The sequence below is a fragment of the Microtus pennsylvanicus genome, chromosome 3 (assembly GCF_037038515.1).
Source record: "Microtus pennsylvanicus isolate mMicPen1 chromosome 3, mMicPen1.hap1, whole genome shotgun sequence".
Classification (NCBI taxonomy): domain Eukaryota; kingdom Metazoa; phylum Chordata; class Mammalia; order Rodentia; family Cricetidae; genus Microtus; species Microtus pennsylvanicus.
The window spans coordinates 66929285-67073463 of NC_134581.1; the positions used below are offsets into that span (position 1 = coordinate 66929285).

Below are 144179 nucleotides of genomic sequence, written 5' to 3' on the forward strand. Positions count from 1 at the left end.
CACCAGATGCTGTAGTAAATGGAACACAGATTTATCAGGAGCTGGGATTGCATGGCATGGATGATGAGATGGACCAATGAATGGAAGAAGCTTAGGGAAGCAGGAGGCAAGAGAATCAGTAAAGGGAAACATGTATCGAGTTTTAAGGACAGTTTAGCTGTGACAAACTAGCAGAGCTCAGGAAATCCAGAGACTCTGTCAGATGGTCTCCATAATTGAGGCTCTTGAGTTACCTTACTAAAGCATGCAACTTCCACTTTCTTCAACACTGCCTACCAAGTTAACTGTATTCCCTGTAAGATGTGTGCTTGACTAATTTTAATTTCTTTAATTTAGATGATTTTCTTGAATTAATGCATGCCAGGTATAGTGTTATATGCATTTAATCCCAGGACGAGGAAGTCAGAAACAGGAGAATCTGCTGGCTCTACACACTGAGAACCTGTCTCAAAAATAAAAATGAAATTAGACCAAATGCAAGTAAGGGTCTCTAAACCATGACTTGTTCTGAAACACTTCTCTCACGTCATAAGAGACGTTTTCTTATTAGCATCGGTGTGGATACTAACTCTGGGAGAGACATGAGCAATGGAGACCCTAGCATCAGTTTAAAGGACACCTGGGAAATCATGACATTTCAGATGCTCTTATTTTACAGATACTGAAATAACATTTTAACTACATTCTTGAAAAGAAGTTAAAGCAAAGGTAATATGTTTAGGTCATTTTCTAGGTGTGATATAAAAACACCTTGGGACAGGCAGGGTGGCTTTGTTGATAAAAGAACTTTTCTAAATAAATTAGAATTTATTTAGAAAATAAATACTTTCCTAAATAAATTAATGAATAAATAAATAAGCAATAAATAAATAAATACTTGTGGGTATGAGGAGGAAAAAATACAAGATGATGTACTGAAATGTTTCTTCTAGGATGAAACCCACCAATGAGAATGGAGTAAAATCATTTTCCTTCAAGGTCAAGTGGTACTCTGTAGGCTTGCCTGAAGAATCACAGAAAGTCACAGTATAAAAATAAATTAAGGATCCAAAGAATCAACAAAAAGAGAGAGAGAGAGAGAAAGAGAGAAAGGGAGGAAAGGAAGGAGAGAGGGAGGGAGAGAAGAAGGGGGGAGAAAGAAGGAAGAAAGGGAAGAAAAAAGAAAGACGGCAATAGGGCTAATTGTGCACCAGTGCATCCCACCCCATGCAAAGGGAGCTTGCGCCATCTAATGTCCATTGTATGCAATAACTACCAATTATGTTTCTGTTTGCTGGTTCAATGCCCTGCAGGCTAGGGAAGCCCTCTTATAGAAATTAATGCATACTACAGAAATAAATGAGGAAGTAAAGCCCCAGCAGGATCATGGCATGCAAATGTGGGAAGAGAAGCATCAAGTAGGCAGAGGTGGTGGTAAAGGCAGAACAGGGAGGTTAATTCAATATGGCCACATTGGGAAGAGGGTCTAGAGATCCTGTTCGGCCTCTCTCCCCTCCCTCAATAACTCCCAGTAATAACGTAAAGGCCAAAGAGACAATAATGCTAGATTATTTAGTAATTGATAAGGATAACAATTTAAAATATTTGTGAGAGGCTTGCTCCTTTCATGGCCGTGCTCAGGAAGAACTGGGCCAGGCAATGAGACAATGTGTCTGAAGCCCTGAGGGTAAGGGAGGCAGGAGAATCAGTTGGGCTGACTGGCCTCCAGATAAAATTAAATAATATCAAATTAAAGTGAAGAATATAGGCGAACACGAATAAATTAAGCCCACACTAACTCAGAATTTTATTTAGGGGGAACCAATGCAGATTGCCTACAAATAATAGCTCACAAGTATTCACTCATTATTATTATTAGTGTGAGTAAGCTCACACTAATCTACTTATTATCCCATTCAATTTCCTTTTTCTTATGTGAGATCCCTGAGCCTATAAAATTTCCACCACAACCCCTACCCTATACCAATTATAGGTATAACACCATTACCTATACATTGGGTATAAGTATTATACTATAGGTGTTAAACACATTGGGTGCCAGATGTAGAAGAACACAAATTAATCCCACACTAACTCAGAATTGAGTATAACAAGGGTTTTTTTTTTTTATTTAGGTGGGCACTCACAGATCACTGTCCTCTGCACGAATAAGAATCAGCAACCGAATCCAGCATCCAGGTGAAAGAGGAGAGAGATTGGGTGTGCAATCACACACCATTTTGGTACCCAAGGCCCTGTCCAACCTGGTCTAGTCTCTCGAAGGCCATTGGCTAAGGGAGATTCCCCAGCAGAAGTACAATCAAATTAGCAAATAATGAATTTAAATATAGAGTTTCCTTTAAAGAACTTAAGAAGGCTGGATTTTAGAAATCGGCATGGAGGCTTCTCCCCACCCCCACCCCCACCCCCAACAAAAAGGTAAAGCTTCGCTAGAAGGCGAGAGATGAGCTTATCTAAGCAGTGCTGTCGAGCTGTGGCTCTGCCATCGCTGTTCTTCCTGCAGTCTCTGGCACAGGGTCAAGATGACCTTGAGTTTCTGATCCTTCTGCATCTGCCTCTCAACTGCTGGTACAATAGGCAGGTGTCTCAGGGTCCCATTTTCTCCCATTCGAGTCTGAGATAATAGAATTCCACATCACAAAACTCATTTGTCTTTATTCCAGCATTCGTGTAGTTGATGGGCCACGAGGGGTTAAAGAGACCAACAGCATAATTTAAGGAGGGAGGGAGGGAGAGAGGGAGGGAGGGAGTGACATCAGGTCCCCTACAACTGGAGATTAAAAAAACTCACACATTATGCATGAACAAGTCAAGAAATTAATCAAAAAAGGGAGAGAGAGAGAGAGAGAGAGAGAGAGAGAGAGAGAGAGAGAGAGAGAGAGAGAGATCTTAGGGAAACCTTTCCAGAGTTTATTGGTCAAGAAGAGCCCAGACAGACAGACAAAAACAGGCACATGTGCATGAACACCAAACACAAAGGAACAAAGAAAACACAGGCTGTAGCTAGCAGCCTCACATTCCCACCATAAACAAGATGCTGACACCCTTACTGAGGGCATAAGGCACTCTGGTGGCGGGAGTGGAGAAATATACTTGGAAGTGATATAAAGCTCTCTCCCTTCCAGCTGACCCTCCTTCTCTGAAAAGTGCGATCCTGGAAGCTCTCCGTTTGTGCCTCCTCCTTTTGGGTTATGCCAGGAGTCCCCTTCTCTAGCCTGGGCACATGGTAGAGACAAGGATCAGAGAGGAGGTGACAGCAAGCACACCCGCCATTCTATACACTGCAGTAAGGGCTCGGACACTCGCCCCAGTCAGTGGAGAAGCGAAGAAGGCAGGCTGCTCGCCACTGAGATGTATCCTGACCCAGCCCAGTCAGAGGAGCAGGTATTTGCCCTAGCAATCAGGAATAAGATAGGATTGTCTGCTATCCCCACTCCTGTTCAGGACTGTTCTCAGAGCACTAGAGGGAGCAATAAGACAAGAAGAGAGACACAAACAGAAGAAATCAAGCATCCCTATTTGTAGATGACATGTTTTACGTCAGAGATCCTGAATTTTCTGCCAGGGAACTAGAAATGAAACACCATGTCATCAAGAAACATGATATACAGTCAACTTGCAAAATTCCAGAAGCTGTCTACGCACCAATCACAAACATAGAGAAGGACATCATGAACAAACTCCCTTTTGCAATAACCTGAAAAATTTTAAATATAGGAATAAATCTAACCCAAGAGGGTAAAGACCTCTACAAAGAAAACTTCACATTTCTGAAGAGAGAACAAGAAAAAGATACTAGGGAATAGAAAGACGAGCCTTGCTCTCTGATCAGCAGAATTATTCGCATGAATATCACGGCTCTATACAAAGGCATGATTAGCTTCAATGCAAGGCCAACCAAAAGTCCCATCTTATTCTTTACAAAAACAGGGAGAAAAAAAAAACTAACTTAAATTTATATGGAACCACAGAAGACCCCAGTTAGTCAAACAATCCTGATACCATTTCAAACTTTAAGTTATCATACAGAGCCTTCATCACTGAAATGATATATTACCAACACAAGAACAGATACATAGACTGGAAGAAGCAGTGTGAGTATGCGTAAGATAGCATATTCCATCTGCTAGTCCATAAAGATACCAAGAATCCACACCAGAGGAAAGATTACTTTCTACAGTGGTGCTGAAGAAACGGTGCCCACAGGTAGAAGAACGAAATTGGTTTCCTCACAGTCATCAGGCACAAAACTAATTGTGAATGGATTAAAAGGCAAATGTGCAAATGGAGCCGCTGCTAGGAGCATAGGTGTGGGAAAGGACCTTCTGAAGGGGACTCCATCTTCCCTGGGATACAGGTCAAGGGTATACAGATGGAGCATCATAAAATGAAAAAGCTTTTGTACAGTTAAAAAGATGATCTATCAAGAGATCTCCTCCTCCGTCCTCTTCGTCTTCTCTTCCTCCTTCAGATCAGTTTTCTTTTATGTGCATGGTCTCTTTGTACGTACTTGCAGTTCCTCCAGCGGCCAGATGGGGGCACTGGATCTTCTGGAACTGTGTTTAGAGACAGACCATGATCAGCTGCTCCTTAGGGTCTGGAAGCAAGCCCATGCAGTCTGGAAGTGCAGCTAATGCTGTTGATCCCTGAGCCATCTCTCCTCTCCCATGAAACTGAACGTTTTCAGAAGCATTCTACAGCCTGGGCTTTTCCACATGTAAATATATGGCCTTCTGAAGCTTTTCCCTGTGTATGCTCTGAAGGAGGATGCCAGTCTCCCTTCATTTTCTCCTAAATGCTCATAGGTCGACTCCATTGTATAATTTTAACTTCAGCATTCATGAGGCCCATGCCAGGGATTGGTGAGGTCAAGGCCAGTGTGGCCTACAAACTGAGTTCCAGGCCAGTTACAGTGACCCAGACCCTGCCTCAGAAATCAAAACCAAACAAAACACACTTCCTCGTGTTTCTGTTCCTGATTGGAGATGCGTTTAGTCTGTCTAAACACTTCTGTCAGTACCGCAGTCTGGCACAGTGTGGGCTTGGACTGCGGTGTGGAACCGTGCAGATTCAATTCTGCAGGAACAGAACTCGACCCACGCTTGCTCCCCTCTCTTCTCAGTCTGGCTCTCACTGGGATCCTGCTGCCTGTGTCAAAAAGCCAGCAGCACCTCTAAGGTTTATTTATGTGGCTGGGAGTGAGAGCCATGTGTACGGTACTCATGGATTCTTTAGTGGGGAGTGGGTGACATGTATGTCACACTGAGAATGGAGGGGTCAGAGTGCAAACTGTCAGCTGGCTCTTTCCTTTACTATCTATAATTCCAGCTCCGGGGGGTCTAACTAGTTCTTCTGGCCTCCAAAGTCTCCGTCTCTCTCTCTCTCTCTCTCTCTCTCTCTCTCTCTCTCTCTCTCTCTCTCTCTCTCTGCCTGTCTCATTCTCTTTCTGTCTCTCTGTCTCTGTCTTACTTACACAAATGCACACAATTTCTTTAAAAATTCAGACATGAATGGGTGTGTATATGTATGGGCTTTCATAAACGTGTATTTGTATGTGATGTGTTCATTCTTTTGGATGCCTGTATTCATATGTGACTATATGCATGGTCATATTACATATCTGTTTCCACATGCATGGATATCATATACGCATATGAATGTTTTGTATTCATATGTACATAGGTATATTAATTTATATGAAAATTTACACATGTATTGTGTATTTATAATCATGGATTCTTTTCTGTGTTCATGTTTTCATGTGCATAATTATTTCCATATGTTCATGTGTGGTTTATGTGCACGTACATATGTGTTCATATGTGTGTATGTACATTTGTGTTTATATGTGTGTGTGAATGTCTTGTTAATATGTGCACTGTGTTCCTATCTGAATGTATATGTGTGTTACCATGTCCAGGTGCAAGTATGATTTCCTATGTGCATGTCCATGTGCGTTCATATGTGCATGTGTGTGTTCGTGTGAATATATGCATACATACATATGTACCTGAAGAAATTAATATTCATATGTACATATGTGCGTTCATATGTTCATGTTTGCATTCACACAAATGTATGTGTGATCGTATGTACATGACTATGTTTATTTGTGCATGTGTGTCATGTGTGTATGCATGTAGTCATGTGTGCACATGAATGTGTTTGCATTCATATGTTCTCATTGTTTTCCCATTTGTAGGCCTCCCATCAGACAGCCTGGAATCTGGCCTCTTATGTCATTACTGGGTTGGGAGTCTTGGCTTCTCTCTGCCTCTGTTCCTCATCTAGATGTAAAATGGGGACAATAGCAGACTTGCCTTTAGGGTTGTTACAAAGATCAAATTAGATAATGTGAATAGAATGTTTTGAATAAATCCTGCCATGAAGTAAGATTCTGGAAATGTTCAACACTATTTTTTAAATGCTTCCCTTTAAGACTTTTCCCCCACCTCTGTCAGCTATGTCATGTTCCCTCAAAGGGAACTGTCTCGGTCCCTTGTGGCCTTACCATGCCTACCACAGCCTAATAAATATTAATGGTATAGAGTGGCAAGCATTTGGGAGCAGTTGGCATGTTGTCTTCTCTCTGTGGTCTGCCTATCAAATACTCTTGCCATCACACTACCTCTGAAATGGCTTCACTTTGGCAAAGGAAGGAAATAATGCAATTACGTCTATGCAGAGAAGGCCTGGGGCAACATCTAAATTTCATTATTTCATCTCAATATGAAGCAAGAAACTCTTGGTTGATACTTTTAGAGAACTGGGCTTATATCCTGTGTGTTCCTTTTTTATATTTTATTTATTGTTTTTAATTGAGCTATATATTTTCCCCACTTTCCTTACTCCCCTCTTTTCTTCTTCTCTCCCAATTTACTCAGGAGATCTTGTCTTTTTCTCCTTCCTAGGTGGATCCATGTATTTCTCTCTTAGGGTCTTCTTTGTTGTCTAGATTCTCCGTGGTTGTGGATTGTAGGCTCGTTATTCTTTGTTTTATGTCTAAAAGCTACTTATGAATGAGTACATATTATATTTGTCTTTCTGGGTCTAGGATACCTCATGAACTATGCTTTTTTTTCTAGCTCTGTCCATTTGCCTGGAAATTTCAAGATGTCATTAGTTTTTACCACTGAGTAGTACTCCATTGTGCAAATGCACCACATTTTCCTTATTCATTCTTCAGTTGAGGGGCATCTAGGTTGTTTCTGGGTTCTAATTATTACGAATAATGCTGCTATGAACATAGCTGAGCAAATGTCCTTATGGTATGAGAATATGCCCAAGAGTGGTATTGCTGAGCCTTGAGGTAGTTTCCTAATTTCCTGAGAAATAGCCATGCTGATTTCCAAAGGAGCTGTACCAGTTTGCACTCCTACCAGCAATGGAGGAGTGTTCCCCTTACTTCACATCCTCTCCAGGATAAGTTGTCATCAGTGTTTTTGATCTTGGCCATTCTGGAGAGTGTAAGATGGTATCTCAGAGTTGTTTTGATTTGCATTTCTCTGATGGCTAAGAATGTTGAGCATTTCCTTAAGTGTCTTTCAGCCACTTTTAGATTCCTCTGTTGAGAGTTCTCTGTTTAGGACTGTACCTCTTTTTTGTTGGATTATTTGTTCTTTTGATGTCTAGCTTCTTGAGTTCTTTGTATATTTTGGAGACCAGTCCTCTGTCTAATGTGGAGTTGGTGAAGCTCTTTTCTCATTCTGCAGGCTGTGGTTTTGTCTTGTTGACCGTGTCCTTTGCTTTACAGAGCTTTTCAGTTTCAGGAGGTCCCATTTATTAATTGTTTCTCTCAGTATCTGTGCTACTGGTGTTCTATTTAGGAAGTGGTCTCCTGTGCCAAAGTGTTCAAGGGTACTTCCCTCTTTCTCTTCTATGAGGTTCAGTGTGGTTGGTTTTATATTAAGGTCTTTGCTCCATTTGGACTTGAGTTTGGTGCATGGTGACAGATATGGATCTATCTGCACTCTACGTGTTGATATCCAGTTACGCCAGCACCATTTATTGAAAATGGTTTTTTCCATTTTATAATTTTAGCTTGTCAAAAATCAGGTATTCATAGCTGTGTGGATTGATATCCAGGTCTTCGATTCAATTCCATTGGTTCTCCTGTATGTTTTTATACCAGTACCAAGCTGTTTTCATTACTGTAGCTCTATAGTAGAGTTTGAAGTCAGGAATAGAGATGCCTCTAGAAGTTCCTTTATCATACAGGATTGTTTTGGCTATCCTGGGTTTTTTGTTTTTCCATATGAAGTAAGTATTGTTCATTCAATATCTGTGAAGAATTTTGATGGGGTTTGCATTGAATCTCTGAATTGCTTTTGATAAGATTGTTGGTTTTTTATTATGTTAATTCTACCCACCCAAATAGCATGGGGGATCTTTCCATTTTCTTATGTCTTCTTCAATTTCTTTCTTCATAAAGACTTAATGTTCTTGTCCTACAGGTCTTTCTCTTGTTTGGTTAGAGTTACCCCCAAGATATTTTATGTTATTTGTGGCTTTTGTAAAGTGTGATGCTGCTCTGATTTTTTTCAGTCCATTTATCATTTATTTATAGGAGGGTTACTGTTTTTTTAGTTAATCTTGTTTCCTGCTACCTTACTGAAGGTGTTTATCAGTTGTAGGATTTCCCTGGTGAAATTTTTTGGATCACTTATGTATACTATCGTATCATCAGCAAATTGTTAAAGCTTGTTTCTTCTTTTCTGATTTGTATCCCCTTGATGTCCTTTGTTGTCTTGTTGCTCTAGCTAGAACTTCTAGTACTATATTGAATAGATATGGAGACAGTGGACACCCTTGTTCCTGATTTTAGTGGATCACTTTGAGTTTCTCGTCATTGCATTTGATATTGGTGTTAGTTAACTGTATATTGCCTTTATTGTGTTTAGGTATTTTCCTTGGATCCATGCTCTTTCCAAGACCTTTATCATGAAGGGTGGTGAAGTGTGTTAAAGGCTTTTTCAGCACCTAATGAGATGTTCATGTCATTTTTTTTTCTTTCAGTTTGCTTATGTTGTGGATTATATTGACAGATTTTTGTATGTTGAACCATCCCTACTTTTTTGGGATGAAGTTTATTTGGTCATAGTGGATGATTTTTCTGATGTGCTCTTGAATTTGATTTGCCAATATTTTATTGAGTGTTTTTGCATCTGTTTGTGTTCATGAGGGAGATTGGTATGCACTTTTCTTTTTTGGTTGTGTCTTTTTGTGGTTTGGGTATCAGGGTAACTATAGCCTCGTAGAAAGAGTTTGGCAATGTTCCTTCTGTTTCTATTGTGTAGAACAATTTCAGGAGTATTGGTATTAGTTCTTTGAAAATCTGGTAGAATTCTGTGCTGAAACCATCTGATCCTGGGTTTGTTCTCTCTCTCTCTCTCTCTCTCTCTCTCTCTCTCTCTCTCTCTCTCTCTCTCTCTCTCTCTTCTTTTTTGTTTTGTTTTTGTTTTGGGGAGACTTTTGGTGATAGTTTCTATTTCCTTAGTAGTTATAGATCTATTTAATTTGCTTATCTGGTATTGATTTAATTTTGGTATGTGATACTTATCCAGAAAATTGCCTATTTCCTTTAAGTTTTCCAGTTTTGTGGAGTACAGGGTTTTGAAGTATGACCTGATGATTCTCTGGATTTCCTCCATGTCTGTTGTTATGTCCCCCTTTTCATTTCTGATTTTGTTAATTTGAATATTCTCTTTTTGTTTTTTGTTTGTTTGTTTGGTTAGTTTGGATAAAGGTTTGTCTAGTTAGTTGATTTTCTTGAAGAATCAACTCTTTGTCTCACTGATTCTTTGTATTGTTTTTTTGTTTGTTTGTTTGTTTTCTGTTTTGTTGATTTCTGCTCTCAGTTTAATTATTTCCTGTCATCTAGTCATTCTGGGTGAGTTTGCTTCTTTTTGTTCTAGGGCTTTTGAGTGCTCTGTTAATTTGTTAGTGTGGGATTTTTCCAGCTTCTTTACGTGGGCATTTGGTGCTATGAATTTTTCTCTTAGCACTGATTTCATTGTGTCCCCTAAATTTGGCTAAGTTGTGGGGTCATTTTTATTAAATTTTAGGAAGTCTTTAATTTCTTTCTTATTTCTTCCTTGACCAGTGGTGATTCAGCTGAGCATTGTTCAGTTTGCATGAGTTTGTGGGCTTTCTGCAATTAGTGTTGTTGAATTCTAACTTTAAGCCATGATAATCTGATATACATGGGGTTATTCTAATTTTTTTGTATCTGTTGAGATTTGCTTTGTTACTTAGTGTGTGGTCAGTTTTGGAGAAGGATCCATGAGGTGCTGGAAAAGGTATATTTTTTTGTGTTTGAGTAAAATGTTCTGTAGATGTCTGTTAAGCCCGTTTGAGTCATGGCATGTGTTAGATCCTTTATTTCTCTGTTAAGTTTCTGTCTGAAAGACCTGTCCAGTGGTGAGAGTGGAGTTCAAGTCTCCACTATTAATATGTGGGGTTTGATGTGTGATTTAAGCTTTAGTAATATTTCTTTTACCAATGAGGGTACCCTTGTATTAGATGTTCAGAATGGAGACTTCATCTTGATGGATTTTTTCCTGTGATGAATATGAAATGACCTTCTTCATCTCTTTTGAATAATTTTAGTTTGAAGTCTGTTTTGTTAAATATTAGGATAGCTACTCCAACTTGTTTCTTAGGTCCATTTGATTGAAAAATCTTTTCCCAGTCCTTTACTCTGAAGTAATGTCTGTCTTTGTAGTTGAGGTGTGTTTCTTATATGCAGCAGAAGTATAGATCCTGTTTTTATATCCAGTCTGTTAGACTGTGTCTCCTTATAGGTGAATTGAGTTCGTTGATATTAGGGGATATTAATGATCAGGGCTTGCTAGTTTCTGTTATTTTTATTTCTGCTGTTGATGGTGGTATTGTGTGTGTGCTTCTCTTTGGGATTTGCTGGTGTGGGATTACCTATTGCCTGTGTTTTTGTGGGTGTAGCCAACTTCCTTGGGTTGGAGTTTTCCTTCTAGTACTTTCTGTAGTGCTGGATTTGTGGATAGGTATTGATTAAATCTTTTTTATGGAATATCTTGTTTTCTCCATTTATGTTGATTGAAAGTTTTGCTGGATATAGTAGTCTGAGGTGGCATCTGTGGTCTCTTAATGTCTGCATAATGCCTGACTAGGACCTTCTGGCTTTCATTGTTTCTATTGAGAAGTCAGGTATAATTCTAGCAAGTCTGCCTTAATATGTTACTTGGACTTTTTCCTTTGCAGCTCCTAATATACTTTCTTTATTCTGTATGTTTAGTGTTTTGATTATTATGTGGTGATGTGTTCTTTCTTTCTTTCTTCCTTTCTTTCTTTCTTTCTTTCTTTCTTTCTTTCTTTCTTTCTTTTGATTCAGTCTATTTGGTGTTCTATAAGCATCTTGTATTTTCCTAGGCATGTTCTTCTTTAGATTGGGAAAGTTTTCTTCTATGATTTTGTTGAATATGTTTTCTGTGCCTTTGAGCTGGACTCTCCTTCTTCAATTCCTATTATTCTTACACTCAGTCTTTTCATGGCAACCCAGATTTCCTGGATATTTTGTGCTAAGATTAAATTTGTTGGATTCAATATTTTCTTTGACAGATGGATCTATTTCCTCTAACATATCTTCAATGCCTGAGAATCTCTCTCCCATCTCTTGAATTCTGTTGTTTATGCTTACCTGTAGATCCTTATCATTTACCCAGATTTTTCATTTCCAGATTTCCCTCAGTTTGTGTTTCTTTATTGCTTCTATTTCAGTTTTCAAGTCTTGAACTACTTCTTTCACCTGTTTGATTGGTTTTTCTTGGTTTTCTTTAAGGGATTTGTTGATTTCTTCCAATTTTTTGGTTGTCTTTTCCTCCATTTATTTAAGGAAAAAATTTGTTTCCTCTTTAAGGGCCTCAATCATCTTCATAAAGTTATTTTAGTGTCATTTTCTTCTGCTTCATCTGCATTGGGATGTTCAGGTCTTGCTGTTGTAGAACCACTAGTTTCTGGTGGTGCTGTCTTGCTCCTGTGTTGTTGAGTGCATTCTTACCCTATTGTCTTCCCTTCTCTTATTCCAATCAGGACAGGTGGAGCCTGTGTTTGGGGAGTCCCTTTTTCTCCAATTGGTGTAGTTGGTGGCTGTGGTTCCATGGATCCTTCCTTCAGGAGTAGGCAGAGGTGACTGATCATTCCTCCAGGTGCTTATGGGCCCAAGGCTCAGATGGCCATTTCTCCTGGTATTGGCGAGGCTGAGGCTGAGGCTGAGGCTCCGGTGGTCAGATAATTTCTGAAGGTCACTGCTGTCATTGCAACCCGCTGTGCTGCTGCTCATGCATCTCCTCCCAGTGGCCTGGCCTGCCTGTGTGTTTCTTAAATAACTACTTGCACCAGAATCCCCTGGGGGAGTTTGTACATTTTACAGTCCTGGGTCCATATCCCAAAGATTCTGATTTGAGGGGCCTAGGTAGTGTTCTGGTAAGCTTATTTGGAAGACATTTATCCAGATAATTCTGAATCTGATCTCTTGATCCAACCATGCCTGTTTTCTTTCTACCCATTCAACAAAAACCCACTTCAGCCAGAATAAATCCTATCCACAGTTTTGATGTCACTTTCATATAACTGTATATTATTAATAAACATTTCTTCTCAAAAGAGTTTTCTTCCAAAAGAAAATCCTTTCTTCTTTGATTATCCCATGTGATGATGTTCCATGAGGACTGAGTGACCATCAGGTTTTCTAGTGAATTTTCCTCAGTCTGAATGAGAGCAGCAACAGAAACTTTTGAGGTGTATTCTGGGACCGACTCCTTTGACTGCTGGCTGATGCTGCACCAGGACGCTGAACACATGGTGGCTTTGCTGCTGAAATATCTAGTTTTCTCTTGGATGCTTGCCCACACTTTTAAATTTTAGGGTAGTTACCTACCTTCCTCTTAGAGGGACTCAGTTCACTCAAAACTTTAACTGGGAGATGAGAGCAGAACAAAGGACCAGAAAATGCAATGGAATCCTATCTACATAAAGAAATAATGCTTTTAACAGCTTTTACTTTTTTAGCATTTTTAACTTTTATTTATGTGTCTGCGTACCCAGAGAGGTAAGAAGAAAGTATCAAATCCTCAGGAGTTGGAGTTACTGGTGTCTGATGTAGGAGGGAACTGAACTCAGGTCCTCTGGAGGAGCAGTATGTGTTCTTAACCACTGAGCCATCTCTCCAGGCCTAAATCATGCTTTTCATTTCCATAGAAGGATAGAAAGAATAGAAATTAGAAACAAACATGCAAATGAATGAACAAAAGCCATATATTAGGTCACAGTTGATGACTTCTAAGCCTCCAAGGCCCCCTGTACCTTCATTGGAAACTTTCCTGCCTCTTTCTAAACACTGTTGATTGGGAACACAGCTTAGTGGTATATTCGAGGTCCTGGACTCACTATCAGCACTATCAATAATAATCATAATCATAGCAAGAAATAAACTCTTGCTGATTCTGCAACCTGTCCTTTCTCTACGTGCTTTAAGGAAATCATGGCTGAAGTGATCTATCGAATTATAAAGGAGATAATATATAAACATTATATAATACACACGCACTGGAGGTACTTGGATGAATGATGTATATCTCACTGAGCTCCAACTGTTTAGGGAACTGAATAGAAATCTCACCTGGAGATGAGGCTCGTTTACAGCAGGCACTTGAGAACCGCCTGTTAAGCTGAAGAAAAGGCCGTTAGCAGCACTGAGCTCCCCGCGCCATACTTCAGAGGTGCTTCACAGAAGAAATGCTCTTTCCACAGGAAAGAAGAAAAGAACAGGGATGCTAAGCTCAGCTTTTCTGTGGGATGCCGAGAGCTGACAGGTCAGACTTCCAAATGCGCGGCACTCCAGGCTACTCAGTATTGTAATTAATGCACTTAAAAAGGTGTGAAGTCACCGACTTTAACAGGAACTACAGGACGGCACTGTATGAAGCACAGGACACTGGCTCTGCAGGCATGAACCTGGAATTGACCTGCTTTTGAGTGGAGTGTTGCCACTGTGTGCAGGAAATGCCTGTACGTACCAGAGATCCCTCCAAGGGATTCTATCCGAAAAATTGTCTAATCTCCAGTCCGAAGCTTTCTCCTTTGCTTGAACTTGATCTTTTTCTATTTATCATTTTCTATTAGATTATGAGCCCTTGGAGGGCGAGTTTCATGTATTCATCTGCATGTTCGTAGTGCCCACCAGAATGGGGCATACAGCACCCCAAAGTGTTAAATAACAGTAGGATGTTGAAGTCATCTTCTCTTATTTAGTTTCAGAATTTAGTAGAAGAAATGTCCCCACATATATAGTAATATGTGTGTGTGTGCGTGTGTGTACAACAGATGTGCAAATTATATAGATAGGTTTGCATATGTGCATGCACTTGTGTGTGTTTATAGGGATCCAGCCTAGTACTCAGGAGGCAGAGGCAGACAGATCTCCCTAGGTTCAAGGCCCTCTGGTCTACATAGAGAGTTAGATCAGACAATGCTATATGGTGAGACCCTGGAGAGAGAGAGAGAGAGAGAGAGAGAGAAAGAGAGAGAGAGAGAGAGAGAGAGAGAATGAAACATGTCATCTGAAATACAGACAATGAAAGAAAATATATAAAATCTTAATAGCATCAGAAAGGCTGTGTCATTCACTCATTCCTCCCTCTTCTCCTGTTCACTCACCATCTACACATGTATCTCTCGTCCATCTAACACTTAGCGTAGGCTACCAACCTAGTTCCAAGAATATAAATAAATGTTGATTTGACTTATTAAAGTAATTAAGGCTGGGCTGGAGGCCAATCAGTGATTAAAATCACTTGCTTCTCTTCCAAAGGACCCAGGTTTGGCCCCTAGCACCCACATGGTGACTCACAACCATCTCTAACTGCAGCTCCAGAGGCTCAGGTACCCTTTTCTGACCTCCTGGAGCACCTGGACACATGTGCAGCACCTATGCATGCGTGTAGGCAAAACAGCCACACACATAAACATATATATATATATGTCCCAACATGATGGGCATGCGCACACACACACACACTCATCATCATCAACATAGACTACAATTTAAATTTCAAAAATAAGCATAGAGATAAAAACTGTATCTTTCTGCTCCCAGTATAATATGTTATAGCTTATATGATGTGGCATTTTAATTATGTTTCTGGATATATTTTAAGACATTTATGAAATTTTTAACAAATCCAAATCAAAATATTCTCTCTGCCTAAACAACCACCATGACAAAGAATGGATGTTCCGTATCCCCTCCATGTCTCTCTACCACAAGCTGTCAAGAAAATAGAAATTCACAGCCTCACTACCTATAATAAACTTTACCTTCAATGTTCCTCACCTAACAGAGAATTGCATAGATATTCAAAAGAATCAGAAATCTTGAATTTTGAAATTAAAAAAAAAAAAGCAAAATGCTCCTACTTCTGGCTAAGTCTCGAGGTCCGGGGCGCTATCCCTGTGTTTGGAGAGCAGGACGAGATGATGGAGAGCTTGAGGCCTGCTTGGGCTGCACAGGAAGACCTCACCTCAAAATAAACAGGCCAGGTGTGCTGGTTCACTCCTGTGGGGCAGGAGGATTGTTTTAAATTCCAGTCCAACCTGTGCTGCTTAGTGAGTTCCAGGCCAGGCTGGGCCACAGGATGAAATCTTGCATCAAACAAATAAGCACACAGCACTTCTGTTCTGACAGAACAAACAAGCTTTATCCTTCCTGTGAGGTAAAGAAGGCCCTCCGCATTAAAGGAAATGACACTACACTGCGTCCTCAGTTATTTCAGCCTCCTGTCTTTGTTCATTACCTGCACAAAATGCCATAAATGTATAAATATTAATCTTACATTTAAAGTATTTAGAAAGACACCCTCCCCCAAATGCATAACATCTTTTGGAATAAGCTTCCAGAGAGGGAATGTGTATGTGTTAGTCCCCCTCAGGAATAATCTTCCAGTATTTTACATGTTCATATATGTAATTTTGCATGAGTTTTTCTTTATAGCTTTTCATCATTCTGAACTTAATGTCCACAGAATTCTCCCAAGAAAATTGGCTTAACCTTTCATAATATCTATGTTGTAGGACCATATAGATTGTTCTCCAAAGCCAACGAAGTTTTATTGTGACAGAAAACACAACATGGGGGAGGGGTACCACAATGTTCATGAAGATAGTATGTGATGGCAGAATTATTGAGACTATTTGGGTATCCGTTCCTAGAAAAAAAAAACAGCTGTGGTATTTTGCATTATTGAATACTGATTTATTTATTTATTTATTTATTCAAGATTTCTGCCTCCTCCCCTCCATCGCCTCCCATATCCCTCCCCCTCCCCCAATCAAGTCCCCCTCCCTCTTCAGTCCGAAGAGAAGTCCGGGTTCCCTGCCTTGTGAGAAGTCCAAGGACCACCCACCTCCATCCAGGTCTAGTAAGGTGAGCATCCAAACTGCCTAGGCTCCTACAAAGCCAGTATGTGCAGTAGGATCAAAACCCACTGCGATTGTTCTTGACTTCTCAGCAGTCCTCATTGTCCGCTATGTTCAGCGAGTCCGGTTTTATCCCAGGCTTTTTCAGACCCAGGCCAGCTGGCCTTGTTGAGTTCCCAATAGATCATCCCCAATGTCTCAGTATGTGGGTGCACCCCTCGCGGTCCTGAGTTCCTTGCTCGTGCTCTCTCTCCATCTGCTCCTGATTTGGACCTTGGGATTTCAGTCTGGTGTTCCAATTTGGGTCTCTGTCTCTATCTGCTTTCATCGCCTGATGAAAGTTAATCTCCAGGAGGATGACTATATGTCTTTCTTTGGGTTCACCTTCTTATTTTGAATACTGATTATTAACTCTCTTCTCAAACTTCTCTTTTTCCTTTCTCCCAAATGGGTAACTATTTTCTTCCCAGGTATGAAATCTGTCTTCTCTCTAGGGTGGAGAGTTCTTCCCCAGTGGATTAGAAAGGAACCATTTCTTGCCATGTTGGCCATATCCTGCTTAAGTCTCTCCTCCAAGTCATTTACAAGAGTAAATGAATAGAAAACACCATATTGAGTGAGGTAACCCAGACTCAGAAAGACAAATATAATATGTACTCTCTCATAAGTGGCTTTTAAACATAAAGGAAAGAAAAACCAACCTACAGTTCACAATCCCAGAGAACCGAGACAACAAAGAGGCCCCTAAAAGACACATACTTGGATCTAATCTACATGAGAAATAGAAAAAGACAAGATCTCTTGAGTAAATTGGGAGCATAGGAATCATGGGAGAAGGTAGAAGGAGAGGGGGGAGAAAGGAAGAGAAGAGGAGGGGAAAAATATATATAGCTCAATAAAAACAATAAAAAGTAAAGATAATATACAGAGAATATTCTTGATACAGATAATATACAGAGAAGGATATTTTTTGAAAACACAGTTTGTTCCCTTTTTTAAAAATAAAAGCTTAGAAAACCCCCGCCCGAATTCTAAGAGGTGCTGACCAAACTGACCAGCACAAGATAACTTGCCAAAAAAGACTGATGTTTATTATATATGTGTGGTACTTCTCAAATCCATACTCCTAGGCTAAGAGTCTTTCCTTAACTCAACATATATATTTAACTGACACCTCATTTTGAATGGACTATTTCAAACTCAATGTAATAAAGTTTATTCTCAAGAAAAAAAGAGCAAATGGAGACCCCAGACAATGAGTCCTTCAAACCTGGCCATCCGGGGATCCAGGACTATCCTTGATGATATTTAGAGATATTAGCAGGTGCATTGAGTCCCGTGCCACTTAAGCGTTGTACCCACGGCTCCCCCGGTCTGGAAAACCCATTCTACTACAAAGCAAAGCGATTTTTCTATTCACTTCTCAACTTTGCACAACTGAGCAAACTTAGACAAGACCCAAATCATTTTAAGTTCAGGGATTTCTTTTTTACTAAGAAAATTCATCGATGGATTATCTCCCAATTCTTAGTTCTCAAAGTCACAAAACTCAAACCTAGACTGGGAATACTCAGGCTAGACTGAAAATAAACAGATGGACCAAGGCATTCACTCCACCTACAAAATTATCCAGATGAGACATTCCTACTTGCTCATTGCTCAATCTCATCTTGCTAAAGAAAGAAGCCTAGGGTGGGGACATTCTTAGTCAAATAAATTCCTAAAGAGAATATTCAGTGAGTGATGGCATCAAGGAAGTATATCCCCTGTCCCAGAGAGACCCAAGCTCTGCATCACTAAGGGTGAGGCAGCACAGAGCCTGAGTGGATGACACAGGCAGGTGCCTCTAGTTCTTCCCCTTCCTCTTCAGCTCTCCCGCTGGGACTCTGGCACAGGCTCCCCTCTGGGGATTCTTTATGCATTGTTTGCGAATGATAGATCACATGATCTCAATCTCTTTGCTGTTGATTGCATGTTAATCTTCTGAGTAGACTTTTTCATGATGGTGAATTCATCCCAGGGTTAGTAGGAAGACCCATTAAAATGAACTGCAGTCTGAGGGAGGGACCAGCATTCCTATAGTTGGGAAACTCACTGCGGATCCACAACGTATCAGTCATCTGCTAAATTCCACAATAAAAGGATGAATGAGGCCTTACCCTGGAGGTGTTCACATTGTACAGTGTCAAGGTGATTGGCCATTGATCACCATGGATACCCGTATACACACCTGCTTCAGGAAGGCTGGTTCTCCGGCTCAGACAACAACAGGATCAGAGCGAAATATTGAAATCTTCCAGATAGCGAGAAGGTTCCAAGAGTCAGGTAATACATTTTGCAGAGTAACTATTGCCATAGATGCAAGGCATAGGTGGAGAGAGGTTTAGGGATTAAGAGTGAAAGAAGAGTCTAGAAGGTCTGGGAATCTAGGTTGACTCTGGCCCTTTGACAAGTGTGTCCTTAAATTAGATAACAGATATAGCAGTGTGGAGACCGGAGGCTCTGCCTCTCCCAGTACACACTCCTACTCCTCACATGGTGACGGCAGCTTCTTTCCACAAACAGTCTGAGATTAGAACAATTTTAGCCAGTGGAACCAAATGAAAGGAGCAAAAAACCAAAGGTGCAAAAACAGACTAGCAGGGACCCCATACAGTCTGGACAGCCGTGGGTCATTATTAACACTTTTATCCACTGTTTTCAAGGGAGGAATCAGGTCTCTGTAGATTCATTTGATGGCCAAATCAACATCAAAAACAACTTAGCCTCTGTCCTTGGTGATGATTCCTATTTTAGGTATTTATTGCCTGTTTTTGTTGTTCTTATTGGACTCACTATGTAGACCAGGTTAGCCTCAAACTCAGAAAATCCACCTGCTATGTTCAGCTAATCCGGATTTATCCCATGCTTTTTCAGATCCAGGCCAGCTGGCCTTGGTGAGTTCCCGATAGAACATCCCCATTGTCTCAGTGTGTGGGTGCACCCCTCGCGGTCCTGAGGTCCTTGCTTGTGCTCCGTCTCCTTCTGCTCCTGATTTGGACCTTGAGATTTCTGTCCCGTGCTCCTCTGTCTCCTTTCATCGCCTGATGAAGGTTAATATTCATGAGGATGCCTATGTGTTTGTCTTTGGGTTCACCTTCTTATTATACTGGCTTTGGGGGAGCCTAGGCAGTTTGGATGCTCACCTTAGGAGACCTGGATAGAGGTGGGCGGTCCTTGGGCTTCCCACAGGTCAGGGAACCCTGATTGCTCTTTGAGCAGATGAGGGAGGGTGACTTGATCGGGGAAGGGGGAGGGAAATGGGAGGCGGTTGCGGGGAGGAGGCAGAAATCCTTAATAAATAAATAAATTAAAAAAAATTAAAAAAAAAAAGAAAATCCACCTGCTTCTGCCTCCCAAGTGCTACCTCTATGCTGGCTTACCTGTCCTTTTCAGCAGATTGTGAGCTCTCTTTGGAGGAAACCCCTGTCTGCCTTTATTGCTATTTTCTTGGCACATAGTTTCGATGGCTGCACAAAACAATCGGTTTGATTGGTTTACCTTCTTCTACAGCAGTAGCAGACCATGTTAAGTACCGTGACAGTGGTGCGTGCCTAGGTGATCTCTGACATCGGGAATTAACTAGCGTTGGAGACAAGTTTCAGAGAAGGTGGCATTGCTCACAGTGAGTAGGGCTTCATGAAGTGGAGTAGAAAGCAACGTATACCAGAGAGAACACAACACCATGGGCAAAAACAAAGCTTCATGAGGAATGGTCAGTTTCAAAGGCCATCCTGTATCTCTGTGTTGTCCAGAAGCTCTTGCCTATGAAGCGTTCTTTATAAAACAGAAAATACAACTGAGAGAGAGGAAGTGGCAAGGGGGTGGGGTGTTTAGGAGTTAGGCCATTCCTGTTTCCCAAATAACTGCAAACCAGGATGTGTGTAATTCTTCCCATTATAATTAAGCCTGGGATAAGGTGTTGTTTCTGAAGCCCTGGTTGAAATACAGGTGTGGACCTGGGAAGGCTGAGCTCTCAGGCACACCTAATTAAAGAGCTGGTTCTTGGTCAACTTGACCTGACCTGTCCAAAAATCAGGAGAGGCAGAGCTTGCCTGGGAGACAGAGGACACAGGAAAGCAACTGATGGTTGGGTACCTGGATTGAGGGGAGGTTGACGATGAGCTAACAACAAACTTTGACAATCCTCTGCGGAGGAGTTGGAGGAACACACCTTGCCCTAGATTCCTCGGGAATCCCATTGACAGGTCTTCCAGGTTCACACAGTCCTAGACTTCTTTAGGGGTGGTCGACTCCTGGGCAATTAAACTGGGCCACTGCGGGCAACTCCGCAGTTTTAACCCTTTCCTCCCAGGTTCAGGCACGGGCCACGCTCTCATTCCTCCCCGCCGCGCCCGCGCCCGCGCCCCGGGGTTCCGGGACTGAGCATGCTCAGTAGCCGCCCGCGTCTAGCTCCCAGGGAAACCTCTGCACGCCCTCCCCAGCTGCTCTCGGTCGCCTCCTCGCCGCCGGCCGCCCAGGGTGCATCCCGGTTTGCAGGGCTCCACGCGACCCAGATTCCCGCCCCTCCCCCGCCCCTCCCGCGCCCGCAGCCAGTGCGGCAGCCGCGGCCGCCTCTGTCCAGCTTCCGCGAAGGGACCAGCCGCGGTGGTCACGGTCGCCAGTGCGTAGCCGGAGCGAAGACGGAGATGGAGATCACACTGGCGCTCTCCCGGAGCTGCTGAGCCCACCGCTGTCCCTGACCCGGTGAGTCTCGACCCCAGAGGATTCGAGGGGCGAATGCCCTTGGAGAAGAGAGAGGCGGCTGCTGAGCTGCGTAGGGGACAGCAGAAACGCTCGGGGTTGGGGACAGTGAAGGGACGTGGATGAAAGTGCGCACTACCTGGGTGCAGGAGCGCCGGGGTCACCCAAGACTATAAATCCTCTTTCTCATCCTGCGCTTGGAAATTAACACCCGCGGCGCTGCGGGTCAGCGCTGGAAGCTGTTAGGGTCCCAGGGGCGCGGGTCGCCTAGCGACTGAACGCCACTGCAGGTGCCTAGGGAGGGATCCGAAGCCGGGGACAAAGGGCGGCCTGACTGGGACGAGTGGAGGGTCCTGACCCACGGGGAGCCCTCGGCCCTGCGGGTCAGGCCCCAGGGCGGTGCCAGGCGGTAGAGTGGCAGAGCTGTAGACCGGAGGGCTCGGAGTCTCCACCCCGAGCCAGGTCTGCGGGGATGGCGCGCTGCGCCTCCTCCCACTGTGGGAAACTCCACTCTTGGAGCATCTCCGGGGCAGGTGCAGTTGAACAGGCAGGCGGAGAACAGTCCCGAGAGCTGTTAAAGACAGAACAGTATAGCGAGGCATGCTGTTTTTCCAAGTGCCTTTATTTCCAAGTGTGGGCACCGACTACTCCCCCTCTTGGTGTGTCTGCTCAACCTCTAAGTGGCGAGTCCGGTAACACACCTTATGAATATTTCAGAAACGACCTCACAGACTCGCTTCAGATCAAGTTTAATGAATATGTGTGGGAGCCTTTCTGCCCCACACAGACAGATGGAAGCCTCAGCCACCGCTTGGAGCTTTCCAAATTTCATGTCTTTCTCCCCACAAACCGAGAAAAAGACGTCACAAATCCCCGCGAGCTTTAGATTGGTGTCATAAATTGAGGCTGTCATTTGGAGAGACTGATTTTAGGCAGGCTTTCGGTCTTTGTTCTGCATCTCAGCAACGTGAGTGTGCGTGTTGTGTCGGTCGCTCGACAACCGTCCTTAACTGGTATTACCAATATGGTGGAAAGCAGGTAGCATGCCTACATTGGGATAAACGTCATAATACCTTGTTGTCTTTGATACCACAGGGTAAGAGCAGTCTTAGTCATTCTCTCCCTAGAAGTTTCCTTTTGAGGTCAGTCTAGTTGAAATTTTGCCAAAGGCACACATTCTCCTTATTCCTCACTATTGTGAGATATTTCTTCTTGACCTCTCTCTTATGGGAAAAGGGATGCTTTCTCTGTAAGACATCACCGTCAGGAACAGCAACATGTTTTATTGCAGGGAACTTCCTGGCTTGAAGCAGACTTACACTTTGAGCTGTAACTCTCATGTTACCATCACAATTAACCAGTAAACCAGCAAGCTGACATACTACATAGCTGTCAGGACTCTAAGATCATACACACTGGCCTACAAAGTCAGCCCTCTCCGGGTCTGTGGGAGACAGGTAGGTAATCAGACCCATCTCTAAGGAATTCTGATGTTGACCAAAAGCTCAAGGTTCCCTGTGAAGAATAACGAGGCGATAATACCCAATCTTGCAAGTCGGCTCATACAAGGAAGAGGCTGGGGTGATTCTGTTTACAGATGTTTCATACTTAGTGAAAGGGTCTCCCTAGAAGACTACCGCAGTTACATCACGGGTGGGCTCCCTCTCTGCCTGCCTGGCTGCTTCTCCCAGCCTGAGGACAGTGAGTGCTGCTGTGCTAGGCTAACGAGGAAAAACAGCACTGGGGTGAAATTTTGCTCATTTGCTCTATTGTGTCCTGAGGATTCCACTGAAAATGCGCGAATGTTAGCTTCTGAGAGATTTTTGAAGCCAACATTGGAATGTCTTCTGTGCTAAAAATTGTTGATGGTGTTATAAGGGAATTCTAAGGAATTAACAAAATCAGGGAAATATTATGTAACAAGGAGCATTTCCTAAAGCATGTCACCAAATCACTCAGGACGAGCCCCAGCTGCATTCACAGATGTAAAACCTGGCTAGTTGGGAAGTTTGCAGAGCTCCCACACAGACTTCCAGGTGTGTCAAGGAAGCAGACCCCAAGTCCTCCAAGAACACTTTGAAACATTTTTTAGGATTTGGCAAAAAAAAAAAATTCAGGCTGCCTCCCTGAATGTGAATTTAAACAGCAAATACTGTTTTAATTTAAATATGTCACACATGATATTTGGAATTATACTTTAAACATTATTAGTTGTTTCTCTGAAATTTACTTTGGACTGGGCAGGCATTTTTTTCCCTGGCAACCCCATAATGGAAAGGTATTTTTCCTCCTTTTTTGGGTCGCCTACAGGTTAATAAAACAAAATGGAACAGAAGTCATCTGCCGCTCTGCGGACAATCTGGGGCAAGCTCAGCTCTTGAGTTATTGAGAATAGCTCATGCCTGAAAGTGAGTATTCTCGGTTTTGCACATCTTTCCCGAATGCTTCTACTTGTCAGTCTTTGTGAGAGTTGCCAAGAATCTGAAGATGAGAAGAAGCAGGGGCCGGAGATGTAGCAGGCCCCACATCAGCCAGTGTAGGACTTGCTTTGTCAGAAGTGCGAGGTGTATATTTGTCAGGGGTGTGTACTGTAAAAGCCTGGAGGAAGACACAGAATTCTGCTAGATAGCTCCATCAAGGAATGAAACAGTCAGCTACCCGGCAGTGCTGACAGGGCTGGCCTCAGGTATGAGAATGAATTCTAATCACGGGGGAGAAGAGGAGCAAAGAAAGTAACATGGGAACAGAATGAAGCCAGCAGTTTCAGAAGTTTTATCTGGTAGCCTCTGTTAAAAACACAGAACAGGCCTGTCCTGAATACAGTGTTTCAAAGCACTCCTCCTCATTTCCAACTTTTACATTGTTTCCTCCCCCACAAGAGACTTGTAAATAGTTTCCGATGGCAATGAAGAAGGAGCAGAAATGAGGCAAGGGTAGGGATTGGCAAATGGCAGTTAGGCAAAGGTATCTGTGCATTTAATTAAAAAACTTTTTTAATTTTTCGAAATGTGTGTGGGTATTTTGCCTGCATATATATCTGTGCACCACATGTATACTTGGTGCCCTTGGAGGCCAGAAGAAGGCAACTGATCCTCTGGAACTAGAATTACAGACGATTGTTAGCTGTTATATGGGTGCTGGGAAATAAACCTGGGTCCCCTGGAACCTCTTAACCTCTTTTTCAGTGAGCCATCTCTCCAGCCCCTCTCAATGCATTTTACGAAGCAGGTCACCTGCCTTTGACTAGCATTATTGTGTTCTTTCATTGTTCCACGGCCATCCTGGTCTCTTTAGATAAAAAAAAGCCACCACACAGTATCGAAATGCATTGCTTCTTTAAATTTTACTTTGATATAAATGGAGACATTTTAATGTACCATATGAGATGCCGATCGATATTCAGTTTCTTTGGGTACACTTTCTTGAAATAAGATAAGCATATGTTTAGATTTTAACAAATCTGTTGCTCCGAGTGGGAAAAGACATTAAATTGCTATCATTTTCTGTTTCCATGAGTTGTCTTGAAGGAAGCACATGCTGGGGATGGAGAGAAAGTATATCTTACAGAAATAGCACTGTGAGAAAATGACCATATGCTTGTAGTATCAGAGAGTACCTACTTAGTGTTCTAAGGGAAATTAATTCCAAGGCAACACCGCAGCAAACAGCTGTGTCTGTAAAGACACTGGAAGTCCTAGCTCCGAGGGTCAGGGTAGGGCATGGCATGGGAGCTGGAGGTTAAACCCATGCAGTTCATGGAGAAACTGGTCGCTTGTTTCTTCATGATTCTAACTGGCAAAACTGCAGTGCTGATCTAGAATGACTATCTAGATTACCCTTCTGTCAAGAAACCTATCTGTCTTCACAATCATCCTTCAGAACAGCCTCAAATGTCGAATTATGCATATGTGTGGCTAATTCTCACTTTAGTTTTTTTTTCCTTAAAAAAATAAAGGTGCTGGGGAGTGTACCTAGGTTTTTATGGATGCCAGGCAAGCACTCTAGTACTGAGCTGTATTACATCCCTGAAAAAAAATTAATTTGAGAGTCTCACTAAGTTATTCAGTGTGGCCTTGAACTTTCTCTGTAGTCAAGGAAGGTTCTGAACCCACCTGCCTCAGCTTCTTGAGTAACTGGGATTAACAGGCCTGACCCATAAGACCCAGCTCATATTCTACCACAAATTCTCAAAATCCTAAAAATTACCCTAGTCTTATCAAATAAACGACCATCATCTAAGATAGAGCAGAAAACAGTTTGATTCAGGAACTTACAGCGGTCCTTTTTGCAAAAGGTCAAACATCTTCCTGCCTCATAATTCTGAGTTTATATGAGAGAAAAAAACTGTGGCCAAGGGACATACCGACATTATTAAAGTTCAAGGCAATTAGAGCCTAGGTCTCGTTTTCAGCAAGGTTTCCCGTGGACGCACACAGCTTATTACAGGAAGCGTCACTGCAGTGGTCCCCAGTGACGACTTATGTGAGCTATCACCCAGAGAGCCTCAGCTGATGCCAGATGCTCATTCACCGTCTGAGTCCTTAGTAAACACCCTGAAATCAAACACTCTGCATACAGAATGTTTTCGTATCCCATGAGCATGTAACCTTCCAGCCCCCTTGTGCTGACCGTGGGAAAATAGCATTGTGACTTACTCCAGTTTCTGTGCTGTAAAATGGAAGACATGAAGTAAAAATCTAACGATACGATGCTAACCCTGATGTCTGTATCTATAAAATGAACGTTGAGGCCTTGCCGTGGTTTCAATAGGTGAACAGTTTTGATCCCAAAGAAACTGGAAACTTATGTAAAGAGAGTATACTCTAAACGATGCTTCCCATGCTGTTGAAATAATTACACATTGGAATTTTTACATTTTTGAGGTGAAGCAATTTGGTTGTTGCATAAGTAGAATTTATTAAGCTCCTTTAATAGGTCAGTCTCAGCTGGAGATAGTGGTGTACATACCTTTAGCCCCAGCATTTGGGAAAAAGGAGGAGGCAGGCAGATCTCCAATCGTTCAAGGCCAGCCTAGTATACATAATGAGTTTCTGGCCAGGTAAGGAATCTATCCCCCCCACACACCCCCAAACAAAAGAAAGAAAGAAAGAAAGAAAGAAAGAAAGAAAGAAAGAAAGAAAGAAAAAAAAGAAAAAGTTTTAGACAAAACCCCCCAAAACAAAGATCAGTCCCTGCAGTGGAGATGACTGAGACTGTAAAGACACCTTCAAACCTGATGACCCAACTTCCACCCTGGGCCCCACATAATGGAAAAAGAGAACAGACTCCAGCAGATTGTCCTCTGCTCTCTGCATACACTGTGGGGCATGCCTGTGCACACTCAGATACACACACACACACACACACACACACACACACACACACACACACACCACAAACTAAAGAAATAATATGTGTAATTTTAAAGACCAGTCACAAGCTAGCTAATGAACAGCACAGATTCAGAGCTTCTCACATCCTCTTGCACTGAGGTTTCCATTTTAATTATTAGGCTGAATTTATTAATTAAAAGCCAGACGTAAGAGCTTATTTAAGCCATTGTAACTCTCCTTCTTATTTTCCCTTGTGCAACTCGGTGGTGAAAAGCTGACTTTCAAACAATATGTGTGTCTGTGTATGCTTGTGAACGCCAGCGTCCTCAGAGACCAGGAGAGGACATCGGATCTCCTGGAGCTAGAGTTAGCCAGGTGGTGGTGGCGTACACCTTTAATCCCAGCACTCGAGAGGCAGAGGCAGGTGGATCTCTGTGAGTTCGAGGGCTCCAAAGTGAATTCCAGGACAGAATCCAAAGCTACAGAGAAACCCTGTCTCAGAAACAAACAAACCAGCTGTTGTGTGGCCCCCGACATGGGTCTGAGAATTGAACTATGGTCCTCGGATAGAGCAGTATGTGCTGTTGGCCACTGTGCCGTGTCTCCAGCCCTGGCCAAAGGTTTTGACGGTTTTTCACTCGTGATGAAGCTAATCATTTCTTTATCTCATAGATTTTTTTATTTTTTGTTTTGTTTAGTTTAATGGATATCCTCATGACATGAATTCTGTTCCCTACATCTTTTTTTCTCCCCCAGGTGTCATTGGAAATATGTGAAATGCAAATCAGTTACTGGAAAGCATTTGTCGTGTAAATACATTTCTTCTTTTTTCTTTGAAATGAAGCAGAGAGATATTCTATTCAAAAGCTGAAAAACAATTTTTCTAAAAGTTGTGTAGTGTAGTAGACCCTTTACTTTTTTGTTTTGCTTTTGTTTATTTGTTTGTTTGTTCTGTTTTTGAGACAGGGTCTCTCTCTCTCTCTCTCTCTCTCTCTCTCTCTCTCTCTCTCTCTCTCTCTCTCTCCTATGGCGCTCTGGCTGTCCTGGAACTGGCTCTGTAGACCAGGCTGGCCTCCAACTCACACAGTTCCACCTACCTCTGCCTCCTGAGTGCTGGAATTAAAGGCATGCACCACCATGCCCAGCTTTGACTCCTATTTTTTAATAGAATATTTTCATTTATTCTTTGAGAATTTCACACAAGCATTCAATAGATTTTGAAAACCCACCTTTTCTCCTTTCCTCCATCTATGACCAAACCCCATCACATCCTCTCCAGAGTCCAGAGTTCTCTCTCGTTCTCTTCCTTCCTTTCTTTTCTTCATTTTCTTTTCTTTCTGTCTGTCTGTCTTTCTTTTTAACGATCCACTGAATCAAATTAGTGCTACCCATTTGCACATGGGTATGGGGCCACCCACAGGATCACGGACAGCCTGTCAGTGGCCAAACCCCCAAAAGATTCTCTCTCGTCTGGTCGTCGTTGACTGCCAATGGCTCCTTTTGCTAGCGAGGAGGCCCTCTGAGTCCTGCCACATCATCCTGGCATTTTGACTGTCTTGATCTGGTGTAGGCCATGAGCTGTGAGTTCAGAAGCACAATGATGATGTCATGTTCACAAGACATCATTTGACAACACTCTTCCCCATCCTCCAGCGATTGCATTCTTTGTGCTCCCCCTTCCACAATATTTCCTGAGTCTTGGGAGGGGAGCAGTTGATATAGCTGTCTGATGAGGCCTGGGCATCCATAACTACTTATTCTCAGCACTTGAACCAGTTTTGAGTCTCTCTGTCAACTGCTGCCCATCACGAAAGGAAGCTCCTCTGGTCATGATTGAGAGCAGCACTAATCTGTGGGCATAACACAAATATTTAGAACGCAGTTGGACGACATGACCACTTAGCAATACAACAGTGATGGATGGGTTCCTCCTGTGGCTTACGACTCTCTCGGAGACAGGCTTACAGTACTAGGCATGGATTCCCTCAGTGAGCAGGCCTAAGATCCTATTAGAATGTCGCTGGTCACCCCCAGAACAGTCACACCACTAGGGGCCAGCAGCGTGTCTTGCCTGGCAGGTCAGTTCTGTCCTATTGCAGGATCCAGTCCTAGTAGGACCAGCATCTTCTCTCTTCCTGTGGCTTTCGTAACACCTTCAAGCACGACCAAAGCTGGCCACGGAAGAAATCAACTGGTCAGCTCCAGATTGATTTCTCTTGATCCTGCAGCTAAAGTGGGACACTTTGGTCTGAGTTTTAAAGTGTCTTTAACCTAAAGAGCCATTAAAATTAGCTTTTAAAAAAATGTAAGTAATTCCTTTTAGTTATGAAGCTTAATCATAGGTTCTCTTAAAATAGTAAACACTTATTAAAACTGTTAATTGGGATGTCTATTGCATGTATCATTAGTGGTGATTTAAAAAGCCTTTATTAAAATGCCTAACATGAATGCTTTCATATTCTATCCTGTGTCTAATGTGTACATGGCCCAATATGTGAGCCCAATAAATTCAGATCAAGATTTAATGATACAGATGATTTTGTCTTAGCTGTCGTTCTGTACTGTACCAGATAGTTCCTCACTATTCCTTTGAATGATAGTTCATATATAAATACATATAATCGATTCATAAAAATACGTATACATATAGAATCCTTCTGGAACACATCCTATCAATTATCTGAGAATGTGATAGAGAATTGAAATCTGAGACATGGTCTCAAGTTGACCAACTATGTTGAGAGAATGTGGAAGAATAGACGGTGGGTTTTGCTGGTTTACTTTAGAATTTCTTATTGGCCATAATATTTTTACAACTTTATCAATGATCAAAATCTATATAGGTCATCATAAACATCTCAAAAAGTAGAGAATTTGTATAATAATAATAATTCAATTTGATATCCTTTGGCCCAGAAAAAAATCAAGAGTAAGATTATATTTTTAAAGGGTTGGTTATGAGATTCATTTAGGATCTAAAATCAGTTCCAAGACCAGAGTGTGGAAGTACCAGCTTTTCTACTGTTGGATTATGGAAACAGTGTTCTCACTTGAATATGAACAATAGAACTTTTGGTTGGATTCATCAATGTTTTAAGCTCAAACCAAAAAGGGTCAAGAAACCAAATATATAGCATAGTATCTATAGAGTGACACCCTTGGGACCCCCTGTGGGAGGTGCAAGAAGAAAGAATGATTTCTCTGAATAGGATGTTGGCTCAGATGACCTGAAGATCACCACCTAATTTGATTGTGGACTTTAAATTGAGTCCCTGGGTGTTTACACATGAATCTGCCATTGACTAACTCAACTTAATAAACTATATGTAACAGATAACTATTTTACCTCTGTCCTTTGTTTGAAAATGAATATATATAACATCATTATTTTATATTTAATATTCCCTAGGCAACTAAAAATCACAAATTAATCAATTAAAAGTTAAGTATACCTTTTCGATGACTACTACTGGGTTATTTCCAGAATATCCTTTAATTATGTAAGCTCATATCTGAAACTGTTCTTTCTGAATAATGATGCTTTTCAGCAGCCCTAAACCTAGGCATGTGTCTTAAGTTGTGCATCTAACTGAGTGTGACAATGGGTGTGTAGTCCCTGGCATCCCTCTGCATCATGTTTTGGCTTTCAAAGACATTTGTTTATACTATAGAATGGTCATTTGCTATTCGTTTTAAACATTGCCTTCAAAATTCCTGTCCTGTATTGGTGACTGTATTCAGTGTTATACAGAGAAACAGAGCCAACAGGAGATAGGCACATTTGTGCACACACATACATGTAGGGTGTGTGTGTGTGTGCATAAAGAGATTGATTACAAATGATGGGCTCTCTTAGTTGTGTCCATAATCTGTTGTCTGCAAACCAGAGACCCAGAAAAGCTGTTGAGATTCTACACAAGAGCAAGAAGACACCAGATCTCAGACATCATGTGAGAAACTCCTTCCTCCTTCCTCCACCCTTGTTCCATTCAGGCCCACTGCAGCTGGATACTGTTGACCCATACTGGGGTTGTTGAGTCTAGGGATCCAAACACTGATCTTATCCAGAAACTACATTCAGACATACCCAGAGATAATGTAACTGGGACTCCTTGGAGCAGTTGAAGTTGACATATAAAATTCGCCATCACAAGGCCCCCACTACATTACAAAACAGGTCCACTTCCCACAACAGATGTTGAAAGTGCCAGATGTTTGTTTTTCACACACCTTTGAGGCTGAGACCTCTTTCTGGCATCCAAATTCCATTTCAGGGATTCCAGCCATTAAAGCCCCTCTACCAATGCCAGACAGTGAGGAAGCAGTACCAGCCAGTGCCTGGAGCTGGCACTGTGTCTGGAGCTGGCAGCAGAGGTTTCTTTCCTAGGCTGCATCTATGTCACATGTTAAGGAAGCATTGGGGGGGGGGGGTGTTATGTAATGTCCGGACACGATTTCCTTGTCCACCTGGACATCTGGGGATTATTTTCATGACAAATGCATTTTCTGCTTAAATAGGAGAAAGGGTTTATTTGGTTTGGGATTTGGGGTTTGGTTTTTGAGACAGTAGAGCAGACTGGTCTTAGATTCTTGGAGATCTTCCTGCCTTAGCCTCTTCAATGTTGGGGTTTTGGGTATGAACCACCGTGGCCTGCTAATTTCTGTTTGTGCAATAGTGAGCTCTGATTAGCACAGGACTGATCTTATGCTATTGGAGGGGCATTCATCAGTCTCTAGGACCCACTGAGTGAACGGCAAAGGTGGGGAGATAGTTATTCAATCTCTTAGTGTTAGTGAGACAAGTCACCTTGTGTGGCCTGAGCTAGTGATCTGGGGATAAGTAAGGAGAGGTAGGGAGTCCAGTGGCAAACTTATGTGGAGACGTATGAATCTATGAGCATAGTGATTTCAAAGATTGCTTTGGGGTGGAAATGGGAGGTGGTTATAAGAAAGAATGCTTGTCAGAACAATAAATACTATGTTTCAACTATTTCAAGAAGCAACATTTTTTTTCTTTTTTAATATATAAAGTTTTGGTCTCTAGAGTGTATCATGCTTTAATCACCAGTCTGTTCCTGCTCACCCCATCCACAGTTCGCTGAATCTAGGATGTTTTTGATATAAACTATCATATTCTGAGTAAAAAGCTTGTAAAAAAAAAGTCCTTAAAGTGCTTGCCACACACCCATGAGGACCCGAGCCTGTATCCCCATATAAAAAGCCAGGTGCAGCGGCATGTGCCTATAGTCCCAGAGCCAGGAGATAAAAGAAGAGGTTTCTGGGTCCAATCTTGCCAAATCAGTGAGCTCTAAGTTCACAGTGAGAGACCCTAATGCAAGAAATAAGGCAGCAAGCAATAGAGGAAGCCTCTGACTTCCATGGCCGCCTGCACTCATGCACACACGCCCATCCATACACACATGCCCATCCACACACACAGACCCATTCGCATGCATGCACACACACTCACCCATACACACACACATACCCATCCACACACACAGACCCATCCACACACACCCACACACGCCCATCCACACACACAGACCCATTCACATGCATGCACACACACTCACCCATACACACATGCATACCCATACACACACGCACACAAACATACCCATCCATACACACACCCCACACCCATACACACACACATACCCATTCACACCCCCCACCCCCACACAATGCCCATACACACACACCCCACACATACCCATACATACATACACGCCCATCCACACACATGCACACATACCCATCCACACACACCCATCCACACACACACATACCCATACACACACACATACCCATCCACACACACCCATCCACACACACCCATCCACACACACACATACCCATACACACACACACATACCATACACACACACCCATCCACACACACACATACCCATCCACACACATATCCATCCACATCCCCACCCCTACGCAATGCCCATCCACACACACACAAACACACACATATCCACACACACACACACCTACACATACCCATAGACACACCATAGACACAACTAGAAATAAGATATGAAAATAAGTACATAAAATAAATGGTTTCTTTACACCAGGGTGATACTCTTAAGACTTGGTACTCCAGTCCCTAGGACCCAAACCTTCTTCACTGCAAATCTGTGTTTCTCAGGAAAGCACATTTGACTTTTAGTGTGGAAGCTGTCCCCACATTTCTACTGCCTTTTACAATGGCTTTTATTTAGAATTTTAATTTTCACAACTAAAATATTGAGAACACTTTGTGTCATAGGGACTATAACTTTTTCAAATTCCCGTAGTCTCTTAAAGGTCAGAGACATATCTCATCAACTGTGCTCGCCAACCGTGTGCTGCCTGGAAAAGCAGAAAACCGTGTGCTTTTGAAGCAGGCCATGAGTAAATTTATGGGCAGCCTTGACTTCTGCAGCGAGCATGGACTGCCGTCGCTCTAAATCACGAAATAACCCTAGATGAGTGCCCATGCCTGAGGAAGGGAAGGCGCTTCCGCGCTGCCGTGTCAGGGCACGTCAGCAGGTCCGGTTTAAAGACGATTGCTGAGGAAGGAGGAGAGAACAGCCCTGGACCGTGGCCTCGGGAGATGGGTATCCGTGACATGCCCCTCTCGTGGGGTAGGCTGGGCGGCATGTGGGGACAAGAGCTGTGCGGTTTCAAAGACTTCTTCATCCATTTCATTCGGGGTGGTAATTTTTCATATCTAGTTTTCTGCCATCGTGTGAAAGCCAAATTACATTTTTTCCATACTTTAGATGCTCACAGCCATAGGTTTCTTTCTTTTCTTCCTTTTCACCCCATAACATCCCATCTCTCCATCACCTTACTGGTTCCTTCCATTTTTTGTCGTTTTTATTCAGTTTGTTATTTTATTGCTTCATATTCTTTTAAAATCACAAGGCTCTCATTCTTTACATAGATTTGTTACTTTTTAGGACTTGCTCAAATATGAAGCAGGCTGAAAATACAGACATTATCTGAATCTGCTAATTGTCTAGTTAGGATTTCCTGTTGTTGTGAAGAGACAGCATGACCACGGAAACTCTTTTCTTTTTTTCTTAGTTTTGGTTTTTCAAGACAGGGTTTCTCTGTGTAGCCCTAGTTTTCCAGGAACTCACTCTGTAGACCAGGCTGGCCTCAAACTCACAGAGATCCTCTGGCCTTTGCCTCCCGAGTGCTGGGATTAAAGGCATGTACTGCCACCGCCCGGCCTGACCACAGCAACTCTTATAAAGAAAACATTTAATTGAGGTGGCAGCTTACAGTTTCAGAGGTTCAGTCCATTATCACCATGATAGAGATTATGGCAGCGTGCAGGCAGACGTGGTGCTGGAGCTAAGAACATTTGGTTGTTGTCCCAGGCAGATGTGTTCCTTGCTGGCGTGCTCATTTTTGATAAGGCCTTTGTTCTGTTTTATTATAAATCATCCCCAGACAGGCATGCATGCAAAGCATAATAAGGAATTAATGTAAACCGCATCAGCCTCAGGTATCTGGTAGTGGAAACATTTTCTAAAGTGTTCATGTTTTCCCTCCAGTTTGCATTTTTCACCAAAATATGACATCACTGAGGAAGGGGTGGGTCAAAATGAAACATATCTATTTCCTATTTCTTCTTGTTCTTCTTCTTTTTCTTCTTCTTTCTTCTCCTCCTTCTTCTTCTTCCTCCTCCTCCTCCTCCTCTTCTTCTCCTTTTTTTTTTTTTTGGTTTTTGTTGTTGTTTTTTGAGACAGGGTTTCTTTGTAGCTTTGGAGCCTGTCCTGGAACTCACTCTGTAGACCAGGCTGGCCTTGAACTCACAGATCCTCCTGTCTTTGCCTCCCGAGTGCTGGGATTAAAGGCATGTGCCACCACCACCTGGCCAACTGTTTCTTTTTTTAATATTTATTTTATATTTTCTTTGTGTGTGGGGGGGGATTTTACTTGCGTGTATATCCGTGTACCACATTTGTGAGGTGTCTATGGATGTTAAAAGAGGGTGTGGATCCCCTGGAGCTGGCATTAGAGAAGGTTGTGAGGCTGGGCCACCATGTGGGTGCTGGGAGTCAAACCCTGGTCCTCTGGAAGAGCAGCCAATGCTCTTAACCACTGAGCCATCTCTCTAGGAACACTTACATCTATTTCTAGTAGATTTTGAAATCCCTACCTGACTGAGGAATGTCTTCTCAATTCTTGTTTGATTACATTCTAGAAGGGCCATAATCATCATTAGATAAGACCAGAAGTGTCTGGAAGGTGATCTTCTAGGTAGCTCCCCAAGGATGCCATGAAGCTTCGGGTACAGGCTCAAACCCACAACTTGATGGCTTGCTTCCTGGCTTTGCCCTTTAAGGTGAATTAAATGGAGTTTTCATTCTTTTTTCCAAGTCTATCTAGAATTTTGTCCCAGGGGCTTCTAGAGGCAGCACAGAAGCAAGCTGAGTGCCACTGCCTCCTGAAACTCAACTCTGCCGTGTGCTAACTAACCATAGACTCTCCTTGGAAGATCCCTTAACCTCTCTAGCTCGATTTCCCCTGCTGCAAAGTGGAGACAATAGTTAAGATTCACTTCATGAAGTGGCTAGGATTGAGTTTATAAACAAAACCCATGGTTGTTGCCCAACTCTTAGCAACTTGTGTTTAGATATTAACTGTTATTAATTCCACAAAACCTTAAACTGAGATTTAATTCTTCAGGTTGAATCTTAATATTATTTATTTGTTTTGTTTTTTTGAGTCAGGGTTTCTCTGTGTAAATCTGACTGTCCTGAAACTCACTCTGTAGACCAGGCTGTCTTTGAACTCACAGAGATCCACCTGCCTCTGCCTCCCAAGTACTGGGATTAGAGCTTTATCTTAAAATGTACTGTATACTCTTTTAAATGCCGGGATAATCACAAGTTGGACAGATGTTAGAATGAATTGGCATTCACTTTGTGAGTTGGTTTTGTTTTTTTTTTTTTTTTTATGGATTTTCGAGACAGGGTTTCTCCGTAGCTTTTTGGTTCCTGTCCTGGAACTAGCTCTTGTAGACCAGGCTGGCCTCGAACTCACAGAGATCCACCTGCCTCTGCCTCCTGAGTGCTGGGATTAAAGGCGTGCGCCACCACCGCCCGGCTGTGAGTTGGTTTTTATGTGTGTGTAAGCACCATGTGCCCATGGCATTTTGGTTGTTACAGTTAAAACTTCGAGAGTGTACAGGGAGTTCTCTCTCTCTCTCTCTCTCTCTCTCTCTCTCTCTCTCTCTCTCTCTCTCTCTCTCTCTCTCCTAGGATTTAAGATTTTAAAGAAAGAAGCTTTGCTGCCTCTAGTAGAGTCTCTAACCATTCCCTGGGGTGTTCAATGGCTGGATGGAAGAGATGAGGTTACACTGTGGTACTTTTTACAAAGAACTTCTGGGAGCTTCATGCTCAAAAAAGGCTTGACAAGTCCCCCAATGTCGGGGTGAGGAGCCTTTCAGAAGTCTTGGACCACTCATCACCATCCCTTCCCTCCCAGCTGGAAAAAGAGAGGAGGCAGATAACAGCGGAGCCCCATACCGAAGTGCCGACTCGCCTCGGGTGTTTGATCAGCAAGCTCGATCATTTGATCTTTCTCTTTGGATCTGTTCATCTCTGTACACACAGAGACAAATCACTGCCGTGCCCTGCCGAGCTTAACAAGCCCAGCTTATAATCGTATTCTTTATTATAGGGAAAGTAAGATCTAGATGATTTTTTTTCTTTCAGGTGGGAAATTTAGAGTTTGTTTTACTAGTGTTATTATCAATAGATGTTTTTAAAGTGTATTTTCCTAAGTTACAGCGTTTGTTCTGACAAATATGTTGGTGGGTATGCAGCTTGCCAGGCTTCATTCAGTTTAGGAGCCTGGGTAGGAAAGAAACAGCAAAGAGATCATTTGTGAGGGGTGAGGAGACGGCTTAGCGGATGAGAGTGCTCGCTGCACAGCATGGGGACCCGAGTCCAGATACCTTGTTCTCGGAAGTAGATGCCAGCACCTGTAACTCCAACACTGGTGGGGCAGAGGTGGGAGGATTTCTGGGGCTTGCTGCCCCAGTACCCCAAAAAGAGCAAGCTCCAGAGTCAGTGAGAGATCTTGTTTCAGGGGAATAAGCAAGGGAGTCCTAAAGCAGAACACTTGACCTTTTCCTTTGCTCACCAGACAAGCACATGGGTGTGTCTTACATACACACACTAGTAAAAAATTTTTAAAAGTTTTGGAACACTATTAAGGATGCAGAATACAACAGACAATTCTGGTGTCCACCCCAGAATGAACTTCCTCTAGAGAATAAGTCATGAATAAGGGGCAGTGCAAAGAATGGTTTTTATGTTTTCCTTAATTAATAGTGTCACCCTTGAAAGAGGGGACACTAATGTCTAGATAGAAAATTGGTGAGCTTTTTCTGAATTAAAAATGTTTGACACCCGTACTTGTCAGTGGGTGAACTAGCTATAGCCAAGCGGGTAATTCACATTTGATCGTTAAACGCAGTAGCCTGGTGTGTATGGACACTTGAGATGTCTGTGGCACCAGTGTCTGTTGTGGCAGTGCTGAAGATGGGGAGACAACCAGTGCTAACATGGCCACAGAGGAGGACTGTGGCTCTTGGCACCTTCACTGAAAAGCAATCCAAGGATATTCCTTATGAAGAGCAGCTCAGGGCACCACAGATCATGTCCCATACGTCTTACTGCAAAGACTGTCTAGCGGTAAAATTTATCCCCCTTCAAACATAAAGAAATAGACCACAATTTTAACTAAGCATTTTTTTTTATTTTTCTGTACAGATTTGAACTAACTTATATAATGACTTGGCGGTGAGCAATGGGTTAAATGGCATTTTTCTTACTCCTTAACACCTGCCGTTTTTGATGTTTCTCTGGGGGAGGAGGGTGCAAATGAATTACATCTAGCTGTGTTGTCCTCCTGTTTGGAGGGCAGATGAGTAAAACTGATGATTATTTTCTCCATCACTTTTTGTCCACCCAATAAGTGAACCCAGTTGCTTCTACCCGATAAATATTTCTCATCTCTTTCCCTCTCCCCCTGCCACCAGCATTTGTCAATTCAGGTCACAAAAATCTGCCAGAACGTATCTTAACGATGTCTTGGGGTTTTTTGTTTTGTTTTGATTTGATTTGATTTTGTTTTTTGTTTTGCTTTTTGTGTTTTGTTTTGCTTGTTTGTTTTTTGAGACAGGGTTTCTCTGTAGCTTTGGTGCCTGTCCTGGAATTAGCTCTTGTAGACCAGGATGGCCTCAAGCTCACAGAGATCCGTCTGCCTCAGTGCTGAGATTAGAGGCATGTGTCACCACTGCCTGGCTGTCTTGACAATTTTGTAAGTGACTCTTGACAAAATGATCTTTTACTTTAGATGAAGATATAATAATAGTGACAAAGTAATAACCCCATGGGTGCTCAGGCCCTGGGAGCCCATTATGTACCTGTAAGTATCCTAAGAACCTACATACTTTGGTCCATTCGGTTCTTGGAACTACCTTGCAAGGTAGCTATGACTGCTCTTCCCAGTGAACCCTAGACAGACAAGTGGCTTGACTAAAGCTGTCAGCTGGCTAGTGGTACTTGTGTGAACTTTCTCCCCAAAACTTCCACTCATAACCACCAGTCCCCTCCCTACCCCTCTGGCGACTTGTCCCATGGATGTAAGTCTTCCTCAGAGTCCCAAACCATGCTGCACAATCCAGTGCAATGCTGGCCACACACACTGGACAAGTTTTGTCCCCGTGGGTAAATTTGGGAGCTACTATACATAGCCCAGAAAGTTTTTGCTTTAGTTTTTCTGTTGTATTATTTCATTTTCCCATATTGTTATGACATGCAATCTAGATATGTTAATTTTATCTTTTTAAAATTTATTAATTCTTCAAGAATCATGGACAATGTGTTTTGGATCACATCCACCCGCCCCCCCCCCAGCTTCTTCCTGATCTATCCCACTTCCCTCACCACCCAACTGGTGTCCCGCCAATAACTGTGACTAGACCGGTCAGAGCTTCCTTGGGCAGAACTCTTTACTATTTATTATTCTGCTAAATGGACTTAAAAGGTTTTCTAAGATAAAACAACTTTGTAGCCACATAAAATTGAACTACTTGAGGATAAAAATGTCTGTTAAGTCTGACAACATATTCCTGACTGTAATTCATTCTTTACCACTTCTGTATTAGGAGAACTCTAATTCAGTCTCATCCTCATGAAAAAGAAGAGTTGCCATGAAGATGGGTTGTATATCTGGGTTTGTTTAGTAATTTCTTCTGGGCTGTGTTCTAATTATATTATAAATATTTATCTAAAATCTTTAGATATTAGATGATCTCCTAGCCTTCAGATCCATCTATCTCCATACCATCACTTAGCCCTAAAAACTAAGAATGTCCTAGATTCCTAAGTCAAATTCTCCAGAGTTCTGTATCTCAGTGAACTCTCTCTCCAGCTGCCATCCACAAGCAGGGGTGTGTGTTGGCTCCTCCTTTTCCTTCACAAATCCAAACATCAAGTGGTCAGTTTACAAAAGTCTTGCCAACTCCATCTGCAAGTATCTCTTAAATTCTTCACTCTGTATCTCCATCCACTGCCTTCCGACACCATCATCTCTGTCAGGATCATCACAGAAGCTTCTAAAAGGTATCACCACTGTAATTTCATCATGGTACAATTCACTCTTTGTACTATGATCAGAGTAGGTTTTTAGATTTTACTGTTATTTTATGTGTATGGATGTTTTGCATGCATGTATGTGCACCATTTGCATGTGTCCTGTACACAGAAGCCAGATGAGGGCATCAGATCTCCTGGAATTGGAGTTACAGATGGTTCCTAGCCACCATATGGGTGCTGGGAATCAAACCCAGGTCCTCTGGGAGAGCAGCCAATGCTCTTAACCATGAGCCATCTCTCCAGACCCTGGAGTGTTTTTCAACCAATAAATCTGTGTTACATACCAGCTTGAAAGCCTGCAGTAATTCTCACTACTCATGTAAGATGCTTCGACCTCTTTCAACACCATCCACAGAGCCTTCTGAGATGACCTTCTCTGCCTTTCCACCTCTTGTTGCCTTCCCACCGAGGACCACCTTCAGTCATAGGAACATCCTCTCTATAACTATTGTCCTTTCTTTCACTTCTGGGGTTTCACATGTGCTCTTTGGGGAGTCCCCTACCCCCGACATTTAAGCTGGTCATCTCTCTTCCTTGATGTCTCAGGGCACATTTCCATTTGTAGCCCTGTGCCTATGCACCTATCTGCTTTCCTGTGCCAGCCTGTCACTCAAGACTGTTAGGTCGGAAGGGTGCGGTCTCGCCCCTCTAATTCACCCTGTGTCTTTGCTGCCTAGCACTGTGTCTAATCATAAGAAGCATTACATCTCCTTAGAAATGCAAGTTTAGAATGGCGTTTGTTTACAGAGAAGTCACTAAGAGGTACAAGTAGTTCCTTTATACCGTACCACCCAGTTTCCAGCATTAATATCTTGGATTAATGCAATATACTTGCCACAACTAACAGATATGTGTTGGTATCTCATTATTAATCCAAGTCCATCTTTTTCCTTCTAAATAGTATTTTGTAAGTATTTTCAGTTTTATTATTACTGTATGTGTATGTGCATGATATGTGTGTGTGTGTGTGTTGTAACTGCAAAGATGTAAATGTCACCCACATGTGTGCGGAGGTCAGAGGACAACTTTCAGGGGTTCGTTCTCTCCTTTCCTCGTGGGTCCAGGGAACTGAGTTCTGGTCATCGTGCACAGCAATACTTCCGCCCCCTGAGCAGTGACACTCAGGGCTGTGCTTTTTTTAGATTTCCTTAGCTTTTACTGCACACCCCTCTTGTGCTTTGGGACCTTGCCTGTGATGCCGCATCTAGTAGACCCATCTCCTTAGGTACACACCTCTTTGTTTTCAATCTTTATTGGACTTTTCCTATTTCTAATGACCTTAAGCATTTTTGCGAAGCTCAGTTATGTAATCTGTGGCAGGTCCTCCCTCTGGGGTTTGTCTGACATTTCTCTCCTGATTAGACTGGGGTGACAGCGTTGAGGGGAAGTCACAGGAGTAAGTATCATTTACATATGGCCATTTGCTGTCAGCGCAACTTCTCGCTGGTGACATTTGCTTTATCACCTGACTCATGCTTGTCAAGAGTCTCTGTATTATCCACTCCTTTTTCTGTCTTTCCATACTGTCTCCAGGAAGACACCAGGTCTAGCCTTCCTCTGAGGGGAAAGAAGATATGTAGCCTCCTTCTTGTGTTTACTGATCCAGTCATCCAGTACTGACGCAGTACTGATAAGGAACCTGGATCTTCGTTATACCTAGGTTCTAATTCAATACTGCCTTTTGTTGTTGTTGCCCAGATCATTCCTTCTTTGACCACTGGGGCTCTTTCCACGTTTATCTGTTGCTTATTTTGTTTGTCTTAAACACATCCCTTTCCGGCACAACCTAATATTTCTCATCATGTCCCAGACTTAGAGTGACCATTTCTCCAAGACTCCCTGGCTCCTTTCAAAGGTGAGCAATGAAGAACCATAAATTCTTTGGAGACACAAAATAATTAAGTTAAAATTTTGATTCACTTAGAAACCACAGATCTGCAAAGAAGGATGTGAGAGTCCCACCATCCAAAATGAACAAGTATTTTTTATTTTGCTTCTGACATAGTTTCTGAGAAAAACACTTAAAAGATTAAAGATCATTGCTCTCCTCTCTGTCTCGCCAGAAGCAATCAACCACAGTCTCCACATGTAGATTTTCTTTTTCAAACATGTAGACTCTACATTGTAGAGAGTACTTGAAGGAGAAAATATATGTTAAGGGAAAGACTGGACTTTAACTGTGCTCTGTCCCCCAGCTTTTGAGCTGCTCTAGGTGGTAGCTGTGACTCTTCCCCTCACTGTTCCACTCATTTCTCCTGAAGCTAGACTTCCCTCTTGCCCCTCCTTCAGGGATATCTTCTCTCCGCTCTCAGTTGCAGCCAACTTTGTTTCGTTCATCTCACCCACCCTTGATTCTCTGAAGGCTGCCCATGTATCATCCTTCCCAGAAAAAAACAGAATGTCTTAGTTAGGTTTTCTATTGCTGTGGAGAGACACCATGACCACAGCAACTCTTATAAGGAAAGCATTTAATTGGTGTGGCCCACTACAGTTCAGAGGTTCTGTCCATTATCCTCATGGTGGGAAGCAAGGCAGCATGCAGGCAGAAATAATGCTGGAGCAGAGAGTTCTTACGCCTTGATCCAAAGGCAACAGGAAGTAAACTGACTCACTGAGCATGGTTGAGCATATGAGACCTCAAAACCCACCTCCACAGTGACACACTTCCTCCAACAAGACCACACCTCACTCCAGCAAAGCCACTCCTTTCAGGGGTCATTTTCTTTCAAACCACCCCAGAGGGTATCATGTTGTAAGCTTTGCGAAGGCAAACATTTTTGAGACTTTTTAAAATTAACTTTGCTGTTTGACAATTTCATACATGTTTGATGCATTCTAATTACTTTCCCACCTGCTGTCTCTTCTCTCTTCCTCCCCATCAACCCCTTTCCTCCCTCCAAATCCCTCTCACATTCATGTCTTCCTGTTTGATTTCATCACCCACTGACTTTAATCAGGGCTGTCTATTGGAACTTGGTAGCCTCACCAATAGATACACAACTGAAGACAATGACTTCTCCTCTCCCTGAATCTATCTATCAGTGGGGTGGGGGTGTAGATGCCCCCATTCATAACTAATGGTTGACAGGAACAACCTTGTGCAGGCCCACGAACTTATATGAATAACTGCTGGGCGAGCGTGACTGTGATGGCCACATCATATCCAGAAGATGGCATTTCACAATCCATCTCCCTTCTTCTGATCTTACGTTCTTTCCACTCCCTCCTCTATGGAATCCACTCCCTGAGCCTTAGGGAGGCTTGGACTGCAAAGAACTGTGCAAATGTAAGATCTTATTACTCTGTTCATTGTGAAAACAAAACAAAAAACAAACAAGAAACTTGAACTTGACACTTGAGGCATCATTTATTTGTTTGGAGTATCTGACTCTTAGACAACTATTTTAAATCTTCTATTAGCATATTCTAATTGGACTGATTCTGAGCTCAGCAATATTATCAGTTCCTTCCAGTTCTTTCTGAACTGTTGCTTTTGGAAGGCTGAGGCTGTCAGCCTGGAGATCATAGGGTATCTGGAAACCATGATAGTAATTTTCATGGCTCCTTATTTTTCTTATATGTATTATTCCTCAAGATGTAGGAAAATTACCCACCAAAGAGAAAAGACTTATTATTGAAGCTCATACAATCATCTCTGGCAAGTTAATTGTACAGTCGTAAGTTGAAAGGCTGCCGTGTTCATCTCCAGCTCTTGAATTCCCTTTGTGGAAGGTTCTAGTGATGGTGTTCTGGGCAGAGCAGGAGGTTTTTGGAAATCCCAGTAACCCTCAGTTTTTTTTTTCTCTGTAGCCCACACTTACTTTGGCAGAAGAAAATTTGGAAGCAGTCGCTTGAAGACAGTTGGCATCGTATCTGGAGAGCAAACAGCAGCACAATGAAGCACTTCCTGAGGTAGGTGGTCAAGGCTCCCTGGGTGAGCCTCTGAAGTAGAGAAACCTCGCCAGTTAGAGAGCCAGCTGTCTCCTCTGCTCCTCAGCTGTGAGACCCAGACAGGATCATTGGATTTGCATTTTGAACGAGGGTAACTTGTGAGTGAGGCTCCTCTCTTCCTCTGTCCACCCTTTGATGTTGAGAGAGCACTTGGAGGTGACAGGAGAGCCTGGTCAAAAGCATGAATGTCCTTCATGACCTCAGAAACATGTGTTCCTCAAGAGTGATATGCGGTCGTCTGAAAGTTGAGGTCAATAAACCAGCTATTAAATGATCAATAAATGTAATTTCTGTAAAATCATTGTTCTGAAATAAAGAATTTTAATTCTTCAAAATTTACGGCTTGACTGACACACCGGTCCACACCAGTTCTTCCCCATGGTGCCAGTGTGCCCTGTTTGTTCCTGCTGCCTTGCTGTCTCCACAATATCCATGAACAGCTCCCACACTGACCCACATAGAGTCTGTGCTAGTAGACTTTGGACAGTCCTGTTACTTAGAAGCCATTGACTAGATTCCTTGTGACTAACTCCAAACTGCTATTTGCCATCGGATTTCCCATTAATGAAATATATTGAATCATATTAAAAAGTTACAAAATAGAGTTGGTCACAGAGTAGAAAATTCAACACATTTTCTGGTGTGATCTTCTTTCCTTCAAGGTAGTGACCTCCATCTGATACACATTCCTTGTTCTACCCTGGTCACCCTCGAAGCAAGTTGTGGGTGAACTTGCTTCTTTCAAGAAATTATTTGACTCTATCCGAGGCAATTTAAGACTTTCTTCTCCCCCACTGGTTTTGTTTCCATCACTGTTTCTGGAGGCACGGGTAGGGGAGTGAGGAATTCGCTGTGCTTGGGTATGGTCAGTGGAGACTACTGGGTCACTATGCAAGCTACCTGAAGATCACACTTAGACCATTTCCAGATGTCAGAGCTTGTTATCTTGAATGTTCACTAACCTGTTCCTCTCAGCCGTGTGAAAAGAAAGTATCTGAAATATCACTAACGCGTTTATTTGACCTGATGTTTTTGGTTGCTATGGTTACTAAGTCACCTGTTTACACAGTCAAGGAAAACTGGTATGTACGACTATCTCCCGGATGCACATGTAGATTGGTTAGCTATAGAAGCATGCTAACAGGAAGCTTCGCTGTGATATGAAGCTTAGCGTCCAGGACTCCCTCTGCCACCAGTTACATGATGTGATGCTGATGAATTTTTTTTACACTGTCTCAATGCATTTTAGAAAAACTTGAGCCAACACACACACCCAAAGCACGCACGTGCATGCACGCACACACACATATACACACATAAAGTTTCTATTGATTATTTATTTTGAAATAACAAAAGGAAATTTGTTGCCCATTCTTAGTTGATTATTGGATCTTGTTTTAGATTTTTGCTTTTAATACTTTTAAATGTTATATTGTTTCAGTTCATTTTATGCTAATATATGGAATGTGGAAGGGTAGACATCAAGAAATTTACAAACTAAGGTTATATTAATATTTATTCCCTAAACAGTATATTCTCATAGCTGTTGGGCAATTTTGGAAACCCTTCTATTTCAACCAAAAAGAAGGTTATGTAAGTGCAGCCTGAATGAATCAGGTATTAATTCCTGATTCTACATTAAGTAGCACGAGGAGCTGACTTTTCCTGGGGAGAATTTCAGCATTACTTAAAAGGCCACGGAAAGATTAATCTGTCAACTTCTGGAATGTTCTGAAATGAAATGCTCCAGGCCTAGACCAGAGGAAACTAAATGAACCTTGGGGAATCCAGATTGTAGGAAGGAAGGAATTCTAACTCTCATTTAAAGTGTGTGCTGTCTTAGTCCCTTTTCTTCCTAACTGCCTTATCCAAGCAATTTATAAGAAAGGATTTATTCAGCTCATAATTCTGGAAGCTGGGAGGCCCAAGGTTGAGGGACTGCACCTGGAGAGGACATTCTTGCTGCCAAAGACCCTGACGAATCCCAAGACTTTCCAAACTCTGCTTGGTGAGAGAGGCAGGTGACAGATGCCTCACTCCAAGACCGTAAACGGATTGATCCACTAACCCATACCTGGACTCACCCATGAGGGTGGTACATCCATGGCCTAGTCACTTCTAAAAGGCATCCCTGATCCCACGCCTTAACAATTGACAGTGGAGATCAGTCTGAGCATGAGTTTTGCACGGGACAGTCAAAGCGAAGCAGTAACCTGTCTCTTCCACTGCTGCGGCCATCGAGTATAGTGATGGCGGAGCTGCTCAGAGCATAACGGGATGGAGACTATGGATTACATGTGTTTTTAATTGCGTTAGGAATAACAAATAATTGCTACAGGATGAGCACGCCCAGCTAAAGGATATGTTTGTGACTGAATGCAGTCATGGAATATTGACTAAGTAACTGCCCTTGGTCACTCAATCAGCCACAGCGGCATAAGAAGAAAGCAAAGCATGCTGTGAATGAGAAAATGTACCTCTGCGGTCTCAAAAAGAGGTCAGCGTGTCTTATACCCCAAGTGAAACTGAGGATTAGGATTTAGTTTTTATAATACACTTTATTTATTTTAATTCAATTGATAGTTACGGTAATAAGGGACTCGAGACTCATACTGAAAATCTTTTCCTTCATTAGAATTTCATTATTTTGAGATTTGATTTTTTTTAAAGTCATCAGAACATTATCCTGGAAAATTCTGATAAAGAGAATTTTAAAGTCACCCCTCATAAACAATTGCCACTGACTCTTCCAGCCTCAGAGTCTTACTTCTCCATTGTGAACCTTCCTGTGTATGCTCCTAAGAAAGGAAAGGCAAGAATTTGCCAACTTCAAACTGCCATGAGCAACTCAGGACCCATCCCTCCCTCCAGGCTTTGAAGTAATTAGGGGAAGTATTTTACCCTTCTGATTGGCTAATAAAGCCTCATCCCTCACGAATGTAACTGGGGCTTTGTAAGTCATTCACTCTCAGCTAACGTTTGGCCCACTGATTCTTTCAGTCAGCATTTGCTGTGACGACACCGTATCACAGCGTTTCCCTTCTCAGTGCAACTGTGTAAAGGACTTAACGGGTCATCGTATAGAGGAAGACCAAGGAGCTTACTCAGTTGAGTGGCTTGTTCCAAGGCACACAGACACTTGAATCCAACCTATTTCTGGTAGCTTGTGCGTTGTGTGTCTCCCTTGCTATGTGTGAGTCTTTGTGGGTTGAGACCAAGGGATGGGAGACAGTCTCTGCACCCAAGCAGCAGAGCAACCGGAGGAGCAAGGCAGAGCTAGGATATAAGGATGGTTGTGACCTGTGGCAGGCTGCAGACTTTCTGGACACAGAAGTCTTCATTAAGGCAATACTGACAAGGGTGGTTAGGGCATTGCTGGTTGGAGCTAGGAGCCAAACCCTCGGTTTTCACCTAAGAATGTTCTTGGTCGTCGAACGCCATCTCCAGAACTTGGACATAGGCAGTTTAGGATGAGGACCGCAGGTGCAGGAGATGGAAAAGCCACCATGAGCGAAGTGAAGTAGGAGTGGGCACCACAGCGCCAGGGGTCCCCTTCAGCAGGTGTGGACTGTAGTTAGAGCGAGCAGAGGATAAATAAAGGAGTATAGAGACAGTGTGGACATGTTTGCAAGTTTAACATCAAACCATGCTCAGCAGCATTGTCTTCCACACTCCTACTAGGATGGCCCACTAAGCAGTGCTTAAAGCATTCCACCACCTTCCTGACCCAAAGTACCAGAGTCCATATTACTCCAAACAAGGTCCAGCTGAGGGAGACCTCAGAAGAGGGTTCTGAACTCGCAGGTACCAGGCACACATGTGGCACACACAGAGACAGGCTGGCGGCACAACACTTGTACACGTGAAAGAAGTCTTCAAAGCAAACTTCCCTTCTTTGAAAAATAAAATAGAGAAAAATAATGGGAAATTTAAATGTATCTTGGATAACAGATAGTGTTGCAAAGAATGCAAGGATGAAGCTTACAAAAGAGCAGGTAGTATGCGACAGCCGGTGCATTTGGGAGTTTGTCATTCGTGTTTTGCGGTGTGGTTTATGTGACTGTGGGCTGTCACAGTCTTCTGCACACTTCAGAGTGATGCTTCTGTCCTAAGCCCCACCACGGCATTTTGACTATGTTTCATTTCTTTTTGACAGTGGAAATATCCTTGTGGGTATGAAAAAGAGAGCGAGAAAGAAAAGCAAACAGAATAGAGTGTCTTCTCTCTCCTTTTATGTAAAATTACCTGTCTATGAAACCCACATGGGTTTTTCTTCTGCAATACAAAGAGACCTGGGGAAGAAATGACACCCAGGCTCCAAGCCATTCTGCAGATAGACGCTTCCTGGCACCCAGGATGGTACTTCCAAGTCTCAAGCCACGCCTGTGTATAAACCTGGTGCAGCAGCCAAAGGGGAGCCATTCTGGGGCTTGGTTTAAGATAGAAAATGGCTAGTGCCTTTCCCCTGCGGAGAGGGACGATGAAGGAGCTCAACTCTGTGTTAATAAGCTTCTCTTGATATTCTCAATACCTGAGAGCAACTTTGAGTGAGATTTACTTGACTCGTACTTTTGAAGTTACTGCTGTGCCCTGGCACTCTGGCCTGTGGGAAGGCAACACTTCAGGTTGGAAGTACTCAAGGAGCAGAGCTACTCACCTCGTGACTACACAGAAAAAGAGGAGGAGAGGGATTGAGGGACAAGGTCCCACAGTCCCCTCCACAGACAGACTTCCAGTGACCTAAAGCCTTCCCATTAGGTCCCAAAAGTACCTTCCTAGGGACTAAGGCTTTAACACATGGGGCTTTGGAGATGTTCAAGTGTAACATGAAGGGCCAGGCCTGCTTGTTTGGGTTTCTGTCTCACCCTTTACCCCAGAACTGTTTAGCCCCAAAGAAAATCACACATAGGTCTCCATAAATTATAAGCTGATTGGCCCATTAGCTCTAGTCTCTCACTGGCAACTCTCACATCTTGATTAACCCATTTTTCTGATCTATGTTAGCCATGTGGCTCAGTACCTTTTTTTCAGTGGGGCAGATCATATCCTGCTGCTTCCGTGGTCTGGGCAAGAGAGGGAGGAATCAACTTCCTCCTTCCCAGAATTCTCCTGTTCTCATTACATCATTTCTACTTCCTGTCTGGTTTTCCTGTTTATATTTCCTGCCTGGCCAATCAGCATTTATTTATAACATGATTGACAGAATACAGACAATTCTCCCGCACCATTCAAGTTCTAAACCGTAGTCCTCCATAAGCAATTCACAGAGCCTTTTGACTCTTGGGAAATTCCATTGTACAAGGACCCAAGAGTGTGTGGTGTGGTCGCGATGCACGGACTTTGGTCCACATGTTGAGGCCATTTGTCGTTGAGAACTGGACACAGAACAGATAAGATGGCTTTTCTCCTGTATTTTTACTTTATTGTCACAGGACAATCCTTCCCAGGATCACCGTCATGGCCATTTGGCTGGACACCAATCGACAAATATACAACGCGATCTTTTTTTCTGGAATAGTCATCCAACAGTTAGAAAATAGCATTCATTTTACAAACAAACACATTGACGTTTTATAATCTTCTCAGGCGCCTAACTAAAATGTTCCACTAACTTTATTTTTTAGGGTAACTATTTTTTTTTTGAAACCTGTTAACCCGAATTCTAACCAGAGCTTAGAATGTATTTAGCCTGAATACTTAAATGCCAGGCTTGATTAACACAGTAAGTGTAGCATCCAACCGATTTCATAGTAACTGGCTGCATACAGAAAACACATATCCCTTAATGACTTCTGGTGGCCATGTTATACGTGTTAGCGGCTTTATCATTTTCATGCTTTTTAAAATAACATTCAGGAAAAAGAAAGTGTGCTTAGCAAATCAAGAAGAAATTACTGCTGATGACTCCAATAACTAGCAACGCCATTATTAATATCTTCATCCTGAAGCCTGCCGGCCCCCTGTTATTTACGTATCACTATTAAAATGGTTTTACTTCTAGAGGAAATTTAGGTCATTGCATGAGTCTTTGTGTGCGGTTTTTCCTATCAAGGAAATATCACGAACATTTTTGTGTTATGAGCTGTCCTAGGATCTGATTTTCCTGCCTGTGGAGTATTCCACTGTGCCTGCTTTGTGGAATAGTTTGGAGGCTGTGCTCTTTCTCGTCATCGTTTCCTTTGTGTTTATAAAAACCTAAACCCTGTGCCTTTTAAACACATTGGACTCTACTTTTAACACAAGGCTGTTGACGATATTAGAACCAGACCTATTCAAACACATGACTATAACCAAAGAATTAGTTGACTAATCAGCCAACTGAATGAGTCCCATCGCTAAGAATGCTGGTGACTGTAATTGATCCCAGTAGCCGTAAACACCTTATTTTGGAACAAGAGAGAATCAGAGAACATTTGAGGGGGAGGGGGAACCTTTTAGAAACAACACCAGTGGGAAGTAACAGATATAATTCAGTCTCCTAGGAACACAATGTGAAGAGGGGCTGAACCTAACAGTCTGGGTGGCAGGTTGTCATTGTCTCTAAAGCACAAGTCACTGAGATCCTGCACAATAGCGGAAAGTAGCAGGCATTTCATTTTCAAATCAAAAATCTACATTAAAAGCAAAGTCACAAGTTCAGTTATGTGTGAAAATGTGCCTGTTTAGAGACACGATTGCTGGTTTGCTGAGGTGCCACTGGAGTTGGGAACATGGTGCTTTGATGGAGCCCAGAAAAGACTCCTGTAGAGGTTCTGAAAAAAAAATTTAAATTTAAATCAGAGAACATTGTCCTCTTGGAGTAAAAATAAAAGGTCCAAAGTGCCTCTTCTGAAAATTGATGAGGAAGCCTTTGGGCAGAAGCAAGGCATGCTGGGATTGGTCAGCAAGGAAGGCAGCGGCCACACGACCAAAGGAGAGCAGCAGAAGCCAGGGGAAAGGGAGACAGGAAAGGATGGGATAAAGGAAGAGAAAATGCGGGCAGTGGGGCATGAGTGGAATTAGGTCTGGAGGCCGGGTGGGGATGGGATGGGGGATGGTGAACAGCCATTCATTCTGGCAGAGGAGGTATCCCTACCCCACCCGATGTCTCAGGCAGAGGCCATGTTAACACTGATTGAGTTCCAAAATATTTAGACAAAGATGGGAGAAACAGAATCCCAGGGTTTCCCCCTCAGCTTGTTGGAGTTGTGTAGCCATGGTAACTGTCCCTCTCGGGAGTGGAATGATGAACACCTGTGGATGCTGAGATCTAATGGCTGGTTTTCTTCCTGGCTTCTTTTCTTGCTGGTGGTGGCTGCTCTCTCTTCTCTCGCAGCTTTCTATGGGAAGGGCGCTGTCTTTTGTTCCCCACAGGATGCTGATCCAGGTGTGCCTGTATTTCTACTGTAAGTTTTTGTGGCGCTGCATGAAGTTCGTGATGCGGAAGCTCACAGGAAGGTGTGAACTGCAAAGGATTTGCTACAGCACCAAGCCTGGAGCGTCTAGAACCATGAAAATTGGTGAGCGGGGCGTGGAAGGGAGGGCAGAATTCACAGTTGGTGGGACTGAGAAAGCAATATAATATTTTAAGTAAGTCATATTCGAACATTTATAACTCGTTATAGCTAATGGCATTTGTGTGTGTTATTACTTCAACAGAAACATCACTGAGGGATTCGAAAAGTAAGGTAAATAAATTGTTTTTTTTTTAATTTTTCAGTAAATTTTCACTGAGGGTCTTACTTTGATCATGAAACATAAAACCTGTGGAGCAGTGAGATGGCCCAGCTGGTCGAAGTGGCTGCCACCAAGCCTGGGTGTGATCCCCAGGCTCCACAGGGAGGAACTGACTCCTCATGTGATCCCCAGGCTCCACAGGGAGGAGCTGACTCCTCATGTGATCCCCAGGCTCCCCAGGGAGGAGCTGACTCCTCATGTGATCCCCAGGCTCCACAGGGAGGAGCTGACTCCTCATGTGATCCCCAGGCTCCACAGGGAGGAGCTGACTCCTCATGTGATCCCCAGGCTCCACAGGGAGGAGCTGACTCCTCATGTGATCCCCAGGCTCCACAGGGAGGAGCTGACTCCTCGTGTGATCCCCAGGCTCCACAGGGAGGAGCTGACTCCTCAGGCAGTCCTCTGACTTCCCCTCCTGCTGTGCAGTGTGTACACCTTACACAGGTGTGCACACGATGGAATAAAGTACTTTAAGACAATAAAAACTAAAATTGAACTTGCAAGGACAAAATAGATCACTGACAAAAAGCATATATAAACAAGAAGTAAATGCATTTTTGCATATATGACAGTTTCTAGGCGTACTCGTAAAGTTTAGTCTATGTCAAATTAACTCATTTTATACCACCTCTTAAATCATAAAACAAGAATATAATAGCTGGGCGGTAGTGGCACATGTCTTTAATCCCAGCAGTCAGGAGGCAGAGGCAGGTATATCTCTGAGTTCAAGGCCAATCTGGTCTACAGAGTAAGTTCCAGGACTGGCTAGAGGACCCAAGTTGGATTCCCAGCACCCATATGGGCTCATAACCATCAGTAACTCCAGTCTGGGGGAGGTGCCCTGATGCCCTCTTCTGAACTCCAAGTGCACTGCACACACATGGAGCACAGACATACACACAGGTAAAACACCCATACATAAAGAAAAAAATATTTTAAAAAATAGTACGCAGTTGGCCATCTACAAAAGAGAAAAATATGCTTTATTTTGCAAGATTTTTGATAATTTTACCTCATCTTCTTTAACTTTGGCAACCCTCATTCTATGAAGTGAAAAAGAAGCCACCAGTGTACTTTTAATAGCTTAAATAGCTTAAAACAAATAACGACAAAAAGAATAAAGCAAAGCCCAAGCCTTCTACGTGCCTGCTTTATGTCAAATACCTCAACTGGGCGAATGGCGCTACCCCGGCTGTGGAAACACAGCCGGCCCCGGGATCCAAACACACTGTGTCAGTCTGTTTTGAGCGCCTCCTCTCATACAGAGGTGTAGAGTTGAAGCCTCCGCCCCAGGGGTATGTAAGCCACCGCTGCTAATGGGAGAAACTGATTGAAAGATGTTTTCTAGCTGTTGCAGACCTCAGTGAGCGTTCACCCCGATGCCATCGAAAAGACTATCGATGACATCATGGAGCTGAAAAACATCAACCCTGACATCAACCCACAGTAAGAACTGGACTTGCATGTGAGAAAGACAGACCCCCAAATCACATGGCTCTCTCTCTCTCTCTCTCTCTCTCTCTCTCTCTCTCTCTCTCTCTCTCTCTCTCTTTCTCTCCCTCCCTCCCTCCCTCCCTCCCTCCCTCCCTCCCTCCCTCCCTGCTTCCTTCTTCGAAATAATTATCTGCAGTGTTTTGACTTTTAGATGAACATTAAGTAAAATGGAGGTGCTTCATGTATGTAAATGGTAATGACTTTAGGCTTCTTCTGGTTTGTAAGCTTATGGTCCTGTTTCTATGAGTCGAAAAAGGGCGAAGGGAGTGAGAACTAATATCAAAACACAAGATCAAGGAAGCCCATTCATCTTCAGGACATGACTTTATTTCGGTGCTTTACATTAATTGCATATATTCAAATCATAAGTGTGCTTATACTGATTCTGCTCCATCTAGAATATTCCTTCAGTTCCCTCATGAATATTCCATTATGCCTGGCTGATAATCTTGGAGACAGTTCCTACCTGCTTGTCAAGAAGACAGGCATGCGTGGGAGGAAGAGATGGTTTTTATATGAATACTTCAGAACTTTATAATTTATTCCTCTCATCTTGGAAGTATTAAAATGCATTTGGCAATGTTCGTGACATTTAAAATTAGCTTTATATTTTCCATTGGGCGCAGCAATTTTTTTTCCAGTAGAATTTGGACCTTAAAGGCATTAAAGAGAATGAATTCTAAATGCAGGTATATTTAGACACAGCTTGAGGTTGGTAACAATCAAACTGTCTTGTAGATCTGTGTGTATGAGGGCATCAAATGTCACAGACTGTTAAGAACGAAGATGGAGCCAGAGTTGAACGGGATTTCAGAGTCTGCTAGGTGTTGCTCTTTCTCCATCTATCCAAGAGCTTGGTCAAAAAATTCCATTTGCTCTTGGTCTCTGCAGCATCTCCTTTAGCTTTGCCTCATTCAGACGCTAAGGTTGAGTTAATTATGTAATAAGTATAGTTTTAAATTTTTCTCATGGGGTGGAGAGATGGCTCAGCAGTTAAGAGCACTAGGGCTCCTGCAGAGAGCCTGGGTTTGGTTCCCAGGATCCAAACAGCAGCTCCCAGCTCCCTATCACTCCAGTTCGAAGGGGTCTGATGCTCTCTCCTCTGGCTTCTGTGGGCACCTATTGCACATGGTGCACATACTTGAACTCAGACACACACAAATAATAAATAATCTTTATTAAAATTTTAAAACTGGCTTTCACTTTTACATTTTAATTAGAATATAATTATATCATTTCCCCCTTCCTCTCCCCCCTTCCAGCCTTCCCATGTTCTGCCCCCCCATTCCTCTCAAATTCATGGCTTCTTTTTCTTTAATTATAATTGCTACAAATATACACATAGATTAGATATATTCAACATGCTATGCATTCACAGCAAAATGTGTACCTTAGGAATCAGAAGCCATGCCCCATGAGAGGGACCTGAAGGGATAGGGCTTTTTCCCCTAGCCCTGTAAAGGAGACTAGAACAGCGGTTCTCGACCTGTGGATCTTGACTACTGGGGGTCAAATGACCCTTTCACAGGGGTCACATATCAGACATTCTGCATATCATAAGTTTCTGATATTAAGATTCATAACAATAGCAAAATTACAGTTATGAAGTAGCAACAAAAATAATTTTGTGGTTGGGGGGGTCACCACATCATGAGGAGCTGTATTAAAAGACCGCAGCATTAGGAAGGCTGAGAATCCCTGAACTAGAAGAGTAGACATCATAAAATAATTAGGCCTGGTGGGAGGTGGTGGAGGTAAATCTGTTTAGAGCACTGAATTCGGTCTACTTGGTAACTAAAAAAGCCAAGTTTGTTTCCACATAGGAAAGTGTCCAGATGTGTAGAGCGGTTGGACTCTGGAAGGAATGTTGCGGAGGAGAGATGTCACTCATGGCACTCCCTCCGCTCTCGGGACACTATTCACAGGCGTGATGTCACCACAGCTACCACAGCTGCCGTTGTGTTTCTTTTATTTTGTCTAGAAAAGTTTCTTGTTCTGAATCCCCTGAGAGCCCACTCCCTCTTTCCTTTCTTTCTCTCTCTTCCTCTCATACAAAGACTTTTGAAGTAAATCCAATATATCCCCCTAAATGGTCCCTAAGAATCTATTGTTTTCTGTCCTCACATCTTTCAAGCCACCTTCCTGAAGGCCTTCCTTGTTTGTTTTAAGCCAAACAGTTAAATTTGCACTTAGGAAAAAACTAAAATGAAGGGAGAGGATTTTCACAGTTCAACAAAATTGTGCTTCTAGCCAGGCATGGTGCGAGCCTGAGGCAGGAGGATTGTCTAGAATCTGAGGTCAGCCTGGGCTAAGGAGTGAGTTCTAGGCCAGCCTGGCCTGCAGCATGAGACCCTGCCTGGAGAAACAAAGGAGGAGAAAAAGGAAGGGTGACTATATACATGAATATGAGTTCCTGAATATGTACATGAACCATTTACATAAAAACTGCTACAGGCATTGAGGGAGCAAATGCCCACGGCACATGGGTTCGTTTTTCTCACACTCGGTTCTTCTGTACTTTAGGCTGGGAATCTCTCTCCAGGCTTGCCTTCTGCAAATTGTGGGTTACAGAAACCTCATCGCAGACGTGGAAAAGCTACGCAGAGAGCCCTACGATTCTGACAACCCTCAACACGAAGAGATGCTTTTGAAGGTGAGTCCTTCCCCTAATGTCAGTTAATGGCTACCAGGCTCTCAGGCCAGGCGGTCTCTGTGCATTGAGGATACAGAGCTGAGTAAGACATGGGTGTTGTGACAGATTGGCAAGGCTGAGTTCTCTCGCTAGTTGGGGGTAATTTTTTCATCAGAATATTCATATGAGAAATTAACTTTAAAGCCAGTTGACTCTTAGAATCTGAGAAAGCATCAGGGGTTTATTTCTATGGGGGAGTGGCCCCTCGCACTTGGCTCAAGTTTGCATTGTTTCAGATGCGTTGAAGGCTGCAGGAGAATTGAGAGAGCATTTGTCAGAGTGTCATGGGGTTTTTACTTACGACTCTAACACACATCAAAGACAATGAGGTTGATTTCTGCTTCAGCAATAGCCCTCTGGGGAAATTACCCAAGATCCTCCTGCTGATCATTTATTCATGTAACTTGGCAAATGTTCAAAGAGGAGGTAAAGGTTTTTTACTTGGCACACTGAGCCTGCCAGGAAGGTAATGTAAAGTACTCCTTGCTCGAGTCCTAGCAGCTCTGATGCTGCATCATCAGAAAACAGCAATAAAACATCAGCGTATGAGGTCAATCAAGTCCAAAGAATAAAATTCACACCACCATTTGGAAGTGCTAACTCAATTAAAACATTTTAGACATTCGCTTCTGAAAATAGATACTCTGCTGGCGTGGAGTGCCTCTCTGTCCCTTTCTAAATTTTAAATAGGCAGCAACAAAACTGGGGGAGGGGCTAGAGAGATGGCCCAGTCAAGAGAGTGTGCTGCTTAAAGTTGCTGGCTTTCCACTGCCAATCATGTCTGATCCAGGGGATCTGATGCCCTCTGCTGGCCTCTTCAGGCACCTGCACCTATGTAGGGGTAGTCATACACTGATACACACATATATGCAATTAAAAATAAATCTCAAAAAAAGAAGGAAGCCTTTGTTTATCTGCCTCGCCTTTGTTTAGCTGAAAATATCAACAGGTGTAAATTTTTAATGCATCTTGTGTTTTGTGTGAAAGAGTGCATGTTTTATGTACGCAAGTACGTAGGCTGGTGATTCATTTGTCTCCACTAATTAGTGCTGGATCTGAGGTGATCATTAAAACCTGAAGAAATCTCATTCTTGGCAATAGCACGCCTTCTTCTCTTTCTCTCCTGTTAATTTTAGCTAGCTTATTAGTTGAGTTCTGCCTTCTCCTATTGCAGGACCATTTTCTGATGGAGGTTATCAAACTCACCAAAATGATTATTTAATAGCTAGGATCAAGGTGAATGAAAATGAAACAAATCAGCATAGTTGACAACCTGGCTATCCGTGTCGGAAATGCTTCACAGGCCGAGATAAACTCAAAATTAGCTAATGGCATTTGAATGTCTGCTCTGTGAACTGGCTTATAGTAGGTGTTCAGCATCAAAGGGGGGTGAATTAATGACTTACTGTAGCACCTTAGTGTATTAGTCAGGGGCCTTTAAAGTAACAGGACTGACAGAATGAATATGTACTTTAAAATGGGGTTATTAGAGTGACTTACCAGCTATGGGTCAAGTAATCCAACAACGGCCGTCTCCTGATGGATCCCGCAGTGGGTTAACCCACCCAAGCGGATGTCTCATGGGTCCCGATCCGGGGCTGGAGTCCCAGGGAATTCCTAGAGAACTGCCACTGTTCAGTCTGTGGAGGAATCCTGAAGCAGCTGATAGAACCAGTGGTTCTAGCACCAGCAAAGGCCCAGGGACCGGACAGATGAGAGGACAAGCAGGCAAAAAGCAAAAGCGTCCTTCTTCCATGACTTTTTATGTGGGTGGCCACCAGAAGGTGTGGCCCAGGTTTATGGTGGGTCTTTCCGCCTCAAGTGACCCACCTGGGAAAAGTCCCTCCCAGGTGTGCCCAGCTGCTTGGGTTTTTGTTAATCCCAGATGTGGTCAAGCTGTCAGTCAAGACTAGCTGTCACCCTTAGCTATTGTATAGTAATACGTTCTCGTCAGGACCGCCAGCCCACAAATAATGGCGCAGCGACTTATTATTAATTATGAAGGCTTGCCCTCTAACTTAGGCTTGTTTCCAAAGAGCTCTTATAACTTAAATTAACCCGTACTTTGAAACCTACATTCTGCCACATGGCTTGTTCCCTCATCTCTCTCCAGCACCTCCTGCTTCCCTGTGTCTCACTGTCCAGTTCCTACCTCTCTTCTCCCCAGAGTTCTCTCTCCTCCTGGAAATCCCACCCATTCTCTCCTGCCTAACTATTGACCATCCAGCTCTTTATTAAACCACTCACAGTGACACTTCTTCACACGGTGTAACAAATATTCCACAATGTTTATGTTAAGAACAGCTGAAGATGGCTCTTAGCAGACGTCCAAATGCTATTTGTTAGTTTCGCATCTATTTCAGCCAGTGAAATCCAGTATGTCAGACACATGTGACTAGTCCAGTGGTTCTCAGTCTGTGGGTTGCAACCCCTTGGGGGTTCAAATGACCTTTTCACAGGGCCACACATCAGATATCCTGCATACCAAATATATCTGATATTACAATTCCTAGCAGCAGAACAATTACAGTTATGAAGTAGCAACAATATAAGTTTATGCTTGAGGGTTACCACATAAAGGGTCTCTGCACTCGGCAGGTTGAGACCCCCTGGACTAGGCTGTTGACTTTTATCGGTGGCTGTGATTGGAGTATGCACATGCTCTCATTCTGATGTCATGGCTAAAGAATCACGTAGTGATTATGTTCTTTATTTTAGAGGCGGGAAAACTAAATTTATTTTAGTTCAGGCGGACTGTCTGATTATTGCCTATCAGTAAATAATAAAGCCAGAACTATTTACCATCAGGTTTGCCACTTTTTGCTTTCTATGTTTTTCTTTTAAGAGAAAGTCTCACTATGTTTTTGTGAGTTGGTCCTGAACTCTCTATGTAGCCAAGTCTGTCTTTGACGTTGTGGCAATCCTCCTTCCTCAGTTTCTAAAATGCAGAGATTACAGGTGTGAGCCACCGTGCCTAGCTCTGAGTTGAACCCTTTTATGACTGACTTTCCCTTTTACCCTTACATGATTTGCAATGTAATCAGGACATGTTCTGATCTCCAGAAATCCCTAACTATTATCCACACGGTACAGCAAAATGTCCGTACTGATTCTCTTCTTACCTTCATCTCCAGTTTGCCTATTATAACCTTGTAATTCTGAACCTAACTATAAGACTCTTCCCTTCCATCTTCTTCATACTGACAGAGAGGTTTCTAGGAGACAAGTCTAGCCATTAAGATGGATTAATATTCCTAGACACCTGTAATCCCAGCACTGGGGACACAAGGCAAAAATGACTGGGGCTCAAAGGCCAGTCTGGGCTATATGCAAGATGTTTTCTCAAGCAAAACAAAACACCTTCAAACTTGCTGTGTCCTACAGTAGAGTCCATATTGCTCAGGACAGCACCTTGACCCCTTCCCGCTGTACCTCTCTCAGCTCGACCTGCTGCATCCCTGTCTATTACATACAGAGCATCTCACCATAACTCGGGCTAGGCCGTGACAGCCAAGTGCCCAGGAATTTGCTCATGTTCTTCTTCTTGCTGTTCATTGTTCTCACAGAAGAAGCCACCTGGCTTTCTTAATCTTTATTCACTGGATTTTGAAATAATTTCCCCGAACACACAGAGGTGAGATCTTTCTTCTGCCCTTCTAGGTAATTGAATTTCCAAGTATGAGAGCAATGACATCATAATAACGAAACACTGGCTGGGTGTTTGCTGGGTCCTGGCCACTACAATAAATTCTGCACTGAATTCCCATTTCCATTCTGACAATAACCTTGGGCTGATTGATGTACTGTATTATCTCCATTTGGAAAGGGGGTGAGAAAACAGGCTGCGCGGTGGCCGTGCAAGCCCACGTCACTAAAAAGTGCCCCCCGCCACTGTACTGCAGTATCTCTTCAGAGGAAACCATGCCTAGTCTCCTTGTATCTGGCCAGGGCTGGTGGATGACTGCCCCAGTTCAAGATTCATCTTTAAGATGGGTGATGATAGCCCCGCTTCCTACGTTGCAAAATCGTTTAGGACAAGCATCCGCAAGTAAGAGTACATGAGCCACATCTACCACCCATTTTTGTTAGTGTTGTATGGTCACATAGCTGTGTGTGTGTTTCTGTTGTCCCTGTCTGCTGTTCATAGTAATGAAGACAAAAGGAAAAGTAGTTACGGCAGAGTCCACACAGCTCACTGCCCAGAGTAGCTACAAAGACTGTGCACAGAGTTTGCTGCCCCAGTTTATAAGCTCAGCTAACCCAGGCGAGCCTTTAGTTCATGTTGTTACCAAGGCTGACCTTGAACTCCTGATCCATCTACCTCTACCTCCCTTGTGCTATGATTTCAGGCATATACCACCATGTCTCCTTGTCTCTGTATCTTTAGATAAGTTGACTTGGCATGGTGTGACACCAGCGTAAATATTTTATCTGATTAAGAAGTAATTTTAGAGTTGTGTCTATATTAATCACAACAAAAGTGAACTGCAGGGTTGCGGGAGAGGGGCGCACACACGTGCAGGTGCATGCACAGAAGTATGGACACGTGCACATTTGTGCATGTGATTGTGGAGGTGAGAAGTCACCTCAGAGTCCATCCACCTTGCATTTTGCAACTGTGTTTCTCATTGACCTGGTGCTAGCAAATTCTAGAGTTTCCCCTCTATCTCTACATCCTCAGAACTGGAATTAAAATCTGGAGCCATCACTCCAAGCTTTTGCACAGAATTCTGGAAATCTACCTCAGGCCCTCATACTGTGTAACAAGCACATTACTGCTAAGGTCTCCCTCTACCTCTGAACTGCAGATTTTCACCTGTTTGTATTTTTTGCTATCATTATACTTTACACTGTGCCTGGTATGTGACAATTCACAATAAAGCAAGATAATTTTATATCACTCTTCTGTTGAAACTTTAAGTTTCACCTAATATAAAATAAACATGTTCAGAAGGTTAACTATTTCTGAAAGAGTTGGAAGAAAACACAATATTTGGGCCTGGGGGGAAAAAAGGCTATTGGCAAAGTGCTTACTGTAAAAGCATGAGGACCTGCAGTTTGAATCTGTGGAAACTTGCAAAAGCCAGGTGGGATGGCATGTTTCTGTGACCCTCAATCCAGGGGAGGCAGAGGCAGGAGGCTCCCTGGAGCTCATTAGCCAGCCGGGCTAGCTGGACCGGTGAGCTCCAGGTTGAAAAAAAAATAAAACAAGATAAAGAGCAATTGACAAAGACCATCAGTGTCAAACTCTGGCCACGCTCAAATGAACAGACATGCGCACACATGTCCACACACACATAACACACCACACTCTAACACATACATACACAAAATACACACACAAAGAAAGTATAATATTTGGATTTATATAATATTTGCGGGGTTGGAGAGATGGCTCAGCAGTTAAGAGGGCTTTCTGCTCTTCCAGAGGACCCAAAGCCGATTCTCACCATCCGAGTCAGGAGACTCAGAGCTGCGTGCCCCCTTAAACATTACATATTATATAGAGCCATGGATTGCAGTCCCTGCTGTCTGTCTACCTAGCTCTATCATTATGATGTGTGCTAAACCTAGTTTTCTACAGAAACCCTGGAAAATAAACAAAATTTATAAATCAGTAAAGAGCAAAATGTCCTGAATTTATATTTTCCACTGGGATATAGTTGATTTTGAATGAAATTATTTTAGCAACTCTTCAGGATGACACTGTATTTTGAGGCTCACTCGTGAGTACTGCCAGTGTTCCTTTATCTAGTTGCATGGTATTTGCTCTCACTCCCGTCACACATGAGACCTAAAAGATGAAACTCGAGTCAGTGTGTGCTGCTGTTTTTATTAATGGTGTCCATGTTCAATTGTTGGTGGAATGTTAGAAAAAGGTTTCTGTGGAGTTGAACAACAGGTGACCTCAACATTTTCCATTCTCCTTTTTCTTTGTAGTCTTAAATAGTTTAGCAACCCTCCCAAAAGAACATTGTTGTAGGATGTTATTTATCTCTTTACCTCGTTGATTAGGAACAAAAATATAAAGGTTTAAAACACTAGAATATACATGTGTGCATTCTATTGCCTTCAAAGCCACAGCCCCAAAACAGCGCCTACAGTGCGCTCTGGAGGAAAGAGTAAAGGTGTGTAACTTCCTGCTCTTATTATGAAATAACATTTTTGCTTTTTGGGGTCACCTTTAAAACTTCTATTGTGATATCTGTGCCTATACTCAGCTTTGCAACGCTCCTTGTGAGAATACAGCTCACAGCATCTGAACCAATAAGACAGGGCCCTGGCATGTGCACACCCAAGAGTGGCTCTCTCTTCTTCCACTGCAGCTGTGGCAGTTCCTGAAGCCTAACACGCCCCTGGAAGCTCGGATTTCTAAGCAGTGGTGTGAGATCGGTTTCCAAGGCGATGATCCGAAAACGGATTTTCGAGGAATGGGTCTCCTGGGACTTTATAATTTACAGTGAGTAGAATGAAGAACAGTTGAGCATTAGAGCGATGCGCTGGTATCGAGATGCCAAGGTAGAACTATCACTTTCAAAAGCCACGTCCCAAAAGATGCCAGAAGAATATTCAAATCATCTGAGGGGAAGCTCGGGTTCAGACAAACTTGCCAGCACCTTGCCCGTATTTCAACAGATTTCATAGAATTTTGAAAGCAGCTCTTAGATAGTATTTTTAATTTTTTATTATGAAATCTTCAAGAATATTCAAAAAACTTTTATATTGATAATCTGAATTCAGAAATTTCAACATTATTTTTAGACAAAAATATTAATAAAAAATCTTACACTGTTTGTCATTTCACCTCTCATATTTCAATATGTACCCCTAAAATATATCAATGCTGGGCCTTGAAATGGCTCAGCAGAGAAAATTGGTGGTTGCCAAAGGCCACGACCTGAGTTTGAGGCCGGAAACCTACATAACAAAAGCTGAGATCTGACTCCATTGTCTTCCGACCTGCACATGTGCACAGACACACACAGTAAACAAATCTAAAATTTCTGCTTGGAATCTTCCTGTCCCCACCCCCCTTAGATTTGTGTAATAAAATATAGAGTCATACATTAGTAATTTGGGTTTATAATATAGCTTTATTACTGCCCTGTTAAATACTTTTTATGAAGTACTTTGGAGGTGGTGTGAGTTTTTATGTTTATTAGGCAGAAATTTCACTTTATTAACATCCTTAAGTTTTGTGAGATGAATCCAAATCCAGTATGACTGCCTTCTAAGAAAGATGCATTTGATCTGGGCATTGGAGCTTACACCTGTAATCCTAACTCCTGGGAGACAGAAGGTAGGGGATCAGGACGCATCCTTGGCTGTGTAATGGGGTCAGTGCTAACCTGAGCTGCAAGATGTACTGTCTGAGAAAAAAACACAGGAAGAAAGGATGGATAGAAGGGCAAAGGCAGGGAGAGAAAGAAAGAGAGGAAAGGGGAGGGGTGGGAGGGGAGGGGAAGACCTAGAGTTTTCTCTCCTTTTCACCATGTTACTTCTCTCAGGCTTCTGCCCCTGGGATCTTCCAATCACAGAACCACCCACCCCTTATCTAGAATGCTGGATTATAGGCTTGGCTCTCTGGGGAGTAACGAAATTTGTAATTAAGTTTTCAAGTCTGTTGGCTCTGGAAGAGCAGTGACCTCATGCCAGTGACTACCTCTGGGTGCCAAGAGGCATCCCACCAGGTGAGGGTGGCTGTCTCACGGACAGTGCAATCATGGTCTTTCCCTCCTCCTGCAGATTCTTCGCAGAGCGGGATGCCACAGTGGCTCAGCAGGTCCTCTCCGACTCTCTTCATCCAAAATGCAGGTAACTGTTCCAAATAAAAGGTGGTTTAAGTTTTGGGTTTTTTTCGGGGAGGGGGATCAGTAAATAGCATTTTCCACATGGATCTATAGAGAAGTGTCAGGAGAGCCAGCTCACTGGGAGCCAAGCTGTACGCGCTCTAACAGGAAATGTTATGTACTACACAGGAAGGCTAGCGTTCCAGATACTCACCTCAGGACTTAGAAGGTAGAGATGTGTGTCAAGAGTGCCTAGGAAGATTGAAAGGTGAGCGTGGACGGACAGACATAGAGGAAAGAATTCAGAGACAAGGGAGCAGGGTCTGGTCATAAGGAAGAATGGAAGTCAAGGCCCCACGGAGAAAGCTGAACTTTCTGAGGCTCTTTTGTTTTAAAGTTCAGGGCTATGCTTGCATTTCCATTTACTTGATTTCTTTTCTTTGACTGAACACGTGAAGGGATATCACTAAAGAGGAAATAAGGTATTTTTCTTTGCTTTTGTGGTTTGTTGTTTTTATTCTGTTTTAGAATCAATAGGATAAGAATTTCTAAAATAAATAGATTTTAAAGGCAAACATTCACCAACTTTTAATCTGATCACTTGTCGGCTGCATTTTTATTAGCTAAAATCGAGATTGATCTACTCTAACGAAAGGGTCGAGAAGCCAGGATTTTACCCAGTTTGAGGGGCATATAATCCCTTCTTCTGAAGAGGTGGCCATCTCACAGACATGACCTCATCTCCTCAAGGAACATTTTATTTGAGAATTTTCTTGCATAGTGAAAATTTGTTCTTCGATTAGTAATTACGTTTGAGACATGGTCTCCTTATGTAGTCATGGGTGACTATCTTTACATAGCTGTGGATAGCCTGGAGCTCACTATGTAGACCCGAAACCCACCTGCCTTTACTTCCCTAGAGCTGAATTAAAAGCCTGCCTCACCACTTCTGGCTTTGATGGATGTGTTTCCAATGTGATAATTCTAAATAGTAGTTAATGTACGAGTCAGTGGCTCTCCTGATAATTCCTCCTATTTTACTGTTCTGGTCCCATTAGATTATTTTTTGTCCACCACCTCATAGCACTTAGTTATTACTGGCTAAATAAACCTAAAGTTATACTATAGCAGTCTTAAAATTCAGGAATTGATTGACTTGGGTTTATTTCCCTGATGTTACTATTATCTTCCTCCTAACCCCAGTTGACTAAGGTTCATTAAATTATATTACTTTCCCAAACTTACATTTATAGTCTTTTATGAGATTAAAAATTCAGTTTCTTTACTTTCATTTATTTCAAGAAAAACATTAAAATCATCTAGATGTTTCTTGACAGATTGCATGATCAACCTCAAGCTATTTTGGCTTTTAAATTGTATCTTCTGGATTGCATAGTCCTGCATTGTGGAGCCGATGAACGCCTTCTAACTAAAGCTGGCTGAGAGTCTGTGTGTGTTTCCAAGTGGTGTTTCTTGGATCAGAACCAGGAGTCATGGATACTCTTTGGTCCTGGGGTAGTAACAATAAGCTTAAAATATTTTGGGGGTAACTGTGAAAGGGAGATGAATTTTGTCAGTGAGCCATCCTCAAGCAAGGGGAGGGTAGACAGAGGCTCCACGGTCGTGGCTCCTTCAGCGGAGATTAGAGAGGGCTTAAGGCACTGTGGACCACACTTCAGGAGGCTGGCCTCTGTGTGTGCTGTGAAGGAATCTAGTTTATCCCTCAAGCTGCAACTCAGTCAAAGAGAAAGACGCTTTTGTATTCTTTACTTCCAACTGATAGTGGAGGTCACCAAGTCGGAATCAAAATGTCTGGAGAATGCTGATCTATTTCTTATATAATTGCCTGAAATTTTGACCAATTATGGTATCAGCATAGCTTCTGTCAAACCCTGCGCATTCCAGGTATTCCGCAGTGAGACATGCATGTATGTACTAAGGACGTGTTTCCAGCTGTCCTTCGGCAACCATGATACATTGCTGCCTTTGGGACTGATCATAGGGTCCTCAGTAACTTGAGGGATAAAGGTAGATGCGATCTTATGAGGAGAATTCTGCCTGCTGATTTCTGTTTACTTGGGGACTGTCTTATAAGTTATCAAATGAATGGAAGCTACTTGGCCTTTTGTTACATTTCAAATACAAAGGTTTCATTTAAGAAGTGCAGACACAGATTTCATTTAGTAAATATGGACCTACTGTGGACTTTCAAAGCTTTGTTGGAAAGAAAATGGACACTTCGAACATGTTTTAATTCACATGCAACTCAACTCATTTTGAAGATGAATCTGGGCAAAACTCTCCTGGGTGCCGCTTTAGTTTACTCTGTTGATTAGGAATCACACTTTATAAAAAGGAGATGTTTTAGCATGAATTCCAGCAGTTATTTGGCATCATAGCCAATCATTCACAGAGTAGGAAGCTCATTTGTGTAAATATCCAGCGTGTACTATGTTTCTGTGATTGTGTGCTGTGGTAGTCCATGAGTGTTTGCCGTGTGTCATTTGCCATCTGTTCTAGAAAATTCTCCTTTTTCCCCTCTTAGATGGATTTAAAAATTGTATGTAGCGCCAATGCTAAAGTTTGTTTTTGAGACAAGGTCTTACAATATAGCCCAGGCTAGCCTAGAACTCAAAATCTTCCTGCACTGGCTTATGTTAAAACTGTTACCTTATATTTATGTACACTACCACTAATCAGTTTGAACAGATCAACTCTATAAGCAACAATACAAGTTGGGATTGATGGGATTCAAGCAGTGTGCCCTTATGTCGCGCTTGTACTGCTGCCTATAGCACTGATATATTCAGGCTGATTAGCGCGATGATAGGGGTACATGTAACGTGTCGTTAATGGTCTAGTATACACATTCAAAGAGAGCAAGAATAAATTAAATAATAAATGTTCATTTATTTATTCATTCTTTCAGCAAATTCAGCAAAGCAGAATGGGAAAAGAAAAGGATGGATAAAGCAATTGGGTAAGTGTGGGACCATATGTGAATACTGTCAGCCCTGGCCCAGGGACAGCAAAACTAGGTTTAATTCCCAGCACCCACATGATAACTCACAACCATCTGTAACTCCAGTTCCAGAAGATCCAACGCCCCTTTCTTGCCTCTGTGTGTACCAGGCACTCACATTGTACACAGATATGCATACGGGGAAAAAAATCAATACTCATAAAATAATGAAATAAAATTTTAAAAATGTTTTACATTTTAACATTAAAAATACCGGACAACCTAGCTTAGCAGGTAAAAGAACTTGCCACCGAACCTGATGACCTGAATTTGATCCCCAGAACCTATATGTATAAGGAAAGAATGTTCCTGTCTCTTGGCTCCCACGCACATATGCCATGGCATGTGAGGTCGCATGCACACACACAAATAAGTAAACAAACAAATTGATAAATGTTCTTAATGTCCCATTCCATTCAGAAATATTTCTATGCCAGATGTACAAGAACAGAGAGAATTTAAGAATTCTGTTCTCCTTTTCTGTAGAAGAGGGACATAAAATATACCTTATGGTTTAAAATATAATAATGCCTTAAAACTTTCTCACATAAAATTTAAATTTAGAAAAGCACAGGAAAGCAGAGCAGAACTCAGCCAGCGGCCCATCCCGTCACTTTCGCACTCATAGTAAGGAAGGACTCACTGCTTTTCATTCTAGAGGTTTCCCCCTGCATCCATGTGCGCCTACACTAAATCTCGGCTTGCTCGACACAGGTGTCTTGCATTAAAGTCTCTAAGAATGTAATTTTAGTTAGCTGTAAAATTACCATAATTTAGCTAACACAGAAATTGCCGTAGTTAATTTCTCTAGAAATCTTTTTTAGCATATTTGGTAGTGTCTATGTCTTGCCATGACAAATAATGCTGTAATAAATAGTCTTACGTATAAACTTTTGTCCACTGCAGATGATCACCTACCATATGTTTGGGAGTAGAATCACCAAGCCAAAGCGTGTGAATTCTCAGTTCTCTTAGCACAGGCTACCGAGCCCTTGTGGTAGAATTAGAGGACGGGGCTTTGATGTGGTGGAGATGGACAGCTGGTTTGCCACTCTGGTGGTCTAAGAGGAATTTGGAACTCGGATTGTCGGTTTTTGAAGTGTTTATATCCCCATGTGCAACACTTTTGGTTTTTGTGGGTCGTACCTGCAGGTACTCCTTTGCAATTGTGGGCATCAATATCACCGATCTGGCATATAATCTGCTTGTGAGTGGTGCTCTAAAAACCCATTTCTACAACATCGCCCCCGAAGCACCGACGCTGTCTCACTTCCAACAAACGTTCTGTAAGTGTCCTGTTATTCAATTGTCAGTATGGATTTTTATAGAGCAGACAAGGATCAAAGCTGAGAAACCATTGTGATGGAGCTACGTTAGGCCTGGAGGAAGTTTAACTTTGTTGTCTGTTTATTTTCTCCTTTAAACACCTGCGCTTATATTTATGGGTATCATGGATTTTTCTTTTTCTCGGTTCTTATGTGATATGCATGTGTCAACTTCAGGCCTGACTTTTTGTCTGTCTCCCTCTGATTTAGCACAGCTTAACACTAAAGAATGCAACTCTAAAGACAACTTGAGTTGACTGCCAGGTCCTATGTCTTGACAGAAATGAGATTCACAAGAAGATTAGACAGTAAGGTTGAAAGACTTGCCTAAAATGTTGATCAAAAAGGTACTGGTGAAAAGTAAAGATAGAGGTTGAAACGTAAAAGGGCCTTGTGGGACGTATCCTACCTGAAGAACGAGGGTGTCACCAAAAGGAGAAACTCAGGGAAAGGAAACAAATCTCCAAATCAAGGGGAAAAAAACAGACCAGCAAGGTTGCTCTGTGGGTGAAGGTACTTGCTGCCAAGCCTGGAGATCTGAGTTTGATCCCAAGATCTATACAATGGAAGGCAAGGATCAGCTCCTGCAAGCTCTCCTCTGACCTCTCCACACACAGTCTCTCTCTCTCTCTCTCTCTCTCTCTCTCTCTCTCTCTCTCTCTCTCTCTCTCATGCTAAATAAATATCGTGATAAAACTTTAGGCCTGAAGGACAGATTTTTATATTTTAAGTTCTAAGCACCCATATAGCAGATTAAAATCTATCAAGCCAAAGTCTATATCACTGTGAGATACTTGACACTGTGGAGAGATGATGCTGAAAAATTCTAAAACTGTCACGCAAAAACTTTGGAACCAAGACCACACTGGACTTCTCCGAAGCAGCCTTTTATTCTCAAACATAATGGAGTGTTGACTACAAAAGCTTAAGATGGCACAAAGGAAATATGATTTACAATTTTAAATTATATTCCCAAGCTAACTTATCAACCAAATATTGAGTATCAAAATAAGATAGCCTTTGTTTATAAACATAAGGTCTTAAATATTTACTTCCTCATAACTTAACAAGGAAACTACTGAAAAAATGCATTGTTTCTACAAAATAAGAGAGTAACCCCAGGAAGAATAAATGAATCCAGAAAAGAAATCTTTCCAGGAGGAAAGCAAAGGGAATTCATAGGTGAAGGAAAGGGGTCCTCCCAAAACCGGTCCATGTAATAGGCTGAGAACAGATCTAGATTTGACCAAGTTCTGGAACTGAGCAAACATCTACCATGTTCAAACACATCTAGAATGCATTTGGCATCCTTACAGAAAGTGGTTTATGGTTAAATTCAATGGAAAACTAAGTAAATGAACAACGAAAGCAGTTAGACCTGGGTTAAAACCAATAAGGGGCTGAGTATGGCTGGGCGGGTGAACAGGGGCTAGAACCACATCTTCTGTAAACAGAGTTAAAAACAGCCCAGAAATGGAGTGCAGTGTGGCTGTGGTGCTGGAGAGTTTGGCAGTCAGAAGGCTCACCTGGAGTGATGCAGAGCAAGGACTACGGTAGACCAGGCTACCTCTTCATGGTGCTTGGTTTTCCCATCAGAGCATAGTAAGCTATCTGATGCCAAAGGATGCAAGTATAATTGGCAAAAAATGAAAAGGCTGTTCTTTTAAAGAAGTACTTACTTTATAACTTGTTAGTAGAAAATCTAAGCTCCTCACATGATGTTTTATAGCTCCCATTTTGACCAGTGGGTGGTTATATTCACTCCTGTAACAGTTCTGTCCCCAACAAATATGACTGGGTTTTGACCGCAGATCGGGGTCTATTCCGAGGAAGACTGGCATCAAAACAAATAAGTACAATATACTCGGAAGTAAAGATACTATTTCAAAATGCTGCAGAGGCATCTGACTGCCATCACCCACTGAGTCTGCAGCAGAGAGAGCTCCCTAAAGCAAATGCCATTTTCAGTGAGAACCAAAGGCTGGGTGGCAGAAAGTAAAGCAATGGGCACTGAATGGTACAGCCAGAGAAGTGGTGAGGACACCGGCCATAAGACAGGCATGTACAGCAGATCCAAACAACATAGTGGAGAGGGTATGAGTAGCTATGACACTGGGCGGGTATGGTTAGATAGAATACAGGAAATTTAAGAGCAGAATTTGGAACGGACCTTGAGGAGTTTTAAGCCAAGTTGGAGAGCACACGCAGAGCTAGTAACAAACAAAATCTCTTGCACCGTGATTTTGTTAGCCTTTCATAAGTTGCCTTTTTCTATAGTTTCCATCTTTCTTGGGGAAATCAGGAAAACTCTTGTGAGAGAAAATAGGACGAGTTTAACTTGAAGCGAACTGAAGGTAAATTCCTTTGGGGAAATCTATTCAGAGCTACAGAATGGACATTCCTATGAGAAGTTCTAGAACTCTGGTGAGGTGGAAGGGTTCTGCCTACAGACTTTGAATTCATCTGCTTGGAGTTAAAAATCAGAACCACACTGTAAATGACATCTCCCAGGAAAGAATCAGAGTTAAAACCAAGAAGAATTGATTGACATTTAAGGGTAGGAGAAGATGTCTTGTTCATGGCTGTATGCTCAGCCTACTGGAGTGTTTAGTAACTCTATATTGACTGGTGGATGGATGGACTGACAGAAAACATACTATAATATCATATGAGACTCTTTTCCGGGAAAAAGAGGGTGTAGCTGGCCTGGAAATGTTTTAGCCTTACCCAACTGATAGGTTTTTCAGAAGTCCTAGCCCAGATAAGTTAGCATGAAGCAGTATTTCTTATTTCCCAGGACACTCTTTGGATTTTAGAAAGAGCAGCAATCACCAACAGATTAGATTACGGTCAGAGAGACTGGGTGAATTCAGAAGAGGCCAACCATGCCCTGGATTCATTGTCCCTCCACTGGGCACGGTCACTTCTGCAACCTCCTCTGTAATACTCTTGCAATTATCTGCATCCTTGCACATGCCTCTGCTCTCTCCTAACCGGAAGCAGTGAAGCAAAACCAAGACACATTTGAGCAGCAATAAATATGCGTAGGCTTCAAATAGCAAGCTGAATTAGTATTCAAAGCAAGTATTTCATCTAGAGGAAAGGAAATAGGAATGTAATGTCTCTATTGTCCTGACTGTGCAGTCTTAGTCAGTGAACTGCTCTGCCAAGGCATTGTGTTGCAAAAAAACACCATCCTATCAAAAGCTCAACTGAATACACAACCCAACAGTAATGGGGTAAGATTAGGTATAGCGAGCTGAGGGAAGGACAAGCGCAGAAGAGGGGGTGAATTATCTGTTCCTTGACCTTCAGTGGAGAGAACTGTTAACACAGGAATAACTCCTCCCGCCCCTGCAGGAGGCAGCCTGTAGAGACAATGGGAAGATGGCCTGGTTTGGCCCTGGCTTCCAGCTGTTAACTGTGTGAGCAAGCACCGTTCAAGCTTCCTGGCTGAACCCAGGTGTCCATCTCCGTAAGGCGGAGATATAAAATCTGCTTGGCCAACCCGCAGCGCTAGGGACTGAAATGAAATGGAGACTAGAAGCAATAGATTGACTCTGCTTTCTCCCTCCTCTTTCCCCACTACTGTTAGCTTTCTCAGCTAACAAATCATTGTCAGAAATTGAATACCTATCTCTCTCTCCCTCCAAGAGACAGAGAATTAGGAAACATGAGATCCCTACCTTTCTCTCTATCCTCAGTGCCCAACAGTGTATCTGTTACAAACATAATTGGCAGATGGGGTGACCGGACAACAGGCCAAATGAATATTTGAATGTTGTGTAATAAATGAGTGGGATTTTATGATGTGTAGTTTGGAAGCCAGGTCACCATTTCTGTATTCTTAGTGCAATCATGTTATATGGTCTCTACTCATTTTCCTAATAAGATAGAGAGAGTCCCAGGGAATCTGCCTATAGGATTTGCAATTTACCTTTGTAGTTATCAAGGAAGTTTCATGAAATTGGTATTAGATTATGAAGCACCATCGTCCTCCAAAGTGGTCATTTGTAGTTGTGTGTACAATAGAAAAATGAGGGAAACAGTTGTGTCTGAGTGCTCCTGGAACTCCATGATGTAACACATCCCCTTAGGAGTGTGATGCCAGGGTGTCTGCACACTGTAGAAAAGTGGGCATCTTTACGTCCACTACAAAAAAAAAAATAAGTCATTCACTAAAAGGAGATCGAGATGCTATTCTGATTTGGTAGTCCATATCATACCTGTGCCTCAGTTTATCGCATGTCATATAAATACAGTCAAAAATACAATTAAAAAAATGGTTCCCACAGTGGCTGCTTTCTCAGTGTCAGTGGAAGTATGCTAGTGAGACTAATGGGATGGATGCACCATGGATGATTTTAATTCATAATGTTAGAAATCTGACTCTCCTAGCAAAACAACTCAAGCATGTTTATTTGAGTTCAAAGACCAGTTGGAAAAAAGTGTTTGTGTTTTATATATTAAGAAAAGAAGAAATTATAAAATCTCATTCGTTTCTTTTATAACCATATCAATTGAAATATTCCTAGAAGGAGATGGGGAGGGAGGGGTGTGAAAAAAATAGAGTCTTCTAGATCTTAGGTTTTAAACTGCAATGACCGAGATTCATCTGGTTGAATCTGGGTGGATCTGTGTATTTAACAAATCACCCCAGGCTATTCCTGAGATATTTTAGGAGCTCTCCAGTCACTGAAATGGACATAAGATTGAGTTCCTGTGGGTGAGTAGGAGACAGGGGTCAGGAGAAACAGTGCTGTCATCACACATTGAAACAACTGGGACATAGGGCCGCCACCATCACTCACTACATGTGAGCCATGATGGGGAGACCAGATGCGTACCCTGCAGAGAAGACAAGTGCTGGGCACAATGCACACTGCAAGCATCAGAGGATTAGATTTGGTCCATGAGGTACAGGCCAGCAGCTTTCTACACAGGGATCTTCTAAGACTCTTGGGCTGAAGCAGGAAGATTACAAATTGAAGACTAGCCAGGACGCCATACCAAGGCCTTAAAAAATAATCCCCTCATCTATGTAACTGTCAATGTTTTTCTGAGAGATACCAAAGCCTGGAATTCTTTCCCCTACTCATCCCTCCTGGGTTCTCTTTATAGAGAAAAATAAAAGAGCTGAGAGCCCAACCAAGGTCCTCTACAGCATTCTATCTGTATTTTCTGGCACCTTCTCAAGTTAGAACAAAGAAGAACTTATATAACATTCACCTTTTCTTTTTCTAAACTGAGATTATTTTCTTTTTTCTAATTTATAGAGAAGTCTGCCATTGCATGGGGATTTACTACATACAAACAAATATATAATATTGCCTTTTAAAGGAAATATTCACATTTCAATTATTTTAGATGTGTGTTGAAACAAGCAATGGGATGGAAGGAAGGATAAAATGGGGAAGAGAAAAACAATAAACAGATTCTTGCTTCAAATGCTTAGCATTTATTCTAAAAAAAAAAATCAACTCCAGAGTGTTCATAGATAACAACTTTGAAACACAAAAGCATTTGAATATGGAATTGGGCTTTGGAAAGAAGTATTATTAGCAATTTCATGAAGCTCGATCACGAGTCTGCGTAGCTTAGATTTGATTTATAGTTCTTACTGTCTCATAATAGGTGGTTAAATGCATTTGTTTGATGTGTCAGGGTAATTTAAAATTTTAGTTAAATTGAGTATCAAGAGGACAAAAGGCAGAGTGGAGTAATTTTGAAAGACGGAATCACTGTGTAATTTAGTTGGGAGGGAAGGATGAAGGAGTCACTGTCAGCTTTTTAGAAAAAGTTATTTTATAAAGTGAGATTCAAATTTAAAAAAAAAGAATAAGTTCTGGGGACAGGGTGGCTCACTGTGTAAGGCACTTGCCTTGCAAACACAAGGACCAGAGCACAGATCCCCAGAACCCACACAAAGACCAAGTAGACGTGATGGCCCATCTGCAGTTCCCGTGCTCAGGAGGCGAGGACAGATCCCCAGAACAAGCTAGCTAGATAGATTAACTGAAGTAGCAAGCCCTGGGTTCACGCTGGAGACTCCACCTCAATACATAGGCTGGAGAGTGGACACTTAACACCTAATATTCTCCCCGGTCCCTACAATGTGTGCACATGCATGTACACATACCTACATTCCTGCAACAAACATACACAAATAAATGTAGTTTTAAGTATTTAAAAATATTTTTTGAAATACTTGAAAATAAAGGCATGGTGGCCCATATTTTTAATCCCAACATTCAAGAGGCAAAGGCAGGTGGATTTCTGTGAACTGAGGCCAGCCTGGTCTACACAAGTTCCAGGTCAGCCAGAGCTACATAGACCTTGCTTCATAAAGGAAGGAAGGGAGGGAGGAAGGTAGCAAGGGTGGGAGAGAGAGAGGAGGGAAGGAGGGAGGGAGGAAAGAAACCAGACATCAAAGTTGAGCTGGAGAGATTGCTCAGTGGTTAAGAACTCTGACTGCTTGCTCTTCCAGAGGATCCAGATTCGATTCCCAGAACCCACATAGCAGCTTATAACTGTAACTCCAGTCCCAGGGAACCCAATGCCCTCTTCTGACCTCCAAGGGACACCGCATAGTGTGGTACACAGACGTACATCACAGGCAAACACTCATAAACATAAAAAAAAAGAGTTTAATTAAGAAAAGAGAATATTTTCCCAATGTGATTCATATTCAAGAAGTGACAGAATTGGTTTGCCCTCCTACTTTGTGGAACTAAAAATGTCTCTAATGTTAGCAGCAAAAGGAGAAAACAAAATAGGCAACTTGGTAGCTTCTACTCCACTGGCCATAATAAACTTGGTGTTTCATGTGAACTCCACAGAGACTGTTGCCTTGGTCTAACTCATCCGCAGTGGTTTGAGGTGTGGCTAAGGACTATCTCACTGTCTTATCCCTAACAGGCTATTTGATGCACGAGTTTCACAAGTTTTGGATCGAGGAGGACCCCATGGACATAATGGAATTTAACCGTGTACGGGAGAAATTCCGCAAGAGGATCATAAAACAGCTGCAGAACCCAGACATGGCCCTGTGCCCGCATTTTGCTGCATCTGAGGGTTTAATCAACATGTAGTGCCCGCGCCGGTTTCAATGGGTCCCCCAGAACACTGCCTCATTGTTGTCTTAGGTCTCTGCTTAGGTGACAGCTCACACACCGAATGCACATAGCGACTATACATATATAAATATATGCATGCCTTTTGGTACAGTATTTTCATCTCTTGGTCATAATTCCAAGATCCCCCAAATACCACTCTTTCTGGGGTATCTACCCTCCAGGGACTGCTCATATTGTGGCATCCTGCAGTGTTAGCATCCGTCCTTGACACCCAGGTATGGAGAAAGTTTTCTATTTTTTTAGATTTGTTCCTCCCCTCATCGTTCAATATTAAAAATGTGTAATAATTCTCTAGCTGTAATTTGTATGTAAGAGATTTAACTGGACCACATTCTGTGTTCATATTTATTAAAAATGCTTCATGAGGACTGCTGCTAGCTTCTCAAACTGGGTTCACGCTTGGACCCCATTCTGGTAAAGTATAAGACTTTCAAATAATACAGACAGACACATGATAAGCCAAACTCTTCCTGCACATATAGCTGCACTTCACCAAACTGTAATGAGGCTATTAAGAAATTAGCTTAACTAGGAGTCAGCCTTGTGTGAAATCCGGCAGACCTGTAGCCTAACTTAACCACAGTTGCAACTGTGCTGTAGCCATCAGGATAGAAACTTACCTTATTCCCATCACTTCACGGCTTGGGTGTGTAAATATGTATATGATTGTGGAGCCCCAGAAAAGAAGCCATATCTTCCCAAGGCTGCAAAGGGTTTCTCACTGCCTGCCTCTTGCTGAACCCAGAGTTAGTCCTTAGCGCTACCCCGATGCGAGCATCTTTGCTTAGGGGATTGAGGTCTGACTGGTTTGTTTTCTAGGTTGAGGGGCAATATTTTAACTTTTTTCAGGAAAACGTGTTACAACAAAGGAACCTGAGCAATGATTCTATCATGCACTATTTCTTGAAATTAGCATCCTTGTAACAGTGGAAGAAGTTGCTTGGGAGAAGAAAAATGAAACCATCCTCCAACTGCTAAGAATCATCTTCTTCAAAATGTGATTTAGTTTGGAATTATGATTGTAGTCTGTTGAATAGTATTTACCATGGTATTTCATACCCATGGTATTTTATACTTTGGGACTATTGATTTTAGTATTACTAGATGTTTGTGTAATCACTTGCTTATTTAAATGAATTTTGAGTACTGCCTACTGTCAGTATATGAATAAATTACATATCATTCTACAGTAACGGAGAGTGTGTGTCATTTGGGTGCCTTTGTACTCTGTAGGTCTTCAGATATGCAAACGCGTGAGTGGGTGGACTGTCAAAGACAAGCGACTGGTTATAAATTACTGTCTTCAGAGCAGCCAGGTGTAACCGGCTGAGAGATTCCCTTAATCTTGAGGTCCGGCAATGCTTTAATGAATAAGACTTCTTTTTTTTTTCTTTTTAAGAATCTCACTATGTAACCCTGCCTGGCCTGAAATTCACTGTGTAGACTACACTGGCCTGGAATTCAGATATTCACCTGCCTCCAACACCAGTTAAATTAGGATTAAAGGCATACATCACCATGCCTTAACCCTCTTACCTTTCCTTAATGACATCCTATGAAATCTGCCTTGATTATTGCAAGACGTCTGATTTTTAAGAACCCTCCGCTGCCTGTTGCTGCTTGGTAGGATTTCTCTACTCTAGGGTTATCATCCTTTCTTTCTCAGGCCTGGGGTCAGGTGGTAACACTTCTACTGCCTCTCCTTCAACCTGTGCCCTCTGTTAGACAGCGAGAAGAGGAGCGTCAGTGGATGCTTAGCGCACACCAAGAATAATATCTCCAGAAGTGAAAGCTACCCGCCGAGTGGACGGTCTGCCTTGAGCGTACAGTGCTTGCACCTGCCGGCGCAGGCATCGTTCCACAGGCAGGGCAGGCTTGGCCAACTACATGTGTGCACTGCCTCTTCCTATTTCCTGTGGTCCTCTATCAGCAGTGCAGCGTGACAAGCATGTGGTACTCTTCTGCTCAGGCAGAGACACCTCACGTTGCCAAGCTAAGGCATTCCCCTCCCTGCTCCTTAGCTGCTTTCGATAGTATCTAAACATGGCTGCACAGCTTCAGGATGAACGGTTGCTGCCAGCTCCTTCAGGGTATTATTAGCCTTCTCATTCACACCTCGTTGTAGGAGATGCAGTCTACCCAGTAACACAGAGCGAGGTGAGAAAAAGAAAAGGAGAAGGTTTCGGGAGCATCAGAGACGCGTGATGTATGCTATGTGTGTATGTGGTTCCCAGGGGAATCTTTAGCTTGCCTCATATTTATCCCGTTGAGCAAGGGTTGACCACATAAAATGTAAATTGTGTAGCACATTTCCTTCAAGTTTTCTGAAACACTACTTGATACATGATTTTTAAAACATGTCTAGTTTGCGATGCAGGGAAAGAAATAAAAAATACTCTTTGAAGCATCACTTCTAAAGCGAGACTTTGGCTGGATTCACCTCCTTCTCACAGTTCTTGTTATTGTGCTGCAGTGAAGAACATTTGCCTGGTAACCCATCCTCTTCTCTGTATCTGCAAAGAAGCCTAAATAGGCGTCATTCCAAAGACTGGGAGGGATGCCTTTACATTAAGTATATCTTCCAAATCAGATGATGTTTGAGAGGATAGAGAAAACAGAAAGCAGAAATTCTTAGTTCACTGAGCCCAGAGCCACCTGGCAAAACCTGTGGCACAATAGTGCATGCTCTGCCAAAGCATTGCCTCCAGCTCTCCTGGGAGCATAGTCAGGGAACGCTCTAAGTCGGAGACAACACAGAAAAACAGAGCCAAGTGAAACATCACGCCCTGGAAAGAGGTTCCAACATGGATTCCATTTCTAAGGCTAGCATTTAGTGAGTGAGCTCCAGGGCCATATGTCAGGACCCTGCCAGCCCTGACCTTGCATGACTTCAGCTCCCTGACAGCCTCTGAAGCTGGGTAGCTTCTCTTCTTGCTTTTCTTTTCTTCCTTTTCTAAATTACTAAATTCATTTCTTTTATTTTATGTGTGTTTTGTATACATGTATTATGTGTGCATGCTTGGTGCCCATGAATGTCAGAAGAGGGTATCAGATGGTTGTAGACTACCGTGTGGTGGGAATTGAACCCAAGTCCTCTTTAGAGCAACCAGGGCTCTTAACCTCTGAGACATCTTTCCAGCACCCCCATACCCGTCAACCCCCACCCCCACTTTTCTTAACAGGCAGGCATATAGGATTTCAATGCAGTGCCAAAGGACTCAAGACAGGCAAGGAAATGAGTAAGGCATGCTACCTCACACTCATGATCCCTGTACAGAGGAGGCTGAAGCAGAATCATAAGTTCCAGGCCAGACTGGCCTACAGAGTAAGATCCTATCTCAAAATCAAAAAGTAGAGGCAGAAGAAGCAAAGGAGAAGGAAGAGGAGAGAGAGAGAAAGGGAAGGTGGAAGAGGAGAAGGAGTGCTAAGCTAACCTTGAACCCATGCCAGAAAGTCAAGACTTCTATTCATTATATCTTCTATCTTAGTGGGGATTTCTATTGCTGTGAAGAAATACCATGGCCATGGCAACTCTTATAAACATATTTAATCATGGTGGCTGGCTTACAGTTCAGAGATTCAGTCCATTATCATCATAGTGGGAAGCAAGGCAGCAAGCAAGCAGACATGGTGCTGGAGAAGGAGCTTAGAGTTCTTTTATCTTGACTCACAGGCAACAGGAAGTGGTCTGAGTTACTGGGAAAGGCTTGAGCATGCATATATGAGACCTCAAAGCCCACTCCCACAGAGTCAGACCTCCTCCAATAAGGCCCTACCTACTCTAACAAAGCCACACACCCTGATAGTGCCACTTCCTCTGGGGGCCATTTCTTCAAACCACCACACTCTCCACTTAGAATTCTACACTACTGCCTGGGTTTCTGGTGGATTGTAAATACAGCTGTTCATGCCTTGCTCCTAAGTGATAGCACGTTAATATTTCTCACTCAGATACCTGCAAAGTAAATTCATGCCTACAGTTGCTGTTGCATTTTCCAATTTCCCATTTGCCTTTGAAAAATTCCCTGCTTTGCTACACAAACCATTATGGCGGCATCCTAAGTTTCTTTGTCACCTGCCTCCTTGGGGAAGAAAGCTGGCTTCCCTTCTTCCTGCTTCCCGGTGGGAAGCCTCAGCAAGATGGGTTGGCAGAGCCTGGGCTGGGCCATGTTCAGGTCAGATACTACTGGGCATGTCTGTGGAAAAGGAAGCATCTGAGATGGTTACTATGTGGACTCCTCATTAATAATGCATCCCCTCCTCCCACCCATCCCACTGACCTGGCGCAGCCTCCAGAATGCTGCTGCTTACACTAACAAGTATGATGTCATCTGTTAATATTCCTGGGATACTTCACAGGTACACAACAGACGTGGTAGGGAAAGAAGTCAGAGAAAGGTCACAGATCAATAGTTATTTTTTATCTAAATACCTAGGATGGTGCTATGCTTTTATGGGAAGCCATAGAAGAAAATTCATGACAATTTGGAACGTAAAGCAAAGACGAGAGAGACCAAGATTAAGTTTGGCAAAACCCAGGCCTGAAGAGATGGCTGAGTGGGTAAGAGCCTTTTTCTACGAGCTTGAGGACTTGAGTTTGAATCCCCAGAACCCATGTAAAAAGTTACATGCATGCGGTGGATGGAGACGGGTGGATCCAGAGAACTCACTGGCCAAGCTAGCCTAGCTGAATGGTGAGCTCCTGGTTCAGCTAGAGACCCTGTCTCAAAGTAACACAGAGAGCATAGGAAAGGCATCTGGAATCCTGCCCTGGCTTCTGCATATATGTGTACATGCATGTACGCCTGTATTCCCATGTGAACACGCAGCAGACACACACTCTTAAAAAGAAAAAGTTAAACCCTTCCTACCCTGCAAGTCAACATTTCCATTGATGATTGTTGCCTACAGTACATACAAAGGCTCAAATAAATTGCTTTTATTCAGGACATTTCTAACTCCAGAATCCAAAAATGAAAAAAGCATACGATTTGAATTCAAGTGTAGAGAGCCTCCCACCTTGTTTTTTATGTTTTGTTTCATTTCAGAACAAGCAAGAAAACAACTGTCAGAGCTGTAGCAAGCCTGGAAGACTGGACCTGGTTGCCCACTGACTGGGCTCAGCCCTCATGCCTGGGACATCATGGCATCTGGAGAATGTTGTTCTGAGCAAGGAAATACATCTCACAGCTTGTGAGACGCTGAAAGGAGGTGTAAATGTTCTGTTAGGGCAGGGAGGGGCCACCAGTGACTCCTGATTTGCCCAAGACTCCCAAACAGAGCTCCACAAAGCTTTTGAGAAACCTCCTCATATCAGAGCACACTACATTTTTGTCATAGTGGTTCCCTGTGCCAAGTGTGTACCAACAACAGGGAAGTGGGACAGTCATAGTGATGTCCCTGTGCCGAGTGTGTACAACAACAGAGAAGGGGGACAGTCATAGTGATGTCCCTGTGCCATGTGTACAACAACAGGGAAGGGGGACAGTCATAGTGATGTCCCTGTGCCGAGTGTGTACAACAACAGGGAAGTGGGACGTCATAGTGATGTCCCTGTGCCGAGTGTACAACAACAGGGAAGTGGGGACAGTCATAGTGATGTCCCTGTGTCATGTGTACAACAACAGGGAAGTGGGGACGTCATAGTGATGTCCCTGTGCCATGTGTACAACAACAGGGAAGTGGGGACAGTCATAGTGATGTCCCTGTGTCATGTGTACAACAACAGGGAAGTGGGACGTCATAGTGATGTCCCTGTGCCGAGTGTACAACAACAGGGAAGTGGGACAGTCATAGTGATGTCCCTGTGCCGAGTGTGTACAACAACAGGGAAGTGGGACGTCATAGTGATGTCCCTGTGCCGAGTGTACAACAACAGGGAAGTGGGACAGTCATAGTGATGTCCCTGTGCCGAGTGTGTACAACAACAGGGAAGTGGGACGTCATAGTGATGTCCCTGTGCCATGTGTACAACAACAGGGAAGGGGGACAGTCATAGTGATGTCCCTGTGCCGAGTGTGTACAACAACAGGGAAGTGGGACAGTCATAGTGATGTCCCTGTGCCGAGTGTGTACAACAACAGGGAAGTGGGACAGTCATAGTGATGTCCCTGTGCCGAGTGTACAACAACAGAGAAGTGGGGACGTCATAGTGATGTCCCTGTGCCGAGTGTGTACAACAACAGAGAAGGGGGACGTCATAGTGATGTCCCTGTGCCATGTGTACAACAACAGGGAAGTGGGACAGTCATAGTGATGTCCCTGTGCCGAGTGTGTACAACAACAGGGAAGTGGGACGTCATAGTGATGTCCCTGTGCCGAGTGTACAACAACAGGGAAGTGGGGACAGTCATAGTGATGTCCCTGTGCCATGTGTACAACAACAGGGAAGTGGGGACGTCATAGTGATGTCCCTGTGCCATGTGTACAACAACAGGGAAGTGGGACGTCATAGTGATGTCCCTGTGCCGAGTGTACAACAACAGGGAAGGGGGACAGTCATAGTGATGTCCCTGTGCCGAGTGTACAACAACAGAGAAGTGGGGACGTCATAGTGATGTCCCTGTGCCAAGTGTGTACAACAACAGGGAAGTGGGGACGTCATAGTGATGTCCCTGTGCCATGTGTACAACAGAGAAGTGGGGACGTCATAGTGATGTCCCTGTGCCATGTATACAACAACAGGGAAGTGGGACGTCATAGTGATGTCCCTGTGTCATGTGTACAACAACAGGGAAGGAGGACGTCATAGTGATGTCCCTGTGCCATGTGTACAACAACAGAGAAGTGGGACAGTCATAGTGATGTCCCTGTGCCATGTGTACAACAACAGGGAAGTGGGACAGTCATAGTGATGTCCGTGTGCCGAGTGTGTACAACAACAGGGAAGTGGGGACGTCATAGTGATGTCCCTGTGCCAAGTGTGTACAACAACAGGGAAGTGGGACAGTCATAGTGATGTCCCTGTGTCATGTGTACAACAACAGGGAAGGGGGACAGTCATAGTGATGTCCCTGTGCCGTGTGTACAACAGGGAAGTGGGACAGTCATAGTGATGTCCCTGTGCCAAGTGTGTACCAACAACAGGGAAGTGGAACAGTCATAGTGATGTCCCTGTGCCATGTGTACAACAACAGAGAAGTGGGACAGTCATAGTGATGTCCCTGTGCCGTGTGTACAACAACAGGGAAGGGGGACAGTCATAGTGATGTCCCTGTGCCGTGTGTACAACAACAGGGAAGGGGGACAGTCATAGTGATGTCCCTGTGCCGTGTGTACAACAACAGAGAAGGGGGACGTCATAGTGATGTCCCTGTGCCATGTGTACAACAACAGGGAAGTGGGACAGTCATAGTGATGTCCCTGTGCCATGTGTACAACAACAGGGAAGTGGGGACGTCATAGTGATGTCCCTGTGCCATGTGTACAACAACAGGGAAGTGGGACAGTCATAGTGATGTCCCTGTGTCATGTGTACAACAACAGGGAAGGAGGACGTCATAGTGATGTCCCTGTGCCATGTGTACAACAACAGAGAAGGGGGACGTCATAGTGATGTCCCTGTGCCGAGTGTGTACAACAACAGGGAAGTGGGACAGTCATAGTGATATCCCTGTGTCATGTGTACAACAACAGGGAAGTGGGACGTCATAGTGATGTCCCTGTGCCATGTGTACAACAACAGGGAAGTGGGACAGTCATAGTGATGTCCCTGTGCCATGTGTACAACAACAGGGAAGTGGGGACGTCATAGTGATGTCCCTGTGCCATGTGTACAACAACAGGGAAGTGGGGACAGTCATAGTGATGTCCCTGTGCCATGTGTACAACAACAGAGAACTGGGGACGTCATAGTGATGTCCCTGTGCCATGTATACAACAACAGAGAAGGGGGGACGTCATAGTGATGTCCCTGTGCCATGTGTACAACAACAGGGAAATGGGGACAGTCATAGTGATGTCCCTGTGCCATGTGTACAACAACAGGGAAGTGGGACAGTCATAGTGATGTCCCTGTGCCATGTGTACAACAACAGGGAAGGGGGACGTCATAGTGATGTCCCTGTGCCATGTGTACAACAACAGGGAAGGGGGACGTCATAGTGATGTCCCTGTGCCATGTGTACAACAACAGGGAAGTGGGGACAGTCATAGTGATGTCCCTGTGCCATGTGTACAACAACAGAGAACTGGGGACGTCATAGTGATGTCCCTGTGCCATGTATACAACAACAGAGAAGGGGGGACGTCATAGTGATGTCCCTGTGCCATGTGTACAACAACAGGGAAATGGGGACAGTCATAGTGATGTCCCTGTGCCATGTGTACAACAACAGGGAAGTGGGACAGTCATAGTGATGTCCCTGTGCCATGTGTACAACAACAGGGAAGGGGGACGTCATAGTGATGTCCCTGTGCCATGTGTACAACAACAGGGAAGGGGGACGTCATAGTGATGTCCCTGTGCCATGTGTACAACAACAGGGAAGGGGGACGTCATAGTGATGTCCCTGTGCCATGTGTACAACAACAGGGAAGGAGGACGTCATAGTGATGTCCCTGTGCCATGTGTACAACAACAGAGAAGGGGGGACCGTCATAGTGATGTCCCTGTGCCATGTGTACAACAACAGAGAAGGGGGACCGTCATAGTGATGTCCCTGTGCCATGTGTACAACAACAGAGAAGGGGGGACCGTCATAGTGATGTCCCTATGCCGAGTGTGTACAACAACAGAGAAGGGGGGACCGTCATAGTGATGTCCCTGTGCCATGTGTACAACAACAGGGAAGTGGGACAGTCATAGTGATGTCCCTGTGCCGAGTGTGTACAACAACAGGGAAGTGGGACAGTCATAGTGATGTCCCTGTGCCATGTGTACAACAACAGGGAAGGGGGACAGTCATAGTGATGTCCCTGTGCCATGTGTACAACAACAGGGAAGTGGGGGCATCAACAGGCTTAAGCTGACAGAGAGTTACTCATGCTTTTACAATTTCTGGAGAATAACAGGAAAAATCCTGGCAACTGGAAGGGGACCTTCCTAGTGTCGGTGCTTCTAGCCTTCCTTAGGGCAATGACTCAACCTGTCTGACTTTGCTTTTATGCCCATAACAAATCAATAACAATCATTCCTCCTGAGAGAATTATGGAAAGCTTGAGAATCAAATACGATATTATTAATTAAAGTGTTTGGCGGCTTCAAAGTTATAAACACCTGTTTAATTGTGGTTTGGTTTGTATGTATTCGGGTTTTGGCTAGGAATTAACACCAAGAGAAAAATCTATAAGATTTATCCTTATAGCCAATATTGCCATTAATTTACTTCAGCAAATATTTATTGAGAAATTATTTCTGTGCTGGGCATCAGGCCAAGTCTGGGGATCAAATGGGAAGCTTTGCTCTCAAGTGCATCAGAGTCCAAAACTAGGAACTTTTCCAAATCTAGCGTGTGTACCCCAAGCATGAATAATGACAGAGAAGAACAACCTGAGGTCTCCCTCAAACCCGCGGAATGAGACTGTCACGTTAACTCCCTCGCTGGGTGATTTGTGTGCACACAAGGCTGAGGAGCTCTGCTCTGGAGGTATTGATCCCGTGGCTCTCCACTGAAACCTGACAAGGTTTGGCTGCAAATGTGAATGACCCGGAAAAGCAGCATCGGTTCTCTCTGTTTTCTCTCCACTCTTGTCAGTACAACTTGACACTGTGCCTCCCTCAGCAGTGTAGCTATTTCCTCAGACTTGGCAGATCCTCTCCTGGGAGCAGGGAGGGCGTGTTGGAGGAAGGCCACTTGTTCGTCCTGGCCACCCACAACCCAAATAATGACACAGAAACCATATTATTTAAATCACTGCTTGGCCCATTAGCTTTAGCTTCTTATTTGCTAACTCTTGCATCTTAATTTAACCCATTTCTAGTAATCTGTGTATCACCACAAGGTCGTGGCCTACCAGCAAAATTTCAGCGTGTCTGTCTCCAGCAGAGGCTCCATGGCTTCTCTCTTACTCTGCCTTCTCTCTCCCAGCATTCAGTTTAGCTTTTCCCACCTAGCTCTGTTCCACCCTATCAGGCCAAGCCAGTTTTCTCTACTCATTAATGGTAATCACAGCATACAGAGGGGAATCTCACATCAAGGGAGCTTCTTGGGACTTAGCTGGGAAAGGAGACTTACCAGATTCCCAGGGCTAAAGAAATTATGACATTTGCAAGGCCTCTCTCTCCCCACGGTTGTATAAGCAGTAACAATAACAAAGGAGACTGGTGGGCTGATCTGCCTGAAAGTTATACACCGAGCTCCGGTGCTGCAGCCTCCTGGGAGTCATCACCCATTCTGGGGTGGGCTTTTGGTGCTGTAGTTGTCATGAGTCATCCCTGTTCCTGTAAGTCACCCCCAATCTCTGATCCTGTATGTAACTTCAGTGAACTCCCCAGTTCACTAGGCTAGGTTTTGGTGGGATGATTTATTTGGTCTATGTCAGTAGACTTGGTTCATGTCAAATAGAAAAACTCACACAACAGCCACTGTTGTAAAAAGGCTGTGCATTCCTTTGTCACTCATCTCATGGTACAGCCAAGTGGGCATGGTGAAGGGACAGGAGCACCATCAGAGCAAGTATTTCCTGTCAGCCTCATAACCACGGCTCTCCTCTTAAAGGGAATAAGAGATAGCTTTTTTTTTTTCTGGAGCCCTTTTGAGTGACCGTGGCCTAGGAACACAGATTTGGGTTACCCCAAATTCCATGTTCCAACATGGAAGCAGTTTCACAAAGCTAGTTTTCCAGAACAAAGAGAGTTATAAATCATGGCCATTTTAAAATATGTTGGTGGGTATGCCAGAGAGACAAATATAGTGAGATGCGGGAAGGTTTCCTATAGGTCCAAGGCGACATCTGATGACATTCTTAGCTTGTGGGTTGGTAGAAGCTAGAAGTCTGCTAAGTTAACAGATTCCGAGAGGTTTTAATCTATTAGTCACGAGACGTTAGTACCAATACAGAGGTGGGCAAGGAGTGGCTGTTCCTGGGGAGCTAGGACCAGCCCAAGCTGAGGCTAGCCTTTGCACCTGAGACCTTCCGGTCTCTCCACAGCCCTGACTTTCTAATCAGCCAATCGGTCTCTGCAGACACAGCTTCTTTCAGGGGATTTTATTCACACTTCCCACTGGTACGTTCCCCAGGGGTTTCCTGCAGTAGGCAAAGCTGGTGTTGCAGGTACAGACCCCCACTGGAGGGCTTTCTTTGAGTTTTCTTCTCTTGAGGTGTCTGCCAGGATGTCCAGCCTCCTAGCTGCTGGTAAAAGCCAGAAGACTCTACATTTTTACCACTATAATAAAACCATCCAGTTGTAGCTTGGCAACTGTTTTCATCTGCTTGGGCTACCATTCACAATACCATAGACAGGGAGGCTTAATCATTCTCACTGATTTGGAGGCCAGAGGTCCAAAATCAGCATGTCAGGACAGGCACGCCTTGGTGACGGCCACCTTCTAATTTGTGCCCATGTGGCCTCCTTTGTGTTCACATGGAGACATAGCAATCTTTTATTACAAGAACACCGATCCCATTGGATTAGAGTCCCACCCTTATAAGCTCTTTAATCTTAATTATTCTCAGATAAAGTTGCATTAGACAGTAGGGCTTCAGTGTATGAATGTGTGTAGGGCACACACAATTCAATCTTCAGTAGTAATTTTTTGTGTAGAAGTTATTGGAAGTCTGAGCCTTGCACATGCTGGAGTGGATCCAGAACCCTGAAGTCACCAATTCTACCAAAAAAAAAAAAAAAAAGAAAGAAAGAAAAGAAGAAAAAAAACTCTACTTATCCTATTAACCCTGTTTTAAAAGAACATCAAAATATTTTAATAATAAGATATAATCAATATTTAAATCAAAAGACTAACAGTAATCTGATTCTTTTTTGTGATCTATAATATAATGTATGAAAATTCAATTTAAAATACTCTCCAGGGGCTGGAGAGATGGCACAATGGCTAAGTGCACTGACTGCCCTTCCAGAGGACCCAGGTTCAATTCCCAGCACCCTCATGGCAGCTCACAATTGTCTGGAATTTCCGTTCCCAGGGATCTGACACATTCACACCAATGTACATGAAATAAAGTTAAAATAAATTATTTTTTTTAAAAACTTACTATCCAATTACAATTTTTCAATGCTGTTATCAAATCATAGGTTTGGGGTTACATTTATCTGTACTGTAAGCCACATCGATGAATTAAGAGGTATGAATATGCAAATGTGTGAGGCTCTCTCTTCTTAATTACTCCTATTTATTCAAGTGTGAGTCTGCATGAATGGCCTAAATAGGATTTTTCTAAAACACTCCTCATTTTCTGTGGGCTTATTTTTTGTTTATTAACAGTTTTAGATCATATGAATTCTTTTTTAACCAAGCTCTCAGTAGGATTTTTATGAAGCCTCTAATAATCTTGTCTCAAAACAAACATCTTTCAAGAATGATATGAACAGATCATGTCTAACCTACATTCTCTTCCTGCCATGATGTTCTATGTAATTAGAATGCCATGTGGCCATCAGAAAACTAATGCGGATACAATTCGACTAGCTTACTTAATTCCACCAATTTTTACATGAATTAAAGTGTCTGTTGTTTAGTTTTAAGTTAATTTAACATGAAGGCAGATTTGCACCATCACCAACCCTGACAATATTTAGAACAATTCCATCACCATAATGATTCTCTGTGTTAATAGTATTATGCAAAATGTAATTGCTTTTTGGGGTTATTATGGGTAAAATTAATGAATTTGGGGAAGAAAGCTGCTTTGTGCTGTCCTTTAGTATCTGCATCCCCTTTCTGCCCAAACCCCGGTCTCTGCATCTCAACGGTCACTAATTTGTTCTCTTTATCTACTGTTGGATCACCTCAAGTCATAAATGGAATTACACAGTATATATGCTTTTTTCTTTTAGTGTTTATTATTTTAAGTTATGAGTGTGTGTGTGTGTGTGCGCGCGCGCTTGTGAGAGTGTGTGCCCGTAGAGGCATTGGATCCTCTGGAACTGGAGTTACAGTCAGCTATAAGCCACCTGACATGGATGCTAGGACTCACACTCGGGTCCTCTGGGAGAGCAGTAAGCACCCTAACTCCTGGGCCATCTCTCCAGCTCCGATTTCTCTAAACTGGTTTTATCACTCAGTGTAATTCCCTTCAGATCCATCCCAGTCATGTGTTGACATACATCAATAGTTCACTCCCTGAAGGAACTGCTAGGTGGTAGGCCTTGGGATAATGAAGTATCCAGTGACTGTCATAGCAATATGATATGGTCAGATCACATTTAAAAAATTGTCTCTGCTTCATGCATGAGCAAAAAGTGGGAAGTTAGTAGAAAAAGAAGCAAAAGGAACAGTGGTACCCAAGTAAGAGACCCTGAGGGCCCAAATCGAAGCAGACACTGAGGGAATAAAGTACCTTGTCTCTTCTAGAAAACCATCCATGTTAGAACAACACAAAATACGTAAAAATCCATAGGGCTTGGAAACTGATGGGTGCAGCAGTTAGCTGGGAGGAGGGCAGGGTGATTCTGGGAAGTTCTGAGGGCAGCAGCTCCCAGTCACTAGCTCCCTACCCCATGCTAGCCCTTGAGTCAAGTTGTTTGCATCCATTGTCTCATTCACTGTAGAGCTACCTCAGGGAATGCTGCTTTTATCTGTCCTTTATAGACTGAGAAACTGAGGCAAAGCAAAGCTGAGGGCTGTGCTCCAAGCTCTCCAGCTGCTAACTAGCAAGGCCAGTTTTTCTGGCTTTCTTCAGGTCTTTATTAGGCAACCAGAGAGTAGATCCCATTTGTTAAGCTTTATTCTGTAAAATGATTTGGACGAAAATATGCCAAGATTATTGTGTTGGAGTAATAAGGTTAGAAGTTACTTTTACTGTATATGTATCTTATATTTTTCCATGTCTTCTTCCCTGAGCACATAGGGTATCCATAATCTGAAGAAATCTGGTTTTACTTGAATAATAAGATAATACTCTCTGAGAAAGCAAGCACAGCCTCGGGAGGCTAAATTTATGCATGTTCTTTGGCAAGGAAGAAGCTGTCTTCAGCAATGAGGCCTAGGAGTGCGAGCCAAGCCTGAGGATATTCCCAGTCTTGGCAGACAGAAACCCTGGGTGGGTGCTCACCCAGTTCCGCCTCTGCTCAGTCATTTTCATTACCTTGAGCTTCTCCTCATCTCGTTGGCTCACAGAGACCACTGGGTTTTGCTTTGTTGGGTTTTGTTATTACTGTTATTTTATCAGTAATAATTTCAGGCAGTGAAGCGAAAATTCCTGAAAGTTCATCCTCTGCCAACACCTCATAAAATCTCGGGATAATGGCATCATGAATATGTATGTCTTGCTATTGTCACTGCTTTGGGGAATGACAGTTTCAGCTCAAGTGACTGTATTCATTTCCCTGCCGGTGCTCAAGCCTGCGTAGTCTGCTTTAGTTCAACCGTGACTATTCCACCTAGGTCCTCGCTCGCAGTCATGAGTTTCACACACCCTAGAGCAGCCTTGCTTATGCCTCTATTGTGGAGGGGGAAGACCCCTCCCAGAAGTGCTCATTTTCCCTGCTCCTGTGCAGTAGTGATATTTATTCTTTCATCTGCTCATCAGTCCAAACAAAGTCATGCAGTGTACCAGGCATGGGGCCAGTTTACCAAGGGGAGTAAGGTCTATTTCTTGCCCTCAAGTCAAGTTGGAAGGTAGACGCACGAACAAGCCTACCTACTACTGAGCCATGGATGGTGTTGGGGAGCCAATCCAGAGGGCACAATGACACAGAACTGAGGAAAGGTGACCAGAGCAGAGTGCTACAAACCATTCAGAGCTATCCAAGAAAAGAAGCATAGGAAAAGAAGGGAGACAAGACAACGGTGGCCTTCAACGCTTTGTTAAAGAGCTGATGAGCTTGGCTATGTCAGCAAGACTGTTGGGGGATGAACACTGAAAAGCAGTTCAGGTTTATAGAGGCCCAAACTGAAAGTGTGGAGGTAGGAATGTCGAAGAAACAGATTCAGAAAATATGCACATGATGAAAATGGAAGGAAATAATGCGTGGTTGTCTTAGTTACTCTTCCATCACCATAACCAAGGCAACCTATATAAGAAAGCATTTTACGGGGGCCTCATGGTTATAGTTAGAGTCTGTGACCTGTTCCATAGCAGGAAGCATGGTAGCAGGCAGGCAGGCAGGCAGGCATGGCTCTGGAGTAATAGCTAAGAGCTTACATCTTGATCCACAAGCTGGAGGCAGAGAAACAAAGGAGGAAAAAACACTGGCAATGGCATGGAATTTTGCAGCCTCCAAACCCATCCCGGTGACACACCTCCTCCAACAAGGCCATGCTTCCTAATCCTTCCCTAGCAGTTCCACCAACTGGAGGGCCAAGCATTCAAATATATGAGCCTATAGGGGCCATTCTTATTCAAACCACAACAATGATTACAGGAGAAAAGTGTCTATTTGGAAGGATGAGGAGAGGGTTGGGGGGGGGGGAACCTATTAAGAGAAATTTTTATAGATTACTTTAGGGAAATTTAATCCATTTAAATATGGCATCTTTCCATCCAGGCTCTGATTGTCTCTTTTCAAATGCTCAGACTTTCTTAAGCTCACTTAATAAATTTGTCATTTTATTCACATATCTCTTATTTCTTATGTCAATACCTTTTTAAATTTCCCCTGTTGCTACTATAAGCTGGTTCTTTTGCAATCCTATTTTCTTATCAGTTGCATCAGTTAGGATTCTTTTTATTGCAAAGGACAGAAAATCCAACTTGAATTAGTATAAACAAATAATAGCACGTGTTTGAGCATTTCCTGAAGACATTGATCTAAGTATTTGATATGTACAAACCTTGAGCTCATTTAAATAAAAAGAAATTATGTATTGTTTTGTGTGGCTGAAAAGAAATGGAGTCATATGTCTGCATCACATGATATAAGCGAATCTAGCAGCCAGAAGAAACAGCAGCTGGATTAAGTTAGCCCCATCCTTTGGCTCCATGATAACAAAAACAGTTTCCACTCTGTATACTGTGAGATTTATAACCCAGCAAGGCAAGGGGAAAGCTGCTTCAAACAAAGACTAAAGGGTCTTGTTAGCCCAATTTCAAATAGACCCATCCTGGAACAATCATCATTGCTAGAAGATCATGATGCTTTGATTGGCTAAACATCATTTTGAAAACGTCTCCCACTTACACAGGAGAGTTATACACCACTAAGGAAATCAAGTTCCTTTTCAAGAAGTTGTAGAAATGGAAAGTAAGGGGCAAATGCCAAAAAACAGCTACTATTCATTTTATTAGTAGGTTCAAAACTACACATACACACACAAACACACACACATACCACACATACATACACACTGTACCCACATACACCACACACCCCACACACATACCACACACGCCACACACACATACACACCGTACCCACATACACCACACACACTCCACACATACACATACCACACACACATAAACATACCACACACACATAAACACACCACACACACACCATTAACAACCAACCAACTTAGACAGCTTTAAACTACTTTAGTTTGAATATTGTGCTGTTCCTGGAGTTGGTAGAATCAGAGCCTGGGCTCAGGCACTCATCCTCAGCAAACCAGTGAGAGACAGGTAATAGTAAAAGTAGAGAATGGAAATTTATTTGATGTGACCACATTGAGAAGAGGAACAAAAGAAGTTCCATAATGCCTCCCCCAAGTCTGTCTTTTGGGTCCTGACATGAGGTTCAGTTTTAAATAGAGGACAGTAAGTAAACAATCCTGGTCAAGATGTAGCTTGCCTGCTCCCCTCCCCTCCCCCACACCACACACCCAGTCACTGAGCCATCATTGCCTCAGCTCCAGGATCTCTGGCACTGTAGCCAGACAAGTTGTGAGAACAGGGGGGAGAAAAGCTTCCCTCCCCCGTCCAGCTGTCAACAGGCTTCAGCTTTTCCTTCTCCCAGCAGGAGATTCTTGGGAGAAATTCCACTTTCTGAGGACCCATTACCCCACAGCCCGAGAGTCAAAGGGAGGAACACAAATGTCTCTCCTTAGAACGTTTCCCTCCAGCTAAGATGGCTGCTGTGCTCGATGGACTAGACCAGCCATCCCCAACTTCACCCTTTCCTTTAACGCAATCTCTCTGCTCTTCCCACTGATTCTGGGCCTGCCTGGGGCCTTACTCTTGGCCAATAGACAAAATCAACTTGATGCAGGCAAAGGCTTGAAGAGGTTTTAAGTTCCCTGCTGTTCCTCTGCTTGAACTTGGCCAACACCCTGAGAGCAAGCTTGAGTTGGCCTGCTGGAAGACTAAAGACCACATAGGGAAAGCCAAGTTGCACGTGTCAGAGCTCCCCTGGATCAACCAGTCCCCAGCTGGTCTGTGAACCAAGCACAGATGCTTGCATGAGCCTCTCCAAGATCGGCCAAGCCTGGCGCAGGGCAGCATGGTACCCAGCCATAGATTCATGAAAAATAGTAAGTTTTAGGGTTTCTAAAGCATCAATCTGTGTTTAAAGGAGACGGGCAAAATGATTACCAAAGGTAGCTAAGCCTAAGATACTCACAGGTGGTGTTGTTGGTTGGGAACAGAGCAAAGGGTGAACATGTGACTCCGCCTAAGTAGATTGCTGCAGTGGGCACACAGACAGCCGAAGGCCTTCAAGTGCTAGAAGCTGGAAGAAAACAAGAAAGTGGTTGGCAAATCAAACCAATCGATCTTCAAGTTTCCACTCACACATTCATTGAAAAACTGTTAGGTGGTACCTGTAGCTCGAATAATAAAAACCCAGAGACAGACATTGGGGTTCAACCTGAAGATCAGAAAAGCAAAGCAGCCAACCACTAAAGAGACCTGTTACCTCTATCAATCCTCAGACTGCCAAACCTAAGACTCCACACTTCCCTGAGTTCCTGTCTCTTCCCGTCTATATTCCTCTCTCTCTGTCCAGTCATATCACTCCTGTCTCCACCTCCCTGTGCTGGATTTAAAGGCATTCTCGGAAGGGGCCTGCTTGTTTGTCCTGGCTGCCCCAAACCGAAATAATCACATAGAAAACTGTATTAATTAAATCACTGCTTGGCCCATTAGCTCTAGCTTCTTATTTGCTAACTCGTACATCTTAATTTAACCCATCTCCATTAATCTGTCTATCACCACGAGGTCATGGCCTACCATCAAAGTTTCAGCACTTCTGTCTCTGGCTGCGGCTCCATAGCTTCTCCCTTGACTCCACCCCCTATCTCCCAACATTCAGTTTCATTCCCCCCCACCACCTACCTCTATTCTGCCCTGCCAGGCCCAAGACAGTTTTCTTTATTAACCAGTGGTATTCACAGCATACAGAGGGGAATCCCACATCAAGGCATGTGATCCTAAGTGCTGGGAATACCTTTGTGTAAGCTCTGTTTCTCTTTCAGACAGAGTCAATCTTGTGTAGCCCAGAGTGGCCTTGAATTCACAGAGATCCCTCTACCTCTGTCTCTCGAGTTCTGGGATTAAAGTTATGTGCGACCACTCCCTGGCCAGTTTGGCTGACTAGTATGGCTGCTTTGCCCTCTGATCTTCAGGCAAGCTTTATTTATTAAAACATAAATCATATACCACTATAGGTACCCTATAACCTGGATAAAGAGAAAGGGAAGAGAAAAAAGGAGATTAATGACTAAGGATGTATAAAGCATAGGGCTAGGACTGGGGCTGAATGATAGAGCCCTTGCCTAACATGTGTGAGTTTGATCTCCAGGACTATTCTCTATATACCATGTGTGCAAGTAATAATGTTATATACATAGGGTGTGTGTATATATACACAGGGAGCATAAGCATCCTTCTGACATGATCAAGTGTATGTTATAACCATCTTACTATATGATGAAGGATGTATTGCAGGATGCAAGAACTAAAGGAGATAAAGTAAAGATACAGTTATGAGAGGCAGGAAAAATAGAGAGACACCAACCCAATTTACTGCCTAGAAAGAATAGAAGAATTCATAGACATTTGGAAGCCTGTGAAATTTGACCTATCAAAGGAGTTGTTCATTATATTATTTAATTTGTCAAATCCTCCCTTGATTCCACACAAGCTGTGTTTATTTTATGTAAAATAATACTTTTTAGACACAGCTTATCCTCAAGTCTTTTGCAATACTCATAGACAAGACTCTTCCTAGTCTGGTGAGAACATCATAGGGATGACAGTTAGGCATCTAAGTTATTTTCTAGACTCACATGGTGAAACTCGCATCTTTAAATGGCTGTGCAAAATGAATCGGTGGCAGCAGATATAGGGGACATGGCCTTGACCTAATTTGGTATTTTAGTCTCTGTTGTACTGCTGTGAAGAGACACCATGACCAAAGCAACCCTTATAAGAGAAAGCATTTAACTGGGGGCTGTTTACACTTCTACAGGGCCGGTCCATTATCATCATGATGGGAACCACAGTGGCAGGCAGGTAGACGTGGTGCTGGAGAAGCAGTTGAGAGCTTTACATACTGGCTCACAAGCAGTAAGCAGAGAGAGACTGGGCCTGCTGTGAGTTTTGAGTTTTGTTTGTTTGTTTCTTGTTTTTCGTTTTTGTTTTTCTTTTTGGATTTTGGTTTTTTGAGACAGAGTTTTTCTGTACAACAGCCTTGGCTGTTCTGGAACTTGCTCTGTAGACCAGGTTAGCCTTGAATTCACAGAGATCCTCCTGCCTCTGCCTCCCAAGTGCTGGGATTAAAGGCGTGTGCCACCACTGCCTGGCTGGTGTGGGTTTTTTTAAAAGCAACACACTTCCTCCGGCAAGGACATGCTTCCTAATGTCTTCTAATCCTTCTCAAGCAGTTCCACTCCCTGATGACTAAGTATTCAAACATATGACCCTCCTCAAAAGAGAGTACTTGGCTACCTAGATGGAAGAAATTATCATAGGTTTTGTTCAAAACCCATTTGTAGACTGTTGCAATAACTTCCCCAAAGAAACTTTACATTCAAGCTCTCCTCTCTCTGAGCTTTTTATGATGCTACTAACAGAGGAAAATCTGTTTAAAATCCAAACCTATGTCATGACTTCAAGTGTTCCTCATCTGTACATGATAAAGTACATGATAAACCTGGCATTAAGAAAGTGATTACCTGTGTTTTCTGACCTCAGCTGAACAGCTTCGACGCAAACATGTCTCCTTTTCTACTCTCTGTACCCCACTTTTGACTCTGGGCTTTGGGTGTGGGTTTCTTTGGCCAATAATGGAGAGTAAAAACATTTCAGTCTGGCGAACATTTACTTGGAAATTCCTCACACTCAAGAACAGCTGCTGCCACAGACAGCTCCTATCTGACAATGCAGGGGTAGAAATGAGGCCAGAAAAATTACCCAGTGAGCCCCACCTTGATACACCCTTTCCCTTCCTCTCTTCATGTTCTACAAAGCCTCAAGCCCCCAGTGCCACAGCACAGTCTCAATTTCCTCAGAGACTGTGCCCATTCCATTGCTCTGGTTACTTCTGAAGATGCCCATCTTCTGTCTTTTATTTCTATGGTGCCTCCGTCAAACCCATCCTATCAAATAACACGTGGCAGAAAAGACAGAGTACCAAGTTCAAACCAAGGTCTCAGGGGCCTTGACCACATTTTCTCCTTTTTATCCAACACACACACATGCACAAGGCCTGGGCACCCTGCTAATTGTTAAGACCCACACAGCCCCATCACCTCTATCCAGCCTGCCAGTGTCCAGCCAACCACACAGCCTAAGCAAGACAGCTCCCAGGTCACCAGGTCACCACCTGCTTATGATTAAGCCCAGCTAAAACCAACCAAGTCTGGCCCCGCTCAGTAGAGAACTCGGGCTATTCTACCCATCCTCTGCAAGCATAGTCTTATTTATGAGGAGCCGATGAGATATGTGCTAATTGGTAGACCTCTCCATTGAGGATGACGTGTTATTCAATAATTGCTCTCTGAGACATCAATGTATCTTCCAACTTCTTCTCCACCTCCCCTCATTCAACTCAAACTACTTAGTATGTCCGAGTCTCACAATCATATTCCAGTGCCTTGGCATGTTGTACCCTCTGCCTAGGAAGCTTGCTTCTCTTTCTTACTTTGCGTTTCTACTCATCATTTACAATACATCCACAAAAATGATCATCCAATCAGAGACAAGGCACTGAGATGTCAGGATTGAATCTGCCCATCTGTACACTCCCCAGATCACTGGTAAAGGAACACCAACTAGTTAATTAGGTTATTCTCCTCTTTTTTTTTCTCTAAATACTGTTTTTTTTTCCTTACTTTGTTTTCCAGTTTTTTTGAGCTGTGGTCTTTCTATGTAGCTTTCTTGGCTGGCTTGGAACTTACTTATGTAAACCAGGTTAGCTTCGAACTCATTCAGATCTATCTGCTTCTGCTTCCCAAGTGCTGAGTTTAAAGATGTGTGCCACCATGCCCGACTCTAATTATTTTCCTTATTTCTCCACAAGAACTATCTTTCCTCAATTAAAGCATGTCTCAGCATGACTAGAGAATAATAATAGTCTTATTTATGAGGAGCCGATGAGATCATAGGAGTTAAACACCAAACCTGGAGATTTAAAAAGCCCGATGCCGGGACTACTCATTTGAGCCATAGGCCTCTTGTGTTGTACTAGGGCGCCCTCTGCTGTGTGTATGTTTGTCTTGAGCACACTACTACAGAGTTTCCAGAATGGCTCATTCCAGGCAAACAGTCCATTTCCTTAATCATGGGTGTTCTGGGCCTCTCCCCAGGGCCATAACCGCAGTCAGTTCCTTTCATGGCTGCCACTAATGTATATTTGTTTGTTGGTAGAAAAATAACGCTGCTGTTTAATGAGAAATAAGAAAGAGGCATCCCAGCTGTAAGGGGTTAAGGTGTCAGAGAACATCCAGCTACACCCTGATGGCTAAATTGGAGAGGCTTGCCCTTCTGGATCTAGCCCTGAAACTCTCAACATCTTCCTTGAAGTTGTGAAAAGTGGTTTCAAGATAGCCTGCAGTGTCCAGAGCTCAGCAGCTGGCGAATGGGGAGAAAGTGGCCAAAGGCCCTCCTAGTAGAGGAAGGACAGAACCGGCCCCAGAATTCACCTGGTCAGGACCACCCAAAGCCCAAGAGTGCCAGTTCCCAAAGTCACTGCGCTGACTTTGTCAAGGTCATGTTTGGCTCTCTTTGTGGTCTGAATCAACAAGATAATTTTGGTTTAGGTTTTGTATCTAAATAAGATTGCAAATAATCCCTTCACAAATAGTGAAGCTAGAAATGGTATGACAGATGAAAAATAGAACACTTGCCATGTCTGAAAGACAAAAAGCAGCTCCACACAAAGGAGTTTAATTACAGGCATCTGGATACAGCGTTTTTGTTGACGGAATAAAGAAATTCACAGATTACCACATAAAAAAATTCATAAACCAGATTATATGCCATGATTACTAATGATATCATATATGTTAGAATATTGAAATAGCAAAGATAAAATATTGGGATTGGCCTTCTAACGAACCACTTACATTTGCTGCGATGGATAACCTTCTTGATGAACTTGCCCAGGCTTAGAATCACTAGAAGACAGGTCTCTAGGCACTGCAGAGGTTTAACGAAGGAAAGCTCCACCTTGAATGTGGGTGACGCTATCCCGTGGTCCAGGATCCCAAAATGAATAAAAAGAAGAAAGCAATTGGTCACACCAGCCTTTGTCACTCTCTGCTTCCTGACTGGGGTCACAATACGACCTCACCTCCTGCAACCAGAGCTGAAGCCACTCCCAGCACAATGGCTTTTCTGCATAATGGACCACATGAGGGGCCATCGCATCCTCAAGCTGTGGTTATGTTGCGTTTGGCAGGTACTTTGTGAAAGCAAAATAACAAAGACGGTGCCGGGACATGCCGCCGTTCTGATAAACCGGATCACCGGGTAGTAAGCCTTTGGAACCAAGGTATGCGAAGAAGATGGAGAAGTTTAGAGCTGTGAACCAGAGAAACCTGAGAACGCCCTAAGCAGAGCTTAACAGGCCATTCTGATGGGAGTTAGGAAGACCAGAATGTAGACAAATTCAGACAGTGGAGGCCCAGCTCATGAGATTCCAGAGGGGAGCTGAACTGAGGCCGTTCCTGTTATCCTCTGACAAAGAATCTGACTACATTCTAACCATGTGGGGAAAAAAAATTTACTCAGGCTGAATTTTAAGGTAATGGACCAATTTCTTCAGTAGAGGGAAGTTCAAGACAGCACAGCAGGCAAGCTGCACCATGGTTATTGCTCATTGTGCTTACTCAGATAACAGGAAGGGGGGTGAAGGAAAGGATTGAGCAAAAGGAGAGAACACATTTAAAGACTTCAGTGAGAAAACAGACTTACGTATGAAAAGGATTAGTGTCATTAAAGAGAAACCTTGCCTTCTGCTCTGAGACAATGGGGCAAGGTCCAACCCACCAAGGGCCTAATTCGTGAAGATGCAAATTTAATTAGGAAGGAGAGAGTCTGGACTGAGAACAGCAGCCACAGAGATTCTCCACTGAAAAGCAACCACTGGGGAAGTGTTTTTCCATGTTCAACAGCAGAGGCATACACAGGCCTCCTTATCTGTGACAGGTGAGAGTCAGACTGTATTACAGACTGACAGCAGACCTTGGCAACGGCCACCACACTGTGCTGGTTGTGCAGACAAGCAACATGCTAGAGTCAGGGATTCGTGGAGGCCTGTACCGATCTTCCAGCAAGCTTCTAAAGCCAGGCAATATGTGGTGGAATCAGATTCCTTGCCAGAAGGCCCTCAGAGGCCATTGTCTGAAACATTGAGGTTTCTAGTAATGTTTTATTTGTATTTTAATATTCCTCTCTCCGCCCAGCCATCTCACTCCTGTCTCCACATCCCTGGTGCTGGAAATAAAGATGCGTGACTCCCAAACACTGGGGTTAAATATGTGAGCCACCACTACCTGGATCTGTTTCTGGATGGATCTTGGGTAGCCCAGGGTAGCCTTGAATTCACAAAGACCCGCCTGCTGCTGTCTCCCGAGTCCTGGGACTAAAGGTGTGAGCCACTACTCCCTGGCCTCTAGTGACTTAGCTTTGCACTCTGATCCTCAGGCAAGCTTTATTTATTAAAAGACAAATAAAATATCACTACTGATGTTCCTTCTCTCTGGTGACTCTAGCTTGTGTCAAGTTGACACAAAACTAGCCAGCACAGATGCCCACTGAAATGTGGTAGGAAAGAACTCCCCAAGATTATTGGGGCCCAAATGTTTTGTCAGAAATCCAAGACACCCACCATGGAGCTGCAGGCTTTAGTGGATTTTTCTACTAGATTTTGTTCTTGTTTGCCTCAATCATTTTTTTTTTTTTTTTTGGTTTTTCGAGACAGGGTTTCTCTGTGGCTTTTTAGCCTGTCCTGGAACTAGCTCTGTAGACCAGGCTGCCTCAATCATTTTTTACTGGGGTCACGTTCCTCCCTTTCAGAATGAGAATATCTCTCTGAACCATTGTATACTGGAAGGATGTAGCTGGTGTTGGACTTCATGAATGCAGAATGAAGAGTTTGTCTTTAATCCCAGAAGAGACTTTGGACTTTTGAGGAGTGCTGGGATTATTAGCGTCTATAGGGAAATTGACATGTTTTGAATTATGAAATGAATATGAAACTAACTGTAAAAGCCCAGGATAGAATACCACGGACTTAAACATTGGGGTGAGTTCAGTGTGGTGGCACACACCTTTAATACCTCCACTCAGGAGGCAGAGGCAGGTGTATCTCTGTGAGTTCAAGGCCAGCCTGTTCTACATATCCGGTTCCAGGTCAGCCAGAGCTATATAGTTAGATTTTTGCTTCAAAAATAAATAAGTGAATAGAATGTTTGGACGTTAGGTTGACAATGGGTGGGCTAGCGATGGTTATGAGTTTCACTGTAACCTAACTGGCAAGAATCACCTAAAAGACATGATAGGGAGGCAGGGGAGTGGGGGAGGGAGGACAGTGCTTCCAGAGAGATTCCACTAGAGGGCACCATCACTGGCCTGGGATCCCAGACTGGATGGAAAGGAGAAAGCATCAGCCTTCCTTTGTCTCTGCTTCCTCACTGGAAGAAATGTGGTCAGTCACATCACCCCACTCCTGCTTCCCCAGAGGGCCAATCTCGTTGTCTTGCCTTCCTTGCCTTGATGAACCCTCATACTGTGAGCTGAATAAATCTTTCTTCTACTGGCTATTTTGTTATAAGAAAGCTGACTTTCTGCCTAAAAAGAATGTCTCATTTCTATCTTAGCAGTTGTTGCTATAAACTTTTGTAAGAAGGTAGATATGTATGGGGGTAGCATCATTTGGTTAAGATTATTTTTTTTTTTTTGGTTTGGGTTTTGCTTTTATTTAAAAACATATTCCAGCCGGGCGGTGGTGGCGCACGCCTTTAATCCCAGCACTTGGGAGGCAGAGGCAGGCGGATCTTTGTGAGTTCGAGGCCAGCCTGGTCTACAAGAGCTAGTTTCAGGACAGGCTCCAAAGCTACAGAGAAACCCTGTCTTGAAAAACCAAAAAACAAAACAAAACAAAAAAACCATATTCCATGCTAGTGAGTGGGTTCAGCGGGTAAAGGTGCTTGCTACTAAGCCTGATGACCTGAGTTTGACCCCCCAGAACCCACATGGTAGAGAGGACAAACCCACTCTTATGACTTGTCCTCCTACAGCCACATATGACACATGTGTACCTACACACATATGCATGTAAGTAAGCATATAATAAATTCTAGAATTTCAAAGAACGTTGCTTTGCCAAACTTGAAGTGTCCAATTTGATGCTAGTATTATTCATGATTTTTTTGAGTACCAAACATAATTGTTAAATTGCAAAATAACAACAATAAGTTGAGGCCTATGGTTATGTTGTCTTCCTCCTGAGAGTTTCCATGTACTTCTCTGGGCTGTTGTGACGTCATCAATTACTTATCACTGTCACCAATCAGAGACTTAAGAGACTTCAATTTTGACTCAGAGAATTCTGACTTTAGCTAAAATGAGTAAACTTGTCCCAACTTAGCTCTTCCTCAGCACTCCTAGGATAAGTGCTGGACGAGCGACTTCCTGAGTTTGTACTTCCCATCCATGTGTCCTGACAGACCACAGGACAGCACAACCCTGGGACTGCACTCCAGGAACAGACAGTAACACTCTCGATAAATCCTCTTCTGCCTTTAACTCTTAACCTCTTGGTTCTGCCGTATGGTAAATTACAGAACTGTGGTAGCAACATCCAGGGACCCGCAGGCATCTAAAATCAGAGAACAATCATTTATTCCAAAGGGAACTGGCATGGTAAAGACTTTGAAAACCAAACCAATGTCAACCACTGCCCACGTCCCAAACTAGCCTCTGGGTGGAGCACACCATGGGTACCAAAGTAGCACTGTTAAAATGCTACACCAAAAGTTGAGCCCCGTGGCAAAGGCCTATAATCCCAGATTCCTGAAGTAGGAGGGTCAAGAGTTCAAGACCAACTTGAGTATGCAAGCCCTTGTCTCAAATTAAAAGAGAAAGAGAAGAGTCTGTTTTGGTTCTTTTGTACTGTGGTTATAGTTTGGTGGTAATGCATTTGCACAAGTTAGGCCCTGGGTTCAGTCCTCAGCACCATGAAAAAGAAATAGTGATAAATAAATAATAGACTGTGGCTGGAAAGATGATTGCCTATTTAGAGTGCTCGCTGCTCAATCACGAGAACTGGAATTTGGCTCCCAGTACCCATGTCAGGTGGCTGATAAATTCATGTCACTCCAACTTGCAGATCCAAGGCTTTCTTCTTGCTTCTTCAGGCACTCACACACACACGTACATAAACACAAATAAATACATAAATAAAGTAAAATAAGATAAAGCCTTTTTAAAATGGGTTGCCTTTGTAACTGAAGAACAGATGGCATGTCAGGGTTTATATCTGGGAATGCAGGTTTTCACAATTAGGAGCCTCGTAACACAATCTTCAAAATATCCAGGAAATAGCTAAATTTTACTTAATGTATGAATAACTGGGAAAGTCACAGAAACTCTCAGTAGGAGAGACAGATAACAGACAGAAACCCAGATGTCAACACTATTAGCCAAGAACTTCATGCAGCCATTCTAACACGCTCCACGAATGAAGGCAACACTCGTAGGAGCTGAGTGATGAGGTTGGATGAAGAGTAAATGCATAAACACGCTGATAAACATACTATTGATGGAAAGCTTATATTTTTTTCTTTTTTGTTTTTCAAGACAGGGTTTCTCAGTAGCTATGGAGGCTGACTTGTAGCTCACTCTGTAGACCAGGCTGGCCTTGAACTCACAGAGATCCACCTGCCTCTGCCTCCCAAATCACCTCTGACTGTGGGTGACCTTTGTGTGGCTTGGGCAGTCTGTGGGACCTAGTGTGTAAACTGACTTTTTGGAGCCCATTCTCTAGGGAAGGATACCTTGCTCAGCCGAGATATGAGGAGAAGGGCCCTGGTCCTGCCTCAGAGTGATGTGCCATACGTTGTTGACTGCCCATGGGAAGCCTTACCCTCTCTGAGGAGTGGATGGGTGGGTAGGTGGGGGGAAGGTGAGAGAGAAAGGAGGAGAGGGAGTGGGAACTGTGATTGGTATGTAAAATGAGAAAAGGTTTTAAAAAATAAATAAATAAAAGTTTTAAAAAGAAAAATAATAAAAATAGTTTACTTTGTAATTATAAAAATTATGAATCACAATAACTCTAATAAAAATATATGAGGTTTTTTAAATATTCATTTATTATGTATACAATATTCTGTCTGTGTATATGCCTGCAGGCCAGAAGAGGGCACCAGACCTCATTACAGATGGTTGTGAGCCACCATGTGGTTGCTGGGAGTTGAACTCAGGACCTTTGGAAGAGCAGGCAAGGCTCTTAACCTCTGAGATCTTTTAAATAAAACAAAAAAAATTATTGAAATTTCCCTTTTTAATTTTTTAAAAAATTTTATATGTATGAGTGTTTTACCTGCATGTGTGTGTACCACATGCATATAGTACTGCAGAGGGTGTTGGATCACCCTGAAACCATGTGAACTGCCATGAGGGGGAGTGATGGGATTTGAACCCAGGTCCTGGGGGAACAGCCAATTATCTTAACCACTGTACCTGCCCTGCCTACCCCACCCCCTTTGAGACGAGGTCTTCCTATATAGTCTCTGTTGGCCTAGAACTCTTTAGGTAAACGAAGCTGGCCTCAAACACAGAGATCTGAGTACTTCTGCCTCCCAAGTATTGAGATTAAAGGCGTGCACACTGTACTGGATCTGAAGAGCTTGTTTTAAAAAGAACAGATTAGAAAATCTGAGGGAAATACCCTGTTTATGGTGGGGAATGTTTGATATTTTGATGATTTTAGTTCTCAGAAATGGATTCTCAACAGTGAGTGTGCAGACACTTCAGGGGATGGTGCATCCCACAGGAGGGCCACCCTGGACACTGTGCTGGCCAGAGCATCATTGCTTAGCAGCGGCTCTGTTATAACTCTCCTCTAGTCAGAGAAAAGGAATGACAAGCTTGTTCCTGCTTACATTGTTTAATAACAATGTATTAGCATTTTAAGGCCATATTTTTAAGATAAATAAGAAATAAAAGAAACAGAAAAAAAATGTTTTTAAGATGCTAAACTTGTAGTAAAAAGACAAGAACCAGTTTCTTGTCTTTTCTCACCCAGCCCAACATGCACACACACATGCACACACGTGCACACACACACACACACACACACACACACAGCTCTGGAGGCTAACAAACTCCCACAGCTTACGTTATATAGAAAGTGTATGTAACATCCATTCCAGTAGCCACACCTAAACCAAACATCGCAGTTACAGGCTTTACTTATCTAGAATCTACAGTGTGGGGCTCTTTCTATCTCTTTCTTATATCCGCTATTTCTACTTTTATCCTTACTTTCTAAGGCAGGTACCAGCACCTCCAACTTCAGAAGGGAAAATTGTGACTCCGGAACTTTCATTTTCTTGTCTTGGCTCAATCTCTAAAGTGGCTAAATCGGGATTAAAACCCAAGCCAGCACTGCAAAGGCCCGTGTTTCTTCCGCTCCACCAGCGCCTCTCTTCTGAGGAACAGACCATGGAAAGAATGCCTCTGGCTCATCTCAGGGAATGGGATACTGTGTCAGTAGGAGGATTTCCTAGCCAAAAATCTCAGTGCCTGTGATGATTCATCTTTAGATCATGTTCCTTGAGAGTAGGGGAGGGTATTTGTAAGCAGCTGCTTTTAGCATCTGAGAGTTGTAAGCAAGGTTCTCAAGGGAACCAGCCAACCAGATGATAGGAATCTCAGAGGTCATGGCAACCACCTGTTTTCCATACAGCTAAAATGTCAGCCCTTGCTGAAACCCTTCCCACTGCCTAGTCAGGCATTTTAGCACATGCCTGTAATTCCAGTATTTGGGAGGCTGAGGCAGGAGATATCATGAGTTGAAGGCCAGCTAACTTAAAAAAAAAAAAAGCCTGAGAGATTTAGAATACTTTTGATTCTGATATTTCTTTGACACCGGGCTTCTCACTGACCCTGAGGTCACAGCTTCAGCTAGACCAGTTGGCCAGTGAACTCCAGGGGTCTTGCCTGGCCTTAGTGCCCTCCACACACCGCTTTTTCTCCAATTTCAGCTTATAGATGAGGTTATAGATGCCCACTGCTGTATCTGCTTTTATGCGGTTTTATGGTCTAAACTCAGGTCCTCATAATTGCACAACCAGCACTTTGCCCATCAAGCCGTCCCACGTTCCTACCAATGTATTTTTAGACTTGGTCTATGACATTCTTTATTCTGTCACGATAAAACTTCAGGAAATAGGCTGAAGGGTGACTCGGCAGTAAAGCGCACTTGTTGCCTTTGCAGAGAAACTAAGTTCAATTCCCAACACCCATATGGCACCTCACAACTGTCTATAACTGCAATCCCAGGGGATTCAGCGCCCTCTCCTGGCCTGAATGTGTACATACATACATACATACATAAACTTCATGAACCTGTTATTTGGGATGACCTGTATTCATGTTCCCAGTCTGTGGACACTGATATTTGGCTGCAGAATAAACTTACCTGCCCTTGAAAACAGCACTGTGTTCTCATGCTAACAGGCTCTACCACATTAAGGCGCTGTGTTCTCATGCTAACAGGCTCTACCACATTAAGGCGCTGTGTTCTCATGTTAACGGGCTCTACCACATTAAGGCGCTGTGTTCTCATGCTAACAGGCTCTACCACATACTTCTTCTCTTCTCCTCTATTTCGCCATGAAACCTAATTGCATAGATAGTTACAAACACCTTGATCTGAGACATTTTGTAGTTGTAGAATGGTAGAACAAAACCTCATCAAACATAGTTGAAGTTTTGTTTATAGAAGAGTTAAGAATTACCTTACTAAATGTGACTAGAAGCTAATGTTTTTAGGAAATTGACTTAAAAACTTCAAGGAAGCCAGGTTTGGTGGCATATGCTTATAATCCCAAAAGTAAGGAGGCAGAGGCAAGAGGATTGCCATGAGTTTGAAGCCATTCTTGACTACATAGCAAGTTGCAGGCCGGCCAGGCCTACTTCACAGTGAGACCTTGTCTTAAATGAGCAACTTTATTCCTGGAGCATGGCTCAGCAGTTGAGAGCAATTATTGCTCTCACAAGAAAATCTGGATTTGGTTCCCAGTGGCCACATCAGGGGAGTCACAACATCCTGTAGCTTCAGCTCCAGGGCCTCTGACACCCTTCTGGCCTCTATGGGCACCCAAACACATATGCACAAATGTGCATAAATAATTAATAAACTTAATTATTTTTATGTTTTAGAACAAGGAAATTTAAGCCAAACAAAATGTTCTTGCTATCTTCTCCCAACTGCCCTCTCTTGTCCCCCCCTATGAAAATGCTAATTAAATTGCCTTATTCCAGATATGTAAGATACTATGATATAATTACTTATAGTTGAAACAATATAGTGACATAGAACAACTCATATTGTTTAAGATTTTTTAAAAATTTTAGGCCAGGCATGATGGTACACACCTTTAATTCCAGCACTTGGGAGGCAGAGGTAGGTGGGTCTTGAGATCCAGACCAGTCTGGGCTACACAGGAAAACCCCTTTGTGTATGAGTGTGGGTGTGGGTTTTCGAAAGTGAGTGCAGTGCCTTCTAAGGCCAGAAGAGGATCTTGGATCCCCTGGAGCTGGAGTTACTGGCATTTGTTGAGTGTCCCAGAGCGGGTGATGGGAACACAGCTCAGGCCTCTGCCAAAGCAGTAAGTTCCTAATGACTGGGCCATCTCTCCTGGACCAGAACATCTCATATTCAAGGCCAAGATTTTTTTTCCCGTTTGATAGATAGATGGAAAAAAAAATCTTCTGGCATCTTTTTTTCCAGTCATCATAGCTAATATTCTAAAGAACATTTGCTAACTTTGAATTACAAATGAAAACTGAACCTGTCAAAATGTGCTTCCAGCTGCCGAGTAATGGCACTGGGTTTTGATTCTGATGCATGGATGGGCTTTGTGGGAGCCTAGTTTCTTTGGATGCTCACCTTCCTAGACCTGGATGGAGGGGGAGGGCCTTGGACTTCCCACAGGGCAGGGCACCCTGTCTTCTCTTAGGATTGGAGAGGGAGAGGGAGGGGGAGTGGGGGGAGTGGGAGGGATATGGGAAGAGGGGAGGATGTGGACATTTTTAATAAATAAATAATAAAAAAACAGAACTAGCCCCACGCTCTTATCCCCAGATGTGAGTGTCTGAAGGATCGGGCTTCTTCTGTTTTACCGCTCCACTGGAGATAAAAAGGGTATCGCTTTATTCTGAAGAACAAACACAGCCTCCTCTGCATCAACCAGGAGATATTAGAACAAACATATCTGGAACACTGAAAATATCAGCAAAAGATGAAAAAGAAAGATGAAGCCAAGCATAGAGATCTCTTAGGCAGACATGTATTTATTTCACTATACATGTCATTCTCTGCTCGGAGACGCGCGATGGCTCAGAGACTAACCGTCAATCATATTAAATGTCAAAGATGGGATCTTTCATAAGTGACATTCAAAATGAACTGGTCCAAACTCGTTCTTAAAGTCAATTGTGTATGCTGTAACGTGCAGTGTATCTCAGATCAGCAGCCACTCATACTGCATACGGCTCTCTCTCCCAGGTCAGGATTTATGGGAGCCACCACGTGACCAGATCAGTTCTCCAAGTCCAGCCTCCCCCTTTTCTGTTGCTCTGTGTTCTGAACGAGACTCCTGTCACACAGATAGCGTGGGCTAGGGTGGGAGAAATGGTTTACAGGAAAGAGCTCTCTTTGTCACTGGCTTCCAACCATAGCTCTTCCATTCACAGAGAAGCCACCTCTCCTCTCTTTGGTGGGTTTGTTATTGTTGTTGCTATTGTTTTTCTTTGAACGTCTGATTCCCTTGCCTCCGCCTCCTGTGTCCTGGGATTACTGGGGCAACCACACCTAGTTTATACAGTGCTGGGTTCCATTCCTGCTAAGCAAGCACTCTACCGGCTGAGCTACATTCCCAGCCCCCAAAGAGAAATCTGAAAACGGATTGCAAGGTATTAGAAGGCCTTATAATTCTGGATGAACGGAAGGTTCAAAGGGGACAAAGTCAAGATAAGACTAGCTTTAATGGTGAAGTTTCTGACACTGCCAGGAATCCTCTGACTCGCTAAGAGTTTGCCATTATGAAGACAGATTGGCCGGGGCCTGGCCGAATGTGTGGTGGGAATCCCTATATATGTCGTCACCATTGACCATTAAAGTAGCCTAGCTTTTTTTTCTCCAGGACCTTTCCAAGGCTGCATCAAAAAATATATAAAACGTATGCGAAGCGGGGGTGGGAGGGGATTGACAACTGACATTCGGATCTGGGTCACAAGACTGGCTGAAGCTTGTAGGCACTGCTCCAGACCACAGTCACGTGGTGCAGACTCCATGTAGGCACTGCTCCAGACCACAGTCACGTGGTGCAGACTCCATGTAGGCACTGCTCCAGACCACAGTCACGTGGTGCAGACTCCATGCGCAGTGCTCCAGACCACAGTCACGTGGTGCAGACTCCATGCGCACTGCTCCAGACCACAGTCACGTGGTGCAGACTCCATGCGCACTGCTAAAGGAAACGCATTTTCGTCTCGCTTGCTCCGTGTGAAAATGGCACAGTTCTGAATTTTAAAACACCGAGTTCGAAAGAGAAGGCTGTTCTGTGCTGTTTCTTTCTCCTCGGGTCTAATCTGGCTGTCAGGAAGAAGGTTGGGGGAGGTCAGGAACCCTCGATGGCTCACAGGAGTGGGAACCAGCGTTTCACCCCAGAGCATGACTGTGCCTTCCTCAAACCTTGTAGTAGTGAAACGAGAAGAAACAAAATGCAGAGGTCGATCAGAGAGGGAGAGCAGTGTGGGAAGATCTATTCAAGCTTGATGTTCCCAGCGCTTTTAAAATCTGAGTGACAGTTCCTTCGTGCTCTCTGAGAATGTGTCGAAACATGCCTTTCATAGAGGCTAAGGCATTGCATAACCTTAGGTTTTAAGGTTTCTCTTTTGGCAGGAGGTTCTCTGCTGCTGTCACCCCCGATGCTCTATTGGCAGTGTACTAAATAAATCTTTTTTAAAAAAAATGCATTAACTTTTTTAATGTATGAGCGGGTGCATATCCCCATGAGGAACATGTGGAGGCCAGAGTCCAATGGGACCTGTCTTCCTTGGTTTCCCTCCACCCGAACTCCTTGAAACAGAATCTCTCGCTAAACCAACTCAGTTTGATGGCTGACCAGCAAGGCTCTGGGATCTGTCTACCTCTGCCACGGCTCCCGAGTACTGGGCTGTAGGTCCTGCCTGCCATGTTCAGCTTTTACATCAGTGCTGGGGACCAGAAGTCGAGTCCTCATACCCACAAGTTATCTCTCCAGCCCACATTTTACTAATCACATCTATAGACACAGTCAGAGTTTTCTGGCTCGATGGCGCGAGCTTGTTTGAGCTAGAACCTGCTGTAAGTGGAGTCTGGAGGGCACCCGTGGGCATTTCCAGACACTTGAGTCCCTCAACAAAGGTTTGTACAGAGATGAGTGGATAGCAGCAAAAGAAATAATTTATTAAGGGAGAAAGGCCCTTCCAAGGGTGGAAGAGAGGCTGGAGGAAGATCCAAGACTGCATGTAGCTCTTTATAGGTCGTTTGCAGATCGCCCTCCTCCCATATTCGCATAGCGCCGACTTTTCCTCACACATGCTCTGTCGCTCGGTCCTGGTTGGGGTGGGGGCGTCCATTCTTTTTCTCTGCCCCTGCTTTCTTCCCTGTGCTGGTCGGAATGGCTCTCTCTGCTCTCCTTCCCCTCCACAGCACCAGAAAGCCTGTGTGGGACTCACTAGGAAGCAAAGTTGAGGATACAGAGAGAGGTGGGAAAGATAAGAACATAAATTTGTAGTTCATGGGGATGGGATTTTAAAAAAAAATCTGTGGTCCCTCAGACAAAGATGTCATGTGCAAACATCTCAGGCCAACAGCTGACTGCACCCAGGATAATAATTAGAAACGCAAGTCCTAAGGGATGGTGTGTCAGGGTGCTGAAAATAACCGTCCTCAAACCTTAGGGGGTGAAAGGATCATTCAGGAAGCGGTTTTAAGAAGGACGCGGCCATCCAGACCCCAGTCTTGGAGAGTCCGTCCTGTCCCGTGGGGCTGGGGCGGGTGCAACAGTCTGCGGCTGAGCAAAGAGTCGCGATGCTGTATTCACATAAGCCCCTGTGTCTGTGAGAACTGTTACCCTCTTCAGAGCAAAGGAAACTGCAACCCACCTCTTTCCTCCGTTTAAAGAAATCATCAACTCCTGCCGAAGTGTTTCATTATCGTCTTTCCTAAAATAGCACTGAAGCTGCACAGCAGCAGAACCAGCACCTACCTGTAGTGGGGGTTTCTCCTGCGGAGATGAAAACAGTGTCTAATCGCGGTGGACCAAAGAAAGGACCCCCACCAAGTCCAGCCTGGGGGAGCAATGAGTTTGATGGCGGTTGCTTCCAGGAGCACGGCTGACACAAGGCAGTTAGTTGTAAGGAGTTGATTCAGACTCCCTGGTCAGCAGGCAGGGAGAGGGACAGTGAGGAGGTAATAAAGACTGGAATTCCAAGATAGCCAGCTTCTTCCTCACTCTCCTGACCCGAGACGAAAGCGTGGCATCTTAAAACAAAGGCGCATGGGCTTATTCTCCAGCCAATAGGCCTCTTGCTAATGGACTCACTTGGATTTGAAGACTGGATCAGGGCGTATTACACAGTAGTTGTGGACCAGTCGGCCACCCTGTCTTCAAACAGATCAACCTAAATTAGGGGAGGGAACTTCTTCAGAGACTTGAGAAAACAGAAGAGACTGGATTTGGGGCCTCCCAAGTCCCCCCTCTGCTTGTGGGGGCTACTGTATGTGTGTTTTCCTCTCCCTCAGCAAAAGCCTTTCTTCCACTGTTGATTCTGTGCTCTGCCGTATATCGTGTTCAATATTTCCCTGCTGCTAACTATCAAATTCGAGGCTTTCCCTACCTTTTAACTCTTTAATTGGCAGAGAAAACAAATCCTATCAGGACTCTTAGATAGTAATAGCTACATCACCATAAAAGCCCCAACCCAGGATAGATGACAATTAACAAAACCCACATCACTGGGTCCTTCCTTTACCCCTTGTCAACCTTCTACAGCCTATAAAATATAGAACCAGACTCCAGAACCACAGTGTGCAACTGGGTTGCACATAGTAGGTGGCATCTCAGATATGGCTCTGGTGATACCCCATTCCCTTCAAGGAAGGAATGCTAATAGACTCCTTATCATAGGCCTATCTGTTACTGCCTTGTTTTATTTTACGCGATTTGGCCACGGTATTCCAGAGTGTTAGCGCCTAGGGGTCTGCCTCCCAGCGCTGAGGTTACAAGCCCGCATGACCACTCCTAGCTTCCGTATGTGGAATCGGAGTCAGGTTCTTCCTGTTGGCAACACAAGTCCCTCGCCAACCGAGCTCTCTTCCCTTCTGTTTTTATAGCTAAGGACAGTAAAGCCCACGGAAGTCAGAGCTTGGGTGAGGGGTACCTATTGGTAAGCCGAATGCTGTCCGCGAATCCAGAGATGCTGTTTTCCCCAGAGCATTGTTTTTAATGATCTAGTGAGTAGAGATGAGCATTCCCACGTGACGAATCCCAGCGAGTGTGTACCAGCTAATCCTCGAGATGGAGCTGTCGTCTCTGCTTAATCCCCACAGCTGACGACGACCCTGGCAACGGCTGACCAGCCACCAGCACTTTCTCTTATCATCTACCACCCACGTAAAGGATGTGGTTCTAGGGCTCTGTTCTCGGGAAACGGAAAACTATACAAATTGCACGTGCTGTGTGGCTGAGCAGCACAAGAAAATGTTTGCCTGGAGAGCCCGCTCATGGTGATACCTTTGAGACTAGCAGACCGCAGTGAAGAAACCAACGTTAACTCTGAACCATGCCCCTAATGGTGTGAGGGACTGCCTTGATGGTTAGTTACTGGGGTCTCCCTTCTCCCTCACGCTCTCTCTCCCTCTCCTTCATTGTAAGGGAGGGGCCCATCCTCAATAACTTCTAAATCTGCTAATCTCTCACTGCCTAACAGCCATGATTGGAAAGAGGTGTGACTACTTGGTCTCAGAACTGGATAGAACTAAATTTGCTTTTATATTCTGGTTTTTAGAGTTAAGTACATATCTTTTCTGAGCATTCATCTCCTCAACTTTGAGATAAGAGCCAAGATAAATGCTTCATTAACTCTAGGGACCCAGTATTGTGCATCTGTGTAATTCTGAGGTTCAGATGAGATGATTCCTTGAGTCCAGAGACCAGTCTAGACAATGCGGTGTCTCAAATAAATAAATAAATAAAATTTTCTAGCTACAAAGCAAGCTGGATGTAGTAATCCCAGAATAAGGAAACTGAGGCAGGGGATTGTGAGTTTGAAGCCAACTTGAGCTCTATAGTGAAACCCTGTCTTAAAAAAAATTCTAAATGAATAAAATTCAAATAAAAAACAAATATTTCACATGATAAAAAATGATTAAATGAAAAAGAACCCATGAGAGTTTTTTTAAATAATTTATTTTATTTTAAGAGCATTGGTGTGGGGGTGTCAGAATCCCTGGAATTTGAGCTACAGGCAGTTCTGAACTGCCATGGGGGTGCTGGGAATTGAACCTGGGTCCTCTGCTGAGTCATCTCTCCAGCCGCTCCCCCAACAAGAGCTCTTAACACACAGTAGGCATCCAGCGAAGAGGTCCATGAAGTTTGACCCCAGCTACACACGGCTTAAATAATGAAAATTTCTCATGTTGGTAGATGAACTTGAAAATATGCTCAACACATCAGGCTTTGATGAGTAATTCATAAACACTGTCAACTTGTTCGGGGTGGTGGTAGGGAAAGATCAAAAGCAGCAAGCACCTTGAATATTTCATGAGGGAGCTAACAGCCTTTGAGAAGATTCTTTCAACTGGATGAAGTTTTTTTTTAATTTAGTTTGCTTATTCATGTAGTAGAACTTTTAGAACTAGACCAGTTTTTTCCCCACATTCCTACTTCTAAAAAGTGTGGTAGTGAGCACAGACCATGTATTTAGTCATAGAAACATTGCCTGTGTACCCCAAAACTTTTACTATCTGTCCAGGAAGTCATAATGCTTTCAGTAGATACTGGGCCGGTGATGATGCTGGACCACTAGGCACTAAAATTAAGCATTGTAGGGTGTCTGCACAGAGAAGCACACACGGGAGAGACACAAACAAACCAGCACAATGTGCTAAGTGCTATGAGAATGTGGGCAGGAGGCCCGGAGAGAAAGGAATTATCTGGGGACAGTTTCCAGGAGGCACTAACACTTAATGGCATTCTTAGCAAGTGAGCAGGGGTGCGCCAGGAAAACACTGGGACATTCAGACCATATGACAGCTCTGCAAGGTCGTGGCGAGAGGAGACAGAGGACACACTTGAAACTACAAATAGCCAGAAGTAGTGCAAACGAGAGCTGAGGAGAAGCAGATAAAGCAGGCAACCGAAAGATAGACCATGGGTGGCCAGGGATCCACTAAGAAAGGCCGTCTGTACAAAATGATGATGGTGGTAATGATAATTCTGGAACAAAAAATGATCAAACGCCTAGAACAGTGGTCATCATCAGAAGAAAACAAAGAGCAGAAGTAGCTCACTTTTGCCCTTGACTGCTTTATGGGGGTTCCCTGGGCATTCAGGACAGGATTGTGGGTAGGGATAGACACATGTCCCTGCTGAGGAAGGCTTTAGGGTGTCATATAGGTAAGGCACAGACCATGGACTCAAGCGGCTCAAGGAGCTGTATATTCCAGTGATGCGAAAGGAATAGTGGGGTGATAGGAGCTAATGAGCTTTAAAAGGGCAGACTGTTGCCCTATGGGCTGCCTTCTAGACTGGGGGCCCCAAATTCAGTAAGAGAACTGAGCAGGCGCCACTGTCTTCTGGCCACTTCTTGTATTCTGTGTGAGGGAAGCAAAACCAGATAGAGGTTTGTGTTCCGGTATCTTGGGGTCTTCTTAGAGTTGTGGGCTGGGACACCAATTTATCTGAATGCTTTGTACCAGAGCCCCATTGAGAAGAATTGGGGCGCAGAGACAGTGCTGAAGTTGTCAGGTGTGAATACAAGTGCGTGTTGTTCCTGTTTTGGGTTTGAGGGGATTGTTTGTTTTCTTGTTTGTTTGTTTATTTGAGACAGAAAAAAAATATATATATAGCCTGAGATGGCCTTGAACTCATAATCCTACTGCCTCAACCTCCCTGGTCCTGGGATTCTAGATGTGTCTTTCTATTGCCTTGAAGAAAGAGAAAACATCATGATCAAAGACAACTTGGGGAGGAAAGGATTTATTTCACTCACAGTTCCATGTAACAGTTCATCATCTGAAGCAATGAGGACAGGAGCTCAAACAGTACAGGAACCTGGAGTCAGGAGCTGATGTAGAAACCACAGAGGGGAGCTGCTTAGTGGCTTGATCATCAGGGCTCACTCAGTCTGCTTTCTTACAGCACCCAGGACCACCAGCCCAGGGATGGAACCACCCGCAACAGCCTGGGCCTTCCCCCATCAATACCTAAGAAATGCCCTACAGACTTGCCTACAGTCCGATCTTATGGAGTTTAACCTTAACTGAGGTTCCCTCTTCCCAGATGACTTTAACTTGGTTCAAGTTGAGACAAAAACTATCCAGCACAGGATGCATGCCATTATGCCCAGTTTGAGTATTTATTTCAATATAAGAGAGTAAGTTGGTGTTAATCTTGATTGTCAACTTGATTGGGTTTAGATCAAATAAAAGACACACCTCTGGGAGGGGCTGTGAGGATATTTCCTGGAAGAATTAGCTGAGCGTGAGGACTCTCCCACAGAATAGGCTTCATCTTCCAGAGTTGGCCCAGACATAGGGATGGGTGAAGGGCAAGCAGTGCTGTTTCTTTGCCCCCTCTGCTCCTTGCTGGTAAGGGCATCTACTCTGCTGTTGTCAGCCTTTGCCGGTCCTGGAGCCCAGCTTGACCAGTCTTCTAACACAGAAGAGGTGCTTCAGGAATCTCCAGGCCTTCAACACCAAATTGAGACTGCCAAGGCATCTAGTTTGGTGAACTGTGCAGCCACTGGGTTCTTTGCCTCTCTGGTGCACAGACAGCCATGTTGGACAACCCAGACTGGGTCATGTACGCCAACCCAACATATGCCTTTTGTAATATTCATTCTGTCTGTTCTGCTCCTTCACAATCTCGAACAATTTCAGTAGATAAAAAAAAAACGAGATGGTTCAAGCATACACAATTTAGTGTGAGAATTGAATATACTAGAAGTAAGCCAAGTAACGGTGATGCTCGCCTTTAATCCCAGAATTTGGGAGGCAGAGACAGGTCAATCTCTATGAGTTCAAGGCCAGCCTGGTTTACAATGCTAGTTCCAGGACAACCAGAGCTACATAGAGAAACCCTGTCTTGAAAAATAAAAAAAGAAATTAAACACCAGAAGCAAAATCTAACCAACACTACAAGATGTCTTTCTTTTTTTTAGTTCACATGGTTGCTTGGCATTATAAAGTGAGAAACCCAACTCTGGGTAAAGTTGAGAGGTCTTGGCATCCCAGGATTTAGAACAGGAAGAGGAGAACATCTTACCACAGAGAACTGCTCGATCAGTGAACTTGTGAGTGAAGAGCGTTGTCTGCCTGCTGTTACTAAATATGGACAGGCAGTTCAATGTCAGAGTCTCCGCTCTATGTAAAACAGACATGGTTCTAACAACTGTTGGTGGCAAAAGGTCCTTTCCTGTGGATGAGAGGATACCAGGGATAATTCAACTTGGTAGGAAAAGAGATGTGGTCAGATTCTGAGTTCTGCCAGTAGTAAGATCAGCAGATCTTTTCCATTTCCAGAATTTGCCATGTTGTCTGTTTGGTTTTTTTTTTTTTTTTTTTTTGGTGTTCCTGTTGCCCAGAATCCCCTCCATACGATCATTCTCCTGCCTAATAACAATTACAGCATTCCAACTGCCCACTAATGCACCTGTCTTCCTCCACTAAGCTCCACGAGGATGGGCTTACCTGTTTTTATTAGCCATGTTATCTCCAAAAGTTAGTATGATGCTCAACACATAACAGTTGCAAAATAGGTATGTGAATGAGTGAATGAATGAATGAATGAATGGACAAGCCAAAAAAGGAAGATGTTAGAATGAGTTCAGATGGGCAGAAACTTTAGTCAGCATCTAGAAATCAGTTCTCTCTATTCTAGAGGAGAGCAAGGATCATGTTTGGGATAGCCACCCATTTTGAGGGCCTAGGACAAACACTGGAGGGTCAGCAAAAGGTATTATGATGTTCAGAGTGCCCAAGGGACCAAGAAAAGTCACATATAAAAAGAGACTTATAAGTGAGGTGGGAATTTAGCTCTAATGACTAAGACTCCTCCATGTGGAAGGTACTAGATGTCTTTCCTAGCTCCACACTTGATAGTTAGGAAATGTCCCTTTCCCTGGGAAGGTGATTCATGACGTGTCCTGAAACCCAGTCCTGTACACTTAGGAATCTTCCTGTACGTCCCTGATATTAGTAGTTAGGGACATAGAGAGGGTGGTGATCAGTAAGAGAAACCATACAGAGGTTTGCAATGTTAGCTTTATCTAATCAAGCCAGAATGCTAAGGAACACGAGGATAAAACTTGAAGCATCACTAAATGGTTTGAAGGTCTCCAGCAAAGATTAAGGTGATCCTGTTGTCTTTGACTTCTGCCTGTAGCTTCAGCACCAGCCCCGAGTGAGGTCTCCGAGCTTCAGTTTCCATGGCTGCTCGTGGTGTGATACAAACATAGAACCTCGGACAGGCCTAGCATGCGTGGACTCACCAAGTGCTCCCTGTCATAAGCACCCTGTGTGGCACCAGGACCCAGGCTTCAGCAAACAAGTCTGGGATCCGATGTCTGAAGGGTGTATGTGTCACTCCTGGGCCTGTTCCTGCCTGTCCCACCACACACATACCTGCTCAAACAGCAGTAGACCCTCGGAAGTGTTCTGCAAGTAAAGGACATTCTGCTAACCATCTGCCAAGGGCCCTCCAGACCTCTGAGAATGTGTGCCACACGCTAACTCTTTAAAGACACACACACACGTGTGTGAGCTAATTCCAAAATTAGAGCCAGGGTGTCAGGGACCATGTTTTGTTGGGAATCTCTCAAAGCGTAGTAATTTTTGTTTGTTTGTTTGGTTGGTTAGTTTGGTTTGGTTTGTTTTTCGAGGCAAGGTTTCTTCTCTGTGTAGCCCTAGCTTCCCTGGGACTCACTCTGTAGACCAGGCCTTGAACTCACAGAGGTCTGCCTGCCTCTACCTCCCTAGTGCTGGGATTAAAGGTGTGCGCCACCATCGCCCAGTATGCATATTAGTTCTTAAAGCCTTCATGCATTAGGATCATCTGGAATCCATCTTTCAAGAAACAACTCCCACATGCCCGTCTGAGCGCAGTTGGGTGGCTTTCAACTCTCACCTTCGGCTGCACTCTAAGGTCGTCCGGATGATGCTGTGCTTTCTGTTCGGGTTGTGTTTGTTGTTTTAACTCAGGTGCTTAGGCTGCACCACTAAGACTTCTATTTAATTGGTCTGGAAAGGACCCTGTGTCAATAGCTTGAAAGATCTTCCCTGCTTTATTGGTTTTCTTTGAATGCAGACGGGGATGAGAAGCAGGGTGCTGTGTAGGGAGGGTTGTCACGATAGTTCAGATAGATTCTCAGCAAGGAACAGCTTCTGGAGGGCATCATGAAGCAGGAGGGTTAACGTCTCCTTGCCTGTGGTTACAACAAAATTGGCACAAATAACAGATGTGGTCTGTCCATCTAGAAAGGGATTACTAGCAACACGCTATGTTTGTCTTGTGAACATGTATGTTAATGTGTATTTTCCATTCCCCCTCCTTGAAACTGTCCTTGTGTCCAGCTCTATTTGTACAAGGACAAGAACCAAATTGGATCATGCGATTCGGAGGGGCATGATTTGTGCTCTAGCTTTGCTCGGGGGTTAACTATTCTAAATATGTACTCACAGATAGGCATAGCAATGGGAGTAGAATATTTATTCCCTGTTCCTTTTTGGCAGACATGTGCATATGTATATATGTATGCATGTTCACATGTGTGCTGTGTTTTGAATGTGAGTGTGCATTTGTTTGTGTGCATGTTTGGGGGTACTCACATATGCAGGTATGTACATGAGCATCTGTGCACATACACATGAAGGTTAGAGAGCAACCTCAGGCATCACACCTCAGGTGCCCCCCATCTTTCACTAAAGAACCCCTCGTGGTGTGGAACTTTGTCAAGTAGGCTAGACTAGCCTGCCCGGAAGTTTCCAGGATCTCTCTGGGCTGTTCTGCCTTCTACCTCGCCATCACTACAATTACAAGCTAGCACCACTGTCCTGCGTTTTCATATGGCTACTGAGGGTCTGCACTCGGGCCCTTGAGCTTACAAAGTAAGGACTTTCCCCACTGCACCCTTTCCTGAGCCCATTTCTTGTGAAAGCTATGCAAAGGGCACAAGACCAGATGAATTCTGTGCTTTTAGTGGGCACTCTGGGCTCTGCCCCAAGACGCCAGCAGGCTGGACTCATTCTCCCTCTGGCCGTAGGATTAGCAGAGGGAAGGTTTGAGAAGCAATGGGATCATTTGAAATGAGACACTCTGGCTTGTCTTGCTTTCTGATCCTAGGCAGCTGGAGCATCTTGGCTAATCTCAAATGCTAGAAATAATGTGCTATTTGTCACTTCAGTCCCAGCCAAGGGTCACGCAGATGCTAAAATAAATTCTAAAAGCTGTTTTCATGAGTGGCTTAACTTTATTGACATGAGAATTCAAGGGACTGACAAAGACTTTCTCGTCCATGTCTTCTGAAGCTTTGAGTCAGTTTGGTGGCAGACACAGTGGGTTGGGGGGATGTGTGTTGGCACAGATCAGGGGCTTGTTGTTACTCTGCATCATCAGGAATCCGGTTTAATTTTAACTTGGTGGCCTGCATAGTGCATTTGCTAGGAAACAAGCCTAGGGCTCACTGGCTGACGAGCCTTTGGCAGCCCACAAGAACAGCATCTTTAGAAAGCACACAAGGGACCTAGTGCTGCGGTGTGTCAGGCATTGTGAGTGTGGGTCAGAGACACTGCGGTGCCAGGAGTGGCATCCCATGACAATAACAGCAGCAGAAGCTCGGGGCACACAGGCGTCACTCCCAGGAGTGCAGCGCGGCCCCTCAGTATTGGTAGGACCTCACAAGAAGCCACATAAGGAGAACGGTAATCAGGACAACTGTGAAGTTGAGGAACAGCTCCCGGGTAGACCGCTCCATCTTCTGAGTTGCTGGGTGAGAACTCCAGGCAGACTTCTGAGAGCGCACCAAGGGCCTCCGGCTTAGCCTCGCTTCCTAACAAAGTAAGAGAGACAACACGGTAGATAAGGGAACGTGCCTGGAAGCTGCCGGACCTTCCGTCAGAGGAAAATGAAGTGTTGTGGAGGAGGAGAGCGCTTGTGATGACTTGCTCCATCCTGACCCCCAAACTTCTACATTGACACCCTAGTCCCCAATACCTAAGAATGTGACTGTGTTTGGAGACAGGGTCTTCAAGATGTAACTAAGTTAATATGAGGTCACTGCCATGGGTAGCTCCAGCATCAACTTGATCTAAACCTAGAGTCACCTGGGAAGAAGGATCTCAACTAAATAATTCCTCCCATGTTAGGAGACTCTCAACTGCCGATAACTCTAGCTCTGGTGGGATCTGCTGCCTCTGGCCTCCTTGGGCACCTACACCTATGTACACATACCCCCACACAAACACATACACATAATTAAAAATAATAAAAGTAAACATTAAATAATAAAAATAAATCTTTAAAAAAATGAAACAGAAAGGTAGTTGAGGAAGCCAGAGGAAGCAAGTCAGTTATCGGTGTTCCTGCATGGTCTCTGCATCAGTTTCTGCCTCCAAGTTCCTGCCGTGAGTGATTGCCATGGCTTTCCTTCCAGATGGACTATACCTATGAGCTGAAAATATACCCTTTCACCTTAAATTGCTTCTGGTCAGTGTTTTATCACAGAAAAAGAAGCAAACTAGATCAGTTACTAGTGAGTCCTAATTCAACATGATCGGTGTCTAAAGACAAGAAGTTAGAACACAGACCTTATAGAGGGAAGACACTGTGAAAACACAGAAATGATGGCCACTCTCAGTCCAAAGAAAAAGCCTTAAAGGAACTTTAAGCCTTGCTGATGCCCTGGTCTCCAACATCTGACCCCAGACTTCATTTGAAGTTAAGCGGCCACTCCTCTCTGAGGCTCCAGCCTGGCAGCTCACCTTGAAGATTTTGGACTTACCAACCTTCACAATGATATGAACCAATTTCTCAAATACACACACACACACACATACAGAGAGAAAGGGAAGAGAGAGAGAGAGAGTTAACTGTTTCTCTGAAAAGCATGGATGTATAGAGACAGCCTAGTTTTTCTTCCTGCTGCCATCCCAAGACCAATGTTTTTAACCTGTATTAATCGCATTGTTTTAGGTAGGAAATAAAATATTACATTTTTCTCTCTTCATCTTCGGCATGTCTGTACACACATGTTAACTTTGCTATTTAGAGTATTTCAAGCAGGGACATCAAAACAGAAAAAAATATAGCTTAGCATTGCTCTTTCTTTGGATCACAGTTAGGAGTAGGATAACATCATCCTTCTGATTTAAAACTGCCCTAGGTCTTCATCCAACCCTGGTGAAAGGATAAAGCAATTCCAACAGCTGCATGGCTTCACACAAGCCTGCCCTGGCATGAAGCCTGCAGGGGTCAACAGAAGGCCCTCGCACAGCGGGTACTCAGTCCAAAGAACAAGTGTTAGCCCCGTGAGCATTTCTGTCTCAACAAGGGCTTGTGCCAGCTATTTTTAGTCAAGCTCAGGATGTGCCTAGACTGTAAACATTTCAGAAAGCCGAGATGGTATCTTCAGCGTGCATACAGATTGGACGTGCAGGAAAGTATACTCCAAGCCTGTAGGCAACGCTGTCAACCAGAGTATTAATTTTGGTAAAGTAACGAAATTGATACTTGGTTTATATGATCCAAACAAAATTTAGAACTTACGTATTTTAGATAATTTAAGTAGATATTATTATTGTAGGGCAAAATTCTATCATGGAAGGAAAAATTTAGATGGAAAGGTTTGCAAAAGATCAAAGCTCAAGGGGCCAAAACTTTGTAGCAAACTTTTGGCCTGACTGAACTACCTGTAATTGTTATATTTGTTGTATCATCAATGTACCAAATTATTAACTGCATAGATACTAGCAGAATAATCAACTTTTATTACATTTTGTTAGTATAATATGCAGGTTCATACTATATTATGCCAGTGAATAAATTATAGGATCTGATTTTAAAATGTAGCCAATGACATTTTCTTTAAATTCCTAATTTTTATTACATTTTTTTATGTCTGTATTTGGGACAGATACACATGTGTATCACAATACACATGCAGAAGTCTGAGAACAACTTTAGAGAGTTGGTTCTCTCTTTCCACTTAGGGAAACTTGGGGTTGAACTCACATTATCGACCTGGGCAACAAGTGCTTTTTATCTGTTGAGCCATCTTGCCAGCCCCTCCCCCTTTTCGTTCTTATCCCTATTTCAACCCCTAGCGTGATGTAAACTGTCACTCCTGAGTGAAAATCTTCACGCACAGTTCCCTGGAGCAGAGAAGAAGCAGAAGAAAATGAGGGTTAACAGAGGAGAACAGAAGGTCCGTGAGTATTCAGAGAAGCAGGGGAGAGAGGGGGAAGCATGTTAGATGAAGAGCTTACAGCAAGGGAATCCTGAATGTGGCCCCTGGAAGGAACTGGTGGCCAACCATAGAACGGATGTGACTTGTGGTATTCACATACGTCCGAATGTTATGGAGTAAAGAAAATAGGTGACATACCTGAGCTACACAGCGCAAGATGGGTGGATCTCACAACATACCGGTAAGAGGAAAGGAGGGTTTACAAGAATATCAGAGAATGTGACTCCATTTACCCAAAGTCAAGAGCAGGGAGCTTAAAGGTGTTGCTTAGGGACACAGACATGGGCTGTAAAACTTCAAAACAGAGGACGGACAAGCTCCACACTTGGGGACAGAGGCAGAAGGGGAATGATAGCAATGGACTTCTGGGGTTCTGACAGTCATCCGTTTCTTGGTAAGTGAGAGCTATGTTCCTGTTTCTTATAATTCATTTTTTAACATCTTGCATCTTTGGCACTCTTTGCATTTTTTTCCAGCCTCTCTGAATTGAGTGAACACACACTTCTCTTTCCTGTGGCTTAACCTTTGCTACTTCTTGTACTTTGATGGCAGCCTTAAATATTTGTTGTTTTGTGTATTTTTGAAATAAAAAACCACCAATCCAATGAACTCCCAATGGGTGCAATTCTATCAAGGTGTACGACAGCTGAAGGCTGGGTCTTACCTTCACACACATCCAGACTCTTTAGGAGGAATGAGAAAGTTAGTTAGGCAGCTATCCAATCGCCACTGTTCTATTTCTCCTCTATGAGCCCACCCAAGAGCTTTGGCTTCCTTTTATGACTTCTCTAGGAGCCAAAATGGTTGTCCCATGTATGAACCTTACAAACTAGGGGAAGACTGCACAAGAAGCTTGACATTGGTTTTCTTCTGTGATGTTGGAAACAATATAAAATTAGAAAAAGAGAAAATGCATATCAGAGAAAAACAGGAATAGATACTCACTTTATAGCTTAAGAAATGCCGTATATTATGATTACCTGTTCCATTGGGAAATGTACTCATCAATTAACATTTTTACTTGAAAACTACAGAGAAAGAGAGAGAGAGAGAGAGAGAGAGAGAGAGAGAGAGAGAGAGAGAGAGAGAGAGAGAGAGAGATTGCTAAGTATAAAATCCTTCTGTTACCTCAAGAGGGACCAGGACACACCCAGGCTGCTGTAGACTTCTCTCTCTCCCCAACTCCAGCTGTCTTCGCTGCTGTCTGAGCTCCTGGACTCTGGGCAGGGCCTAAAGTAGTCTGAGGGAGGTGGCAATCACCGTGATGTCACTGGTGAAACATCTCAAAGAGACAAGCTCTGGAGGTTCCAGCCTGTTGGTGTTCAGCGGGACATGGCAATATGGTGACTAAGGCTTTGCTCCCTTGGCTGCCGATTTGAATTAACTATGCAGGTTTGTGAGAACTCTTGTTCCCAGCTCACTGTTGGTGCAATGCTGTGGGATTTAGATCCACCTTTTACCACTTTATAAAGGCCTTCACTACATCTGAAGAGATGCAAGAGCCATAGAGCGTTTCGAACAAATTGCTGCGCGGAGCTGACTTCACTACTCAACGCGTGATGCTACGAAACGTGATTTCATTTCATCTCCCATTATCTTTGGCTGCTTGAAGCATGAGGCGCTCTCTGCCTTGCACCCACACTCCCCACACCGCCCTCCAGAATTCCAAAACTGACTTTTGTTCTAGCGATGGAAGCTAGCCCCTGCCCCCACCCCGTCACTGGCTACACTGAACTTGCGAAACCATGCGCAGCGAGCTCGCACGTTCAGCCGATTCCTCCCTCAACAGCCATGGAAGCCACAGCTTGTATCTGTGTCAGCTCAACTAGCACAGCAGTGAAACAGACAGCAAAACCCAGTGGTTGGACTAACTGGGGGTGGGAAGTAGACTTGCTCAAAACTCGTGAGAATGGGAGTTCTAGACTAGACAGAAATACCTAGAATATATCCTTTTTGCTTCCTTTGTGCTGTGACAATTTTGCCTGCATGTAAGTGTATGCACCACATGTCTGCAGTGCCCTGGGAGGCGGGAAGAGGTCCAGTGTGAGCCACCACGAGAGTACTGGGACTTGAACCCGAGACCAGTGGTAGAACATCCAGTGGTCTTAACCAGTGAGCCATCTCAGCAGCCCAGAGAGTAGATCTTAAGGGAAAAGAACGACACAGTTTTCAACCACAGACACTGACCCAAACCAGACAAGGGTGAGTGTGTAACAAATCAGATGTTGGGAGACAAGTGGAGCCTCTAATGTGTTTAAATGGGCTTAGAAATCATTAATTAAGGAATTTACACATGATCCCAGTAATTGTGCTGCTCAGCAAATGCTGTCCTTAAAGATCATAGCATCAATCTCCCCTAATAGTTCCCAGTTAGGGCAATAAAAAGAAGGCGGTGCCCGAAGGCAGCAGCACACTCGGTTCCCTGCATACCTGTGTTCATGGTTCAGCCTTTCTCAGCACCCCCACCTCCCGAGAGGCTCCAACAGAAGAAGGATTTTCCATTCCATTTTTTCGTTTCAACATAAGCCCCATCGCAGGGTAATCTAATTACAACATTCTGTCGCCACTTGTCTTGTAAAACGATAGCTTGCTGAAGTGACAGATAGCGAATATTAATTATAGCACAATCGAACGTTGGCTGTTATCTCTTGCCATCTGGCAAGCCCTGCAACTGCAGTCGGATTTCTGCCTTTTACCTCCCTCCCAGCTCCTGCCAGATTGTCTCAAACGCTAGGGAGTGTTGTCTTGGTCACCAAGCCGCAGCTGTCCTTTTTCTATCCACTCAAAAATTATTATTTGTCCACTTAAAAAAAATAACACTTTCAATGTAGCCTTTGTAAGAACATATAAATGTATAAGACATTTAAATTCCCACTAATGTGGGCCTGGCAGTGGGTAAAGGCACTTCCTGCCAAGCCTGGGGGCCTGAGTTCAGTCCCCAGGGTCCACATGGTTGAAGGAGAGACCAGCTCCCATGTGCTCACACACAAAGTCACACATATATTTTTTTTTTTTGTGGTTTTTCGAGACAGGGTTTCTCTGTGGTTTTGGAGCCTGTCCTGGAACTAGCTCTTGTAGACCAGGCTGGTCTCGAACTCACAGAGATCCGCCTGCCTCTGCCTCCCGAGTGCTGGGATTAAAGGCATGCGCCACCACCGCCCGACTCACACATATATTTATTTTAAAAATAATAAATGCTTCTAATCCCAGCTCTTGGGAGGCAGAGGCAGGCAGAAGCCAGCCTGGTACACCTAGTGAGCTCCAGAACAGCTAGGACTACACAGAGAAACCCTGTCTTGAAAATAATAATAATATAATTAAAACATAAATGTAAAATAATTTTAAGAAAAAATAGCATTAATGTCACTATGGGTACAAACCAATGCACTCCTGCTATGAACCTTCCTTCATGACACTGACTCTGCGGCTCATTGGCAGTCCTCACTTATCAACTTCCTAGACAAATGCCGTTCCTCCTGTCAGCAGCGGGACAGAACTAAACAGTCTTTGACACTGTGTCTATGCCTCCTAATCTACAGTTTAGTCAAGGGCCAGCAATGTCATGGACGCTCGGTGGCCCTGAAGCTGTTAGTGTTTATCTGCCGCACCATTACCGCTCATGTGTTCATGGATAAAATACCATGTACTTTGGGGTTCAGCCCTGAGCTCTTGTGCTCTGTTAGCTGTTAAGTTAGTTGGTTTTGTTTACTTCCCACTTCCATCCAGATTTTTGGAAAATGAAGAAAGGCATCAGCCCTGCAACGCTGCAAGACCATTCATTGCGGGGAGATGCGCCAAGCCCTTCCTCAATGGCAATGAGCTCCTTGCACATCTCAGGGGTGAGGGGGTGAGCACCGCCATCGTGTGCCGACCCGCTCACCATCGCCTTGTCCTCTCTGGCTGTTCCTGAAGCCGCAGAGGAAGAGAGCAGCAGCCTTCCGGGACACTCTGTCTCTAACGCATGAAGACAAGCCCAGCGAAGACAGAAACGTGCTTCTCACAGCTCCTCCGAGTGTCTGCTGCCGTGATCATCCTGTAAGACCTACTCTTTAGGCACAGGGGCGCCCAGATCGTGAAGATGCTTGAATGCACACACGTTCAGGGTCTGCACAGAACTATCAACTCTAACAGGAAGTCTAAGCCTCCTCGGGGAAACCCTGTTGTAAGGGATAGTACAGGGCAGTAGAAAGTGGAGTCACAAACCCTGTACCCATATTCTGAATTTTCTACTAAGTAACATTAGGAAAATAACCCTCAGGGTCAACAAGATGGCTCCGTGCATAAGGGCGCTTGGTGACAATCCCTAGGACCCACAAGGCTGTAAGAAAGAACCATCTCACACACGTTGTCCTCTGACCTCCACATGCACAGCATCATACTTGCATAAATAAATGTAATAAAAATATTTATAATTCTAGTTTAAGATGTGTATGCATGCAGAATCCACTTGACAAGTTGTGTAAAATCACCGGCTTTCTTCCCCGCATGAGCAAGAATTAATGCTATTCCACAGTGTGTAAAAGGAGCACGGAGACACACCTACCTGTCTTTAAGTTAAGGGGGTATCCGTAATTGAAAACAATCAAGCAGTGACAAAGAACCCCTTTCTCTAGCTCTGGTGCAAAACTTCTCCTTTTACTCACGGCCAACAGAGAACAGGCTGTCGTGTAGTATCTGTGAGGACTAATCTCTATTGCCAACTGGCTTGTGTTTGAAATCACTAGGAGCTGCCTGACTGGGGTATCTGTAAGCACGTTCGGAAAGAGATCTGACTGGGAAGGAATAGACCCACCCAGAGTGGAGGTGGTACCATCCCATGGACTGGGGTTCCAGAGTTAATAGAAAGGAAGAAGCCACATGAACATTGGTCTCTCTGCTTCCTGACCAGGGAATCAACGTGACCAGCTGCCTCCCACTCCCTATAGATAGCTCCTCAGACAGTTTCCGCTAGGGCAAAACAGGGAAAGTACCCTGCTAAGGGCCAACATCAGTATCCTGCTATCACTGCTGAGAATGTTCAGCTGGTACCGAGTGAACAGTACTGCATACAAGACATTGGTCTAAACATAAATCACAACACAGAATAGGGCCAATGCCCCAGAGAGAAGAAAGTTAAGAAAGGGTTACTTGCAATAACCCAATAAATTATGGAATCATAAGTGTTTATCAACAGACAAATAGTTACAGAAGATTGGCTACCTTGCACCATGGAAGACTACTCAGCCTTCAAAAAGACCTAGGGATCCCTGTCTGCTGTGACAACATGGAAAAACTAGAGAACATTGTGCTAAGGAAGTAAGCTGAGCAGAGAGAAACAAGAATGTGTGCTGGCTATAATTGAAACCAAGCCAGTCCCGCACAAATGAATTCATAAAGCAGAGTGGAGTAGTGAGCTTAGAGGCTCCGGGGAGTGGGAGATGGTGGCTAGAGGGGACCGGGGGAATATGTGCTGTACCGTGAGTGTTTGAGATCTACTCTGGAGCGTGATGGACAGGGTGAGAACAGGATACGCAAACCCCTATGAGTGTGTTAGGGTTTTCGAGAGAAACAGAACAACTATATACATAAGTTCACGTATATTAATACAGATGTTATACAAAGAGATGCACCTGCTTGTGCCAGCTGCCTAGAAGCCCCTCAAGAACTGGATGATGATGGGTTCACATCAGAAGGGTGAAGAAGCTGAAGAAGCTGCCGTGAGAACAGCAGCGATGCCCACACGTACTCAGGAAGAGCAGAAGCTGCACATGTGTGTGCACTGGCTTCCTTGTCTGTACCACTCACCTTTAGAACAGACCGTCTCTTTTGTCACTATCCGCCCATCACTCCTCTCTGACATGCCCTCCACAGAAACACCCGTAGGTGTCATCCACCAATCCTAGACATTTCTCAGCCTAGACAAGGCAGCAACCAGGACCAACCACCACAGAGAGGAAGTTTCAAGTGCTCTCCCTACAAAAAGCACTTTTCAGAGCCAGGTATAATGATATATACCTTTAGTCCCAGCGCTTGGGAGGCAAAGACAGACAGATCTCTGAGAAGACCAGCCTGGTCTACAGAGTCAAGTTCTAGGGCTACACAGAGAAACCTTGTCTTGAAAAAAAAATAACAAAATATTTTTTCAGTGATGGATATGTTCATCAGCTTGGTTTAATTATTCTACCCTGGATCTTGATATCATTTTGCACCCTATAAAAATATGCAATTAGACATTGTCGGTTTACAATAAAACTTTTAAAAATTGAAGAGAGAAAAGTTCAAAGTCAGGGATGGTGGCATGTGTCTGTAATCCCAGCATTAGTGGGGTGGAGGAAGGAGGAGCTGGAGTTCAAGGTTAACCTCTGACACATAGCGGTTGTGAAGCCAACCTGAAGTACATACAGTCCTGTCTCAAAATCTCGAAAGATAAAAGAGACTAAGAGATGGGAGAGAGGGAGAGGTAGGAGGAAAGGAGCAGGGGGCAGTGCTGGATGGAGAAAAAGCTATAGGCAATGGCTCTAGAATGCTCTACCCTTCAACATTTAGCCTCAACAGTGTGCAACATTGACTCAGAGAGACAGTCCCTATATGTGCGTGTCTTCTTGCAGACCTCAGGGTATCCACGGACCCAGCAATGTAATATCCTTTCATTGATGTGTCTTGGCACCTGGCAGAAGCAGCAATACTTACCAACACTCATCTGAAGTTCATACAAATCCAAGAGCAGACAGCCACTGAGAGAGGCCAAAGCTAAGAAGGGGAACAGCAGCGCTAGCTCCTGAGCACATGTGAGTTCTGGAACTATGGGGAACATTCTAGGGATGCGATCTTGCATAAGGGGTGGAAGCAAGAGGCAGAAAATGATGTGTGGATCTTCTTTGTGACAACCTGAGTCAGTGAGGTGACACCAGTTAGCATCACCTGTTAGAACCAATTAAACTTCTTTTCCCTAGAACAAGTATATTTTTGCTCTATAATATGATTATGTAAACAGATGACTTTCTCTTAGCACACTGAACAGCTTCTTGGGAGTAAAAAGCAGCCAAAACGTGTTTACTACTAAGTTAATACCATCTGCCCGCCAAACTTTCCTGGATTTCAGATTGGCTTTGTTCTTTTTCTCATGAAAAGTGAGAATTCAACAGGACTTTGATGTGCTGTTATTGGACAGTTCTGGGAGGTTCTAGCCAGATACGCCTACGGGAAATATCCTGTTCTTTATTGAATTTAATCCACAAAATTATACAGATTCTGAGAATCTGCCAGTCCTGATAACACAGTTGCAGGTTCAGCAAGAATAGTGGGGATCAGATGAACCCATTTGTTACTGTGAAAGAGTTCATTTGGCTTCAGCCTTTAGCTGGTAAGGATGAGATAACACTCACTGTGGGTCGTGAAAAATCTCTGTCCCCTGAAGGTAAGAAGAAACCAAATCACCCAGTTGCAAAGCTGCAGAAGAAAGGTCTCGGGATACAAGCTACAGGCCACATTTCCTTTTGGCTCAGGGGTAGGTCATCTCAGAGAGCAACAGGACACATGCCCAACAAGCCAGAGAGTAACCTAACTTTCTACACCTTTACAGTAAGAGCAAACATGGAATTGCTGCCAGCTACTAATATTGAATAAGTATTAACTAATAATAATTCAGGGAGTTTATCCCAGAGAGTTGGGTCAGACATACTCTAGCTTGCATTGCACTGATTCTTGTCTCCTTTAGCCATTGTCCAGCAGAATCTACCAATAAACACACACACACACACCACTAATCACATCTGTGCTGTCATGTGCTCACTGTGTTAACAAACATCAAATCAGCTAATATTATCTTCCTCTCTTGCTAGTCTGTTTCTCATTTGCTAGATGTTATGGCATTTTTCAGGCACGTGAAATCGGTCTTCTACCCTTCCCACTAAAGACCAATGTGCACTCCAGACCACCGCACTGTACCCTCTGTGGACAGATAGATCAGTCTGTCAAACACCCTCCTTCATTTGCTTTGGGTATAACCTAAGCCTACAAAGTGCCCTTCCTCAAGCACCACCTTTGATGAGCCCTGCAGCTTTGGAAAAGAGGAGCTATGAAAGTTACCGTTACTTCTGGACACACTGCGGGGTGGGAGTGCGAAAACACTGCTCTCTCCATGGCCGCACCCTATGGAGCAGGATTGCGTTAGTCAGGTTCTGTAGATAACCTTTAATGGGTGTTTGAAGGGATTTATTATGGGAGTTGGTTCCAATGACTCTAGAGACCAAGATATCTCACAATTTGCCATCTATGGGCTAGAGAACAAGGTAAGCTGGACGTGTGATTCTGACTGAGTTGGAAGGCCTGAGAACCAAAGAAGCCTAAGTCCCAGAACCAAAGGGCCCAAGGATTAGAAAGTTCAGAGACAGGAGAGGACAGGCACCCCTCACCCGCCCTCTTATTCTACTCAGAACCCCTATGGGCTGACAAAGACCATGTAAGCTGGTGAGGGCAATCATTTTTTTAAGGTTTATTTTATTTATTATATATATATACAGTGTTTTGTCTGTATGTTTGCTTGCATGCCAGAAGAGAGTATCAGATCTCATTATAGATGGTTGTGAGCCACTATGAGGCAGCTGGGAATTGAACTCAGGACCTCTGGAAGAGCAGTCAGTGCTCTTAACTTCTGAGCCATCTCTCCAGCCCGAGAGCAATCTTACTCATGTCACATGGCTCAGAGCCTCATCTCTTCATACTGCCCATACTGCTTCTGCCACCTCTCCTGGTGTCTCCTGAGCAACTAGATTCCTCCTCCTCCTCCTCTCTCTCCTCCTCCTGCTCCTCCTGCTCCTCCTCCTCCTCCTGCTCCTCCTCCTCCTGCTCCTCCTCCTCCTCCTCTTCCTCCTCTTCTTCCTCCTCCTCTTCCTCTTTCTTCTATCTATCTATCTATCTATCTATCTATCTATCTATCTATCTATCTATCTATCTATCTATCTCTATCTCTCTTTTCCCTCCCTCCCTCTCTCCCTAGAAGTCCTGCCTATACCTCCTGCCTAGTTATTGTCTGTTCAGCTCTTTATTAAACCAATCACAGCAATATGTCTTCATACAGTGTACAAATACCCCACAACACAGCAGCCCCCTAGCCTGATGCATAGCCATTCTGAGTTCTAGGGAATACTACCTTGCCTCCACTCCAGGGTCGGCTCAGATATGTGTTCATAAGGGAGTGCAGCAGAGAATACACAGAGGTAATGGACACCTCTAGCCTTCGCTCAGGGTGAGCCTTTCCTCCCAAAACTGATTCTGTTCTGTTAGCACCTCAGACTGCGCACCAGAGTCAAGCTGAGACCCCACCACATCAGCGTCCTTGGACAAACCGGGAAGCATGCCGTGTATCCTGCCGGTGAACTTTCAACCGAGATCCAGGTAGAAACAGGCTCTCTGTGTTCCAGATGAAACGTGCCCTGTTTCTTATTTCTCTGGTTTCTCAGAGCTCCCAGATTAGGTTCACAGTCTTGCAAAGCAAGAGCCACAGTGACCTACGTCTAGCCTCATCGCCCTCCTGTCTTTAGTGCAACTTGTTCTTTCTCAGACTTTTTCGTATTCGGTGCCGCTCTCCCTGGTGAGAAGATCATCCTATGTGCTCAACAGCGCCCGTGGCGGTCTGACGTTTAATAAGTAGAGCTGATTTCAGGTGTCACATTCCCTGACCACTGCGGCCAGGATGGACAGCCCTCTGTGGCCTGTGCAGCTCTGAACACCTCTGAGGTCACCGCAGAATTAGCATCAATCTTCCTGACATCTCCCCATCTTAAATCAGGACTATGTCTCTCACCCCTGCAAATTAGTCATATGATAACCCAGTGTAGAGTAAACCACCTCTAAGGCTGTTATATAAGTACATTTGAGGTGGCTGAAGACAGGGCTCAGTAGTTGAGAGCACGGGCTATTCTTCCGGAGGACCTGGGTTCAATTCCCAGCACCCACATGGCAGCTCAAACCTGTCTATAGCTCCAGTTACAGGGGAATCCAACACTCTCACACTGATATACATGCAGGCAAAATACCAACGAACATAAAATAAAAATGAATAAAATAAAGTAAAAATAACTCATTTTTTATTTTTTATTCATTCATTCATTTATTTGTATATTTATTTATTTATTAGTTTTTCGAGACAGGGTTTCTCTGTGGTTTTGGAGCCTGTCCTGGAACTAGCTCTTGTAGACCAGGCTGGTCTCGAACTCACAAAGATCCACCTGCCTCTGCCTCCCAAGTGCTGGGATTAAAGGAGTGCGCCACCACCACCTGGCAATAACTCATTTTTTAAAAAATAGATATATGAAAAAATGTATTAACTAACAACAGTCCAACTCTGGAGAGTTTGATTTTTGCATACAATATTACAAGCTGCCTATGGTGGTTCATGCCTAAAATTCTAGGACTCAGAAAGTTTTCAAAACCAGCCTTAGCTCCATAGTGAGTTCAAGGGCAGCTTGGAATACATGAGACACTACCACAAATAAATAAATAAATAAATAAATAAATAAATAAATAAAAGTAAAGGGTAGGGGTTAAAAGAAAAAAAATGCCCCAACATTTCATCACTTTAAGTTCAGAAATGTTGGTTATATTTACAAGAGCTATATAGCAACCTGGACAAGTCAGGATCTCCTGATCTAAGAATAGCATGTCCTAGGCACCCCATCGCTCACCAGCCTGACAGCTGTTCGTCAGCTTAGCACGTAGATGGACGGCTTTCTCTGCTGCTGAAGCTGAGCAGCAAAATGTGTAGATTTTTCTTTGTTTGAGAACAATAGTGGTGGCGCACACACTTAATCCCAGCACTTGGGAGGCAGAAGCTGGAGGATCTCTGAGTTTGAGACCAGCCTGGTTGAAAAAAAGAAAGAAAGAAAGGAAGGAAGGAAGGAAGGAAGGAAGGAAGGAAGGAAGGAAGGAAGGAAGGAAGGAAGAAAGAGAGAGAGAAAGACCTAAGAAGTTAAATTATGAACATTTAAAAAAACATAATTAAAACATTCCAAGCACACACAATTTAGCAATTTAATGTTCATTGTATTGCTTTGTCTTTTGTTAAATAAATGTTAAAATATTCTGGATAGAGCTGGAGTCCCATGGAGCATCCAAATGCAGTTCTAGTCTCCCTCCTACCTCTCTCTGTATGAACTTGGTGCATAATCCAAGTTCCAACAATTAACCCTTTCAAACCTGTCATCCAGGCTAGAGCAGCCTGCTAAATAGGTTTCCCTCTTTCTTCTCAAAAGAACTTTGTAAAATAAACAGTATCTGTGTATTATGGTGGTTCTTTTGTTTTGTACAAGTGAACCATTAGACTATAAGGGACTTTTGTGTTATTATATATATATGAATGTTTAGCCTGCATGTATGTGTGTGTTCCATGTGTGTACCTGGCGCCTGTGGAGTTCAGAAGACGGTGTTGGATCGCCTGGGAGTTGAGTTACAGATGGTTGTGTACTCTTAACCACTGAGCCATTTATCCAGCCCCAGAAGAGATTTTAAAGATTTATTTATTTAGTGTCTGTTTATCTGTCTATATCTATCATCTATCTATCTCTGTGTGTGTTATTTAGTGTCTGTCTCTCTCTCCCTCTCTCTCCTCACCCCTGTGCATGAGCGCTCGTGTGTGTGTGTGTGTGTGTGTGTGTGTGTGTGTGTGTGTATGCCCATGCCCACAGAGGTTAGAAGAGGGGTTAGATACCCTGGAATTACCGGTGGTTGTTAGCTGCCATGTGAGTGCTGGGAACAGAAACAGGTCCTCTACAAGAATAGTGACTGCTCTTAATCACGGAGCAATCGCCTAGCCCTGTAATTTAATAGTTTCGAGTGTTATATTAAATTCTGTAGGTTCTATAAATACCTAATAAATAGTAGAAGATCTGATGTGTTCCATCATTAGATTGAAATGGACTTGAATCACAGACCTTGGCAATAACCTCTTGGCATCAAAAAACATCTTCTATCTGTTAAAATTTCATCAACAATGGGACATAATGAAACTCTTTCTGAACTTCTCGAATAACTAGGCGAGGCTTGATACAACTTGATTATGGTGGAATCCAAAATGGATCATTCATTCAAAGGGAACACAGATGAATATCCTACTGATCTTAAAGTTGCAGGACAGCTGATAATGGTTTTCTAAGATACAGAGTTTCTAAAACTTATCAGGAAGTCCTGGTGGTTTAGAAGACTTTAGCAACTGCTGTCCTCATTTAGAATTTAGTAGGTGTCACAAACATGTAATATTCTAATTCCACCTATAGATAAAACACATCTCTATTCATTAAAGTTCTTCCATAAATGACTTTCTTTCATCGAATTATTTTTCCCACTAAGGAGGATTTTATTCATGGGATTGCAACGGTATGAACTCAAGGTCAGGTATAGTAAAGGTGGGCAAATGTGCCCTCATTCATTCATTCATTCCATGCTTGGCAGTTTCCCTGCATGGACCTCTGAGTCTGTTGCCCTTATGTGCATCATGGCTCTGTATGTCCACCTACTGTGTGTAATGTATTTTCCATAGAAACTATCTTATAATATGCATCACTACATAGACTATGTGTTAGCTCGCAGAATTGTACACCAATATCATGCTCTGTGTAGCCAATTCAAGGGATTCCAAGAGTATTTTGTCTCTACCCAATTTTTATTTGCACACCCACTGTCTGCATTAACCCTGACACATGATCCCTATGACAGTTAGCTGTTTTGGTGAAATTTCAGCACCTAAGCTTACAGGTATCACAGCTGTTGGGAAGCCCTGAACCCACAGATATGTTCATCTGAAGTCTGTCGGAGGGTCTTGAGGAATCACAGAACCCTGGAGAGATGCCACAGCAGTAGGCCATGGGGAAAGGTCCCAACTTCCTACAGAAAAGTAAATGCCAAAAAGTAAATCAGAAACCAGGCGTGGTGGAACACACCCTTAATCCCAGCACTCCAGAGGCAGAAGCAGATGGATGATCCTGTGAGTCCAAGGCCAGCCTCATCTACAGTTTTGGGATGTAGGAGAGACCCAGCCAATCACTTTTCTTGGGGGCGGGATCCCCTGAGGATATTTTTTACTTATAAAGATTGTGGGCCTGCTCCCAGCCGCCCTTCTGCTTTCCTGTTCACCGCGGGAACCTCTGGTTCTGTAAGTCTATTTCCTTATTAAAGCTGTATATATTTTTACAATCTGTCTGCATTCATTTTACTCCGATACTGGGACATGCAGAACTATGTGAAGAGACCCTATTCAAACACGCACAAATATGACACTAATAACAAAAAAATAACTTGAGGATATTGAAATGATTAGAAGTCCTTAGGGAAAATTAACTAGGCAGCATAACTAACAACAATTCATAACAAGGTTAATTAAATGTTTTATCAAGGGCCAGTGGGATGGCTCAGTAAGTAAAGGTACTTGCTGCCCAGCCCGACAACCCGAGTTCAGTTCCCAGGACTGACGTGGTAGAAAGAGAGAACCCAGTTCAGTTAGTTATCCTCTGGCCTCTACACATGCTCTATGGTACACGCACTCACTAAACAAATATAAATAAGTTCAATACTTTTTAAATACTCAGACTGGGGTTCTGTTTTGTTTCCTTTTGTGATGCTAGGGAGTGAGGCGACAGCATTGTGAGCCCTGGACAGGCACCCACACACACTTAGCTTTTAACGTCTTTGGTGCCCACATTCTGAACAACGTGTTCTGTCTCCCCATGATTTCATTCAACTTGTTACTTTCTCTCCAGTATTTCCCATATATTGTTAGCTTGTCCTGTCCAGTGCATTTTAATGTTTCATTAGCATATATTAATTACAACGGGTAATGGGTTTAAATAAGACATGTAGCATAAAGGGCAAAGGGGTCAAACTGTGGCCTTGCTGTCTAGCCGTTTGGCTTTTTTGCTTTCTCTATAAAGTGGAGGTTGGACAAGACAATCTCTCACGTCACTTACAGAGCTATGGATCCACACAAACTTAGAATAGGATGAATTCTGTAAAATTAAAGTTAAAGAGAATAGATTTCTTTTCCTTTTAGCCTAAGTGATGTAGTTTTGTGCTAAATTTAACTTTTTTTTTAAAGATTTATTTATTTATTATGTATACAACATTCCGTCCATGTATGCTTGTGTGCCAGAAGAGGGCACCAGATCTCATTACAGATGGTTGTGAGCCACCATGTGGTTGCTGGCAATTGAACTCGGGACCTCTGGAAGAGCAGTCAGTGCTCTTAACCACTGAGCCATCTCTCCAGCCCTTAATTATCACGAGTAAGTGAACCATCCTCCCTCCCCACTCAAACTGTCCACAGTTTTTGTTTAAGATTTATGTATTTTTAAATGTTTAATTTTGTATGTTTATGTGTGCGTGCACATGTATGCAGTTAACATGCAGGGGAGCAGGAGTATCTGATCCCACTGAAGCTGAAGTTAGAAGCGATTGTGAGCCATCCAGTATGAATGCTGGAGGCTCAACTCTGGTCCTCTGTAAGAGGAGTGTGAGCCCTTCACTGGTGAGCCATCTCTCCAGTTCCCGTATACATAAATAAATAAGTAAAAAACTAAATAAGTGATTGTTTTCGATACAAAAGCTGAACTTATTCAGAGCTTCAGGCAATTTATACTCTGAGGATTAAGAAAAGATCGCATGACTAAAGTCCTCATGATTTCAAACTGTACAGTCACAAGTACAAGCTGCACACCAAAAAAAAAATCTTTTTTCCATAGATAGTTTAAACATTTACTTGAATAACAACAGCAACCAATAATGAGTAGCGTGTCATAAACACAGGCCTGTATACAACAGCTGGGAGGAGCCTGGAAACACATTCCAACAGCAATTCCCGTGTTTCGAAGAAACGGGGGTCACACAACTCTGCCTTGTTTTCCTGCAGTTTTCTCACAAGCACTCAGAATTCTCCTCGCAGGACTCCATGCCTGGGCTGTGTTCCTACATTTTATATATCAAATAATATTGACAAAGTTAAGCACGGATGAAAACAATAAACCCAAGTAATAACTTGGTTTGCTTCTCAGGGATCTACCAATCTTCTGGAAACATTAAAGGAAAATAAAAGTCATGATCATGTTCCATATTTCAATTTTGACTGTTACGCTTCTATTTCTTTTTATTGTACTAATTCTTTCTAAAAAAAAGTTCATGCTATACACAGGATCTATACTGGCTTGCTCTAGGTCCTCTATGTTGCAGAATAATATTTTAACTAGGCAAAAATGTGTTACATTTGTTTATGCTGCAGAATATCACTTTAACTGTGTGAAGGTGTGTTACTAATGTTTATGCTGTATTGGTTTAATGACATAAAGATGTGTGTTTAATTATGTAAAGATATATGGCATCTCTTTCACCTTGCCTGCCTAAGGCACCAGTTTGGTCTAATAAAGAGCTGAATGGTCAATAGCTAGGCAGGAGAGAGAATAAATAGGAGGAGAAATCTAGGCTTGAGAGAGAAGGAAGAACAGCAGAAGGAGGAGGAGAGAACAAGGGGCATGCCTGGGGCAAGAAGCCAGGCAGAGGCCAGCCAGACACAGGGAAGCAAGGAAAGTAAGATCTACAGAAGAAAAGCAAAAAGACCCAAGGTAAAAGGTAGATAAAGAGAAATAGGTTAATTTAAGTTAAAAGAGCTAGCCAGAAACGTGCCTAAACTAGGCCAAGCATTCAAAACTATTAAGTCTCTGCGTCATAATTTGGGAACTGGCTGGTGGCCCAAAAGGAAAAGCCCGGTGTACCTCTGCATACATCTTATGGCTTCCAGCGCAGTGATTTTATGGGATTCCTGAGCGTGAACAAGGGGGGTCTCTGGTTCTTGTGCCTTTTTTGTGGCTTTTCCTTCTGTTTGTCTTGTCCAACTCCAAAGTGCTAGGTTTTATTTTATCCTATTGTATTTTATTTTGTTACATTTTTACAAGATAAGTGAATGAGAGAATGCCTGGCCACTAGGGTAAAGTCACTCTAGTGAAGAAAGCTGGCTTTTCCTCTCCCTGCAGGTGTATCAACCACTCCAGGACAAGCCTCATGCTCGGGAGTAGTTGACCAACAGACAATAGGATCCACAAGGGAGAGAGAAAGGGTGTGAATTCAGTTACAGTTAGGACTTGGGGGGGTAGTTCGTGGTTTGGGGGGCTTATTGTTGTTTGGAAGATTGTATTGGGTTTTATTTATTTTTTGAGAAAGAACTTAAAGTTGGATGGGGAAGGGGAGACGATCTGGAGGGCCTTTAGAAGGGGACATGTTCATGCTGATTACATGCTAGTTGGATGGGGAAGGGGAGCCGATCTGGAGGGCCTTTAGAAGGGGACATGTTCATGCTGATTACATGCTAGTTGGATGGGGAAGGGGAGCCGATCTGGAGGGCCTTTAGAAGGGGACATGTTCATGCTGATTACATGCTAGTTGGATGGGGAAGGGGAGACGATCTGGAAGGCCTTTAGAAGGGGACATGTTCATGCTGTTTACATGCTGGTTGCTAGTTGGATGGGGGAGGGGAGACGATCTGGAGGGCCTTTAGAAGGGGACATGTTCATGCTGATTACATGCTAGTTGTGACCAGTCGTACCGGAAGCTCCGTTGTCTCACCCTCACTCCCAGAAGACAGAAACCCATTTGGTTAAAAAGTTGTGTGGCAATAACTTCTGCTATAATTGCAATAAATTGCCTATGGAAATTTATTCTGCTAGTTAAAAAAAAATGACAGCAAGGCCATGGTTTAGTCGCTCATAAGCACGTGAATTATTCATAAAAGGGAGCGCTGGCTTTTGTCAGGAAGGGACTCTTTTCCGTAATGAGCTGAGGCACAAGTGTCTTTGAAAACAAGTTTTTTTTCTTCTCACATTTTTCAATAATTAGCAGAATTGAGATTTTTTTTTCGGCCTTTGAAGAGGGTTACTAGATCTCCATCCCTGTCTGCTATTCTTTGTAACTGTTTCTTTTCAGGGTTCTGAGATTTTATTACTTACAAGATCAGTAGGATGTGTGTATGTGTACGTATACAAGTATGTATTCTCGTTGACCCATTTTGATGGGGGAAGTACAATAAAATAAGCAATACATAATAAAGTTTGTGGTGGGTATATAAAAGGAAAGGAATGGGCTGTTTATGAACGGGGGAATTGGTTTGAATTTGTCTATTTGGGAAAAAGTCAAGAGAAAATACTGCATATGCCAAGCTCAGACCAAATAAATCAGTAGCATGTATGACTCTAACCTGTATCTCATGCTGGACTGCCTTGCCCAACCTGTGGGGGGGGGGAGCTAGTCTTATGGCAGCTTGATATGACGTGCTTTGTTGGAGCCCATGGGAGGCCTGCCTGTCCCTTTCTGAGTGATTACAGAGAAGTGGATTGAATGAATTGAGGGGAGAGGGAGTGGAGGAAAAAAGGGAGGAAGACTGCGGTTGGGATGTAAAATAAATAAATATTTTAAAGTAAGAGAATGTGAGTGCATACCTTCATCTCCTCCCCCTTCCCCCCCTCCCCCCTCCCCCCTCTCTGGACTCTTGCTTGGATTATAAACCACATATCAATCCTGCATCAACTATTTAAACGTCATCAATGTCTCCACGTCGGAAAAACAAGCAGGATCCAATCACACACACACACACACACACACACACACACACACACACACAATCTGTTCTTCCCTAGAACGCCTACAAATTCGCTGCAGGTTTTGTGTCACCGCAAAACGGCCCGTTTAAGAACTTCTCTCCCACCTGCCTGTAACCTTGTGTTCCTTTCTGTCTTCCCCATAGACACTCTGAGAAATGGGGCGTGTTGTTCTATAAGGCATCCTCTGGCTTGTGTTCCGTTTTTATTTTCTCTAACCTTGCTGTTTCCCTTGGCAGGTGCCAGCATTACGGTCTGACCCACCCAGCCAAAGACAGTCCTCACTCAAACGGAGGCCTGCGACAGATGGTGAGGTCCAGACCGCACCCCGGACTCGTGGATTACATTCACGCAGAGGTCCCCGCGACAGCTGTGTTCCTTTGATCACAACACAGAGAAACACAAGCCCTCACGTCTTTCTCAGGACAGAGACATCCAGAACCCTGGAACAAGAGGAGGCATGCATGTCAGCTACCCCACAGGACTTCCTATGTAGCAAGTGCACACGCTCTCAGAAGAGCTGCTGAGGTGTGGGGTGGCAGAGGTCAGTGTGGGAGGAGGAGGCAGCAACTTGTGGAGGAAAGTACACAGTACACACACACAGTGTCTGTAGCCATACAGGTGAAGTAGGACCCCAAAAAATTCTATTGAGCCAATGATTGAACAAATATACAACTTCTCTGACACGCATTCATCCTTCAATGTTCATTCTCTCATTCTCTCTCTCCCTCCCTCCCTCCCTCCCTCCCTCCCTCCCTCCCTCCCTCTCTCTCTCTCTCTCTCTCTCTCTCTCTCTCTCCCCCTTTCTCTCTCACAGGTGGATCTCTGTGAGTCTGAGGCCAGCCTGGTCTACAAGAACTAGTTCCAGAACAGGCTCCAAAGAAACACAGAGAAACCCTGTCTCAAAAAACAAAAACAAACAAAAAGACTCCAGAAGGATGTAATATTACCTAAGTAAACAAGAAGTACATTGTAAGCAACTTTCAAAACTCTAGAATTGACAGAGACATCTCACTGCCTTGACAATCACCCAAAGTTCTTCTGTATCATTGGGGTAAACAATCTTCAGCCTACAGGCCCATAGTATCCAGCAGACTTTTCCATGAAGCAAGAAATTTCGAAGACAGATTCTCATCTTCTGTGGGAAGAAAAGCAGAAATTTTTTTCCAAATCTACATATCCTTAGACTCAAATTTTGAGGACAAGGTACCTTTAAAGTATATATGTTGGTTACTTAGCTCCTTCAAAGTCAAAAATTCAAAGAAAACACAATAATATACATAATCCAGACTCTCTGTGTACATTCCATCTTTACGTGACTTATTTGTTTTAACTCTGTTACTTTTTAATATGTATTTTTATTATCTCTACTCCTTTATTGCTGTCTGTATTCTATCTCTTTAAAGACTTTAAACCTTTTTAAAAACCATTTACTTCTTTTTATAACTATCTATACTCTTTTTCTTTTTTCTCCCAAGCCAGTGTACATTTATTCAACACTGTGGCCCATTTAGAGGTCTTTTTATCTGAATCTGCCTTTATTGTGTATCTGTAATTATTTTCTGACCAGACGTACTTCTTTTTTTTAATGCTAAGTGGGCATGGCTAGGGACTTGCTCTGCCCAGTCCAACATGCCCAAGGCATGTTCATTACTTCTGAAAGCCAAGCACATTGTTCCATTTTTAGGCACATAGCAGGTCTGTGTTGCCATTAAGCAAGTTGTAGCACTCTGTCACAAACCCCATTTAAATGCTCAGTCTCCTGAAAGAGCCAGAGTTCGTGCTGGCAGCAAGGACCAGAATGCCACTGGTTCAAAAACCGCATGCTGAATCAGGAAAACCTCTCTTAAAGGAGCCATGGCATTAAGCCATGCTTAACTCTGTTTTTTATTTGTTTGTTTTGTGCCTAGAATTCGTTCCCAAACTCTCTCAGGTTTTAAGTGGATTTTAGTTGGCCACATTGGCACCAATTTGTTTTAAGAGGCCACTTGTTCATTTCCTGGCCACCCAGACTACTGAAATAATCATAGAGAAGCCATATTAATTAAATCACTGTTTGGTCTATTAGCTCTAGCTTCTTATTGGCTAGCTCTTACATCTTAATTTAACCCATTTCTATTAATTTGTGTATCGCCACAAGGCTGCAGCTTACTGAATAAAGTTCCAGCCTCTGGCTCCAGTGGGGATACATGGTTTCTCTCTGACTCTGCTTCCTTTCTCCCTCCAGTTCTATTCTACCCTATCACAGGCTCAAGACAGCTTCTTCATTAACCAATGGTATTCACAGCATACATACAGAGGGGAATCCCACATCAGACTGCCACTGAGCAGAAAGGAGCATGTAACACTAAGTTCTAGTCCTCTTGTCGTACAAATAGGAACACCAAACTACACGAAAGTTAGGAATCAGTGCTTCTCTTTTATCTGTCATCTTGCAAAACATCCTCACCCCTGTCCAAGTGGAGCCCTGTAGAGCAGATTCATTTTAACAGATCATGACACTGAGGTTCTGATGGAATTAGCAGCTGATAGAGCAGGAGCCAGGCCCTCTGGTGACTCCCAGTGCCCATCCTGCCACACCCTAGCTAGCAACCAAAGTCACATTAGCAGGAACAGAGCCAGCAGGAGATAACTCCCCTCCCAAAACTCCTTCCAGAAAGCAAGAACACTCTGACACCTGATAGGACTGACCGCTAGCGACACACAGCCCAATTCGAGTGACTCATTTGCCAGTAGCCTGGGGAACTGCAGTGATGGAAGCTTGCTTCCCCTTCATTTGATATTGGGTTGTAGGTCAGCCTTGTTATAAAGTTTTAGAAAAAAAATGTTAATTTTAACTGTATAAAAATATCAACTGTTTATAAAATTTTCAGCGTTAAACTAGAACTCTACAAACAGAGATGAAAGCAATAAACTGGGCTTGATGACACAGGATTGCACTTCTAGTGACTTAGATGACTTCAGGCAGGTGGATTTCAAGTTGAAGATGTACCTCAGCTTTGAGTGAAGTCATGGCCAACCTGGGCAATTTAGTGAAGGCAATTTAAAAGGGTGGAGACGTAGCTCAATAGTAGAGCCTGCCTAGGATGCATAAGGTCCTTAAATTCAAACACTACTAAGGAAAAAAAGATAAACCTCAGACTGGGAAAAATACTAACTTGATATAAAAACATTAAGGAAAAAGATTCAGTGTTCAAGGAATAGGAGGTTAACAAGAAGATTAAAAACTCTGTCAAAAAGCAAGCAACATATATAATCACACAAATCACAAGACAAACTGTAATGGCCAAAAGACACATGGAAATGATCATTGTTAATTGATACACACAACAGAGTAATGAGATAACCTTTCATATAGCCAGATTAATAGACATTTAAAAGTCTTAACAGTTCAAGTACTGACAGGCCAACAAAGACCTTGATTTTGGGAGGGAATAGGACAATACGTAGTAATCTAAAAATGCTCTATGCTCTGGCAAGGATTCCACTTCCATGTACATAATATGTACATAAAGAAACATATGTGTAGAACGGGGTGTACTCTGAGAGAGCCACTGAAGTATTGTTTGTCATCAAAACAAAAAGCACAAGAGCTCATGTTTGGAAATATTATTACCCCATGCTACCATTCCTGTAAGTTAAAAATACTTACAGCCCAGCCTGGTGGCACATGCCTATAACCCTGGCACTTGAGAGGAAGAGGCAAGAGTATTACAATGAGTTAAAAGTCAGCCAGGGCTACATAGCAATACTCTATTTAAAAAAAAATCAAATAACTAATTGATGTTAATACTCCTATGAAGCAAACGTTAAAAAAAATGGGCTAAATATAAAATCATGACAATGGCTACTACAAAGTAAGAAATAGAAACATAAAGAACTTCAAAATTGTAAGGCTCTTTTTTTCTTAATTTTCCCCAAAAAAATGTAAATTAAATGCTCTTAAATATTTTATTTCTTGTTTCTGAAGTAAATAATACTAAACAAACAAACAAACATAAATTAATTAATTAATTAAACAAACATTGAACTGGCAAATACATCAAGGAATGAAGAAGGTAGCCCCTCTGGCTGGGATAATAGTTCTCAGATAAAAGTTATTCAATCTATTCAATCATATTCAAATGACTAATGGAATCTTGCTAAGAGTCAGATAGAGGGCTGGACGGAATGATTGTTTAATACACTCCTCCTTAAAATAGCATTTGCTGAGTCAAAAGGACACTGTTTCCCTGGACACCTTTGTTTTGAGCACAGTGTCAGAGCTCAGTGTTTGAGGGAAATGGAGTAAGCCCATTGGAACGCAGCCCTATTTAGAGCTGTGCAGTCTGAAACACCATCCCAAGGGGAACCCCCTTATGATTTCACCATGAGGAGGGGGTGTTTGAGGAGAATACTGTAGCAGGCAGAAGTATTCTAACTGTGAACCTTGGTGGCTTAAGGTCCCTCTGTTGCTTCCCACATCAAATCCTGTGAGGGACACTCACCTCCTGATAATGGAAAACTATTATTTTGCTAACCAGGTCCCATGTAAGAAAACTGTGAGTTTTCTTAGGACCAGGTCTCAGAAGAAGGCGAGATATTCCAAACACCACATCTGCCATTTCAGCTAAGGACTGGGGACCTGGAGTTTACAAATTCTTGAGCTCATTTCAACGAAGTGCTTACAAGCTTGGGAGAGTTGTCACAGGGCTTCTCAGCATGCCATGCAACTTTCAATGATCCGTTTATATAACCTCTGCCTGTGACTGTAAAAGAAGCCTGGGCCCTGGATTTGCAGGATGTTTTATGAGGCTTTGTTCGGCTTCATTCTAATTTAGATGAGGAGTTACATTAAGCATAATCTTAATTCTTAGCACATCATGAGTGCTCCATGAACCTCTCTTTCATTTCTATCTCCTCATTTTCCCCTTATTCCTCCAAAGTCACCATATGTGACATATTTTCTAGCATTACATATATCTTCAGATATTCAGCGTTGTGTTTACCACTTTAGTGTAATTTTGATCCATTCCTTACGTTTGTTGTTTCAACACCACTCACAACTTGTGTCTGTCCTAGCATGATCACCTCCGTCAAGCTTCCATTGCACTCTTCATCGGCCATGTGATGTGGGAGGTCCCTTCTGCACATGTGTTGCTTTTATTGGTTAATGAATAAAGAAACTCCTTTGGCCTGTGCTAGGGCAGAGTAGAGCTAGGCTGGAAAACTAAACTGAATGCTGGGAGAAAGAAGGCAGAGTCAAGGAGAAGCCATGTAGCCTCCATCCGAGACAGAAGCACCTGAACTTTACGATAAGACACAGCCACATGGCGATCCACAGATTAATAGAAATGGGTTAGTTTAGGATATAAGAGCTAGCTAGCAATATGCTTAAGATATTGACCAAACATTGTTGCAAATAATACAGTTTCTGTGTGATTATGTCAGGGCTGAGCAGCCAGGAACAAACTAACAAGCCTCCTCCAACAATTCATGTGTTAATTACCATTCTCTTATGCAATTCTTATTGCTGTTGCTGATGGAAAATAATTTTTCCATTACTAACTGAGGGAGGAGCAGTGTGTGTTCTTGGAAGCTGACCTTGAGTCTAGACATCTTGCCAAATGCAGACGGATGGGGGGGGGGGCACCAGCTCACAAATAATGGTATGGAGATTGATTCATTATGAAAGCTCAGCCTATAGCTCTTATAGTTTAATTAACCCATTTCTATAAATCTAGTTATACCATGTGACTTTTGCCTTTCATTCATTTTGTCTGTCTGACTCCCTCC

General features: G+C 43.3%; 2 protein-coding genes across 3 annotated transcripts; one reads left to right on the plus strand and one right to left on the minus strand.

Annotated features, from left to right (window-relative positions):
• The first annotated feature begins 20888 nt into the window (after positions 1 to 20888).
• On the plus strand, positions 20889 to 75527 carry Elmod1 (ELMO domain containing 1). Of its 2 annotated transcripts, XM_075965884.1 has the most exons (12): positions 20942 to 21195; positions 23503 to 23600; positions 43019 to 43120; positions 50513 to 50658; positions 50798 to 50826; positions 52224 to 52321; positions 54893 to 55022; positions 61388 to 61521; positions 62808 to 62876; positions 65781 to 65831; positions 67026 to 67159; positions 74117 to 75527. In XM_075965884.1, the coding sequence occupies exons 3-12, from the start codon at positions 43104 to 43106 to the stop codon at positions 74287 to 74289; spliced, it is 981 nt and encodes a 326-aa protein (XP_075821999.1). In that variant the 5' UTR covers positions 20942 to 21195; positions 23503 to 23600; positions 43019 to 43103; the 3' UTR covers positions 74290 to 75527. The 2 variants fall into 2 exon arrangements, with proteins under 2 accessions (XP_075821998.1, XP_075821999.1); XM_075965883.1 differs by lacking the exon at positions 23503 to 23600 and having other exon boundaries at positions 20889 to 21195.
• Positions 75528 to 117784: 42257 nt separating this feature from the next.
• Sln (sarcolipin) lies at positions 117785 to 122005 on the minus strand. The gene is made up of 2 exons (XM_075967791.1): positions 121927 to 122005; positions 117785 to 118383 (listed from the first exon to the last, which is right to left on the minus strand). The coding sequence occupies exon 2, from the start codon at positions 118306 to 118308 to the stop codon at positions 118213 to 118215; it is 96 nt and encodes a 31-aa protein (XP_075823906.1). The 5' UTR covers positions 118309 to 118383; positions 121927 to 122005; the 3' UTR covers positions 117785 to 118212.
• Between the last annotated feature and the right edge of the window lie 22174 nt (positions 122006 to 144179).

Coding starts and splice junctions, on each gene's coding strand:
- Elmod1 (XM_075965883.1), top strand. Junction 55,023..61,387: donor ACGAAGAGATGCTTTTGAAG/GTGAGTCCTTCC, acceptor CTTCCACTGCAG/CTGTGGCAGTTCCTGAAGCC. Junction 62,877..65,780: donor TCTCTTCATCCAAAATGCAG/GTAACTGTTCCA, acceptor TCATTCTTTCAG/CAAATTCAGCAAAGCAGAAT.
- Sln (XM_075967791.1), bottom strand. CDS start 118,308: ATGGAGCGGTCTACCCGGGAGCTGTTCCTCAACTTCACAGTTGTCCTG.